Below are 144,179 nucleotides of genomic sequence, written 5' to 3'. Positions count from 1 at the left end.
GTTTTCTATGGCTACTTTGTTTTTCTCTTATTTTTTTTTATACTGGTATGGCATTCTTGTTGCTATTTTACTTTTATCAGTGTTTATTGTGACTTTAGAGGAATCGGTGTGACTATCTTCAACATCTGCTGTGGGCCAGTGGATGAGTTGTGATTGGCACTGGAACCAATTTTTATTATTAAAGCATAAATGGAGCATTTCGGAAATCCTCTTTCTGCTTTACTTAAAGGTATGCAATAAGCAGACATGCATTTTTTCATACCTAAATAGCAATTTTTGCCTTTTAAAATGAACCAAAATTTATTTTTTTGTGTCTGCGGAGACTTTGTTTCACTTTCTGGTTAATCCATTCTCATTGACATTTCTGCGTAATAGTGGACTTTGGACAAATGTTGTGGACTCTGCCTCACCTGTTAATTCATTTACACCCAAACCTTTCAAACACCAGTCTGTTAATTCTGTAAACTAAACATTGTAAATAAAGTTTAGCATTCCTATTGTAACAAATTAATTTTTATGCAATAAATTATATTTCCTAGTCTAATAAAAAGAAATGTGTCATGTTTTTTCTACTTTTGTTTAAATGAAACAATACTCTTGAAACTGCCAAAAAAATTCAAACACCTTAAATGATGAAAAAGGAAGGAGCGCTCGATTTTGGTGGGTAATTAGATCTGATATTTATTTAAAAGGCTGCTCTCCAAAATCTGCGAGAATATCATTGAATTGCAAGTATTAACTTGCCAGTGTGTTTTTGGGGCTTGACTGATCCCCTTTTATGTTTGTATGGGTAGGAAAAATGCTGGATTGAGTGGGTTATGCATTTACATTTACACAAAAAAGGGGAGTTTGTTAGGCAAAGTACAGCCCTGCATTCAGCTTAAGTATAAATCACAGGAAACACAAAGTCGAACATCTCCTGCCACGCTGTGTGGAATTGCTTAACCCCCCTGGCAGTATTCCTGAGTCTGGCTCGGGGTGAAATTTCAGCACCAAAAGCGGTAACCCCGAGCCAGACTCAGGACCACCTCGCAGAGTCCACAGGCACAAGTTACTTACCTTGTCCCTGGATCCTGCGATGCCGCCCCGCTGTGTGATCGAGCTGTGTCTCCTCGCTCGATTCACATAGTGCCGAGTGCCGCCGAGCTCCATTCCCTGCAACGTTACGACGCACGGGGGCGGAGATCGGCGCCAAATTTAAAAAAGTAAGTAAACACAATACATACAGTATACTGTAATCTTATAGATTACAGTGCTATATGTAAAAAATACACACACCCCTTGTCCCTAGTGGTCTGCCCAGTGTCCTGCATGCAGTTTTATAAAATAAAAACGGTGCTTTCTGCCTGGAAACTGGAGATTGTCCATAGCAACCAAAAAGTGTCCCTTTTATGTCAAAAGTGGTTTTAGAGCAGCTAGAAAACAGCGATAATAAATTAGAATCACTTGCAGAATTGAGCGATAGCTATTTGTGGGGAAATTTGTCATCAAATTAAGTAATAATTTGTATTATTATTATTTGTTATAATTATTTATTTATTGTATTATAATTTATGATTTTGTGTTTCAAATTTTAATATACCCGGGATGTCTACTAGACTCTTGTTTGGACAGATTTAAGTGAGTTATTTCTAAGAATTACAGGCCTACAATATAAAACGCCAAATTTCCATGCAAAATAATGGTACCGCTTTCAGCACCTAAAATCTGAATTAATCATACCGCCAGGGAGGTTAAAACTAAAACTGCATAGAACCCAAACAGTTTTCAGATTTTTTTTGTCAAAGCTTAACTGAACAAACTGAAGCTAAAAGCTGATTTACCATGCACAGCTGCACCAGATTTTTGCACTTTCAAGTCACTATTAGATTTTCTGCAGATTTTTGTTACCAAAACCATATAATATGAGGTCAAACCTTAAGGCCCCATACACACGAGAGGATTTATCCGCAGATACGGTCCAGCGGACCGTTTCCACGGATAAATCCTCTCAAAGATTTCCGCAGAGTGTACACACCATCGCATTGAAATCCCCGCGGAAATCCTCTGCCGATGACGTGTCGCGCCGTCGCCGCGATTATGACGCGGCGACGGGCGCGACGCTGTCATATAAGGAATTCCACGCATGCGTCAAATCATTACGACGCGTGCGGGGAATCCCTTTGGACGAATGGATCCGGTAAGTCTGTACAGACGAGCGGATCCATCCGTTGGAATGGATTCCAGCAGATGGATTTGTTGTGCAGCACAGCAAATATTCGATCTGCTGAAATCCATCCCAGAGGAGATTTCTCCGCGGAAAAAGATCCGCTGGCGTGTACACACCATAGGATCTATCCGCAGAAACCCATTTGCTGGGATTTATCTGCGGATGGATTCTATCGTGTGTATGGGGCCTAAGAGTTTCAATTTGTATGCAATCAGGCAGGCCTTTGCACTACATGGTTTTGGTAAATCTGAAGACAAAAACCTGCAGAAAATCTAATAGTGTGTATAGGGTCTAAAGCCTCATACATAAGATCCGATTGTTGGCAGGGGATTGTCTGTTGACAGACTGTTATCCTAAAATCTGACCATTAGTACGCTCCTTCTGACAATTGTCAAACTTTCGGCCAACAAATGCTGGATGACATGCTAGTAAATTTTTGGCGGACAACAGTCTGTTGTCTGATTTTCATATTGTCAGTATACAAGTCCGTCACACAAAATTCAAAAGTACAAACACGCATGCTCGGAATCAATGCTCACTAAACACAAGATTAGCTGAAATTCCTTGTAGTACATCACTACGTTCTTGTATGTTGGCCAGAAATTGTGTACCGGTAGTATGCAAGACAAGTTCCTGGCACATGCCCTTTGGACAAAAATCAGACGCTCGGCTGGCCAACAATCGGATCGTGTGTACGAGGCTTAAGACCCCATACACACTATTCGATTTTCTGCACTTTTAATAAAACCACGTAGTGCAAGGGCCTGCCTGATTGCATACAAATTGAAACTCTTATGCCACGTACACACGATCATTTTTTGGGTTGTAAAAAACAACATTTAAAATGATCGTGTGTGGACTATCCTTTTCTGTCTCCATCGTACTTGGTATTGGGTAGGGCATGGGTTAGCGGCAACAGACTCTTAGACCCCTTTCACACTGAAGCGTTTTTACAGCGTTTTAGCGTTAAAAATAGCGCTATTAATATGCTCATAAAACGCTTTCCATGCATCTCAATGGACCCTTTCACACCGAGTCCTGCAAGCAGCATCTTTGGAGCAGCTTTTGGGCGCTGAAAAAAATGCTCCAAAAATGCCCCTCTCCATTGAAATGAATTCAAAGCGCTGTAAAAACGCCTTACCCTTTCACACTGAGGCACTGCAAAAACGCTCTGTTAGGAACGTTTTAGGAGCGTTTAGCGTTTTTTTTTTCTGCTGTGAAAACGCTCCCAAACACTCTACAGAAAAAATTCTGCTACTAAACGCTGAAATGTAATAAAAACTCCCTAGTGAGCCTTAAGCCTCGTACACACGACCGAGGAACTCGACGGGGGAAACACATCGTTTTCCTCATTGAGTTCCTTGTTAGGCTGTCGAGGAACTCCACAAGCCAATTTTCTCCATTCCTGTCAAGAAACTAGAGAACTTGCTCTCTTTTTGGCTCGTCGAGTTTCCCAACAGTTTCCTCGACGAAAATGTACACACGACCGGTTTCCTCGGCAAAAAAATATCTCCCATCAAGTTTCTTGCTGGTTTTTGCCGAGAAACTCGGTTGTGTGTACGAGGCCTTACAGTAAGTCTGCAAACAAATTAATAACTCTTTATAAAGTGTACTGAAGCCCAAAGACAAAAATTGTATATATTGTAGCTTAACAGTCCTTTAGACATGTTGGCATGTTAGTTTTCACTTTTCAGTCAAAGAACATTTTTAGCAAGTACAGAAAATACCTGTGATCTTGCCAAAAACTCTGTTTTTATCACTTTCTGTGAGCTAAAAAGAAACTGCACCATCGAGACATGGACAGCAGACCTAAGTCCGTAAGTAAAAAAGGCTTCCCAAGGTCTTTAAAGATTTACAAAAGCAATAGAGACTCTTAAGAAAAGTTGATGTTCACTTTTGAAAGTGTGTGTTCACTTGGCTGTGTGAACAAGGTAAAGCCGTATTCTCTCCAATCATCCATCCAGTTTATTTAATTCCACCTACACGTGATTGGGTAATTGGAATGCTCTACTACTTTAGTAAATCATCCCCAATAAAATAAGAAAAATAATGGGCTGAATTTAACTTTTATTATAATTACATCATGTAAAATCTAGTTTCCAGTTGCTCATTAACCTCCCTGGTGGTATGATTATTTCAAGGAAAGTTAGCGTTTTATATTGTAGGCCTGTAATTCTTAGGAATAACTCACTTAAATCTGTCCAAACAAGAGTCTAGTAGACATCTTGGGTATAAAAAGTTTGAAAAACAAAATCATAAATTATAACAAATGATAATGTAATTATAATAAAAAATATTCAATAATGTAATCAACTCAAAATCACAGAAATTTGCTCAGTTGCAGAATTGTCGCTGTCATTACTTTTATTTTTTGATGACTTATTTCCCCACAAATCGCTATCGATCAATTCTGCAAGTGATTATAATTTATTATCGCCGTTTTCTAGCTGGTCTAAAATCATTTTTGACATAAAGGGACACTTTTGGTTGCTATGGACAATAACGTAAGTATAACGTGATGTTCCCACATGATAGATATAACTGTTTATATACATATAAAACATGAACCTAAAATACTTTATGGTGGTATTCTGAATAAATAGAAAAAACATTTTTTGCCTTCAGTGAAGCTTTTTTGCTATTTTCCACTTGATGAAAAGCAGTTACGCAATTTTGCAGGTAATTTTTTCAGGATTTTTTTGTACAGCTTGTTCGGAATGAAAATGTAAATGGCAGTTGTTTTTTAAAAGTAAAAAAAAAAAAAAAACTGAAAAAAAAAATTGCACCATTTATCTTCTAGTTTATTTGATCAGGTGATACCTGTTATTTAGTTGAAATGCCAAGCTCACATTGCCAAAGCAGCCATGCTTTGGGTAGTCAAGAATTATAATGGAAAACCAAATATCAATTGTGTGTACGTTTTATTTAGGGAAGAGCAAATGGCTTCCCAGATCAGACATATTAGCCATTGTGGTATATAGTAATAGTGCCCAGAGCATCACAAGGGAGTGAAGAATAGACTCCCCAACCGTTGGACAGGTGAGTATTCAATAAGTTGTAATTGTTGAATTCCATTTTTTGTAAGTGGTCATATGTGGCTTTTAGGTTTTATTTCTAGGAAAGAAGCAGACTGTATATTCCAGATTGGTTCTGAGGCCCCATACACACGAGAGGATTTATCCGCGGATACGGTCCAGCGGACCGTATCCGCGGATAAATCCTCTCGAGGATTTCAGCAGATTTCTATGCGATGGCGTGTACACACCATCGCATTGAAATCCGCACCGAAATCCTCTGGCGATGACGTGTCGCGCCGTCGCCGCGATTATGACGCGGCGACGTGCGCGACACTGTCATATAAGGAATTCCACGCATGCGTCAATTCATTACGACGCATGCGGGGGATCCCTTCGGACAGATGGATTCGGTGAGTCTGTACAGACCAGCGGATCCATCCGTTGGGATGGATTCCAGCAGATGGATTTGTTGTGCATGTCAGCAAATATCCGATCTGCTGGAATCCATCCCAGGGGAGATTTATCCGCGGAAACCCATTTGCTGGGATTTATCTGCGGATGGATTCTATGGTGTGTACGGGGCCTAAGTTTTAGTGGTTGGCACCTACCTGTCTCTTGAATTATTTAGGCTTCTTATTCATCATTAGTGTTGAGCAGAATATGCCATATTCGATTTCGCGATATATCTCGAATATATATTCGAATATTCGAGATATATTCGCTAAATTCGAATATTCGTGATATTTTATCGAAAGTAAATGATTGCGATTTTTCGCTATTGCGAATGCGAAAATAATTGCGATTTTTTGATAACTGCGGTAGGAGCACTCTGATTGGCTCAGAATATTCGTGATATTTTATCGAAATATCGCAACATGCGAATGCGATATTTATTGCGCAATTTCGAGAAATGCTGGAGGAGCGCTCTGATTGGCTCAGAATATTCGTGATATTTTATCGAAATATCGCAACATGCGAATGCGATATTTATTGCGCAATTTCGAGAAATGCTGTAGGAGCACTCTGATTGGCTCAGAATATTCGTGATATTTTACAATACAAAATAATTGCGAATATTCGGCAAATGCGGAAGGAGCACTCTGATTGGCTCAGAATATTCTTGATATTTTACAATACAAAATAATTGCGAATATTCGGCAAATGCAGAAGGAGCACTCTGATTGGCTCAGAATATTCTTGATATTTTACAATACAAAATAATTGCGAATATTCGGCAAATGCGGAAGGAGCACTCTGATTGGCTCAGAATATTCTTGATATTTTACAATACAAAATAAAAAGTGTTTTGCATTGGTGGTGATTCTTTACTCTATCCATCTGTCACAGCCGTTTGTCAATCAAACACCTTGAAGATTGAACACGTTCATGCTGCATGCTTTGGACTTTTTTTCACTTCACATATCAAAGACATTTTTATGAAAGATTATTTTTCTATTATTGGGACTATATTTCTTTATATATTTGTTTCACTGTGTATTTCACAAGTTATTTGCGCTTGCTTATTTTATAATTTGCCCACATGTCTTGTCACTAGACATATTTTTTATTCTTGTAGAGCGACTCCATTTTCTGTCTTGTATTAATTTATGTTGTATAACATTTTTGAGTTGCTGCTGTATTCTCCCCTTTTTTAAGGTATGCGCAATTTTTTCCTTCTTACAAAAAATAATAATATCAAACATACAAATATTCATAACATACACATACACAAAGCCCCCCCCTTTTGCATCAGAGACAATCAGAGTTCTCCTACCACAGTTATCGAAAATTCGCAATCATTTTCGCATTCGCAATAGCGAAAAATCGCAATTTTTTTTTTTCAATTTGGCAACATAATAGGATCGCCTCAGCTTAGCTACTCGGCCCAGGGTCTCTAATCATACCAGCAATGCTTTTAGACGTCGATAGGATGTGATCTGTTTTAAAAATCAAATTGAAAAAATGCGAATATTCGGAATTGCGAATATTCACCGCGAAATTCGAAATATAGCGCGATTTCTCGAATATGCTATATTCGAGTCGAATATTCGCAATGCGAATATTCGTGAGCAACACTATTCATCATGTGTAAAAAGGGAAAATGGGGTAAGGGGAATCTGCGCTTAGTGAGAAAAAAACAGTGATACTAATATAAAACAATTAAGAATAGGTCCTGAGAAGGACATCCTGCTGCTAAACACTACAACTTAGATACAAAGAGTGAAGAAATATGTGAAAAAAACAGTGCAGCGCTGGACAACAAATACCCTATAAATAAATATATGAAGCAGCAAATATAGCCAATGTTAGACTAAAAGTGATGTGAGTCAATTAAAACATTAAATGAGATATGCATAAAAGAAATTACTGTGACTCTGTGCAAAACAATATAGCACTGTACAGCAGGTATCCAATAAATTAATATATGAATCAACCTATATTGTGAACAAATCAAATGAACAATAAAAATTGATGATAAAGTGACTGAATTAGCACATAAAGTGCAAATCAAACAAATAAAGTCCACAGAAGAGGCTAGGAGTTATTAACCCCTTCCAATTCAGGTGATGAAAAGATGAAATCAGTGAAAGTCCAATGTAGAAGTCCACAGGTGAAGAAAAGAGAAAATCAATCATCAGTGGCCCAACACCAGTGAGAGTAAAGGCTTAGGCCTCGTACACACGACCAGTTTCCTCGGCAGAATTCAGCTTCCGACCGAGTTTCTGGCTGAATTCTGCCGAGGAAACTGGTCGTGTGTACACTTTCGGCCGAGGAAGCCGACGAGGAGCTCGGCGAGGAAATAGAGAACATGTTCTCTATTTCCTCGTTGTTCTATGGGAGAACTCGTCCCGCCGAGCTCCTCGGCGGCTTCAGTGCTGAACTGGCCGAGGAACTCGATGTGTTTGGCACGTCGAGTTCCTCGGCCGTGTGTACGAGGCTTCACTGGAAAGCCTGTGACTTTTCCCTTTCAGGATTAGTCTAAACAGGCATACAGTAGTAGTAGATTGTGATCCCTTGAGGTGTCAGAAATGAGCCGGCGTCTCTCCACAGATCAGATGGTGAAATCCTCAGCTCCTCATAGTTAATCCGCTCCCAGGTGGGATTCGCATAGGTGTATATTGGCGTGTATCAACAAACACCACATAAGGAGAAAAAAAGGGACAATCCCATAGTGTAGACGTATAAAAAGGGGGATTTATTTAAAAGATAAAAGTAACATAAAATGGCTCTCATTCATAGAGAGTGATACAAAGTCCTTGCAAGTATAGACGCTTCTATCCTTGCAAGGACTTTGTATCACTCTCTATGAATGAGAGCCATTTTATGTTACCTTTATCTTTTAAGTAAATCCCCCTTTTTTATATGTCTACACTATGGGATTGTCCCTTTTTTTCTCCCTATGTGGTGTTTGTTGATACACGCTAAAATAAACCTATGCGAATCCCACCTGGGAGTGGATTAACTCTATGAGGAGCTGAGGATTTCACCATCTGATCTGTGGAGAGACGCCGGCTCATTTCTGACACCTCAAGGGATCACAATCTCCTACTATGCCTGTTTAGACTAATCCTGAAAGGGAAGTCACAGGCTTTCCGGTAAGCCTTTACTCTCACTGGTGTTGGGCCACTGATGATTGATTTTCTCTTTTCTTCACCTGTGGACTTCTACATTGGACTTTCACTGCTTTCATCACCTGAATTGGAAGGGGTCAATAACTCCTAGCCTCTTCTGTGGACTTTATTTGTTTGATTTGCACTTTATGTGCTAATTCAGTCACTTTATCATCAATTTTTATTTTTTTCATTTGATTTGTTCACAATATAGGTTGATTCATATATTAATTTATTGGATACCTCCTGTACAGTGCTATATTGTTTTGCACAGCGTCACAGTAATTTCTTTTATGCACATCTCATTAAATGTTTTAATTGACTCACATCACTTTTAGTCTAACATTGGCTATATTTGCTGCTTCATACATTTATTTATAGGGTATTTGTTGTCCAGCGCTACACTGTTTTTTTCTTATTTATCATGTAAGTAGAGAAAGCCTCAAGCTGATGGGAAAACTGTGAGGAGAGCTTTTGGCCAGAAATCCCGGCCGTGTGTATGCTCCTTGCAGTTTTTCTGATGGGAAAACTGCCCAAAATCCACCGGACAAAAAAGAGAACCAGTTTTTCCCCGCTGGGAATTCTGACGGACTTTTGCCCAGTGGTTTTCAGCAGTTTTCCTATGGGAAAAACTGCGATGGAGCATACACACCGCTGGGATTCACGACCAAAAGCTCTCCCCACAGTTTTTCCGTCAGGAAAACTGATCGTGTGTAGGTGAAAGACTGAACCAAGCAGGTTCTCGGCTTTCCTCTCAAGATTTCTGACAGGAACTTTTCCCTTCGGATATCCCATACGTGTGTACGAGGCATAAGAGGATCTGGGATAGTAATTATAACTGGATACCATGTGTGTTCCCATGATTATTCTTCTGTACAAACTTTTGATCTTTTGAAGTCCGAAGTTCCTCTGAAAAGTGTATGTAACCAAATCTTTTTAGTTTTAGATAAAATCGCAAAGAGTTAGAACCCCGGTCAAGTTTTTAACAATGTGTCCCCATTCACTGATATTTGTTTTGGTTTTAATGGAAAGCCACCATTTTGCAGTTGTTACCAGAACAATAGTTGAAAGCACCTCCTCCAATGGGTACACATGTTCAGGTAACAACTGTCAATGAGGGTAATTCACCTCAGTTAGAAGAGATGTCTTCTCCAGTTGGCATCTCCAGGACAGGAAGTGAAGGGGAATCTCCCAAAGAAACAGAGTGTGTAATTTTGGACTTTTCTATTTTAAACATTTACTATTCTTTTCTCATTGCTCAAGCAATATTTGAGACTGGAATAACCAAAACTTTCTTGTCGGTGAGATACGTTAAAGGTCAGATATGTTAGTTAGGTAGTCTGCAAGACCTCATAAACTGTTTCCCTTAGTTTTTAGCAGCATCCCACACTATTGACAGGTCAGTAGATCAATCATTGGTGTTTTATTATTGAACTATGCATTTTTAATTCAATCAAAACATCAGCGATCCTCAAAACCTATAATTGTCAGCTTTTGTCCGCTGGTCTATTGTCAGCTAAAGTTATTTTGAAGCACAATCTAATATGTCTCTACTGAATGGTTCAAATTAAGAATATCAGAGGATCTTGAATACAGTCTGGCCCGGATTCAGAAAGGACTTACGACGACGTATCTCCAGATACGCCGTCGTAAGTCAAAATGTGCGCCGTCGTATCTATACACTTATTCAGGAAAGCAGATACGCCTGAATTTTGGTAAGATACGACCGACGTAAGTCTCCTACGCCGTCGTATCTTGGGTGTATATTTACCCTGGCCGCAAGGGGCGCTTCCGTTGATTTCCGCTCTACACGCCCACTGCCTTGCTACTTTGAATTAGGCGGGCCTACGCCGGCCCATTTACGTTACGCCGGCGTACATAAGGGAGCAAGTGCTTTGTGAATACTGTACTTGCCTCTCAATGTTACGCCGGCGTAGCGCATGTGAGATGCGCTACGCCTATCTAAAGATGCGCCGATCTCTCTGAATCCCGGCCTATATGTCTATTTGTGATATAGAATTATAAGTGGTGGAGAGGCAGGTGTAAGCTGCATTCATCGGATGTGCCCTCATATAGAATTCAGCATATATGTCATTGACTAATCTGCCAGATCTGAGGCATCCCTGGAAGAGGGCAGCACTCTATTATTCTCAATGTGGTACCATATTAACATTTTCCATAAAGAACAGCTTTCTAGGTGCATACTGTGCTGCTATTAAAGCAACAGAGTATAACACTTGCATACCAGCATGTAAACAGTTTGGAACGGTTAGTGGGTGCTGTCCCGGTTGGGAGAGTTGGGGTTAATGCTTTGCCCGCTCTCCTTATGTTTTTGGCAGGTTTTCTTGTCTGGATCCGGCCCACTTGCCTGTGTGAAATAAATCGGTACCATAATCCGGTCTGAGGAGTCCCCCACAGAAGGCTGACGGTGGTTCCTCGGGAAACACTTAGGAGCACTGTTTAGTATCCCCCGTGTGTCAGACTCCCTCCCCACCGTGGCCACGCCCATGTGACGCTGGTACATATCAGCGTGCACACGTGCGGGTCAGCTGTAGCCTGCCTTCTCTCACGCAGTCCGAGTGTCACAACATCTAGGACAGGTATTCCCTGTCCTAACAGTCCAGTCCTTGCCAGTTTGGGATGCAGGTAAGCCACACCTGGCCCCCTTATCTTTCCCTTCTACTAGTTAACCTTTACTCTAACTCTTCTGTGTTGAGCAACCCAGCACTGTCTCTGCTACTTGTTTACTTTTTGTTTTCATTAGCTACACCCTATGACCATTTGGATATTATATACATGGTCATTTACTTCATTACCCAGAGACTCCCCATTATATACATATATATATTACTCTTATATCTGCTCCTCCAATAATTATCCGTATCCTTCATAGTTTATCAGGATACTATAATATAATTATTATTACTTTTTATTTTTAGACTCCCCTCAGGCATCCATGACTGGCTTAACATCGTATCCTATCTTGAATATTGGCACCCTGGGCTTGCGTTGTGTAGGGGGTGAGGCTATGCGCCCTGCCAGCACGCTGCGCTTTTGTACCTCAGCTCCCGGGACAGGCAAACCTTTGGTCTAGGCTCTTTACCTGTCACACCCCACTGCAGTTTTTTCCATGTAAGTAATTCTGGTAGGGCTTATTCGCCCTTCCCGACTATGATCCGTTATTATTATACTTATTTTATTTTTATCCTAGACATCTCTGATTATCTGCCCCTGATGAGTGGTTTACACGAAACGCGTCGGGCATTTTAAGATACAGACATGTGATAATATCACAACAACAACGCAGAATTACTGTACCTACCTATCATGGTTTCACTGTCCCATATTTTTCTCCACTGCATGTGCTGTCTCATTTTGCTATTTTTATAACTTATGTACATACAACAATCCATGTAAATGTATATATGTATACACTGTGACTACTACGTGGCGCTAGGTTGCCATTTTATTGATGTACCCTTGCTGCCGATTTTTGCATACGCACACATACATGTGGTTGCAAATCTTATGAAATTATATTTATCACAATGTTTTTTCTACCAGTAGTTCTTGTCATTGATATGTGCTATATATACCCTACTATGATTAATAAATATGTAATTTTTACCTCATACCCCCACCTTGTCCATGGCCTCATTTAAAGTCCCACACTCCCTTTATTTTTTGTTATTGAACCCGGGATGGAGTCACTATATAGTTGTCTCATTTAAAGTCCCACATTTTCCCCCACTTTTTAAGTCCATCAGGTAAGACCGCTGTTCTGTGTGTCCGGCATGGTTCCATGTTTTAACGATGATTGCTGCCTTAGCGCATTGGCCTTTTCCACCTGCTCCATCAACATATCCATCAGGTATCCAGCACTTCAGACTCCTGCCAGTTTGTCCATTTTTTGCAACTCACCCTCGCACTGGCCATTCCAAGTATGGGTGGGCTGGGGGTTGGGAGATTCTTCACGGAGCTACGTCACTGTGTTCGGTTGTAGTATTTCGTTCCGCTCGGCCATTATTGCAGGGGCTCCTCGGGCCAGCCTTGGCTCCAATTGCCACCACGTATCCCCTCATCACAAGCACTTCAGGCTCACGTCTGGGTTGCCTCGGGCAGCAGGCTCAATCCAATCTTTCTCGGGTGTTTAGTTGGGTTCTGGGATGTTTCGCATCTTAAACAGGGGCTTCCTTTTACCACAGGGCATGAGTCAGTGGGTTCTCCTGTCATAGCGGATACTTACCGGTTATACATACTGTTGACATACGGGCACGCGCTGCTATACTTGTTGGTCGATTACCTACCTTCTTCTCAGGCATACCGACCAGCAGGGCAAAGGCACACCTCAGGCCTTGGTTATCAGGATTATCACATTCCTTACTCGAAGACTCTGATTACAAGTTGGAAGGCTGGCCATAGGCCAGCCTGAGTTTGTGGGAGGAGTCTAAGTGTACTTATAGACTCCTTCCCTGTCGGGTGCGGTGTCGGCATCTCTTTCAGGGTTCCCACCCACCCGTTCCCCCAGCCTTCATACATACTCATTGTACATTTTCCTTATTCTCACATTCAGGGTATGCCCTCTTCTCAGGCATACCGACCAGCAGGCCAAAGGCACACCTCAGGCCTTGGTTATTAGAATTATCGCATTCCTTACTCGAAGACTCTGATTACAAACATATTCTCACGATATCCACACGCACACGTTTTGTTACAATTAGATGTGTTTGTGTTATAATGATGTGTTATGTCTCTCTGATCATGCACGCATGTGATGGCCATTTTCATTTAATGAGATATCATTGATGATTGGTCCTTTTCTGATCATGTGATCACCATGTTAAAAATATTTATTTTAAAGGTATTCTTTAGAGCGTCAGCTATGAGTAAGCACTGAGTATCAGTGCGAAACCTCAGCTGTGAATCCCGTTTTCACCTTTTGCTGTGGATTCCATTTTACCATTAAAGGACAATTCAGGAATCTTTTCCAGGAGTGCGGCTGTCCAAATATTTTCTTTTTTGTTGTCTGCTATATGCACTGCCAGCACCCGTGGTCTCCAGGAGGCGATTGATTAACCAAGTATTTCCATCTGGAGCAGTAATTTCCTTTCTTCCCTGTCCATATACTACCCTGGCCTGTCCATATACCACCCTGGCCTGTCCATATACCACCCTGGCCTGTCCATATACCACCCTGGCCTGTCCATATACCACCCTGGCCTGTCCATATACCACCCTGGCCTGTCCATATACCACCCTGGCCTGTCCATATACCACCCTGGCCTGTCCATATACCACCCATGCCTGTGTATATATCACCCTGGCCTGTCTATATACCACCCTGTCCTGTCTATATACCTTTGGACGAAGACTGTTGTGAGGAAGCGAGCTGCTTATCTGCAGTTCCTGCACCGACAAACTTTCTGCATTTTTAGATGTTTAGGTCATGCTTATAAAAACATAGTGCGTTTGTGTGTGCAGGAACTGCAGGTAAGTTGCATGGTGCAAAAGCAGAATGCATTTCAAGGCAACTGTATTTTTAAAATGCTGCATGCACCTTTTTTCTGCAGCAAACAAAGGAATGGCATGGCCATTCAAATGAATAGGCTGCTGTGCCTGCGCAAATGAGGGTGGCCAAAACACATACATGTGAACCAGCCAGGCTCAAAATAAGCTGGGGGGGCCAAAACATTTTTTTTCCCAGGGCCCAAACCAAAATAAAGACGGCCCTGGCGGTGCACTAGTAGTGCAAAGTGGATTTGCCTTTAGTAAATAAACCCCGGTTTTTGGAATGAATCTGGATTAGGATGGGAAAAATGCATCTTTTTCTCTCAGCATGTTGTTCTCTTTTTAGTCCACAATGTGGCAGCATTGATCTGTCATTACACCATCAGATAATGTTTCTCTCTTGTATATTGTATACGTCTCTTATGTTGTAACAAAGAGGATTTTTAATGTATCTGTAGCCTAGTTCATGGCTACTAACCAATATGAAATTATAAACTGGTTCCTTTGTTGTGGCATCATTTGGCTAGTATGTGCAGGAAAGGAACAGAAGTATTAACCTAAAATATATTCACTTTTAGAGAGTAGAATATAACGTGGGGTTTGCTGCTGAAATCTAAATATCACAGCAATAAGTACAGCAACATTTCTCTTCCTTTACTCCACATTCAATGTACACTATACTTATACTTTATTATCTGGATTAATGCACTTTGGTAATTGGCTGGTTGATTCATGCTATAGAGACATTTACATTAAAGTGGTTGTATAGGCTGAAGGTTTAAAAAAAAAAAAAAAAAAAAAGGTATGTGTGCAGCGGATCCCCCCAGCCTCCCCATTCCTTACCTGAGCCCCTTCCAACCTAGCAATGTTCAGCTGTATGGGGACTCTCCCTCCTCGTTGGTTGAGACAGCAGTGGGAGCCCATTGGCTCCTACTGCTGTCAATCACAGCTAGTGAGCCAATGAGAAAAGAGCAGGGGATGGGCTGAGCAACTGGTCTATGTGTCTTATGGACTCGGGAGCGAGCACGCAGCGGTACCCCCAGGGCTAGCGGCTTTCTCTAGGGTACTGATTGAGGGGGATGGGCCATGAGTGCCAGCGGGGGACCCAAAAAGAAGAGGATCAGAGCTACTCGGGTAAGTACAACATATTTACCATTAATAAAACAATATGTATGTTTATATGTGTCCATCTGTGTCCCATCGTGGGGGTTTACCTTCACTTCCTGTCCCATAGCTAAAACAGAAAGTGAGAGGAAGATGAAATACATTTTTAACCTCTTCAATGAGCTAAGTAGTATTAGATTTTAAAACAGTACCATCGTCCAAAATCTAGTAAGATAGCGGGGGGACTCCAGGGACCCCAAAAAAAAACCTAAACAAAAAGGGGGAAAGAGCGGGCAAGGAGGACTATTGCGGCACAAAGTGAGTAGGTAGACTCAGGAAAGAGCAGATATATAAAAAAAATATATACATTTATTAAAACAATAAAAACATTAAACATTAACCACTTCCTTACTGGGCACTTAAACCCCCTTCCTGCCCAGAGGACTTTTTGCGATTCGGCACTGCGTCGCTTTAACTGACAATTGCGCGATCGTGCGACGTGGCTCCCAAACAAAATTGACGTCCTTTTTTCCCCACAAATAGAGCTTTCTTTTGTTGGTATTTGATCACCTCTGTGGTTTTTATTGTTTGCGCTATAAACAAAAATAGAGCGTCAATTTTGAAAAAAAATCGCAATAAGCGACTGGTTTGCGCAAAAGTTACAGCGCCTACAAAATAAGGGACATAATTATTATTATTTATTTTTTTTACTAGTAATGGCGGCGATCTGCGATTTTTATTGCGACTGCGACATTATGGCGGACACTTTTGACACATTTTTGGCACCATTCACATTTATACTGCAATCAGTGCTATAAATATGCACTAATTACAGTATAAATGTGACTGGCAGGGAAGGGGTTAACACTAGGGGGTGAGGAAGGGGTTAAATGTATACCCTATATCGTGTTCTAACTGTGGGGGAAGGGGGTGACTGGGGAAGGTGACCAATCTGTGTCCCTATGTACAAGAGACACAGATCGGTCTCCTCTCTCCCTGACAGGACGCTGTCAGTGTGTGAGCCGGCAATGAGAGATGATCTCATATGTTTACATATGAGATCATCTCTCATTGGCCGCACAGATCGCCTAGCAAACAGCCACTCCAATTGGCCGTTCATGGCGATCTGTGATTGGCTGTGTCCAAGGGACACGGCCAGCACAGCAGTTCCCCGCTGCGCGCTCGGGAGCGAGCAAAGGGGCGGCCGTAAAAAGACGGCGCCCCAGAGAAGTAGAACCACCGTGCGGCCGTATATAGTCGTCCGGCCGACGGGAAGTGGTTAAGGACAATTAAAACAATGCACATATCATGACTACCGATCAATTCACCGAAATTACAATCCCCGAAGGGGAATCCAGGTAAGTGTTGGGGTCACGGTACGGGAAGTCTCTACTAGTTTCGCGATATTAAATCGCTTCGTCAGGAGAAGTTCTTAAAGTTATTGAACAAACAAATAATATAAATAGGCTAAAACACACATAGAACAGTTTGTGTAGGTCAACCTACCGACAGGAACATTCATATATATATACATACAGATACATTTTGGGGACTGGGGGATGTGTTGCCTACCTAGGAGCTTGTGTCTCGTCGGCTCAAACGCCCAGCCAGCCAATGAAATTTCCTCCCACGGCGGCCAAAGGGGTAAATGTGGAGATGGATCTAACAATTGTACATAAGAAGTGAATAAGTATGGGATATCCTATAATAGGAGGGTGATAGAGTGAATGAATGACTGAAATGTGAATGGTGACCAAACGGTGATGTGAAAAATAGGTGAAATAAAAACATGCATATTATGAATGTGTAATAATATGAATGTGTTAATGATATTTATATACAGTATCTCACAAAAGTGAGTACACCCCTCACATTTTTGTAAATATTTTATTATATCTTTTCATGTGACAACACTGAAGAAATTACACTTTTCTACAATGTAAGACCCCATTCACACCTAAGCGACAAAACGCCCGACGCGGGACGCTTCTGTCGCTAGAGGTGAGAATTCCCATTGCCGTCTATGGAGATGGTTCACATCTCATAGACGCGCAACGCCTGTCGCCTGAAAAAAAGTCCCGGACCCTTTTTTTCAAGCGACACGCGCGTTTTCCCATAGACAGCAATGGGAATACTTTAGAAAAAAAAAAAAAAAAAAAAGAAACATTTGTAATCGCGGCAAATCTGCCGCTACACGCGTACGCGGCTGTCGCTTAGGTGTGAATGCAGCCTAAAGTAGTGAGTGTACAGCTTGTATAACAATGTAAATTTGCTGTCCCCTCAAAATAACTCAACATAGGTAATGATGTCTAAACTGCTAGCAACAAAGGTGAGTACACCCCTAAGTGAAGATGTCTGAATTGGGCCCAAAGTGTGAATATTTTGTGTGGCCACCATTATTTTCTATTTTTTTATTTACTGCCTTAACCCTCTTGGGCATGGAGTTCACCTGAGCTTTTACAGGCTGCCACTGGAGTCCTCTTCCACGAGGATATCATGGAGCTGGTGGATGTTAGAGACCTTGTGCTCTTCCACCTTCCGTTTGAGGATGCCCCACAGATGTTTAATAGGGTTTAGGTCTGGAGACATGCTTGGCCAGTCCATCACTCTTTCCATTTAGCTTCTTTAGCAAGGCAGTGGTCACCTTGGAGGTGTGTTTGGGGTCGTTATCATGTTGCAATACTGCCCTGTGGCCCAGTCTCTGAAGGGAGGGGATCATGCTCTGCTTCAGTATGTCACTGTAGCTCCCCAATGCCAGCAGCACTCATGCAGCACCAGACCATGACACTTCCACCACCATGCTTGACTGTAGGCAAGCCCAGGGTTATGGGGATGATGCCCTTGTCCCCATGAGCTAGCCCCCCCGAACCATACCAGGCCACATGTCCTCAACATGGGGGAGGGCGCTGGCTCATCCCCACTCCTTTCCTGACCTGCCGGTCTAACTGCTTGGATAAGGGCCTGGATATGGAATGGGGGCATGCCGTTTTTTAAAACATGATTCTATTGCCAGCAATTTAAATGTAATTTCATCATTTTTTTTTTCCTTTAGCAAATTCGTTTTTTGCTGCAGCAGGTTCTTTCCACGGTACAGATGCACCACTTTGCAGGCAGACAAAGGGGACCCCCAGGCACTGTTTAAAGGAATTTTTAATGTTGCACTTTAAGCATCATTAAAATCACTGTTCCTGTAAAATTATCTTTTAAATAAAAATTTTTTTGCATTGATACATGTCCCGTAGGGCAGTACCTGGACACCCATGCCTTTTTATTGCCTTCAAAATGGGGACTTTTGATTTTTCAAGTTCGGGTCCCATAGACTTAAATAGGAATTGCCATTAGGGTTAATAAATTTGACTCTGTTTCGGGAGTTCTGGTGCAAACCGAACAGGGGGTGTTCGGCCCATCTCTAGTAGAGAGATATGGCACAGAAAATGGAAATTAGTCTGGACTACTAAAATGGACTTTGGACGGTACAAGTAATAAATGTAAAAAATCTATAAATATTTATTCATAAAAAAAAGTATATGAAAGAGAATATACAAAATTTTGAGAAAAAAGTACAATATCAGCAAGTTTGGTATGCGGAATGGGAAGTCTTGCTTTTACTCTTTAAAAGTTTACATAAACCCTTCTGCGTTATGCAAATATACTCATGACATGAGATCATATAAGTATAAGCTTTTTTGTAATATTCCTTATATTATGTACTGAGTTAATATGCTGATAATGTACTGTTTTCACGAAATGTTGTATATTCTCTTTCATATACTTTTTTTATGAATAAATATTTATAGATTTTTTACTTGTACTGTCCAAAGTCCATTCTAGTAGTCCAGACTAATTCCCATTTCCATATTATCGGGACGTTGGTACACTTCAATATTTGCATTTACAGTAGTTAGTCGCCCTGTGTTTTATGCATGTTTTCGGCTCGATCCACTTAAAGATATGGCACAGAGGTGTATGTGACAATACACTGGAGTCAGATGGCTTGGGTGAGTGGGGCCGAGTGAGGTTGTGGATTGATTCCAAAACACTGTAGTGCAGCACCTTGGTGTGGGTGTGGGTTTTTTTTCTTTGGCGTTTTTCTCACTTTTTTGGGTGAAATGGTAGGGGTACAATGTACCAATTACCAATTCACATAGGGGGCGGGATCTGGGGGTCCCCTTTGTTAAAGGGGGCTTCCAAATTTCGATAAGCTCACCGCCTGCGGACCCCTAAAACCACCGGGCAAGGCTTGTGGGGATGAGGCCCTTGTCCCCATCAACATGGGGACATCCTCCCCATGTTGAGGGCATGTGGCCTGATACGGTTAATGAGGGGGGCGCTCTCTCGTCCCCCCTCTTTTCCTGCAGCCTGACAGGTTGCATGCTCGGATAAGGGTCTGGTATGGATTTTTGGGGGGAACCCCACGCCATTTGTTTTTAAATTTGGCACAGGGTTCCCCTTTATATCCATACCAGACCTGAAGGGCCTGGTAATGGAATTTGGGGGGGCCCCCACACATTTTTTTTATTATTTTTCAATGACTTTTATCTGTATTGCTGGGACCTGACAATTCATTATAGCTGCGAGCAGTTTTAAATTCCTTTTTTCCTTTAAAAATGTAATTTCGTGCAGAGACTGTTATAAACACGGGAAACGTGCGCTACTTTACAGGTGTACTAAAGACACCCACCAGGTACAAAATTTAAAGGAATTTTCACTTTTATTGTTTCACTTTAATCATTATTACAGGCCTGTAGAAGGAGCTTGTCTCCGCACACGTAGCCTGTTATTTCTAGTCTCACCTTCCTTCCGGTGCTCTCCCTGGTCCCATTCTCTGGTAACGCCATCATCTGTGTCTCCACGCTGAACCTGGCTGTTTCCTGGTGTCCACAGGATGGAATTCTCTCCATGCCTGCAGATCCGTGGATCAAGATGGACCTGAGACTGGACCGGACCGCACATCATGAGACCCTGATGAGCCTGTTTTGTAATTGTGTATTGTAAGTGCATTTCTTTTGAGATTAAACATAGTATCTGACATATTGCACTTAGGTGGCGCTTCCCTTTTTTGTTTCCAAGCATTTAAAGAATGCATTGCAAATGGCAGAGATTATACAGTATATTACGTTTTTTAATTTACAGCAACCAAGCAGTAAAAGGTGGTTACTACTAGTTGCTGTACTTTGCTCATTCATTTTTGCTTTAATAAATAGGCGTCAATGGCTCTATAAATACTTCATAAAATGCACACAAAATCCTTATCTATTCGGCACTATTTAACCTTTAGTGCCATTCAAAGTATGTTATACAAAGACGACCTTATTCTTAAAGTCAATGATCCAAACATTAGTCTTGTTTAGTAGAGGAAAGCGTGTTTCATTTTAGAGGATCCCTGATCCAAATCAGAAAGGTTTATTTGAGTCTGTGGACCATAACAGGTGTGACTGGCCAGAGTACATTTTATGGTAATACACTCCACACCAGGAGAGATCATATATTTGAGAAAATTAAAGGTCAGCAAGATTTTGAAAAATTAAAAATTTCTAGATATAAGAATAGAGTACTGGATAAAGAAATCACAAATATCTGAATTGGGAATGTCTTCAATAGGCTAGAGCTGTGGACTCCAAACTGTGGTCTTGGGGCTGGATGTGGCCCTTTGCTTGCCTTTATCTGGCCCTTGGGGTACTATTCCTCCCACTGACACCAACAACAGGGCACTACCTCTGGTCTAGGCATGTGCATGCGGGCAGATAATGGCTTTCTGAATACTAACAAGTCCCAATTAAAGTGGAACTGACCAGGCCTTTTCTGACACTGTTTGTTTACATGAAAAATGACTTAGAACCCCCAAACATTATATATATATATATATATATATATTTTTTTTTTAACAGAGGTCCTCGAGAATAAAATGATGGATTTTGCAATTTTGTCACACTCTATTTGTGCAGAAGTTTTTTTAATACAAATTTTTGGAAAAAATGTACTTTCATTTTAATGCACACAAACACAATATACCATATTTATCAGGGTATACCGTGCCCCCGGCGTATAACGCGCACCCCAAGCTTAGCAAGGTAAAAAAGAAAACTTAAATTTTTGCCCTGCGTCCATCGGCGGCCTTGTCCGGGGTCCGTCTGCGGCCTTTCGGGTGTCCGTCTGCTGCTTCCTTGCGCGGGGTCCGTCTGCAGCTTTGGAGGTGTCCATCTGCGGCCTCCATCCAGGTGTCCGTCTCCATCCAGGTGTCCGTCTCCATCCAGGTGTCCGTCTCCATCCAGTGTGTCCATCTGTGGCCTCCATCCAGGTGTCCGTGTCCGTCTGCGGCCTCCATCCAGGTGAGCGTGTCTGGTGTTTGTTTTTGGCGCGAGCCAAGAGGAGCCGGATTTCCTGTGTGTTCGGCTCCTCTCGCGTGGCTGTGGGTGGAGCCAAATGTGCAGTACGCTCGGTTCTAGGCTGCGGTGGGCGGAGCCGAGCCTAGCCGAGTGCGCAGTACGCTCGGCTCTCGGAGAGACAGCGGTGATCGGCGTATATCACGCACACACGATTTTCCCCTGACTTTAAAGGGAAAAAAGTGCGCAGTATACGATAAATATGGTAATACCAATTTTTTTGTAAAGTATAAAATATGGTGTTACGCAGAGTAAATAGATACCTAGAATGTCATATTTTTAAAATTGCACATGCTTATGAAATTAATCCAAACTATGATATTTAAAAATCCCCATAGGCAAACCTTTACAGGTTACCAGTGGAGAGTTTTATAGTGAAGGTCTGGTGCTATAATTATTGCTCTCACTCTGACATTCGCAGCAATACACACTCACACATGTAGTGAGATCGCCGTTTACGTATTGCATGCGGGACCGTTTGCGCAAGAGCACGAGGGGACAGAGGTGCTTTAAAAAATATATATATCTTTATTTTATTTTTACACTGTTTCTTTAATAATAATAATAAAAAAAAAATTTTATCACTTTTATTGCTGTCACAAGGAATGTAAACATCACTTGTGACCGCAATAGGCAGTGACATATAGGCCCCGTACACACGTGCGAGAAACTCGACGGGCAAAACACATAGTTTTGCTCGTCGAGTTCCTTGTGAAGCAGCCAAGATCTCGCCAAGCCAAATTTTCCCATTGACTAACGAGGAAATAGAGAACATGTTCTCTTTTTGGCCCGACGAGATCCTCGTCGGTTTCCTCGGCGAAAAGTGTACACACGACCGGTTTTCTCGGCAGAATACGTCTGCCATCGAGTTTCTGGCTGAATTCTGCATTCTGAATTCGTGTGTACGAGGCCATACTCTTTATGGAGAGATCTGGATTCTTTTAGACCCCAGATCTCTCCTATGCCCTTAAAAGCATTTGATCACACCAAGATCGGTGTGATCAAATGCTTTCAAGATTTAAAAATGGTGCTATTTACATCTGGGGAAACCGAAAGTGACAACAGTACTCGTTTCCGGTTTCCTATACCAGAGAGCTCATCAGAGACCTTACAGTCCTGCAATGGCTCTATGGTAAGCCAGCTTTAGTTACAGCTTCTCGGGTGGGAAGGAGGCACCCGCAGGCCCGTAAAAGCAATTCAGCAGCTAATTAGCTGCTTCCATAAAAGCCAATTGCCTTAAAAGCCGCAACGTAAATATATTTACTGGACCTCCACATGTCAGCCTACTATGGGTCGCTCAGCTCCGCCCTCTCTGTCCCCTCCAGGACCACCTCTTTTTTAGCCCATAAAGGGCGGCTGTCTGCCCACACCAGAGTTCTTTTTTTGTCCTCGCTCTGGACGCCTTCCAAAGTTTATTTTTATTACTTTCTTTCTTTTTTTTTTTTTCTACATCCACTATCCATCCTGTTCGGGTTCAGCCTCTCCCGGTTCAGAAGACCCCAACATATTGTCAGTACTAGGATCCCTTTAGGACCCAGCACAACTCACCTGACACAGCCTTTGCCTGGGAAACAACAGTGATTGGCCAGCTCACCTTTAAATCACCTGTGTCATCATCCAATCAGTGCTCGTGATAGAGTTACCATGTTTGCCACTGTGTGATCCAGCCTGGCTGGCTGCTCTGTATATTCGTGTATGACCCGGCTCGTTTGACCCTGTTTGTTTGCTTCTGATTCGGTACCGTTTGAACTCTGATCTACCTGTGTATGACCCAGCTTGCCTAGACTTTGCTTACCCTGTAGCAACATTCATCTGCAGCGGTGAACTACAAGTCCCAGCTGACCTGCTCACCCCACCTTCATCTGCAGCGGTGAACTACAAGTCCCAGCTGACCTGCTCACCCCACCTTCATCTGCAGCGGTGAACTACAAGTCCCAGCTGACCTGCTCACCCCACCTTCATCTGCAGCGGTGAACTACAAGTCCCAGCTGACCTGCTCATCTCACCTTCATCTGCAGCGGTGAACTACAAGTCCCAGCTGACCTGCTCATGGTATGTGCTTGTTCTTGAACTGTTTGCAAAGTTAGCACACCTGAACTGTTATATGCTCCTAGCCTGACACATATAGGCTGTAAATCTCCTGAGGTGGGTTCCCGTGGTGCTGGGATTGTATGGTACAGTATGAATGACTGTGTATTACTGGCAAAGGTCACTGACAGTATAAATGACTATATATACTTTTGTTAGGCAGATGCTGGCACTCTCTCCTTCCATGTTGTTGTGTGTTCAGGCAGTGGTTTGGCTCACTGGGACTTGTTGTTCGCCACCACATGTATTCCTTTCAGGAAGCTCAGAGTTGAGCAGGTGAGGTCAGGGGCAGCTTTATCTTTGGATTGCCTAGCAAACACCAGAATGCTCACTGCTGATTTGCAGCAGGCTCTGTCCTCTAGGCTAATCTCAGCCTCCAGTTGATCAATCTGCTGCTCTGCTCTGGTAAGCCTCCTTGCGGGACTCTCGTTACTTACTGCTGCGTTACTTGACTGTCAGAGTGTTTATACAGAATTATCCTGTGAATCATAGAGTCTGGGGATTTTTGCCTAGCTGCCGTAGAAGATTCTGATGGAGAAGTTTATTTAACCACTTAAGGACCGCCTCCTGCACATATACGTCGGCAGAATGGCACGGCTGGCCACAAGCACGTACAGGTACGTCCTCTTTAAGTGCCCAGCCATGGGTCGCGGGAGCGCTCCCGCGACCAGTCCGAAGCTTCGTGACCGTGGGACCCGATCGCCGCTGGAGTCCCGCGATCGGTCCCCGGAGCTGAAGAATGAGGAGAGCCGTGTGTAAACACAGCTTCCCCGTTCTTCACTGTGGCGCTGTCATTGATGGTGTGTTCCCTTATATAGGAAACCACAATCAATGACGTCACACCTACAGCCACCCCCCCTACAGTTAGAAACACAGATGAGGTCACACTTAACCCCTTCAGTGCCCCCTTGTGGTTAACTCCCAAACTGCAATTGTAATTTTTACAGTAAACAATGCATTTTTTGCTGTGAAAATGACAATGGTCCCAAAAATGTGTCAAAATTGTCCGAAGTGTCCGCCATAATGTCGCAGTCACGAAAAAAATCGCTGATCGCCACCATCCAAAGACATGCTGGTAGGTAAATTGGATCTTGTCCAAAAAAATTGGCCCAGTATATATATGTATATCTGTGTGTGCCTAGCGTGTCGAGATCCTACGGGGTAAAATGACCGCACCAGCCAAGCAGACACTGGCTGGAAAAGCGCCCAGAGGCGATTCAGTTTGCATGTGCAGCGCTATACAAGTCATTCATTAGTAGTAAAAAAAAAAAAAATGCAATAAAACTATCCCCTATTTTGTAAACGCTATAAATTTTGCGCAAACCAACCGATAAACGCTTATTGCGATTTTTTTTTTTTTTTTTTTACCAAAAATAGGTAGAAGAATACGTATCGGCCTAAACTGAGGAAAAAAAATAATTTTTTTTATATATTTTTGGGGCATATTTATTATAGCAAAAAGTAAAAAATATTGAATTTTTTTCAAAATTGACGCTCTATTTTTGTTTATAGCGCAAAAAAAATAAAAACCGCAGAGGTGATCAAATACCACCAAAAGAAAGCTCTATTTGTGGGGAAAAAATACGCCAATTTTGTTTGGGAGCCACGTCGCACGACCGCGCAATTGTCAGTTAAAGCGACGCAGTGCCGAATCGCAAAAACTGGCCGGGTCCTTTAGCTGCCTAAAGGTCCGGGTCTTAAGTGGTTAAATTGTATTTATTTTTTTGTTTAAAAAAAAAAAAGTGTTTTTTATTTTTTTTAAAAGAGAGCACATCCTCTGTGTTTTACAGAGAGAAGGGCCCAGTGTGGGATAAACGCCCGCAAAGAGGTTACAAATCAGCATTCCAGGCGCAAGCGAGCATCAGAACTGGACCACGGAGCAATGTGTCCTGTGATGTTGACTTGACCTCCAGATCTCAATCCTTGGAGCATCTGTGGGATATGCTGCAAAAACAAGTCCGATCCATGGAGGCCCCACATAGCAGCGTTCCTTGTGCATTTCCCACACTGCATTGCACTGCCCTTGCAATCTGCTGCAGGTGCCAAAACAAATAGGTAGATTCAGAAAGAGTTAGGCCGGCTTATCTACAGATAAGCCGACCTAACTCTGAATCTGCACCGACCTATGTTTAAGTGTATTCTCTAACAGAGATACACTTAAACATATCTAAGATAGGACGGCGCAAGCCATCCTATCTTAGATTGCAATGTTTTGGCTGACCGCTAGGTGGCACTTCCATTGCGGCCGGCGTAGATTATGTAAATGAGCTTTTACGACGATTCCCGAACGTACGCGAGCCCGCCGCAGTCGATTAACGTTGTTTCCGTAAGGCCTTAGGCGGCCTAAAGTTATTCCACCTATGAGGTGGAATAACAATGTTAAAGTATGGCCGCCGTTCCCGCCGCAAGGTTCAAATTGTTTACGTCGTTTGCGTAAGTCGTCGGCGAATCGGGAGTTACGTCGTTTACGTCCGCGTCGAAATCAATAGGCCCGTACGGCGTCCTTAGCTGCAATGCGCACTGGGAAATGTAGGCGCCCGGTGCATGCGCAGTACGAAAAAACATGAGGTCAAGCCTCATTAGCATTAAACACGCCCCCCCCCAACCCATTTGAATTAGGTGCCCTTACGCCCGCCGTGTTTACACTACGCCGCCCTAAGTAAGGAGGTAAGTGCTTTCTGAATCATGTACTTTCCTCTCTTAAGGCGGCGTAGTGTAAACACGCTAGGCTACGCCGACCTATAATTAGGCGCCCCTACCTGAATCTACCCAAAAGTTACCAACACCCAAAATGCAGTGCCCACGAGGGTCCTTCATACTATAACCTTTATGTGAATCGCACCACATCCCTGTGCAATTCTCATACGATTTAGTCTGGTGCAATTTGAGCCATTTAATTTTGAATGCCTTCGACTGACACTGCAAACGCATGCACTTTTTCTTTTTGTAGCTGCACTGCACCTGGATTGCATGGTCGTTTTGTACCATGTGATCTGGTACTGCACTATTTACGATCCTTGGGGTCATTAGCTTTGTATTGATACCAGCAGAAGATCACACAGAGTGATGGCAATGCGGTGTGGGAAATGCACAGGGATCGCTGTATACATGTGAACCTAGGCTTACCTGTTTGTGTTAGCATTGTGTATCATAGAGCGACCACTAGGAGCAAACATACCCAGCAGGCATTCATAACACTCCTGACACACCGTGTGTACACTCTATGGCACAGCTTCCGGTGTTGTCAGCAGTCTGTGCTATGGAGGACGTACTTGTCTATACCCCTCCCTAGGGGGGCGTGCTCTTTGTGCCGTTGAATAAAGTAGGCGTTGTTACTCCACTCTAGCCCTTCCCACGGGGCGTACTCTATGTACTAGTCGTCGATGTGTGGGTGGAACTCGGGGCTGGCCCCTCCCGGAGGGGGCGTATTGTATGTATTATGGAAGGAGGAAGAGGGCGGGGTTATGTCCCGGCTCCATCATCAACAAATCTCGTCCGTCCGGATTTATGAGCCGCATTGAAAAGTAATTGTAGAGCGTAGAGGAGGTCCGCACCGGGCACCATCGCCAGCCTGGCCACTGCGCATGTCCTCTCTGGGAGTACAGTCCGGTGTGAGTGGTGACAGGTGATCCCTGTACTATGACGTCCCCGGACTCTGATGGTAATATTTCCTGTGTATTAGGGTCATGATGTCATGAATTACACATTGCTGGATTTCTTTATTTCTATTAGGCTGCATTCACACCTGAGTGACATGCTGTTTGGAGTGACAGCCCATTGGTGTAAACAGGTTGCCTGTCATGTGACAACGCGCCAAAGAAGCTCCCAAGCTCCGCCCAATGGTAACACACTTTGTGACCTGCATTCAGGGCACCTTTAATATTGGCGTCACAAGTGCGTTTTGGTGCGTTTATGGTAACGCCGGCAGAAAGCGGTATTTCTACCCCCATTTCTGTGTCACTCAGGTGTGACTGCAGCCTTATTACTAGGGATGAGCTTCGGCGTGTCCGCACAGTGCACGTGCAGAGCCCGCCAGGAAATCTGCACGCCGCTGCGCTAATCACGGGCAGAGAGACGTTTCCTGATGCTCGGCTGCGTTTTGGTGCGTTTATGGTAACGCCGGCAGAAAGCGGTATTTCTACCCCCGTTTCTGTGTGACTGCAGCCTTATTACTAGGGATGAGCTCCGGCGTGTCCGCACAGTGCACGTGCAGAGCCCGCCAGGAAATCTGCACGGCACTAATCACAGGCAGGGAGACATTTCCTGATGCTCGGCTGCAGAGATTGGGAAATGTCTCCCTGCCTGTGGTTAGCGCAGCGCCGTGCACACTTCCTGGCGGGCTCTCTACATGGACTGTGCCAACACACTCATCCCTACTTACTACCATCAGGGGGATGATGGAGGGTAGTAGGTGCTCTGATCACTGTGATTTGGTAATCTAGATTACCAAACGTTTTGGGACACCTGCCTTTACACACACATGAACTTTAATGGCATCCCAGTCTTAGTCCGTAGGGTTCAATATTGAGTTGGCACACCCTTTGCAGCTAGAACAGATTAAACTCTTCTGGGAAGGCTGTCCACAAGGTTTAGGAGTGTCTATGGGAATGTTTGACCATTCTTCCAGAAACGCATTTATTAGGCCAGGCATTGATGTTGGACGAGAAGGCCTGGCTCACAGTCTCCATTCTAATTCATCCCAAAGGTGTTGAGGTCAGGACTCTGTGCAGACCAGTCAAGTTCCAACACCCCAAACTCGCTCATCCATGTTTTTTTGGACCTTGCTTTGTGCACTGGTGTGCAGTCATGTTGGAACAGGAAGGGGCCATCCCCAAACTGTTCCCACAAATTTGGGAGCATGAAATTGTCCAAAATGTCTTGGTATGCTGACATCTTGAGAGTTCCCTTCACTGGAACTAAGGGGCCATGCCCAACCCCTGAATAAAACAACCCCACACCATAATCCCCCTCCACCAAATGATTTGGACCACTGCACAAAGCAAGGCCCATAAAGACATGGATGAGAAAGTTTGGGGTGGGGGAACTTGGCTGGTTTGCACAGAGTCCTGACCTCAACCCAATATAACACCTTTGGGATGAATTAGAGCGGAGACTGCAAGCCAGGCCTTCTCGTCCAACATCAGTGCCTGACCTCACAAATGCAATTCTGGAAGAATGGCAAACATTCCCATGGATACACTCCTAAACCTTGTGGACAGCCTTCCTATAAGAAATGAAGCTGTTGTAGATGCAAAGTCAATATTGAACCCTACGGACTAAGACTGGGGTGCCATTAAAGTTCATGTGTGTGTTTAAAGGGGTTGTAAAGGTTCATGTTTTTTCACCTTAATGCATCCTATCCTATGTTTACATTCCTTGTAATAGGAATAAAAGTGACTAAATTTTTATTTTATTTTTTTAAGACGGTGTCGAAAAAAAAAGTAAAATAAATAAGATTTTTTTTTTTAAAGGGCCCCATCCCGACGAGTTCGCTCGCAGAAGCAAACGCATATGTGAGCAGCGCGCGATCGGTAGAACGAGAGCAATAATTCTAGCCCTAGACCTCCTCTGTAACTCAAAATATGCAACCTGTAGAATTTTTTAAACCTATGGAGATTTCTAAGGTAAAAAGTTTTCCGCTGTTCCACGACTTTGAAGCGTGACATGTTGGGTATCAATTTACTCGGCGTAACATTATCTTTCACAATATAAAAAACAGTGGGCCAACTTTACTGTTGTCTTATTTTTTTTTTAATTAAAAAAAGTTTTTTTTTTTTTTCCAAACAAAGTGCGCTTGTAAGACCGCTGCGCAAATACAGTGTGACAAAAAGTTTTGCAACGGCCGCCATTTTATTCTCTAGGGTGTTATAAAAAAAAATATATATATATATGTTTGGGGGTTCTAAGTAATTTTCTAGCAAAAATAAACAGTTTTTAACTTATAAACACCAAATCTCAGAAAGAGGCTCGGTCCTTAAAGGGGTTGTAAAGGTTCGTTTTTATTTTCTAAATAGGTTCCTTTAAGCTAGTGCATTGTTGGTTCACTTACCTTTTCCTTCAATTTCCCTTCTAAATGTTTTTTTTCTTTGTTTTCTTTGTCTGAATTTCTCACTTCCTGTTCCTCCTCAGTAAGGTGTTTAGTAAGCTGTTCTGACTGACTTTCCACCGCTCGGATGATGGTGGAAAGCTTTCTGAGGAGAAACAGGAAGTGAGAAATTCAAACAAAGAAAAAAAACATTTAGAAGGGAAATGGAAGGAAAAGGTAAGTGAACCAACAATGCACTAGCTTAAAGGAGTTCTCTGACCTAAAACTTTTAACCCCCGCTGTGCCCGGGCTGTAAAACTATACAAAATAAACTTTCACTTACCTGCCTACGATCCCCCGTTGTTCCGATATCGCCGTCCCGTTCTCCGGTCTGTTCCACTTCCTGCGGGTCGGTGACTCACAGTGCGCTCAGTCTATCAGCGGCCACAGCAATGTCCCGTCGCGGCCGCTGATAGGCTGAGCGCACTGTGAGTCACAGACCCGCAGGAAGTGGAACAGACCGGGACCGGAGAACGGGACGGCGATATCGGAACAACGGGGGATCGTAGGCAGGTAAGTGAAAGTTTATTTTGTATAGTTTTACAGCCCGGGCACAGCGGGGGTTAAAAGTTTTAGCTTGGAGAACTCCTTTAAGGCCCCGTACACACGACCGAACATGTCCGATGAAAACGGTCCGCAGACCGTTTTCATCGGACATGTCTGCTGGGAGCTTTTGGTCTGATGTGTGTACACACCATCAGACCAAAATCCCCGCGGACAGAAAACGCGGCGACGTGCGCGAACCAGGAAGTTCAATGCTTCCACGCATGCGTCGAATCACTTCGACGCATGCGGGGGATTTCGGTCCGATGGTTTCCAAAAGTTTCTTAGCATGCTAAGAAACTTGTCCAGTGGAAACCTGTCTGCTCGGCCGTACACACGGTCAGACATGTCAGCGGACATGTCCAGTCTTGTGTACGCGGCCTTAGTGGTTAAAGGTAGGCGTCTCAATACTTTTGGTAATATAATGTACATACAGGGGGTATAGCAGGTTATGGCTGTCGGTGTTATCTAGTACAGTGGGGCAAAAAAGTATTTAGTCAGCCACCAATTGTGCAAGTTCTCCCACTTAAAAAGATAAGAGAGGCCTGTAATTGTCATCATAGGTATACCTCAACTATGAGAGACAAAATGTGGAAACAAATCACATTGTCTGATTTGGAAAGAATTCGACGTCAGATTAGCATACAAAAAAAAAACGTGTGTACCGGGCATTATAGAAGAAGATACGGGTCTGTGAGAGCCAGAAATCTTGCTTGTTTGTAGAGGAGACCAAATACTTATTTTCCACCATAATCTGCAAATAAATTCTTTCCAAATCAGACAATGTGATTGTCTGGATTTGTTTCCACATTTTGTCTCTCATAGTTGAGGTATACCTATGATGACAATTACAGGCCTCTCTCATGTTTTTAAGTGGGAGAACTTGCACAATTGGTGGCTGACTAAATACTTTTTTGCCCCACTGTACATACACAGGGGGTATAACGGGTTATAGCTGTCGGTGTGATATGGTACATATGGGGGGTATAGCGGGTTATAGCTGTCGGTGTGATCTGGTACATACACATGGGGTATAATGGGTTATAGCTGTCGGTGTGATATGGGGTATAATGGGTTATAGCTGTTGGTGTGATCTGGTACATACACATGGGGTATAACGAGTTATAGCTGTTGGTGTGATCTGGTACATACACATGGGGTATAACGAGTTATAGCTGTCGGTGTGATATGGTACATATGTGGGGTATAACGGGTTATAGCTGTCGGTGTGATCTGGTACATACACATGGGGTATAATGGGTTATAGCTGTCGGTGTGATATGGGGTATAATGGGTTATAGCTGTCGGTGTGATATGGTACATACACATGGGGTATAATGGGTTATAGCCGTCGGTGTGATCTGGTACATACACATGGGGTATAATGGGTTATAGCTGTCGGTGTGATCTGGTACATATGGGGGGTATAATGGGTTATACCATCAGGCTTCTGCCAATCAGTGCCCATCCCCAATGCCTGCCAGTGCCATCAGTGATGCATATCAGTGCCGCCCATCAGTGCTGCCTACCAGTGGCAATCATCAGTGCCACCTTATCAGTGCCCATCAGTGAAGGAGAAAACTTACTTATTTACAAAATTTTATAACCGAAACAAAGAAAAAAACTTTTATTTATTTATTTTTTTAAACATTTTTGGTCTTTTTTTATTTGTTGCACTAAAAAAATAAAAATAAATAAAAACCCCAGCAGTGATCAAATGCCACCAAAAAAAAGCTATTTGTGGGAACAAAATGATAAAAAATGTGTTTGGGTACAGTGTAGCATGACTGTGCAATTTGTCATTCAAAGTGCGACAGCGCTGAAAGCTAAAAAATGGCCTGGGCAGGAGGGGGTGTTAGTGCCTGGTATTGAAATGGTTAAAGAGGAAGTAAACCCTGATGGGTTTTACTTCCTCTTTTTTTTTTTTTTCCTGCAAAGAAAAGGCATAATGGGCTAGTATGCATCACATACTAGCCCATTATGTGGGACTTACCTGCAAACAAAGCCCAGGTTGTCCCCACATTCATCTTTGCCCTTCTTCCTTCCTTCCGGGGCCGTGGACGCTGGCCAGTCACACAGAGGGCCATTTCTTCACAGCGCATGCACCCATGACGTTGGCACAAAAGTATATGGTAAATATCTCCTACTCCGTGCAAATTTAGAAGATATTTTCAGTACCTGCCTGAAGTTCAGAGTGAAGTCACCCAGCAAGTTTTTACTTCAATAGACAACTCCTGATGAGTAATCATTTATTTACTCATGAAGATTTTGCTTTGCCAACGAGCCAGTCTAGCCAGTCTGGCATTACAATTGTAGTTAGGGGTCAGATTTAGGCTCCATTCACACTGGTAGGACTTCAAAGTTGTGCCAGCTTTGGAGTGCTACTTTGGTGCAACTTTAATGCAACTTTGAAGCAACTTTGGATGGATGTGACTTCTGTCCCTCTGCAAAGTCGTACCCACTGTTGCATGTAAAACTTTCAAGTATGATTTTTATGCAACTTTTGAGGGTTACCATTGATGTATTTTGCCCTCAGGTTGCACAAGGGTAGTGCATGAACTACATGGAAGTTGGTATGACTTTACTGATTGGGTGTTCTTACAAAGTGAAGCTTCACCACATTTACTAAGAAAAATCAAAGCAGCTGCACTTGCAGAATGCGCAGTCTATTTGCCTTTAGTAAATTAGTACCATGGTATTGTATGGTTTGAGCCGCCAATATTCGTTTTTAAATACCGTACAATATACCAGTTTCCATTATTATATATTTTATATTCTTTTTGTATAGAGAGGGGGCTCCTTCTGTCAGGGGGGCCAGAACAATTGCCCCTTATAAATTCAGCATTGGTTGTGGTCCAACGTTATTGAGTCTTTCTTATAGTTTTCACCAAAAGAACAAATTGTCTTTTATTCCCTCTATCTTCCTCCTAGCTCCTGTACTGGGCTTAGCTGTCATGTTAAGCATTGTTTAGGAATTGCTATGTGCTGTCCTTAAAAGTGGCTGTAAACCCTCCATGTTTTTTCACCTTAATGCATCCTATCAGGGATGGACTGGGCATTGGGAATACCGGGAGTTTCCCAGTCAGCCGATGGCTCAGTGGGCCAGCTTCAGTGACAGCAGACCGCTGCCCCCCCCTCCGCTCCTCTGTCTCTCCCTCCCCGCAGCGATCACCTCCTCTCCCTCCCCGCAGCGCTCACCTGGGGGGGGGGGGAGCAACAGAGAAGCAGGGACAACGACAAAGGAGCATGGGGGGGACCAGAAGAAGCACGGGGGAGGGGACAGACAACTGACTCAACAGCTATGGCCTGGAAGTATCTTACTTCTGTCTAATCTTGTCCCATTAGGGGGGGGCACCGAACTGATTCTTTGGCCCGGGTGAAATAATGTCTAGCTTCCCCACTGGTACTGCCTATAAGGGTACCAGTACCAGCAGTTCTACTCTAAAAAAGTAGAACGGCTGGTGGCTAGTGAAGGGGGCCGGGGGGGGGGGGGGGGGGGGGAGTTGTCTGGCTGCCATGGGAGAGGCCAGTCTGGATGAAATCCAGGGCCAAAATTTTGTCCCAGTCCAGCCCTGCATCCTATGCATTAAGGTGAAAAAACATCTGACGTTTAGTGGCCCCCCAGCCCCCTGTTTTACTTACCTGAGCCCTGTAAAGTCCTGTGTCGAAAACGAACTGATATTTCCCGGGGGTTCTCGACTATTCATTGGTTAGATTGATAGCAGCGCAGCCATTGGCTCCCTCTGCTGTCAATCAAATCCAATGACACGGCACTAGGGGGCGGGGCCGAGTCCTGCACTCGGCGACTATGAACGCCGGGAGCGGGACTCGGAGAGTGCTTCCCATTGGGAGCTATCTAATGCGGGAAGGTGCCGAGGGAGACACCGGGGGACCCCAGGAGATGACGTTCGGGGCCACACTGTGCAAAACTAGCTGCACAGTGGAGGTAAGTATGATTTTATATATATATATATATATAATATTTTTTTTTAAACAAATCTTTAATTGGAAATGCAGATAAGTAAACATCCTGCCGACCAAGTTTTTCACTGAATCAGAAGTACACGATAGTTACCTAGTTTACATAGTAGGTAAGGTTGAAAAAAGACACAATCCATGTGTGTGATTATATGTCAGTATTACATTGTATATCCCTGTATGTTGCCGTCGTTCAGGTGCTTATCGAATAGTTTTTTGAAACTATCGATGCTCCCCGCTGAGACTACCGCCTGTGGAAGTGAATTCCACATCCTTACCGCTCTTACAGTAAAGAACCCTCTACTCTATTTTTTATCAGAAATATTTAGAAGAATACGTATCGGCCTAAACTGAGGGGTAAAAAAATGTGTTTTTCTTAGGATTTTTTGGGGATGTTTATTATAGCAAAAAGTAAAAAAATATTGCATTTTTTATCAAAATTGTCACTCTATTTTTGTTTATAGCGCAAACAATTAAAAACCGCAGAGGTGATCAAATGCCACCAAAAGAAAGCTCTATTTGTGCGGGGAGGATGTCAATTTTGTTTGGGAGCCACGTCGCACGACAATTGTCGGTTAAAGCGACGCAGTGCCGAATCGCAAAAAGTGGCCTGGTCTTTGGCCAGCCAAATGGTCTGGGGCTGAAGTGGTTAACGTAACCCTACTTGGTGACAGGTTCTCTTTAACTGATCAGAATGCAATGCATTTCCTATGACTTGTTTATTCATTTAAATGGATGAAATACTTTGCAATGTATTATAACCTTTTTCTAATCATCGTACTGCCGCGGATTCTGCCAAAGGTTAAAGCGGGGGTTCACCCTTAGAGGGCACTTTTCCCCCTTAGATTCCTGCTCGTTATTACTAGGGGAATCGGCTATTTATTTTAAAATATGTGCAGTACTTACCCGTTTACGAGACGCATCCTCTCCGTCGCTTCCGGGTATGGGCTTCGGGAATGGGCGTTCCTTCTTGATTGACAGGTTTCCGAGAGGCTTCCGACGGTCGCATCCATCGCGTCACGATTTTCCGAAAGAAGCCGAACGTCGGTGCGCAGGCGCAGTATAGAGCCGCACCGACGTTCGGCTTCTTTCGGCTACGAGTGACGCGATGGATGCGACCGTCGGAAGCCTCTCGGAAGGCTGTCAATCAAGAAGGAACGCCCGCTCCCGAAGACCCATACCCGGAAGCGACGGAAGAAGATGCAGCTCGAAAACGGGTAAGTACTGCACCTATTTTAATATAAATAGCCGATTCCCCTAGACCGAACGAGCAGGAAGCTAAGGGGAGAAATTTTTTTTTTTTTTAAATGGGTGAACTCCCGCTTTAATGATATGGAAATGGATTGTTAGTGGATGCATTATATTTACAATGCCTCATTTTGCCTCAAAAAGGTTATTTCCCACATTAAAAGTATTAATGTGTAGACCTTTATGTATTATTTCAGTGTAACGTGATGCATTGATTTGGTATAATACATTTCCTGTGTCTATTTCCAGTGTTGGAGGAGCCTTTAGGCAGCACAAATGCGCGGTATAGGCCTTTGGATGGCGGTCATTCAGAAGAAGACGTCTCTCTGCTTGAGGAGAACAACGTAAAGCATTATTATGGCGTCAAGCCTGTGGACCACTTTAATGGAACTTATATTATATTCTTCCTGCTTGGGGTGGGTTCCTCACTTCCTTGGAATTTTATTTGCACCGCAAAACACTATTGGATATACAAACTAAGGAACTGCACGGATATGCCGGTGGTAGAAACGCCCAGAGCTTCAGACTTGAGTGTGAGTAGAATTTATTAAACTTGTTCATTTTTAATACATATGTAACTCCAGGTAATGTACTGTGTATACGAGTTTGTTTATTGCATATACATACTTGTCTTACTGGTAGAGTAAACTTGTCACCAGTTAAATGTAGTTTGAGCAAGTCATTAAAAATGCAAAGGCAGGCGTTACCAGCAGTGAAAATCGCATGTCAGTGTGACCAGTAGATCTAGAGAGAGAGTCATCTGAAATGATGTGCAGATCCTGACATTTCTTGTACATTTTTAGCTCGATCCCGTCCCCAAGCCTCTCTAATGGTACTTTAACCACTTCAGCCCCGGACCATATTGCTGGTCAAAGACCAGAGCACTTTTTGCGATTCGGCACTGTGTCGCTTTAACTGACAATTGCGCGGTCGTGCGACGTGGCTCCCAAACAAAATTGGCGTCCTTTTTTCCCCACAAATTGAGCTTTCTTTTGGTGGTATTTGATCACCTCTGCGGTTTTTCGTTTTTGCGCTATAAACAAAAATAGAGCGACAATTTTGAAAAAAATGAATATTTTTTTTTTACTTTTTACCATAATAAATATCCCCCAAAAATACATAAAAATTTTTTTTTTTTCCTCAGTTTAGGCCGATACGTATTCTTCTACATATTTTTCGTAAAAAAAAAAAAAAAAATGCAATAAGCGTTTTATTGATTGGTTTGCGCAAAAGTTATAGCGTTTACAAAATAGGGGATAGTTTTATGGCATTTTTATTAATACTTTTTTTTTACTAGTTAGGCTGCTTTCACATTGGGCAGTGGAGGTGCGGTGATGGTATAGCTGCGCTATTTTTAGCGCCGCTAAACCGTCGTATTTACCACGATATTCGGGCACTAGCGGTGAGGTTTTAACCCCCGCTAGCATCCGAAAAAGGGTGGTATTACCGCGGTTTAACATTGATTTCAATGGGAAGGCGCGGTATAGGAGCGGTAAACACCCCGCTCCTATACCGCTCCAAAGATGCGGCTTGCAGGACTTTTGGAGCGGTCCTGCTACCGCACTGCTTCAGTGTGAAAGCCTTCGGGCTTTCACATTGAAGCCTGCAGGGCATGACTTTTTAATGCAGTATAGCAGCGCTATTTTTAGCGATGTACCGCATGAAAAACGCCTCAATGTGAAAGGGGTCTAATGGTGGCGAGCAGCTTTTTTTTTTTTTCTGTACTGCGACATTATGGCGGACACTTTTGAAATTTTTTTGGGACCATTGGCATTTTTATAGCGATCAGTGCTATAAAAATGCATTAATTACTATAAAAATGGCACTGGCAGGGAAGGGGTTAACACTAGGGGGCGGGGAAGGGGGTTAAGTATGTTCCCTGGGTGTGTTCTAACTGTAGGGGGGGTGGACTCACTAGGGGAAATGACTGATCGCTGTTAATACATTGTATGAACAGACGGTCAGGCATTTCTCCCCTGACAGGACCGGGAGCTGTGTGTTTACACACACAGCCCCCGATTCTCGCTCTGTAACGAGCGATCGCGTGTGCCCGGCGGTGATTGCGACCGCCGGGCACACGCGCGGGAGTCAGGAGCGAGCTGGGGGGCGCACCCCCAATTGGCTGCTAGGAAAGATGACGTATAGCTACGTGCTCTCGCCCAGCAGAGCTGACCTGCCGCCGTATAACTGCGGCGGCTGGTCGGCAAGCAGTTAATGTTAAAGGCAACCGAAAGCTGCTCATAGACGGTTTTAATCTTGGCCGGTTCAGCAGGGACTGGCTGAGATTTAAACCATGTATGGGCAGGCTGAATGTATCCAAGTTGGTTGATCAACTCGGGTGCAACCAGTCTGCCGGATTTTACATACAATTAATCACTGTGTTCTCTCAGAGGGGACAGCCCCCCCCCCCCCCCCCCCGCTGGGAGAACACAAGAGCTGGGTGGGAGGGATTCCACTATTAACACTGAAGCCCCGTACACACGGTCAGACATTTGTCAGACCAAAATCACATTGGAATTCCATTGGACTCCAACGGAATTCCTCAGAATTTCCGATGGAAATATTTTGATGGGGCATACACAGGGTCAGAAATTCTGATGGAAAAAGTCCATCTGACTTTTTCCATGGGAAACTCCGATGGTGTGTACGGGGCATGACTGCATTGATGGGGAAACTGAGCGATTTGCTTTCCTGTAACCCATTGTTGCAGGGAAGAAAATCACTCCGTCTATGGCCAGCTTTAACCACTTCCCGACGGCCGTACGACTATTGACGGCCGCGGGGTGGTTCTAAATCTCTGAGCCGCCGTCAATTGACGGCAGCCCCTTTGCTCGTTCCCCGCGCGCGCTCCCGAGCGCGCAGCGGGGAACTGCTGTGCTGGCCGTGTCCCTTGGACACAGCCAATCACAGATCGCCGTGAACGGCCAATCGGAGCGGCCGTTTCCTAGGCGATCTGTGCGGCCAATGAGAGATGATCTCATATGTTTACATATGAGATCATCTCTCATTCCCGGCTCTCGCAGACAGCGGTGCTGTCAGGGGAGAGAGGAGACGAATCTGTGTCTCTTGTACATAGAGACACAGATCGGTCACCCCCCCCCAGTCACCCCCCTTCCCCCACAGTTAGAACACTAATTAGGGTACACATTTAACCCCTTCCTCACCCCCTAGTGTTAACCCCTTCCCTGCCAGTCACATTTATACTGTAATTAGTGCATATTTATAGCACTGATTGCAGTATAAATGTAAATGGTGTCAAAAGTGTCCGATGTGTCCGCCATAACGTTGCAGTCGCAATAAAAATCGCAGATCGCCGCCATTACTAGTAAAAAAAAGAATAATAAAAAAATAATAATTCTGTCCCTTATTTTGTAGGCGCTCTAACTTTTGCGCAAACCAGTCGCTTATTGCGATTTTTTTTTTTTTTTTTTACTAAAAATATGTAGAATACGTATCGGCCTAGACTGAGGATAAAAAATATTTTTTTTTTTTTTTTAAAATTGAGCCATTTATTACAGCAACAAGTAAAACATTTTTATTTTTTTTTCAAAATTGTCGCTCTATTTTTGTTTATAGAGCAAAAAATAAAAACCGCAAAGGTGATCAAATACCACCAAAAGAAAGCTCTATTTGTGGGGAAAAAAGGACGTCAATTTTGTTTGGGAGCCACGTCGCACGGCCGCGCAATTGTCGGTTAAAGCGACGCAGTGCCGAATCGCAAAAAGTCCTCTGGGCAGGAAGGGGGTTTAAGTGCCCAGTAAGGAAGTGGTTAATAACTGGCTGGTGGGAAAGGTGGGCTCAGTTTTTTTCTTTTTTTGCAGGATCAGTCATGATTAGTTTACAGTAATGATGCCTGTCTGTGGATAGGTAACCATATGCTTAGTTTGAATTGCCCAGGTTTACATCATAGAACACCAGCCAAACTGTTTGTATCTGAATTGGTTGTGGTTGTATAGTTATTTATTTTAATTTTAACTACAGGAAAGTCTATAATAAGGCGTACCTGTAGGTAAAAAAAAAAATCTCCTAAACCTGTATGATTTAGGAGATATTTCCCTCGCAATGAGCCACTGACTGCAGCGGCGCATGCACACAGGGGATTCTCAGCTGAAACCCCGGAAGACTCCGGACCTTGCCGGAAAGTGCGCACTGGAGTAACGACACAGCGGCTCCAGCCACTCAGAGGGCTGGAGCCACGATACCTGGAAGACACGCCGAGGCAACATGTCGGCTACATCGGCGTGGAACGGGTGAGTTACTGACGCCTCGTTTTAAGGTAAGTATTTCATAATGAGCTAGTATGCGGTGCATACTAACTCATTATGCCTTTTTTCTTACAGGGGTAAAAAAAAAATCAGAGGGTATACAACCGCTTAACCTCCCTGGCGGTGTTCCCGAGACTGACTCGGGGTTAGATTTTCCTGCTACGATCGGTAACCCCGAGTCAGTCTCGGCTCGCCTCGCTGAATCCACAGGCACTTTTTACTTACCTTGTCCCTGGATCCAGCGATGCCACCGCGCTGTGTGAGCGAGCGGGACCTCGCTCGATTCACATAGTGCCTCCGTGTGACGCCGATCTCCGTTCCCTGCGACGTTACGACGCACGGGGACGGAGAACGGCGCCAAATTCAAAAACGTAAACAAACACCTTACATACAGTATACTGCAATCTTATAGATTACAGTACTGTATGTAAAAAAAACACACCCCCCTTGTCCCTAGTGGTCTGTCCTGTGTCATGCATGTCATTTTATATAATAAAAACCTTTTTTTCTCCCTGCAAACTGTAGATTGTCCATAGCAACCAAAAGTGTCCCTTTATGTCAAAAATAGTTTTAGATCAGCTAAAAAAACAGCGATAATAAATTATAATCACTTGCAGAATTGTGCGATAGCGATTTGTGGGGAAATTTGTCATAAAAAAAAAAAAATAATGACAGCAACAATTCTGCAACTGAGCAAATTTCAGTGATTTTAATTTGATTACATTATTGAATAACTTTTATTATAATTATATTATTATTTGTTATAATTATTTATAATTATTTATTATATTATAATTTATAATTTTGTTTTTAAAAAAATGTCATACCCCAGATGCCTATTAGAATCTTGTTTGGTCAGATTTAAGTGAGTTATTCCTAAGAATTATAGGCCTACAGTATAAAACGCCAAATTTCCTTGCAAATAATGGTACCGCTTTCAGCATGTTTTTTCTGAAAGAATCATACCGCCAGGGAGGTTAAAGCTCACAGCTACATGTTGACACTCCTTGTTCTGTCTCAACTAACCTTTTATGCAGTGACATAACTTTATAGATATCGGTCTGTCTGGACCACCCTTTGTCAACCCTTTTACCCCAGAAGAACCCCGAAAATAGTTTTCAGGTCTCAGAGTTAACCTTACTGAATCCTGTCCCCTGGGGGAGATTTCTCCTTACATTGGTGATCAGGAGAGACAATGTAACCCTTCCAGCGGTGGTCATAATGCCACCCTTAAAGGTGGCTAAAATCATTGGTGTCATGCTTTGGCCCTGGCACTATCCAAGCACCACCAAATAGGAGGCTAATCTGCTACATCTAAAGGAACCTCTAGCAACCTCTAAAGGAACCTCTAGCAACCTCTAAAGGAACCCAAGCGATACTTACTATTACTTGGCAGTGTATGGGCTTGTTCCTGTGGCAGTCTCTGCCACCCCTCTGCAAAAGTAATCAATAGTAGATTGCTCAGAGGATGGTAGAGCAGCGCCTGCCAGGCATCAAGGAGGCAATACTGGTGCCTCCCAATTGGAAATATTGACTTGTGGGGCACCACTCTCCAAACACGACATAAAGTATAGATGTGCCATAGAATGTGTAGGGCCCTGAGCACCTGCATGGCATCTTCTAGAGTGGGCGATCGGGGGGTCCTTTCTGCACCACATTCAAAACGCACTGCAGTTGCGGTCTGCAGCGGGTATTAGTATTAAGTTAATGGCACTCCAAATGCAGGTCACAAACACAGTGCGTTTGCCCACACCATTGATTTCATGGTACAGAAGTACCATGCAATTCAGCAGCAGTGTGTTTCCAAAAGTATAGCGTGTGCTACATTTGGTGCGATAGGGGGCTGAATCGCATCACACAGAACTGCATATGAATCGCTCAGGAACGCACTCCCGGTGTCAACCAGCTCTTTCAGTATTTTCACAAAGCATTTGCCCTTTATATATTCCATCTAGTCACGTGGAGAACCCTGCAGCAGACCGGGGGGCACACTAATTGGCCAAGCACATGTTCTGCCATGTGACTTGTATTTTCTGTGACCACACTCGTATTGCTGGCTTTACCTCAGACTCACAATGCAGCACATGATAATATAACCCAGTTAACTAATTTCATTGTAAACAAATTCAGTATGATCACATCAGGGTTAATAATTAAAGCCGCTGACAAAGTCGTCATGTGACCTTAAACTCTCACATGACTCCATAAATTGTCATGTCTGCGCTTTATCCTGTTTAAATGGCTGCTTTGTGCTGAGTGATTATTTGGGGAGGACAGGCAGTGTGATCCGTAGAAGGAAGTGCTTTCACAATATTCCAGGAATAAAAACACCAGCATGGCAGCTAAAAGACAATGTAATATCTCAATTTCCCCTTTAACCACTTCAATACCAGGCACTTATACACCTTCCTGCCCAGGCCAATTTTCAGCTTTCAGCGCTGTCGCAATTTGAATGACAATTGCGCGGTCATACTACACTGTACCCAAACACATTTTTTTATCATTTTGTTCCCACAAATAGAGCTTTCTTTTGGTGGTATATGATCACCTGTGCGGTTTTTATTTTTTTGCGCAAAAAAAAAACAGAAAATGTTAAAAAATTTTTTTTTTTTTTTGTTTCTGTTATTTATTTATTTCTTTTTATAAGTAAGTACGTTTTCTACTTCAATGACGGGCACTGATATGGCTGCACTGATATGGCTGCACTGATGGGTACTTATGGTGGCACTGATGGGTACTTATGGTGGCACTGATAGGTGGCACTGATGGATGGCATTGCTGGGCATCACAGATTTAAGGTTTTTCACAATGGTGCCAATCAGTGCCCATTTGTTGGCACTGATTGGCACATATTTGGCATAAATTTGCATATGTGGATGGCCAAGGGGGATGTACCGGGCCATCTACATGCTTGGAGCTTCCCTGGTGGTCCTGGCGGCTTCCCTGGTGCTCCAGTGTTGGCATCCGTGGGGGGGGGCTGCGCTGATAAACAATCAGCGCAAAACCCCCCTGTCAGGAGAGCCGCCGATTGGCTCTTCTCGTGGCTGTCGGACGCGAGTGAGGAAGAGGCGATCAACGGCTCTTCCTGTTTTACATCGTGATCAGCTGTGATTGGACGCGGCTGATCACGTGGTAAAGAGCCTCCGCCGGTCACCGATCACCGTGCTGCTCGCCCCCACACGATATCCTGGACGTCAATAGACGTCCAGTCAGGATAACAGAACCACTTCCCGGACGTCAATTTGCTACTGACTGGGCGGGAGGGAAGTGGTTAAAAAGTTAATAAATCTAAAAACAAAGATGTAATATATTGCAGCTTACCAATCATTACATTTTGGTGGCTGTGTCAGTTTTCAGTTTGCTTTGCTGGACAGCTTGATCTGGTAAATGAAGCTGAACAATAAGACTTACTGGCTGCATCAACAGGTGGAAAAAAAAGAAAAAAGAAAACTGAATGCAGCCACCACTTCATGTGTGACTTGGAAGACATCTGTGTGGCTCCATGCACAGATGCCTATGCAAGTCGCACCTGACATTGCCAAAAGCAGCGAAGAAACTACCTTTTCAAATCAATGCGGCACCGCAATGTCGAAGGCACACCGAACAAGTGCCACAGCTGACAATAGGGTGCAACCTGTCAAATCGCATGACAAATTGCTCTGGTGTGAAAGGGCCGACAATAAAACCTGAAAGATGATTGGTTACTATTCACAGCTGCAATAGATTTTGCCCGTTCCAGTTTTAGTAAACTTCCCCCCAAGTGTCTTCATGTCATATTCATCACAGACCAAAAAAAAAATCGATTTATTTCTGATCTTTGGATTATATGTGGATCCATGCAAATCATTATAGGTCATTTGGAAAATATAGCCTTGTAGTGGCCCCTCCCCCTGCACTGCAAAGGTTAAAGTGGTGATAAAGTTTTGTGTTTTTTTTTTCTTTAAAAAATACAAACGTTATACTTACCTGCTCTGTTGTAGTGGATATGCACAGAGTAGCCCCGATCCTCCTCTTCTCGGGTCCCTTTTCTGTGCTCCTGGCTCCTCCCTCCCGTTGAGTACCCCCACAACAAGCAGCTTGCTATGGGGGGTGCCCAAGCCAAGTCACAGCTCTGTGTGTACAGTGAGGAAAATAAGTATTTGAACACCCTGCTATTTTGCAAGTTCTCTCACTTGGAAATCATGGAGGGGTCTGAAATTGTCATCGTAGGTGCATGTCCACTGTGAGAGACATAATCAAAAAAAAAAATTCCAGAAATCACAATTTATGATTTTTTAACTATTTATTTGTATGATACAGCTGCAAATAAGTATTTGAACACCTGTCTATCAGCTAGAATTCTGACCCTCAAAGACCTGTTAGTCTGCCTTTAAAATGTCCACCTCCACTCCATTTATTATCCTAAATTAGATGCACCTGTTTGAGGTCATTAGCTGCATAAAGACACCTGTCCACCCCATACAATCAGTAAGAATCCAACTACTAACATGGCCAAGACCAAAGAGCTGTCCAAAGACACTAGAGACAAAATTGTACACCTCCACAAGGCTGGAAAGGGCTACGGGGAAATTGCCAAGCAGCTTGGTGAAAAAAGGTCCACTGTTGGAGCAATCATTAGAAAATGGAAGAAGCTAAACATGACTGTCAATCTCCCTCGGACTGTGGCTCCATGCAAAATCTCACCTCGTGGGGTCTCAATGATCCTAAGAAAGGTGAGAAATCAGCCCAGGACTACACGAGAGGAGCTGGTCAATGACCTGAAAAGAGCTGGGACCACCGTTTCCAAGGTTACTGTTGGTAATACACTAAGACGTCATGGTTTGAAATCATGCATGGCACGGAAGGTTCCCCTGCTTAAACCAGCACATGTCAAGGCCCGTCTTAAGTTTGCCAATGACCATTAGGATGATCCAGAGGAGTCATGGGAGAAAGTCATGTGGTCAGATGAGACCAAAATAGAACTTTTTGGTCATAATTCCACTAACCGTGTTTGGAGGAAGAAGAATGATGAGTACCATCCCAAGAACACCATCCCTACTGTGAAGCATGGGGGTGGTAGCATCATGCTTTGGGGGTGTTTTTCTGCACATGGGACAGGGCGACTGCACTGTATTAAGGAGAGGATGACCGGGGCCATGTATTGCGAGATTTTGAGCAACAACCTCCTTCCCTCAGTTAGAGCTTTGAAGATGGGTCGAGGCTGGGTCTTCCAACATGACAATGACCCGAAGCACACAGCCAGGATAACCAAGGGGTGGCTCTGTAAGAAGCATATCAAGGTTCTGGCGTGGCCTAGCCAGTCTCCAGACCTAAACCCAATAGAGAATCTTTGGAGGGAGCTCAAACTCCGTGTTTCTCAGCGACAGCCCAGAAACCTGACTGATCTAGAGAAGATCTGTGTGGAGGAGTGGGCCAAAATCCCTCCTCCAGTGTGTGCAAACCTGGTGTAAAACTACAAGAAAGGTTTGACCTCTGTAATTGCAAAGAAAGCCTACTGTACCAAATATTAACATTGATTTTCTCAGGTGTTCAAATACTTATTTGCAGCTGTATCATACAAATAAATAGTTAAAAAAATCATACATTGTGATTTCTGGATTTTTTTTTTGATTATGTCTCTCACAGTGGACATGCACCTACGATAACAATTTCAGACCCCTCCATGATTTCCAAGTGGGAGAACTTGCAAAATAGCAGGGTGTTCAAATACTTATTTTCCTCACTGTATATTCAGACACTGAGCCACGGCCCGCCCCGCCCCCTCTCCCTTCTCATTGGCTGACGGACTTTGGCAATAGTTGGAGCCAATGGCGCCACGTTGCTGTCTCAGCCAATGAGGGTAGTCCTGGGCAGCTGATACACTGCTGCAACACCACTGGATCTAGATAGGGCTCAGGTAAGTGTTAGGGGGGGACACAATTTTTTTTTATCTTAATGCATATGTCTAGACACAGATGTTTAGCCTTTCATTTCTATTTTAAACAAAATGGGTTGTTTTATAAGTTTTACATCGCCACTTACGGACCGCCTACCGTGGATATATATCGCTACCGTGGTTATAGCATGGTATTTTTTTGCATAGTGGGTGATCCTCTTTCACATAAAAATTGTGGTCAATTCTGTCGTTTACCGGAGAGATCAGCAGTGGCGGAAACAATCCAATCCGTGGGAGTGATGGGCAGGAAGTCAAGCGAGGTCATGATGGCACCCACTCAACACTATGCCCTTGGAGGACCATAGCGACGTCAAACATCACTTCCACCCTCCGGCCTTAAAGAGCCCATATTTTTTTTTATTTTTTAGGTATACATTTTTTTTTTTTTCACAGGAGGGGATAAACCATGTTTGGGCTTTTGTGAATAAGAGTGCCAATGAAAAGGTTCAGGCGGGACTACAGTATTTTGTCCAGGAGTTTGATATCTATATTAAAGCAGATTTCCACCCAAAAATTTTACTTCTGCTTTTTGGAATCCTCACATTTGGCACCTTTCAGGGGGGGGAGGAGGGAGCAGATACCTGTGTAATACAGGTATCTGCTTCCACTTCCGGGTGTAGGTAGTCCGGCTCCTTATCTATCCCCCCTGCTGTCTTCTGGGAGACACACAGGTCCCAGAAGACAGCAGAGACCAGTGAGATCGTGCAGGTCATGCAACTTGCGCAGTAGGGAACCAGGAAGTGAAGCCGCAAGTTTCCCTTACCGAAGATGGTGGCGGCAGCACCCGAGGGCCGAGGGACAGATCGGCTTCGGGTGCCAACATTGCGGGCGCCCAGGACAGGTAAGTGTTCATATATTAAAATTCAGCAGCTGCAGTATTTGTTTTCGGAACTCTGCTTTAAGAATTGGAATTGGTCTATTAGACCAAGTGGTGTCATCAGTGTTGGGTTAAGGGATCATTGATATTGCCGCTGTGAGAGATTCAACATGGAAGGAGTGACCTGAAAGTAGATAGTTATAAGCCTCTTGTAAAAGAGTAAGTAACTTTGAATCCGTCTGGACCTGCTAGTTTACTTGGTTTAAAGTGGTAGTAAACTCTGTACTACCACTTTTACCTACAGGTAAGCCTATAATAAGGCTATACCTGTAGGTATAAAGAATATCTCCTAAACCTTGCCGGATAGAAGTCTCCCGTGCGCATGTGCGGGAGTGACGACATCACCGCTCCAGCCACTCACAGCGATACCCAGAAGACACGCCGAGGCAAGATGACATTTCCCTCGGTGTGGACCAGGTAAGTTCCACACACTTCGTTCCAAGGTAAGTATTTCATAATGAGCTAGTATGCGGTGCATACTAGCTCATTATGGCTTTTGCTTTTCAGGTATGAAAAAAAAAACAGCAACGGGTTTACTACCGCTTTAAGTGTCATTATGGCTAATAGTATTTCATCTGCCATTATGGAATATTCTAGGGCTTTGCGATAGAGCAGAGGGACGGAAGACGGATAGAAGAGAGGAGGTTGTCCAGTTGGGGCTGGTTGAGTGTGTTGGATTCTTTTGTTTAAGGTAGAGAGACGTCAATGGAATTCATGTAGAAACTTATTTGGATTACTGTAGTAGGAGTCTTTAGTTGGTTTTAGGCGAATAGGTTTAGGGGTATAGTCAGCCTTGCGGAATGCCAGGGCTAAAAATGTGTCTGGTTTGTTTGCTTTAACGTAAAACGTATGTTGCGATCTACGGAGACGCTGTTCCGCCGACAGTCAGGAAGAAATTCTTTACTAAACGTGATTTTTTGTAAGATCATTTATTTTACGTTCTTGGTGTGGTTTGGAATGCTTCTGAGGCCTTATAGAAAGGCTTCTTCCAGACGTTTATGTTGAAGACACTTCTCTTTGTGAATATGTGACGCCCGGGTGATGCATATCCCCCTAATGACAGGTTTATGGGCCTCCTATAGGATTAGAGGGGAGATATCTGGTGATCAGTCGTCAGATAATCTTTAATGGCGCTTTCAAGGTTTTGGCGGTGAGTTGGATTGGCCAGTAAGCTGTCGTTGATAGTCCAGGTAATCTTGTTTATTTTTTTAATTTTAAGAAAAAAAAAATCCTTTTAATATCACTTGAAGAGTGCCGTTACAGCATAAAGTCACATAGCTATGCACTGTGATGCCAAATCTAGAGATGGAGACTGTTTTCTTGTGCACAGATAAGTGTATGATATGATAGAGTGTTGCATTATCTTATTCCATATTTTTGAAGCTTTGTGTGCCTAACCCCTTGTAACTGCGTACAACATGACCTAATTGTCCTGTAGCTCTTTAAATGTTGTTTAATGCTGTGTGATCTAAGACTTTCCATATGTATGACTATGAGGACAATATGTTGCTAAAGACTTTTAATATTGCAAATATATACAAAACAATAATGCTACAGGTATGTGGGTTGTCCTCGTCTCATGTATGTTGCTGAGCACATTGCTCTTGAGCACCAACTAATGCCTTGTACACACGGAAAACTGCCATGTTTGCTTTTTGGCGGGAAAACCGGTCGTGTGTATGCTCCATAGCAGTTTTCCCAACAAGAAAACTGCCCGGCAAAAAAATTAGAACCAGCTTTTTTTTTTCCCGTCGTGATTCCTAGCGGTCTTTTAGCCGTTGCGAAAACCGCTCGTGTGAATGCTTTTCCGAGGGGAAAAAAACGTGCATGCTCAGAATCAAGTATGAAGCGTGAATCTTCTCTCACTAAACTTTTACTAACACGAGGATCAGCAAAAGCAGCCCAAAGGGTGGCTCCATTTGAATGGAACTTCCCCTTTTATAGTCGTGTTGTACATCACTGCGCTTTGCTCAGGCGGGATTTGGCATGAACGTCTGTAGGCAAGGCAGGTTGGAGAGGAATTGCATCGGGAAAAACTGCGTTTTTTTTTCTTTCTTTCCTGACAGGAAAACCGGTTGTGTGTACGAGGCATTAGCCTCCACAACATCCTAGATAATAATAATATTATTATTATTATTATTATTATTATTATATTCTCCAGTTATGATGTGTGCACAACAGCATACACTCCCCTTTATCACTTTGTTGTGCAAAGGTTAGAGGCTGTACCATCCCCTAGAGCCCCCTTCTTCAGGGGTCCTGGCAAAAAGTGTCCCCACCCTGCACTCCAGCAACCACTCAGACACATCCAATGGCACATAGTGGTGCAAAGGACTCTCCCACTGCACATACATAATGGGCAAACATGGTAAACTATCAGACATATTCTTAATTTAAGGCAACAAAGAAGACTCTATGCTACTGCACATCATTTTATTTATTTTTATTTATTATTTATACTTGTATAGCTCTGTCAGTTTAGAGCCGGTTCACACTGCGGCGACACGACTTTGGAGGCGACTCGGCAAGGCGTCCTGAAGACGACTTCAGAGGCGACTTGCAAAATGACTTCTATATAGAAGTCAATGCAAGTCGCCCCCGAAGTCGTACAAGAACCTTTTTCTGCCCAGGTTCACACTGGGCTGTGGGAGTGAAGCCGTGCGAGTTCAGCTGAACTCGCACGATTTCACTCCCGCTGGCAGTCCCGATTTCGCCCGCGATTTAAGAGACATCTGTGTAGGTTTCTGCAAAAAGTTTGTTGCAAAAAGTAGTACAGGAATTACTTTTTGAAATTGGTGCAGCGCCGCATCTGATTAGGACGGTGTCATTGCCGGCAAATGCCGCCGATTTGACATGTGAAATCGCATCTCAAATCGTACCCAGTGTGAACCTGGGCTGAAAGTCAGAGCGACTTGCGTCGCTCCTATTAGAACGGTTCTGGTGAATAGAATCGGACGCGGCTTGTCAGGCGGCTGAGTCGCCTGACGAGTCGCCCCAGTGTGAACCGGCTCTTACACAGCGATTTACACATTTATATTGTACATTCACACCAGTCCCTGCCATCAAGGAGCTTACAATGAATTGGAACAATTTTTCCAGTGCACAGGGATCTTTATGCTGCAAATCGCACATAAATTCACTCTGTAATGCAAAAAAAAAACAACGTGTAAATTCTTGGTAAATATGCCTTTTTTCTAATATTTTATACCTCTGGTTTGAAAAGCATTGCAGGTCTTCAGCTACAAATCTCTGGAAAGGTTAGGGAAGACGAGTGGCCAGGCTCACTGAATAATAAAGGAGAACTTGATGATTTTCCCTCTTTTCCAATGAAATGTGGATTGAGTCTCCTCCATTGAAGCACATCATTTATTATACCCCTGACGGGTGCAGCGTGGAATCGGAATCCCCGGCCTGTTTTCACAGTCACTAGTCAGATAGGACGGGTCATTTCATATACATTGAATTACAGCACATCTGATCCGGCATTCAATAAAATATGTCTGGCATGGGGAAAGAACGTTTCAAAATAATAATTTTGGTTTTGTTCTTGTAAAACATAAAAAACATATTAAAATGTTATACGTCTAATCAGTCATGTAATAAAAGCCACAGCATATACACTTGTATACTGTATGTATTTTTTCACCTCAGGGTGAACAATACCTTACTTGCTGCTTATAGGATTCAGAAGCCCTGTAGGGGGAATGCATGGAATATAAAATGGTGTCTGGAAGCAGTACAATCTTTTTGCATTTAAGACAATTATATACGTTTATTGAATCTTTCAAATGAAGGGCCAGTAAAGAATGCAGAAAAAAGGTGTGGGTTGAACAAACGCACAACAGCGAGTGGAAATTACTGGTGCAAAGAACTGCTGCCCCTACTAATTTACTACCACTAGGTGGAGTAAAAAGAATGAGAAAAAGGGGGGGGGGGGGTGTAGGGATGGCGCTGTTCTAATCAGGGCTGTGGAGTCGGAGTCGAGGAGTCGGAGTCGGGGGAAATTTTGGGTACCTGGAGTCGGAGTCGGCAAACAATGCACCGACTCCGACTCCTACTAAATTTAGATTGGAATAAAAAAAAAAAAAAAGCAAGTTTAAATGTCCCAATTCACAAAAAGTTATAATTAATGACTTCTCTACTGTAGGAATAAAGACCAATGCATGCAGTGCCTCACGTAACCGCAAAACGAACACGTTAAGTGACCGTGAAGAAGCATGCTTTTCATGTGCTTCACTATATGGCACGCAACGCACAATTAGGAGCTGCAATACTTCTACTTTCCATAGTGTTGTGTTCTGCTTTTACAGGGAACGCATGTTAGAGAACCCGTAAGTGTCCAAATAAAAAAATTCCAACAGGAGCTTTATAAAGCACTAAAATAAGTTGAAAAGTATGATCGCTCATCAAAACTTACTGTTGAAGAAGCCATCCTTGTTTATCCAGAGATCGTTAGTGATGTGGCCAGAATAGTTACTGCAATGCCACCCACCCAAGTCAGTGTCGAAAGATTATTTTCAGCCCTAAAAATAATAAAGTCTGACTTAAGAGCCTCTATGAAAGAGGATCTGGCAGAGGCAATTCTCTTCCTTAGAACTCTACATTGAATTGATTTGCATTTGCTAAGCCTACAACTACATTTCAAGATTAATATAAACCATTTCTAGGTTTTACAGATTTTGTTTTTGGTTCATTATAGATAAGCTTTGTTTTTGTTCTAAAACAAATAAATAATGTGGTTTGTATTTTTGAACTGGTAAAGATCCTGTTCCTGATGTTTATGCCTGCTGCTACTATCCAGTCACTTGATTGTTTTCATTGTGTTTGTCTTTTGCTTAAACTGTGCAATACAGTAGACTGTTGGTTTCACAGCCAGTAGTCCTGTGGTAGGTTGCGTTTCTTTCCCTCAAGGAATGTATAAAATACATTTGCATATTAATACAGAGGAGTCGGAGTCGGGGAGTCGGAGTCGGAAGTACATAAAACTGAGGAGTCGGAGTCGGAACATTTATCTACCGACTCCACAGCCCTGGTTCTGATGGAAGAGTGTTTGTTGTTAATAGAATAATCCAAACTGGATTCAAAATAAATGTGGTATTACTGGGTGTTGGCTTAAGGAGGTGTGTGATATAATGAAGTGTGGAGTGTAAAACCACAAAAATTAATATGTATGTGTTGGTGCCTCGGCCGGGTGTTTACTGATGCAATGTACCTTCGGCCGGGTATAAATTGGTGCTAAATTGCGGCTACTTGTGAATGTGACATCAAACCACAGTAAGCAAAGTAAAATATCTAAACGCAATAAATAAATAGATGAACCCCCTGCCAGGTGTTTACTATTTGAACCCTCGGCTGGGTATTTAAAAATGAGATAAAAAAATGCATAATAAGTACTCTTAAAATGCATAAAAAGAGTCCGTTTAAAGTCCAGAAAGATCAATGCAGTGAATCAAATTTTTTTTAGTATTCATATTTTTAGACTATATTGATATATGTCCACTCCTTCTAATTTCAGCATCTTTTTGTCCATATACCTATCTTCCAACGGACACATATCGTAGTTTACACATGTATCCCCATGCACCTGTTTTCACTAAATATATATATATATATATATATATATCTCTGTTTTTTTATTTTAATTTTCTCATTATGTTTTATGTTTAGTTTTGCGTATTAAATTGTGGCATTTAAGGTTTTGTTACAAACATGGAACTCATGCGCTGCCAAACCATATTTTTACCCTCTTTCTTCTTTCACTTATCTTCCCTTAATCTATATATTTTTTGTCCACGTATTGGCTTATATCCCCCAAGTGGACATAGCAGTTTTCTGCTTTTTTAGTAATTTTTGTATCCCTTCTCTATGGCCGTTATGTATCTTCCACGGGGGGTTTTCTACGGAACTAACATACAGAGGACTTCGGTCCCCTAAATCTATCCCAATATGGCCGCGGTAGCTTCTTTATTCACGTGGACTTCGGTCTGCAAAATTGTTCCTAAAACGGCCACCGCTAATGGTTTGTAGCACGCAATCGCACATGAGATTCCATGGACTATATAAAGCAGAGAAGTGTAGCCGATGACGTCAGACAGGCGAAACGCGTAGGGCGGAGTCACAGGCACGTCGGTTTAACACTTCCGGTCTGGGCTGCAAACATAGATTGTTCAGCGCCAGTTTGTTTTCCTTTTTGCCTATTTTTGTTAATATACAATGTGAGTATTCAAACGCTTTTCACATTAAACTTTATTTTAACGGATTTACACTATGGGCATCCCTACTTCTTCCGCATAAATCACTCTGGAGGATCGTAAGCAGTGTCTGGAGTCGGCCCCAATTGTCCTCAGGTTGCTACACAGTGGCACTTATACTGTGACTGCGTCATACCCCAGGAGGGGGAGAAGTATCTGGTGAGTGCAACTTTGTACAGAGCATGGTGTGTTGCGCACAGAGCAAGATCTGAAAGGTTTACCCAGCAACGTTGAATCTTTAAGCACAAAGTCACTTTATCACTCCTCTTGTTTTACACATTTTTAATTTGATTCACTGCATTGATCTTTCTGGACTTTATACGGACTCAATTTATGCATTTTAAGAGTATTTATGCATTTTTTCACTTAATTTTTAAACACCCGGCAGGGGGTTCATCTATTTATTGTGTTTAGATATTTTACTTTTCCCACTGTGGTTTGATGTCACATTCACAAGTAGCAGCACCTATTTATACCCGGCCGAGGGTACATTGCATCAGTAAATACCCGGCCGAGGCACCAACACATACATATTCATTTTTGTGTTTTCACACGTCATTATATCACACACCTCCTTAGGCCGACACCCAGCTGGGGGCAATACCACATTTATTTTGAATCCCAGTTTAGATTATTCTATTAACAACAAACACTCTTCCATCAGAACAGCGCCATCCCTACACCCCCCCCCCTTTTTTTCCCCAGTAAAGGATGCCCCATCAGTGGTTTTCATGGTAGGAATAGTGCCCTATTGTAGGTATCAGTGGGGGGGGGGGGGGATAGTGCCCTATTGTTGGTATCACTGGGAGGAATAGTGCCCCATTGTTGGCATCACTGGGAGGAATAGTGCCCTATTGTTGGTATCAGTGGGAGGAATAGTGCCCTATTGTTGGTATCACTGGGAGGAATAGTGCCCTATTGTTGGCACCAGTGGGAGGAATAGTGCCCTATTGTTGGTATCACTGGGAGGAATAGTGCCCTATTGTTGGCATCACTGGGAGGAATAGTGCCCTATTGTTGGTATCACTGGGAGGAATAGTGCCCTATTGTTGGTATCACTGGGAGGAATAGTGCCCTATTGTTGGTATCACTGGGAGGAATTGTGCCCTATTGTTGGCATCAGTGGGAAGAATAGTGCCCTATTGTTGGCATCAGTGGGAAGAATAGTGCCCTATTGTTGGCATCAGTGGGAGGAATAGTGCCCTATTGTTGGCATCAGTGGGAGGAATAGTGCCCTATTGTTGGCATCAGTGGGAGGAATAGTGCCCTATTGTTGGCATCACTGGGAGGAATAGTGCCCTATTGTTGGTATCACTGGGAGGAATAGTGCCCTATTGTTGGTATCACTGGGAGGAATAGTGCCCTATTGTTGGTATCACTGGGAGGAATAGTGCCCTATTGTTGGTATCACTGGGAGGAATAGTGCCCTATTGTTGGTATCACTGGGAGGAATAGTGCCCTATTGTTGGCATCACTGGGAGGAATAGTGCCCTATTGTTGGCATCACTGGGAGGAATAGTGCCCTATTGTTGGCATCAGTGGGAGGAATAGTGCCCTATTGTTGGCATCAGTGGGAGGAATAGTGCCCCCTTGTTGGTATCAGTGGGAGGATCCGTGCCCCATCATTAGTGTCGATGGAAAGAATATTGTGCCAAGGGCTGGATAAAGACAGACAAAGGGCCACAGTTTGGAGGCCACTGGATTAGAGAACACATTGTTCAGGCTATGATCACACTGTTGCTGCTATTTGCTTTTCTTTTTGCACATAATACAATACCCCCTGTGCCCTAAAAAGGCACATTTGTGCTGATATAAAATAATGTTTTGTAATTCGATAAAGTTAAGGTTGCACAATCCATTATTTGTTGATCAATTTTATTTCAATACTTAATTTTGCATTTAAAAATAAAATAAATAAATTTGGATTTACCAGGAATAGGGCTAATCTCATAGGTGAACCAACACTGTGCTGTCGCTAACTAGCCAGCAAGTAACTGGCTTAGCCTCGGTTACACTATGAACTGCATGTGAATCACACAGAATTGCAGTGACACAGCTGCAGAGTGCGATTTGAATGTGGTGCAGGGAACGCACGGATGGCGTTTTCCAGCACCGCATTGGTGAAAACCTAGGCTTAAAGTGTAATTTTTGTTTTTCTTTTCTGCAGAGGCATAACCAGATCAGAAAAGCGGTTTTAGGAATTATTTTTTTTATATGAAGTTGGAAGCTAGGAAATTGCCAGAAAGTTGTTTAACCTTGAAAACACTTATAATAGCTGAATATTGAAATCTGCAGTAGTGAAAGCATCAGCCTGCTAAATGCTCCACTAGAGCAAAACTGCGACTTTCTTCTAGAAGAGCAGTCCTGTACTTCATCCGAGGAGACAAACCACCACCTCAACACTTCATGCAGGATGCCATTTATTTGTGTTCTGGCAAAGACTTGGAAGTTATATAGCCATACTTTTTATTTTTAATGCTTTACATGATTGTCACTTTTTCTATACAGTTTTGTGTGTGTATGTCAATAATAAATCCCATATTCCTGTATGTTGCTATCATTAAGATGCACATCATCTTTTAACTATCAACACCTGCTGATGCCATGCTTGTGGAAGGGAGTTTCACATCCTTACCGCTCTGACAATAAAGAACCCTCTACGCAGTTTACAAAGGACCAGAAGGATTTGCCCCCTTAATGACAGGCTATTTTTTGTGATACGGCACTGCTTTGCTTTAACTGACAATTGCGTTGTCGTGCAACGCTGTACCCAAGCAAAATCAATGTCCTTCCCCCCCCCCCCCCCCCCCACAAATAGAACTTTCTTTTGGTTGTATTTGACAACGTGCATTTTTTTTTCTTTTCGCTATAAACAAAAAAAGAGCGACTATTTTGAAAAACAAAATCATTTTTTACCTTTTGCTATTATAAATATCCAAAAAAACAAACACATTTCTTCATTAGTTTAGGCCAATATGTATTCTTGTACATATTTGTGGTAAAAAAAAAAATGCAATAAGTGTATATTGAATATATATACAAAAATAGGGGATAGATTTATGTCTTTTTATTTTTCACTAGTAATGGCGACGAGCTGCAATATTTCTTTTTTTAAGCAGGGCTGTGACATTGCAGCGGACAGTTTGGGCCACTTTTGACACATTTTTGGGACCATTGGCATTTATACAGTGATCAGTGCTATAAAAATGCACTGATTACTGTGTAAATGTCACTGGCAGGGAAGGCGTTAACACTAGGGAGCGATCAAGTGGTTAAATGTGTTCCCTGGGAGGTGTTTCTAACTGGGGGAGGGATGGGACTGACTGGAGGAGGAGACAGGTCGCTGTTCCTAATCACTAGGAACCACAAATCTGTCTCTCCTCCCCTGTCAGAACAGGGACCTGTCTGTTTACATTGACCAATCCCCGTTCTTGCTCTCTGTGGAGTAATCATGGCCGCTGGCCACACGCATTGGCTCTGGCATCATGCGCCCCCTTTTACTCTTAAAGTGGCCGACCTACACCTGCGGCGTTTCGCCCAGGGGAGCCAACCTGCCACAGTATAATGACGGCGGCTGGTCCTAAAGCCGTTAAGGTTAAACTGCGTCTCTTCCAGTTTCAATGAATGACCGGGTGTCTTTTTAACCTCCCTCCCACTGAAAAGTTTTTTCCCTATGTTTAATCACCATCACCAGCTGTCGCATTAAAGAGAATGGGGGGCACTGTCAGTCAACAGTGGGTCAGAGGAGTCCCTAGTAAAGAATCGCTAGTAAAAAAAGAGATTTTTAATACAGCTTACCTGTAAAATCTTTTTCTTGGAGTACATCACGGGACACAGAGCGGCATTCATTACTATATGGGTTATATGGAGTACCTTCAGGTGATGGACACTGGCAATCTCAAACAGGAAATGCCCCTCCCTATATAACCCCCTCCCATAGGAGGAGTACCTCAGTTTTGTAGCAAGCAGTATGCCTCCCAAAATGGTCCTCAAAAGAGGGGTGGGAGCTCTGTGTCCCGTGATGTACTCCAAGAAAAAGATTTTACAGGTAAGCTGTATTAAAAATCTCTTTTTCTTTATCGTTACATCACGGGACACAGAGCGGCATTCATTACTATATGGGATGTCCCAAAGCAATGCTTACAATGAGGGGAGGGAGAACATCTCCAAGACAAAAGGATTTAATTTAGAGATATACTCAAATCATAATAAATCCAACTTAGTTGAGAAAAATAATCTTAAATTTTAAATTTAACTCAAAAAAGAGGAGCCCCCGGAATCCGAGGGTCTCAAACTGCAGCCTGCAGCACTGCCTGCCCAAAGGCTGTATCAGTATTCCTTCTTACGTCCAACTGGTAAAATTTTGTAAACGTGTGGACAGAAGACCAGGTTGCCGCCTTGCAAACTTGAGCCATAGAGATCTGGTGGTGTGCTGCCCAGGAGGCGCCCATGGCCCTAGTAGAATGAGCCTTTAATGATACTGGAGGAGGCAACCCTTTCAAGCCGTAGGCCTGAGTGATTAATTGCTTAATCCACCTAGAGATGGTGGACTTTGCAGCTGCCTGCCCCTTCTTGGGCCCATCCGGTAAAATGAACAGCACATCTGTTTTCCGGATCTTCTCTGTAGCTTTAAGATAGGCCTTCATGGCCCTGACAATATCCAAGGTATGCAGCAACCCTTCCTTTCTGGAAGTAGGTTTAGGGAAGAAGGATGGTAATACCAAATCCTGGTTTAGATGAAAACTGGATATAACCTTCGGTAGGAAGGAAGGATGAGGGCGGAGAACGACCTTGTCCTTATGAAAAATAAGATATGGTTCCTTACAGGATAAGGCCGCCAGTTCCGAAACTCTTCTTGCGGAAACTATGGCGACCAAAAATACTAACTTCCTTGTCAGTAAAACCAAAGGAATTTCAGCCAACGGCTCAAACGGTTGTTTCTGTAAACTTGACAGAACAAGATTTAAATCCCACGGGCAAAGCGGGGATTTAACTGGAGGTTTAATACGTAAGACCCCTTGAAGGAAGGTCTTAACCAGCGAGTGGGTGGCCAGCGGCCGCTGAAACCACACTGACAGAGCAGAAATCTGTCCTTTGATTGTGCTTAATGCCAATCCTTTATCCACTCCTAGCTGGAGAAAACTTAAAACTCTATCGATGGTGAACTTGCGAGGAAGCCATAGCTTGGACTCACACCAGCCTACATAGGCCTTCCAGACCCTGTGATAAATCACCCTAGAGACCGGTTTCCTGGCTCTGATTAGGGTAGAGATTACTTTCTGAGACAGACCTCTACCCCTGAGAATCAGGGATTCAGCTTCCAGGCCGTCAAATTTAGATGCCGTAAGGCAGGGTGGAGGATCGGACCTTGCGATAGCAGGTCTGGCCGTAGAGGAAGAGTCCAAGGGTCTCCCACTACCATCCTTAAGATTAGTGAGTACCATGCCCTTCTGGGCCATGCTGGAGCTACCAGGATAACTGGTATGTGCTCCACCCTGATCCTGCGCAGCAGGCGGGGTAGTAACTGGAGCGGGGGAAACGCATAAAGAAGTTTGAACTGATGCCAAGGGCAAACCAGCGCATCGGTTCCGCAGGCCATCGGATCCCTTGAGCGGGACATGAACCTGTCTAGCTTCTTGTTGAGTCTCGATGCCATGATATCCACGTCCGGCACTCCCCATCTTTGGCAGAGTGCTTGAAAGATTTGTGGATGCAGAGACCATTCCCCCGGCAATAGAGTCTGGCGGCTTAAGAAGTCCGCCTGAAAGTTGTCCACTCCTGGAATGAATATTGCCGATATGCAGGGCACATGAGCCTCTGCCCATAGGAGAATCAAGCTCACCTCTCTCTGAGCGGCTTGACTCCTGGTTCCCCCTTGGTGATTTATGTATGCCACGGCCGTGGCATTGTCTGATTGAATTCTCACCGGGAACCCCTGCAATTTTGACGTCCAAGCCCTGAGGGCTAGTCGAGCAGCTCTGAGCTCCAAGATGTTGATGGGCAACTGCTTCTCTGGCTTTGCCCAAGTACCTTGGCGAGTGCAACCATCCAAAATTGCTCCCCAGCCCGTCAGGCTGGCGTCTGTGGTCACTATCTTCCAAGCCACTGGGCTGAAAGACTTCCCCTTCAGTAGGTTCTGAGGGTCTAACCACCAACACAGACTTTGTCGGACTCTTGATGAGAGCGGCAACGGGATATCCAAGGCCTGTGGCCTTCTGCTCCATGCTGACAGGATGGCTGCCTGCAGGATGCGAGTGTGGCTCTGGGCGTATGGTACCGCCTCGAATGTGGCCACCATCTTGCCTAGTAACCTCATACATAGGCGAATAGTCGGTTCCTTCTTGCTTAGAACCAGTAGGATTAATTCCTTGATGGCTTTGACCTTCCTCAGAGGTAGAAACACTCTTTGTTGTTCTGTGTCTAATCTCATGCCGAGATATTCCAACTGCCTTGTGGGCAGGAAAGCTGACTTTTCTCGATTTAGGACCCAGCCGAACTTCTCGAGGTATTGGACCGTGAGGGCCACTGCTCGCTCCAAGCCGGGAGACGAGTGATCTATGACTAGGAGGTCGTCCAGGTATGCTAGGATCGTGACCCCTTAGATCCTTAGCTTGGCTAGGATTGGAGCTAGGACCTTCGTGAACACCCGGGGGGCCGTAGCCAACCCGAAGGGAAGCGCCACGAATTGGAAATGACGCGAAGCCACCATGAAGCGTAGATATCTTTGATGTGGCTGATAAATTGGAACATGAAGGTAGGCATCCTTTATGTCTATGGACGCCATGAAGTCGTCCTTTTGGAGTGTGGCAGCTGCTGACCGCACGGATTCCATCCGAAATGAGCGGACTTTTAGGTATGCATTTACCATCTTTAGGTCAAAAATTGGCCTGACATCTCCATTGGACTTTGGGATGATGAATAGGTTGGAGTAGAAACCCAGCCCCTGTTCCCGGACTGGTACCTCTACTATTACTTCCTGGGAAAGTAGATGATTTAATGCCGACATTAATGCGGCTCCCTTCTCCGGATCGTTTGGAATCCTCGACTCCTGGAAATGAGGAGGAGGAAACTTTAGGAAATCTAATTTGTAGCCCGTGGCCACGGAAGACCGTACCCACTCGTCGGGAATGCTGGCTTCCCAAACCTCTGAAAAGAGTCGCAGCCTCCCCCCCACCTTCGTGGGTGGGGGCGCCCCTTCATAAGGTCGGCTTGGGGGCTGGTTTTGCTGGTTTGCGAAACCACTGCTTTCTGCCTCTAGCAGCCTGTCCTTGCGACTTGCTGTTGAAGCCGAAGTTTGCTTTCGCAGGAGGCCGTCGATACTGTTTGGCATTAGAGGGCCCCTGCCCAGGGGAGTACTGTCGTTTAAACGCAGGCCCCTGAAACTTCTTTTTAGTTGGCAAGAGAGTACTTTTGCCATTTGAAATGGTCTGAATGTATTTATCTAGGTCTTCTCCGAAGAGTCGACCTCCATGGAAGGGGAACCCTACCAGGAGCTTCTTGCATGGGGGCTCGGCCTCCCAGCTTTTTAACCATAAGAGTCTTCTCATATGGATAAGGGATAACGATAAACGTGACGCTTGCTGGATAGAATCCTTAATTGCGTCTACCGTAAAACATATGGCCCTAGGGACATCCGAAAATTCTTCTGCCTGCTGGGCAGGAATAAGTTTAAGCATCTGCTTAATTTGATCCGATAATGCTTGAGCAACCCCAATCGCAGCCACAGCTGGCTGTACTACTGCCCCTGCAGTAGTGAAGGAGTTCTTAAGTAGTGCTTCCAAGCGTTTATCAACTGGATCCTTGAACACCTGTATGTTTTCTACAGGGCATGTTAACGATTTGTTAACACATGAGATGGCTGCGTCCACTGCAGGAGTAGCCCATTTTTTGGAAAATGTATCCTCCATAGGATATAGGGCAGAGAATCTTTTAGGTGGTAAGAAGATCTTATCTGGCTTGTTCCAATCTTGGAACAAAACTCCCTCTAGTAGAGGATGGATCGGAAACACTGCATTGCTTTGAGGCGCCCTCAGTGAGCCCAAAGCTGAAACCGTCGATACCTGGAGATCTGGTACTGGCAAGTTGAATGCACTATGGACCAAGTCCGTTAAGGCTTGAATCCACCAGCTCTCCCCTTGGGAGACTGCTCCAGATTCCTCTGTATCCGGATCTTCGATCCCTGAACCCACTTGGTCCTTGTCCAAGAGGTCGTCCAATTCCCCTGAGGAAAGGACCTCCTCTTCTGAGGGTCCGCGCTCGGGCGACGGAGATCTAATCCGTTTACTGCCCCGCATAGCTGTGGCTATCATTTTTTCCCATTCTTTAATCCATCTCTTTTAAAGAGGTGAGTAATACCTCGTCCGTGACTATCTTAGGGTTGGACTGACCCGCGCCAGCTCCAGCCCCAGATCCCTCTGGGGGAATCCCCACCTCTTGTACCCTCTGATCCGGATGCCATGGTACAATACCGAGGTACACCTGCTAGCTTATTGGTACTTGGAACTATAAATAGTTAATTGCCCAAACACCTGTTTGGGGGATAAAAAATGCCTCCTCTCCCCTAGATGACTTTTTTTTTTTTTTTCGTTTTTTGTTTCAAATCCAGGAAAGAAAAAGCATTCTGTCCCCCTGAGTAGTATTGCAAAGAAAAACTATGAGATGGAAAAGAAACAGCCTATTTCTAGGCTTGAAAACAGTCTTCTGAAGACTGCAATATCCTTTCTGGCCACTGTGTGTCCTCGGCGCCCCGTGCTGCCGCTCTGGTCTTTTCCTCCTCAGTTCCAATGTTAGAATGAGCTGTTGAAACGAAAAAAGGAAGGGCCGCCCCTTCCTTAAGCCACTGACCCGCCCTTCCCCCCTCAGCTAAACGGCGCGAATTGCGCCTATAACACGGGAACGCGCGCGCGCCCGCCGACTGGGGGGGGGGGGGTTGGGGGGAAGGGAGCCTCTCTGCTCCATCCTGGAACCACGAGGAGGTCAGCGTTTTGCCTGCTTTGCAGGCTCTGAGGAGGAAGACTGATGGAGCATCGCCTGGAGGCTTGCAGGTAAGCACAGCTCTCTGACACACACATACACATTATATCACACAGGCCCCACTCAATGCTTTTCCAACACTACAAGGGAGGTCACTTCTTATGGGGAATAATACACATAGAGCCATCCTATCATTAAGATATGTGACTAGTTTGCCAGATGCAGCGCATAACTTTAGGCATGTCCCCTGTGACCCCCCAGAAAAAACCTGCTAAGAACCAAGTTCCGCAAGTTTTCCCCTCACTTACCTGCTCCATGCCGCAGGACTTTGCCAAGCAAGAGGCCCAATCTTCCCCCATCTCCGTGGGGATGTCTAGACCTTCAGGCCCTGGGTTCCTATGAAGGATCCACTGTCCTGGGCCCATATAGCACCCTGGCAACAGAAACATTAGGCCCCCAAAGGTTTCTAAGTTCTGGGCCCAGGGTCCAGCTCTCTAAAAAGAAAAGCATTATGGGCTATACCCCAAGGGTTTGGGGTCCGGTTACTGACCACTTTAGCGCTGAGGCCTTTGGACAGAACCGGTTAGCTCACCTAATCCCAAGGATGCGGAGGCAAGCTAAACCATGACCAACACCTAAGACACTGGCGTAAAAACTGGGGTACTCCTCCTATGGGAGGGGGTTATATAGGGAGGGGCATTTCCTGTTTGAGATTGCCAGTGTCCATCACCTGAAGGTACTCCATATAACCCATATAGTAATGAATGCCGCTCTGTGTCCCGTGATGTAACGATAAAGAAAGGCTTGATTTAAATCAACTTGATTGAAATCATAATTTTTAAAGAACAGCTGTCATCTGTGTCCCGCATTGGCTCCTCCTCTGACCCGCTGTTGACTCACCGACCGTCCCATTCACTTTAATGGGACGGTTGGTGATGCCGCAGTGACGCAACAAGGTGAGGGATGTGGCAGCAGGTTAATGGATGCCCGCTAACGGGCACTGCCATGATGGATCTAAAATGACAGGTGCTCTTTAAGGACTTATTCTTGTTGGTAGTTAGAATCTTTATTTGCAAACAAAATTAAGGTTTTTTATTTAGAGCCGGTTCACACTATCGCGACCTGGGGGGCGACTTGTGTTGCCCCAAGTCGCGCAACATGACAAATTACATGGAAGTGAATGAGAGCCGTCTTAATGTACACTACTGAAGTCGCTCCGACTTCAGAAAAGTTTCCTGTACTACTTCAAGGCGACTTCTAGGCAACTTGTACCCATTGATTTCAATGGAAGTCGCCTCCAAGTCGGATCCCCTGTCTTAACTGATACAACTTTGAGAGATGATACTGCTCTAAAAACTGCTGATCCCTTGGCTTTGCTTCTGTCCCACTAAACCAAAAAGGTGCTGGCTATGCACAGGTGCATTGGATAAAAGAAGATCCTGGACAGCCGCACTCCCTAAAACGATGTCTTTATTGTACAAATGAAATCCAAAAAACAACCAAAACAATGCAGTCAAAAAAATGAAGTGAACAGGAAAAAGGTGGCTGACATGTTTCATGTGATGCTTACTAGTAGCTTCCAAGAAGTGAAAATAGTTTTCTAAGGCAAACCACCCCTCCCTCTCACAGAGCAGATTATCATGCGATTGGCCACTGGCAAAGTCGCATTTGTCCTAGAGGCGACTTGAAGTTGCCTTGTAAGTCGCCCCAAAGTCGCGCTGAAGTTGCCTCGCAAAGTCGCGTCCAGAGTCGTGTTGTACCTGTGTGAACCGGCTCTTAGAATAATAAGCTGTCAGGTTGGTAAAATGGCAATATCGGAAAAGATTTTTGGTTAATCACACATGGTTGGAAAACGACTAAAATTATTTTATTTAAAGGGGTTGTAAAGGTATTCCCCCCCCCCCCCCCCTAAATAGCTTCCTTTACCTTAGTGCAGTCCTCCTTCACTTACCTCATCCTTCCATTTTGCTTTTAAATGTCCTTATTTCTTCTGAGAAATTCTCACTTACTGTTCTTCTGTCTGTTACTACACACTGTAATGCGAGGCTTTCTCCCTGGTGTGGAGAAAGCCTCTTGAGGGGGGAGGGGGCGAGCAGGAGTGTCAGGACGCCCACTAACACAACAGCTACTTTCTCTATCTGCAAAGTAGAGGCTTTCTCCACGCCAGGGAGAAAGCCTTGCATTACTGTGTGGAGTTACAGACAGAAGAACAGGAAGTGAGCATTTCTCAGAAGAAATAAGGAAATTTAAAAGCAAAATCAAAGGATGAGGTAAGTGAAGGAGGACTGCACTAAGGTAAAGAAAGCTATTTAGGATTTTTTTTTTTTACCTTTACAACCCCTTTAATTAAAACAATAACATTGCCAGTACAATCCTCACTAGAGGAGGAGACAGATTGTTGTTCCTACTTTGTAGGAAAACACAATCTGTCTCCCCTCCCCTGACAGAACCAGGATTTGTGCGTTTACACACACAGATCCCAGTTCTCGCTTTGTCACGACCGATCGTGGGAGCCCAGCGGTCATTATTATTCACCCTGGCACCATTACTGCTACAGGACGGCCGCTCTGTGCAGAATCAGGTGTGTTTGTTTGTGTGTGTGTGTGTGTGTGTGTATATATATATATATATATATATATATATATATATTATATTATATTTGTGATTCTGCACTTCCTGGGTCTTGTGCGTGAGCTTTAACAATTCTAAATGAATGTTTTTATAATTATTCCTGTATCTAATGGCTCTTTTTCTCTTTTTCTCTTCCAGGACTACTTTGAAAGTTACTTTTCCATTGCCAGTTCTGTACCGTCAGTGCCATGTCTTATGCTGAATTTCTTCCTGGTGAACAGGTAAAGATTGCCTTTACGGTTCTTTAGCATCTATTTTGTTTGCTCTGTAATAAAAATTCCCTCATTAAGCGTTTAGCATTTTCCACAAATGATATTTGAACAGCAAGGAACTGCATTGAAAGGTCAAATTTACATATGCAATAGTTGAAAGCTATTTAGTGTGTTCTGTGGGTATCTTCAGTAAATTTACTTAAGCTGGAGGGATGAGTAGTGTTCGGCGTGTTTTGCTTCCATGATTTTCAAAGCATTATGGATTGTGTTGGTGGGCTGGATTTTTCCTTTGCCTATAAATGTTAAGTAAAAGAACAGAGCCTTCCTTACTCATTATACGCCAGGATTTCTTGAGGTTATTTTTGGGAGGATTAACAAACAATAAGAGCTAGAAATCAAGAATTGAATTGGACCTGGTTATGAATATATGAGTATATGAATCTCATGCACTATTTCATATCTGTAGACATATTGGCCCGGATTCAGAGAGCAATTGCGCATGCGTAACCATAGTTACGCAGCGCAATTGCTTACTTGCGCCGGCGTAACGAATGCTCCTGTTTCAGGAACCTTGTTACGCCGACTGCAGCCTAAGATATGCGTAGCATAAGGCTCTTATGCCCGCATATCTTAGGCTGCATTCTTGCGATGGCTGCTAGGTGGCGTTCCCGTTGTGCTCAGCGTATAGTATGCAAATTGCATACTAATGCCGATTCACAATGTTACGCGAGCCCTGCGTACGCAGTTTACGTCGTTTGCGTACGGCGGTTTTCGCGTAAGGCTGCCCCTGCTATTAGCAGGGGCAGCCAATGTTGCGTATTCCCGTCGTTCCCGCGTCGCGAAATTTTAACTTTACGTAGTTTGCATAAGTGATTCGTGAATAGCGCTGGACGCCATTCACGTTCACTTTGAAAGTTTCCCGACGGAGCATGCGCTCTACGATCGGCGCGGGAATGCGCCTAATTTAAATGATTCCCGCCCCCTACGGGATCATTTAAATTGTGCGCGCTTACGCCGGGCAATTTTAAAGAGCGCACACGCAATTTACGGAGCTACTGCTCTGTGAATCGCGGGTAGCGCAGTAAATTTGTGGGGGCGCAGGGCAAAAACGGTGCCCTGCGCCTACGTAAAATATGCGTAATTGTTACTGAATCTACCCCATTGTCACATACCTGGTGGTGAAGCCCAACGTGTAGGGAGCGGCCTCTCGTAAGCCTCTGACTCAGGAGCCCCTGGTAGAGTAGACAGGGGGTCAAGAGTTCAGAGGGGCACAAGCGCCTGGTAGTAAGCGGAGTAGTGGCCGGATGCGGCAGCAGGAAGGTGCACCAAGGTCCTGGCAGGATGCTAGCGGCAAGCTGGAGTGGAGGTGCGGCACTTGTGGGACAGGAATCAAGCAGGTGAGGCAGGTCAAACACAGGCGGGCAGATCGGAAGCCAGAGCAAAGTCCAAAGGGGTAGTCAAAGTTCAGGCCGGGTCGGTATAACAGGCAGGCAGAGAACAGAGCCAGGGGCAGAGCAGGTGCGGTGGTCAGACGTAGCCGGGGTCAGAGACAGGTTGCAGGCAGGAGAGGTCAGAGGAAGCCGGGTCAGGTAATCAGAATACAAACGGGTATACAGGTGCAAGATTCTCCAGGGATACGCGGTAGACTGGACAGCAAGTTGTTGAGGGGTCAGGCTGTTTAAATGGGGAGTTTTGGCGCCAAACACCGTCACCGCACACACACGCTCCTGCATCGCATAGGAGCCCATTATGTGACACTTACCGTCTATTCTTCACCCCTCTTTTTTCCCGGGCCGCAAACTCTGGCTCTGTGACTGGCCGGAGTCGCGTGACGTCACTCCTGCGCAAGTGCCGCCAGTCACGGCATGACCCGAGCTAGAAACGGCAGAGCGTGCCCTTTCTAACTTCGGTACATGCACAAAAGAAATCGCCATACAGCTATCTATAAATATCTCCTAAACCGCGTAGATTTAGGAGATATTTCCAGCACCTACAGGTAAGCCTTACTTCTAGGCTTACCTGTAGGTGAAAGTGGTATGTAAGGGTTTACAACCACTTTAACCACGTCCGGGCCAATTCTGATTTTTTTTTTTTTTGCTAGAAATCTACTTAGAAACCCCAAACATTATATATTTTTTTAATAAGAGGCCTTGGAAAATAAAATGGTGGGTGTTACATAATCTTACGTCGCACAGTATTTGCGCAGTGGTTTTTCAAATGCAAGTTTTTGGAAACAAATACACTTTAATAATTTTTTTTTTTTTTCAAATACGTTTTTATTAGCCACAGGTTAACACCCATGACACAAAAAAAACCAATACAAAACTTTAGCAGAACAGTAGCGTAAGCAGTGTATGACACCATGCAATAAATCACAGGCAGACAACAAGGGAGCTCGGCGGCTCCACATATCGGCGACTGAATCTCAAATACAACCTGTCGGAAACCTTGTCAAACCATACTTAAAGGAAATTAATGAACACAAAAACACAATAGTAATGGTAAAAGATGGTGTTATGCCAAGAAAATGTCTTTAAAATTTATAAATTTATGTCTGCCTGTGGAACGACGTTAAACGACAGTACCTAAAAATCCCCAAAAGCCTAAAGTCTGTTTTTATTTGTAAAAAATGACAAACATGTTATACTCATTTGCTCTGTTGCAGTGGATTTGCACAGAGCAACCCAGAAGCATCTGAAGCATGCTGTCAGCTGACATTACAAAGCCGGTCCAGGTTTAGGAAAGATTGCGACCATATGGTCGGGATCCACCCACATGCCTGGACCAGCACCCGGCTCAGCCCCTCAGTAATCCGCTGAGAGCATGAGCCAGCCACTCCCATCTCCTCCACAGCCCAGCACTCCAGTGAGGGGGGGGGGCAGAGCAGAGAGGAAGTGACTGACCGTCACTAGAACCGAACGATCGGCGGTCTTTGATCACTCAGTTCTCAGCCTTAGAGCCAGTGGGGGACAGATGCAGCATCGGATCAATGCTGCATCCACTTAAGTAAGTATGATTCAAAAGGAAATTGTAAAGTCTTGTGTTTTATTTTCATGTTAAAAATAATAAACCTGTTATACTTTCCTGCTCTGTGAAATGGTTTTGCACAGAGAAGCCCAGATCCTCCTCTTCTCGAGCCCCTCTTCTGTGCTCCTGTCTCCTCCCTCATGTTGAGTGCCCCCACAGTAAGCAGCTTGCTATAGGGGTACCCGAGCCGCAGCTCCTTGTGTCCATTCAGACATGGAGCTGCTGTCCAGCCCCCACCTCTCTCTCTCCTTATTGGCTCATTGACTTTGACAGCAGCGAGGGGCCAATGGCACTTCATTACTGTCTCAGTCAATGAGGAGGGAGAGTTCCGACAGCAGAGTCTCTTGTGCAACATCGCTAGATTGAGAGAGGGCTTGGGTAAGTATTAGGGGGCATCCAATTGCACAGGAGAGCCCATAAAGGGGCAGCGGAAGGAGGGGGGGGCCTTTTTCCACCATTTGTAAAAGTAATCCAGTGGCTTTTTAGCTGTTGGGATTACTTTACCTTGCCAGGTGCAAACACTGATACCAAAAAAAATGCAGTTACAGTGGAACCTTGGATTGCGAATAACACAGTTTACGAGTGTTTCGCAATACAAGCTATTTAAAAAAAAATAAAAAAAAATAATCCAGACTTGCTTTGCTAGCGTTGTCTCACAAAACTAGCAGGATTTAAGCCACTGAGGTGTGCAGTACTGTATTTGGCCAGAGGTGGGGGCGCCGGTGACGCTTGGAGACATTCGGAAACACTCAGGGACACTCCGTCTCCGAGTGTCTGAGTGCGTCTCTAAGTGGTCTGCAGCGCCCCCGCACCTCTGGTAACATGCGGTACTGCAGAGACAAACGGTTGCTGTGGAATGGATTATCTGAGTTTCCATTATTTCCTATGGGGAAACTCGCTTTGATATAAGAGTTCTTTGGATTACAAGCATTCTTCTGGAACTATTGGGGAAATTACTTCTGGAATTATGCTCGTAAGGTATTACTGTAAAAGCAAAAAAAATTAAAAATAAAGTATTCTGAATGCTTCCTTTTTTACATATTTCCCTTTTGCCCAGCACCAGTCTCGGCCTTTTGGATATCTACACAATGGAGACTTTTGCCAGCTAAGAGTTTCCAAAAATTCTGTTAAAGCCACCTTTAATTCTGTAGGAAGATTGCTGTTGAAATGAATAGCCTGACGGCAGGGTTTCTTTATTCTACAACTTTATTGTAAAAATTCTTTATTGTGCAATTGTAGCAACTCAAAAGGTAGAACATTTAGGTGAAATTTTTCATGAAGACATTTTATGATATGTACAAAGGAAGAGACAGCAAGCATTGTGAAAGTAGAAAGCGCCTTGATTATACAAAGAAACCAGAAAACCAGTCTTCAGTCATAAGCAGGTCTGCATGAGAACAAGAAGCCTGTTAGTCTAATTTCTTGGTGCTGACCCGTTGCCTCCATTGTACTTACCAGCTTGGAGCCATGACTACAGCTGTCAGGAAAAAGCACAAAGCTTGTCATTTTAGAGCTGGGAACATAGGCAGCAAGGGGAGTGCAGTTGGGTTATGGACAGGCTGAGAAAAGAAAGATTCTACCTTGTATCGGGAACATGGGCCAATTATGCTACTCCGTCTAAAGCATAAATGGCACTTAAGGGGAACATTTTGTACCTCTAGATCGGTGGTCTACAAGCTGCGGCCCGGGGGCCGGATGTGGCCTTTTGCTAGCCTTTTTCTTCTGACCCTTAAAGGAGAAGTCTAGCCTGAGCTTTTTCGGCTGGGCTTCTCTTCTGGGTCACAGGAGTGAAATTAGTTTTGCCCTCCTATGACCCGTTTTCAGCGGAGATCGGTCTGAAGTCCACTCTCCGCTGACGTCACTGCCATCAGTCGGGGCAGCGCGTCATCACAACTTCCCAAGTAGGGATCCGCCAGCTGCCCTGATGGCAGTCTCCGCGTATCAGCGAGCCACTGAGGCAGCCTCTCCCCGCCCCTCCACTGCTCAGCGCTCCAATAAGCGTGGAGAAGCAAGAGGCTGACTGTGAGAATCGAGCCAACGGCGATGTTCGGTGGCTCGGTTCTCAGTGCACAGACGGCGGGGGACAGCTGGAGCATCGGTCTGATGCTCCATCCACCGAGGTAAGTATAAATAGGAAAAAACATGGAATCCCATACTTCTCCTTTAACCACTTAACGCCCGCCGCACGACTATTTACGTCCGCAAAATGGCACGGACAGGCAGATGGGCGTATATATACGTCCTTGCCTTTCCGCGGGTCGGGGGTCCGATCGGGACCCCCCCAGCTGCGTGCGGTGGGCGGCTTACCTCGGGGAGCGATCTGGGACGTCGGCGCGGCTATTCGTTTATAGCCGCTCCGTCGCGATCGCTCCCCGGAGCTGAAGAACGGGGAGAGCCGTATGTAAACACGGCTTCCCCGTGCTTCACTGTGGCGGCGCATCGATCGTGTCATCCCCTTTATAGGGGAGACACAATCGATGACATCAGACCTACAGCCACACCCCCCTACTGTTGTAAACACACACTAGGTGAAGCCTAACAAGTTCAGCGCCCCCTGTGGTTAACTCCCAAACTGCAACTGTCATTTTCGCAATTTAAATGCATTTTTTGCTGTGAAAATGACAATGGTCCCAAAAATGTGTCAAAATTGTCCGAAGTGTCCGCCATAATGTCGCAGTCACGAAAAAAAAATGCAATAAAAATATCCCCTATTTTGTAAACGCTATAAATTTTGCGCAAACCAATCGATAAACGCTTATTGCGATTTTTTTTTTTTTGTTTACCAAAAATAGGTAGAAGAATACGTATCGGCCTAAACTGAGGAAAAAAAAAATGTTATGTTTTTGGGGGATATTTATTACAGCAAAAAGTTAAAAATATTGCATTTTTTTCAAAATTGTCGCTCTATCTTTGTTTATAGCGCAAAAAATAAAAACCGCATAGATTATCAAATACCACCAAAATAAAGCTCTATTTGTGGGGAAAAAAGGACGCCAATTTTGTTTGGGAGCCACGTCGCACGACCGCGCAATTGTCTGTTAAAGCGACGCAGTGCCGAATCGCAAAACCTGGCCTGGGCATTTAGCTGCCTAAAGGTCCGGGGCTTAAGTGGTTAAGGTACTACTTCTCCCACTGACGCCAACAATGGGGCATTATTCCTCCTAGTATCAAAGATGGGGCACTGTTTACTCCCACTGATGCCAGGACAATTTCTACCCCTACTGGCAACAGTCTGGCCCCCCTAAACGCTGAAGAAAAGTAAAATGGCCCTTTGTTGAGAAAGTTTGGAGACCAGTGCTCTAGATTATCCAATCCAATTTTGTATCTTAAAACGAACCAGATTAATTGCCGATTCCACTTTTTTTTTTTGGGCCCTACTTTGATGTTTGTTCACGTGATCTCTGTTGAAGGGATTGCTATTGAAGATCAGCCAGTCAACAATCTGATCTTCCCCTTCAGATGAGATAGCGTGACCAATGTTTTGACTGCCATGGAGCCATATAGTGGTGCATGCTGCAGCCAATGTAAAGCCTCATACACACAATCGGATTTTCTGCGCACAAAAAGTAGGACTTTTGTCTGAAGGGCGTTGGCCGTGAACTTGTTCTGCATACAAACGGCAAAACTTTTGTTGGCTAACAAACAGAAACTACATGGTTTTTCTGCTCTTTAGCGCCACCCTTTGGGCAACTTCTGCTAATGTTGTGCTATGGTTAGCATTGCTTCTGAGCATGCGTGTTTGTACTTTGGATTTTTTTCCGACGGACTTGTGTACACACAATTGGATAATCCAACGGCACACATTTGTTTGAGAATTTTAAAGCATGCTATAAAACATTTGTTGTCGGAAAATCCGACAACAAGTGTCCGATGGAGCATACAAATGGTCGGATGTTCCGACAAAACCCTGCCATCACACAATTGTTGTCGGAGAATCTAAATGTGTGTACGAGACTTAAAGGGGTTGTAAAGGTACAAGGAGCTGTGTGTTAGTGGGTGTCCTGACACTCCTGTAGTAGTCCAAGGGAGGGGATGAGCACGACACTCCACACCAGGGAGAAAGCCTTGCATTACTGTGTGGAGTTACAGACAGAAGAACAGGAAGTAAGGATTTCTCAGAAGAAATAAGGACATTTAAAAACAAAATGGAAGGATGAGGTAAGTGAAGGAGGACTACACTAAGGTAAAGGAGGAAGGTATTTAGGAAAAAAAAATTGTACCTATACAACCCCTTTAAGCAGGGGTCGACAAAATCCGGGCACCAGGTCGCAATTGCGACGAGAAATTGTGACCTGGAGCCCGCGGCGGACGGTAATTGAGGCCACGGCTTTGCGGCCTGCAAGGCCGCAAAGCCGTGGCCTCAATTGCCGCCGCGTTCGCGGGGCAGGGGAGGTGGGGGCGCACGGAGGCACAGGATCCTGTGTCTCCGTGCGGCCCCACCTCCCCCTGCTGCGTGATCGCGCGACGGCCGGTAATTGAGGCCGCGGCTTTGCGGCCTTGTGAAGTCCCAAGCTCTTCCTTCCGTGAGCTGTGACCTCCTGTGAGCTGGCGCTATCTGGTGGTGGCCGTTGGCATTACAAGTTAAACAGCTTTCTAGTGTGTAATCTTTCACTATTTTCACTGCCATCTCCTTCCCTCTAAGTAGAACCCCCCAAACATTCTATATATTTTTTATTCCAACACCCTAGAGATTATAATGGTTATCGTTGCAATACTTTCTGTCACGCAGTATTTGCGCAGCGGTCTTGCAATCGCACTTTTTTGGGGGGAAAAATACACTTTTTTTAAATTGAAAAATAAGACAACAGTAAAGTTATCACAATTTTTTTTTTTATTGTGAAAGATAATGTTACGCCGAGTAAATTGATACCCAACATGTCATGCTTCAAAATTGCGTCCGCTCGTGGAATGGCGACGAACTTTTACCCTTTAAAATCACCATAGGCAACGTTTAAAAAAATCTACAGGTTACATGTTTTGGGTTTTCAGAGGAGGTCTAGAGCTAGAATTATTGCTCTCGCTCTAACGATCGTGGCGATACCTCACGTGTGGTTTGAATACCATTTACATATGCGGGCGCTACTCACGTATGCGTTTGCTTCTGCGTGCGAGCTCGTCGGGACGGGCGCATTTTCTGGCTCCTAACTTTTTTAGCTGGCTCCTAGATTCCAAGCAAATTTGTCAAACCCTGCCTTTAAGTATTTCAGGGCTTCTGCTGCCATTTATGACTATAAGAGAATGGGTGGGTCGGGTAACGTATGTCTTGGCAAGGGTTCATTAGGTCTATGGGTCTGTCGTATATAAAAGATGAGACTAGGTAAGTTCATAGAATATAAGAAAACACTTTCTACTATCGTAGGACTGGCACTGTTTAAAGGCAGGAGGGCGCCATTTCAGTATCGCTACTTTGGAGCTGTAATCTTAATAGTTGAGATGTTTATCGCCAAATTATAAACAGCGACCGTCGGCTTTTCATCTTCTATTGTTTACTGTGTTTATTCACCTTTCTGGTTACTATCCCCTCTACTCCAAGTATCTCTGATGGGGGAATTTCTAAGTTTGCACCCAGCTCAGACAGCTAATTATCTCCCACTGATGGCAGGCTCGGGGAAAGTTCTCAGACCTCTTTCTGCATTCCCTGAACACAGGTTATTAGCATCTGGCTAACGTCACCAGTACATGTGCTGTTAAGGCTGAGAATAAATATCCATACCTCGTGGAGGATGAGCTGGTAAAAATAACTGGCATTGGGGGCTAAACTTCTTCTTTTTTTTTTTTTCACCTAGAGAAATAAACAACATTAACAACAAGGATCTTTACGTATTTACCTGGTATAATTGGCTGTCACAAATATGATGGGTAGTGTCATTTCATGCTGAGACCCACACTGACTCACAAATAAGTGCTGGCGGCTTAACCCTTTGTCTTACAAGCTGTGATGCTGCCCACATCAGCAGAGAAGTGGAATGGTCTGTCAATATGTAGCTTTTTTTTTTTCCCTCAAAAATAAAATTTTTATTAAATGAGGAAGTTTCTGCACAAGGACTTTTTGATGGGTACAACCAGGGCTGTGGAGTCGGTAGATAAATGTTCCGACTCCGACTCCTCAGTTTTATGTACTTCCGACTCCGACTCCTCTGTATTAATATGCGAATGTATTTTATACATTCCTTGAGGGAAAGAAACGCAACCTACCACAGGACTACTGGCTGGGAAGCCAACAGTCTACTGTATTGCACAGTTTAAGCAAAAGACAAACACAATGAAAACAATCAAGTGACTGGATAGTAGCAGCAGGCATAAACATCAGGAACAGGATCTTTACCAGTTCAAAAATACAAACCACATTATTTGGTTGTTTTAGAACAAAAACAAAGCTCATCTATAATGAACCAAAAACAAAATCTGTAAAACCTAGAAATGGTTTATATTAATCTTGAAATGTAGTTGTAGGCTTGGCAAATGCAAATCAATTCAATGTAGAGTTCTAAGGAAGAGAATTGCCTCTGCCAGATCCTCTTTCATAGAGGCTCTTAAGTCAGACTTTATTATTTTTAGGGCTGAAAATAATCTTTCGACACTGACTTGGGTGGGTGGCATTGCAGTAACTATTCTGGCCACATCACTAACGATCTCTGGATAAACAAGAATGTCTTCTTCAACAGTAAGTTTTGATGAGCGATCATACTTTTCAACTTCTTTTAGTGCTTTATAAAACTCCTGTTGGAATTTTTTTTATTTGGACACTTACTGGTTCTCTAACATGCGTTCCCTGTAAAAGCAGAACACAACACTATGGAAAGTATAAGTATTGCAGCTCCTAATTGTGCGTTGCGTGCCATATAGTGAAGCACATGAAAAGCATGCTTCTTCACGGTCACTTAACGTGTTCGTTTTGCGGTTACGTGAGGCACTGCATGCATTGGTCTTTATTCTTACAGTAGTCATTAATTATAACTTTTTGTGAATTGGGACATTTAAACTTGCTTTTTTTTATTTTTTGTTCCAATCTAAATTTAGTAGGAGTCGGAGTCGGTGCATTGTTTGCCGACTCCGACTCCAGGTACCCAAAATTTCCCCCGACTCCTCGACTCCGACTCCGACTCCTCAGCCCTGGGTACAACCCACCTTTTTCATCTTGTAAAAAGCTAGTTGTTTCACTTTATTCAGAAATATAAATAATAAATATGAATAAATTATGTCTACCACTTGCCAACAGTTGGCACACACATGACAAGTTTATATAAAAATCACATATACAGTATATCCATTTGCCCACTGCCCCACACAGATATACTGCGGCAGGGTGGCCTCTGTTCTGTCAGTATGGTTCCTCCGTCGAATAATGCCCGGGCTGGACTGCACATGCTCAAACGGAGCCGACGGAAATCTCCGAGGATGATCAGCTGTTGTTCAGGTGTAGAGTGCAAATGCGCAAGCAATACGCCGCCGCTAGCTCCCGATGCTCGGGGTGGGTTATACATTGAATTGCAACAAGGCACGGAATATAACAAGAGCCGGATGCTTTTCTCCAAGGGGCCGGATGCTTTTCTCCAAGGGGCCGGATGTATTATTGAGCAGTGCTCTAATGGGGAATAGTTTTCTCAATAAACTACACGTCTTTGCGGGGCGTGTTACCGCCCTCTTTGAGAAAAGCATCTGCCCCTTGTAAAGACATGTAGTTTATTGAGAAAACTATTCCCCATAAGGCAGGCATGTCCAAAGTCCGGCCCGCGGGTCAAATGCGGCCCCCCTGTTGATTTAATATGGCCCCCCTGGGGATTTGGATATATATATATATATATATATATTGTTTGTGGCCACAAAAGATATATACCGTATATATCGGCACTGCCTTGGAGGGGACAGGGAGGGGGGTGGACGAGCGCCATCAGATTAGATGAAGAGAATCTCCTGTTTACTCAGCAGCGTCTGTATTGGAAGTCCCGTCTCCTGGGATGCCATTGGACGACTGTTCTGTCTATCGTAGGAGGCGGGACTTTGTATTAAAGAGGCCACAGTAAACAAGAGATTCTCCTGTTTGTAAACTGTCGGCACTCGTCCCGCCCCCTCCCTCTGCCCTCCGAGGCTGCAGATGGGCATCGACCAGGCTGCACTGATGTCACATGTGAGGCTGCATTCATGGCACATGTGAGGCTGCATTCGTGGCACATGTGAGGCTGCATTCGTGGCAATGGTAAGCTCTGAGTGTTATACGCCGATAAATACGGTATATCCAAATAACACGCCCAAGCACATCCTTAGTCCTGAGCAGCACTCTGGGATTCGTTGGGGACACAAAAGAAATATATACAATATATACAAATAACACACCCGAGCTTATCTCTTCACCACACACAGCCACAAAGGTAACAGAATGCTTGTTGGGCAGTGTATTAGTGCTCGGAGGAACACACTTAGACCGAATTTTATGGGTTCAAAGAATGTCGGGCAAAATAGTCGGCCCTCATGCATGTTCACTTCATCAAATCTGGCCCTCTTTGAAAAAAGTTTGGACACCCCTGCCATAAGGTCACTGCTCAATAATACATTCACCCTTTGGAGAAAAGCATCTGCCCCTTGTTATATTCCGTGCCTTGTTGTAATTCAATGTATAACCCGCCCCAAGCATCGGCAGCAAGCGGCGTGTTGCTTGCGCATGCGCCGTCCACACCTGAAGAACAGCTAATCATCCTTGGAAATTTCCATGGGCTCCGTTTGCGCATGCGCTGTGCCTGCACAGACCAGCCCAGGCATTATCCGACGGGGGGACTCATACCGACAGGACACCGCTCTGTGCTGGATCACGTATCTTATATGTGATCCGCCCTTCTGGGGGCACAAGTCGGGTTACAGCACAAGCCAATCAACAGATGCTGGCCGATGATTGGCTCCGTGTTTTATAGCATAAAATAAAATAAAAAATATTGTTTTTCTTTTTAAAATTCCGTCTTTTTTCATTTATATCGCAAATAATTTAAAACTCAGTGGTGATCAAATACCATCAAAAGAAAGATCTAATTTTGTGAAAAAAAAATTATAGAAATTAATTTGCTTACAGTGTTGAATGACCGCACAATTGCCAGTTAAAGTAGCGCAGTGCCGAATAGCAAGAAATGGCCTGGTCATGAAGGGGTGAAAATCTTCTGGAGGTGAAGTGGATATAGATGTGTGTGGCTATGTCAAGTGGCTATAGGGTTCTGGGCTCCTCCCCAGCAGGCAAAGGAGGTCTTTTCCCAGGTGTCAGGAGAGTGCCACCTAGGACAGTGTTGGGAGTCAGAGCAGCAAGGGGCCGCTAAGCGTATGATTCAAGTGTGTGTGAGAACTGTAAGGGCCAGTTCACACCAGACGCAGTTCCGTACAGTTTTGTGTGCATTTTTTCTGCACTAAAAATGCATGCACAGTGTTTTTCCATGTATTCCAATGGCTAGTTGGCTCTAGTTCACACCATGCAGTCAGTTTCCAGCGCAGAAACTGACCGGAAACTGACTGCATGGTGTGAACTAGAGCCATTGGAATACATGGGAAAACACTGTGCATGCATTTTGTGTGAACTGGCCCTAAGGCTTCATGTACACGGGACGTTTTAACAACCTCTCCTGAACGATTTAAAGGAACACTAAAGAGAATTTTTTATTTTATTTTTGGCACGGGGTCCCCCCACAATCTATACCAAACCCTTATCTGAGCATGCAGCCTGGCAGGCCCCCCCCCGGACCATACCAAGCCACATGCCCTCAACATGGGGGGTGGATGCTTTGGGGCAGGGGGAGCCCTGGGCCCCCACCACAAAGCACCTTGTCCCCATGTTGATGAGAACCCTGGCCAGTGGTTGTCGGGGTCTGCGGGTGGGGGCTTATCAGGACCTGGAAGCCCCCTTTAAAAAGATCCTGGCCCCCCACCCTATGTGAATGCGTATGGGGTACATTGTACCCCTACCCATTCACCTAAAGAAAAAAAGTGTAAAAAATTTAAGTTTTTAACCACTTAAGACCCGAACCATTATGCAGGTTAACGACCTTGCCCCTTTTTGCGATTCGGCACTGCGTTGCTTTAACTGACAATTGCGTGGTCTGCGACATGGCTTCCAAACAAAATTGGCGTCCTTTTTTTCCCACAAATAGAGCTTTCTTTTGGTGGTATTTGATCACCTCTGCGGTTTTAATTTTTTGCGCTATAAACAAAAATAGAGCGACAATTTTGAAAAAAAAATGCAATATTTTTAACTTTTTGCTATAATTAATATCCCCCAAAAATATATAAAACAACTTTTTTTTCCCTCAGTTTAGGTCGATACATATTCTACATATTTTTGGTAAAAAAAATCGCAATAAGCATTTATCGATTGGTTTGCGCAAAGTTTATAGCGTTTACAAAATAGGGGATAGTTTTATTGCATTTTTATTAATTTTTTTTTTTTTACTACTAATGGCGGCGACCCCTTTTTTCACGCGACTGTGACATTATGGCGGACACATCAGACAATTTTGACACATTTTTGGGACCATTGTCATTTTCACAGCAAAAAGTACTATAAAAATGCACTGTTTACTGTGAAAATTACAATTGCAGTTTAGGAGTTCCCTACAGTGCCCCCTAGTGGTTGTTAAGTGTGACCTCATATGTGTTTATAACTGTAGGGGGCTGGACGTGTGACATCATTTATCGTCTTTCCCTATATCTGGGAACAGACGATCAATGACACTGCCACAGTGAAGAACAGGGAAGGTTTGTTTACACTCACCTCTTCTCGTTCTTCAGTTCCGGTGACCGATCACAGGACACCGGCGGCAATCGGGTCCTGCGGGCGCGGTCATGGAGCTTAGGACCGGGTGGCGTGCCACTGGCGGCACGCTCGTGACCCCGTACCTGTACGCTTAAAGAGACACGTACAGGTACGTGATTGTGCCCACCTGTGCCATTTTGCCGACATATATCGGTGTGAAGGGGTTAGCATTTTTTAAATGTATGTCCTTTCATCCTGCGTTTTTATAATATAAATCCGGTCACTTACTATTTTACAATCCACCGTCGATCCGCATAGATATTCAAAAAAGATAGTTTATGAAACTATGTCTACACCGTTGTCATTTTGCTTGTGGGCATTGTGAAGCCCACAAGCACTCACTTCCTGGAAGTCTTGGATGGGGAGTGATAATTGGACAGTGCACTGCATCCTGGTAAATGATGACACACATTTCCCAGGAGCATTACAGGGAGATGATGTCAGAATCCTAGGTGGTTTCAAAGGCAGATTTGGTGGGACCGCATAGCAACAGGCATTTCCAAATGTTTTTTTATTATCACTTTAAGCCAGGGTTTGACAAATTTACTTGGAATCTAGGAGCCAGCTAAAAAAGTTAGGAGCCAGAAACCGTGCCCCGTCCCGACGAGCTCGCGCGCAGAATCGAACACATACGTGAGTGGCGCCGGCATATGTAAACGGTATTCAAACCACACATGTGAGGTATCACTGCGATCGTTAGAGCGAGAGCAATAATTCTAGCTCTAGACCTCCTCTGTAACTCAAAACATGCAACCTGTAGAATTTTAAACGTCGCCTATGGAGATTTTAAAGGGTTTGTCGGCATTCCACGAGCGGACGCAATTTTGAAGCGTGACATGTTGGGTATCAATTTTCTCGGCGTAACATTATCTTTCATAATATAAAAAAAAATTGGGATAACTTTACTGTTGTCTTATTTTTTTCCCCCAAAAAAGTGCGCAGAAGGAAGAGTTTGGGACAGCTTGGGACTTCACAAGGCCGCAAAGCCACGGCCTCAATTACTGGCCGTCGCAGGCCGCCACGATCGTGCGGCGGGGGAGGTGGGGGCGCACGGAGACACAGGATCCTGTGCCTCCGTGCTCCCCCACCTTCCCCGCCACGCAATCGCGGCGGGCCCGCGGCAGCCGGTAATTGAGGCCGCGGCTTTGCAAAGCCGCGGCCTCAATTACCGGCGGGAGCGGGCGCCAGGTCACAATTTCTTGTCGCAATTGCGACCTGGCGCTCGGACATTGTTGACCCCTGCTTTTAAGCAAGTGTTTCTGGGCACACTTACATCATTGCCCCTGTTAACCAGACCAGTGATCCCTGCTTCTGTACACAGACTTTTTGAGAGTTTGCCCTCACACTGCAGCAAACCCTTCCAAACCACAAGGGAATTGCATCTGGGACCAATTCTTCCAAGTGGTTCTGGGCATAATACGCTTAACCAATCCTGGGCTCGGTTTCGGAGCACTCACACCACACAAACTGTCCGAAGGTGCTGAACAACGTCCTAAGGCCCATACACACGATCTGACTTTTCGAGAACGGTCCGGACGTGTTTTATCGGAAAATTCGACCGTCTGTATGCTCCATCGGACAATTGTTGGTTTTTCAATGGACAAATGTTCGCTGTGCATGCTCTCAAACTTTTCGACAACTATAATCCGATCGCGTGTACACAAGTCCATCGGACTAAAGTCCAAAGTACAAACACGCATTCTCAGAACCAATGCTAAACATCAGACAACAATAGCAGAAGTTGCCCAAAGGCGGTAAAGAGCTGAAAACACACGTGATTTGGTGAAAGTTGGCTAAAAATGTTCTGCCGTCTGTGTTACATAGTTAGTCAGGTTGAAAAAAGACACAAGTCCATCCAGTTCAACCACAAAAAAAATAAACAAACAAAATAAAAACACAGTACAATCCCATACACCCAACTCCATACCCACAGTTGATGTAGAGGAAGGCAAAAAACCCCTGTGTGCAGAACAAGTTCACGACCAACGCCCATTCGGACAAAAATCCATGGAAAAGTCAGACGAAAGTCCGATCGTGTGTATGAGGCTTTGGACTGGTTCAAAGTGTCCCTGTGTGTACACCCGAAGAGATAACTGTAAGGGCGTGTTTACACTCGTGATTGGTCGAGCCGTGTTTTACTGCCCCTTAATTGCCTTACCTTCAGATAGCAAAATCGGTATAAACGAACCCTAAGTGATGCAGCATGTATTCTTTTAAAGGGTGTTGATTGAGGACCCAGTCCATTAAAACAGAAGATAAAATTGTATTACATTTTGTTATTTTCTTGTGTTGTGCAATCCATAGTCTTGCTTATGCTCCACGTTATATTTTATAATTTCTGCTACTAAATATGTGCTTCTTTTCTTTTTTGTTTTCAGGCTTTCTTCTCAGGTGCGAATACTCTCCTCACTGCTTGTCATGTTCCTTGTCTTTATTCTGGTCACAGTGCTGGTGAAAGTGGACACCTCCACCTGGACTATGGAATTCTTCGCTCTTTCATTGGTGTGCATAGCGATTCTTAGTGGAGCATCAAACGTCCTTACAGCCAGTGTCTTCGGTGTCACTGGACGCTTTCCACTGCAACACTCCCAGTCCCTAATATCAGGTAACTGCAAATTTCGGGATGTTCATCTATATTTCAACAATTTATTCTTCATAGAGAAGAGACGCCTGAGAGGAGATGTGATAGAGATGTGAAAATACCCCAATGGTGATTTTAGCATAGGGAGAAAACTATTTTGTTTCAGGGAGCTTAAGACACGCGGCCACTCAATGAAATTGGGAAAGCGGTTAAACTTTAAACTGCATAGAGGGTTCTTTTACGGTTAAAGATGTAAGGATGTGGAACTCCCTACCACAATCGGTGGTGTCAGCAGGGAGTGTCGATTAATTTAAAAAAACTCTTAGATGGGCATCTTAGCGAATGCAATATACAGGGGAAATGGTATTGACACAAACACACCTACACAGGTTGAACTCGATGGACTGGTGTCTTTATTGAACCTTACCGACTATGGAACAAATTTAGGGCTGGCATTATAAAAATGAACAAGGCAGTGTTACCCCTACACACACACACACACACACACATACTCAAACTGTAAGGCAGAGGGTCTTTACGAGCCATTATCTGGCCCTTGGAACACTATACCTCCCAATGATATGAGGCAATATCCTTCCAACTGACACCAACAATGGGCCACAATTTCTTCCACTGATATCAATGATTGGGTACTATTACTCCCACTAATACCAATATTGAGGCTCTACTCCTACTGATCACAAACTCTGAGACCATATTTATTCTTACTGATGCTGGGCTCCGGACAGTTTCTACCTCCACTGGTCTCACCACAACCCCCCCCCCCCCCCAAAGTCTGAAGGACAGCAAACTGGCCCTTTGAAAAGTTTGGGGACCCCTGGTCTAGAGGGTAAGGGTTAATGGCTTGGGTTGTCTAAGGGGTAAGGAATAAGGTGAAGTACTTACCTTATTACTTGCTTTTGCCAAAATCGTTTTTCTTTGTCTGTTTTGGATAGAGCAGGGAGGTGTTTAGACCTGACAGTTTGTTTCGCTATTGGTTTGCTGTTGGGGGAATTCCCCTCTATATCCTGTCCTGAAGATGCCACAGGAAGTAAACAGGAATTTTCCCCAAGGTAGTGGGAATTCCCCTCTTACATATGGAGGTCTATTTACTAAAGGCAAATTGGATGTTCACGAAAGTTACACTTTGAAAGGGAATTTTCCCCAGAGCTTGGTAAATGTGGTGAAATTTCACTTTGCTAACAATATCCAGGCATGTGAAAGGGGGGAAAAAACAGCATTTGGCTCGCACGTGATTAGAAGATGGAAGTCCGCAGAACTTCATCTCATTCATGAAGCTCTGGGAAAACATTTCCTTGGAAAGTTAAGTCTATTTGCCTTCAGTAAATCGACCCCATTGCTGGTGGAACAGGTGTCCTCATTGAATTTAATACAAGAGATGGTAAGAGACAGTCAGAGACTGTGAACATAGTACAAGAGATGGTCAGAGACTGTCAACATAAGAGATGGTCAGAGACTGTCAACATAAGAGATGGTCAGAGACTGTCAACATAAGAGATGGTCAGAGACTGTCAACATAAGAGATGGTCAGAGACTGTCAACATAAGAGATGGTCAGAGACTGTCAACATAAGAGATGGTCAGAGAATGTCCACATAATACAAGAGATGGTCAAAGACTGTGAAAATAATACAAGAGATGGTCAGAGACTGTCAACATAATACAAGAGATGGTCAGAGACTGTCAACATAAGAGATGGTCAGAGAATGTCCACATAATACAAGAGATGGTCAGAGACTGTCAACATAAGAGATGGTCAGAGAATGTCTACATAATACAAGAGATGGTCAGAGACTGTCAACATAAGAGATGATCAGAGACTGTCAACATAAGAGATGGTCAGAGAATGTCTACATAATACGAGAGATGGTCAGAGACTGTCAACATAATACAAGAGATGGTCAGAGAATGTCTACATAATACAAGAGATGGTCAGAGACTGTCAACCTAAGAGATGGTCAGAGAATGTCTACATAATACAAGAGATGGTCAGAGACTGTCAACATAGGAGATGATCAGAGAATGTCCACATAATACAAGAGATGGTCAGAGACTGTCAACATAAGAGATGGTCAGAGAATGTCTACATAATACAAGAGATGGTCAGAGACTGTCAACATAAGAGATTGTCAGAGACTGTCAGCATGATACAAGAGATGGTCAGAGACAGCAAACATGCTGCAAATGGCAGTCAGAGACTTGGGCTATGCTTCAGGAGACAGTCATAGATTGAAGACGTGTTATATGAGAGTGCTAGAAATCACTGCTTTAACAGGGCAATAGTGAAACACAGGTTAGTGTTTTGCAGGGGCCAATAGGGCTGCAGAAAAGTGCCAAAGGGCTGCATGTGGCTCACCAGGGTTCCGCAGTCATGTGCTGTGCAAGGTTTCTGATTCTTGGTTTGCACACCAGCCAGACATTACTTAATCAGGAGAATCAGAAAAGTGTAATTTGCTTAAACATTATCAGATTTGCAGCAAGTTGGAGTCTGATTAACTTCTGTCAAATGGACAGTTAATTGGATGTTGTGGAAATGAAAAATGAACAAAGTCCTCTTCTATTCTAAACATGAATGCTTTCTGAAAATGTGACTTGCGTGCTGGCGTAGCACAATTTTGCGTCCAGTGTGACACTTTCTTATCATTCATTGTAATTGGCACTTGTGTCTTTGTGGTTAGTGGCAGACTGTACTTGGTGAAGGGTTTTAGTTTTTCAGCAAATGTTTATTTTCAGGAAACAAAACTACTAATGTCGTCAGCTGACCCTTTTTTTTTTCTCTCTGTGTGAAGCAACAGGCAATGCGTCCTCCCCCCTCGCCATTGGTGCGCTGGTATATTAACCCCGACACCACTTCTCTGACTCTGCTCCAACTAGGAATATGTGGCCAACTCCAACATTTCTTTGATTAATTTGATACTTCATTGTTCAGCCTCAGACCTTTTGTCTGCCTGCTTCTAATATTATTAAAACAATAAGTTAAGGGAAAGTGTCAAGAGCAGCAATTCCCACTTTGTCTTCATAGTCAGTGTGGCCTAAACGCACAAGTAAAGCTCCAAGATTGTGTCCATATATTAAGTGTAAAGACTAGGTATAAACAATCTGAATGTAGCCTGGCACAGAAATGTAAATGTTAAAGGGGTTGTAAAGGTTCAATTTTTTTTAAATGAAAATAACAAAAATGTTATACAGTTAAACCCCGGATTACGAGCATAATCCATCCCAGGAGTATGCTCGTAATCCAAAGTACTCGCATATCAAAGCGAGTTTTCCCATTGAAGTCAATGGAAATTAAAATAATTTGTTCCACATTGACTTCAATGGGATGCAATACTGAATGCGGCCTGGGGTGGTGCCAGAGAGCGGCGAAAAGGCCCGAGGACACTTTGGCTTGTTTCATGCGCCCCCGTACCTCAGGCCAAATAAGGTACTGCAGGCCAATGTTTGGCTTTTCTCGGCTCCTGCACCCCCGTACCTCAGGACAAATGAGGTACTTCAGGCCTATTTTCAGCTCTGCTTGGCTTTTGCACCCCCGTGAATTTTGCGGCTGCATCTGATTGGACTGAAAATTTCCCTTCTGGGTACTTTGATTTTTTAGGCAAAATATATATGGAGTACCTTCAGGTGATGGACACTGGCAATCTCAAACAGGAAATGCAGGGGCAGTAGTGCAGCCAGCTGTGGCTGCGATTGGGGTTGCACAAGCATTATCGGATCAAGCTAAGCAGATGCTTAAACTTATTCCTGCCCAGCAGGCAGAAGAATTTTCAGATGTCCCTAGGGCCATACGCTTTACGGTAGATGCGATTAAGGATTCTATCCAGCAAGCGTCACGTTTATCGTTATCCCTTATCCATATGAGAAGACTCTTATGGTTAAAGAGCTGGGAGGCAGAGCCCCCATGCAAGAAGCTCCTGGTAGGGTTTCCCTTCCATGGAGGACGACTCTTCGGAGAAGACCTGGATAAATACATTCAGACTATTTCCAGCGGCAAAAGTACTCTTTTGCCAACCAAGAAGAAGTTTCAGGGGCCTGCGTTTAAACGACAGCACTCCCCTGGGCAGGGGCCCTCTAATGCCAAACAGTATCGACGGCCTCCTGCAAGATCAAACTTTAACTTCAATAGCAGATCGCAGGGCCAGGCTGCTAGAGGCAAGAGGCAGTGGTTTCGCAAACCAGCAAGGCCAGTCCCCAAGCCGACCTTATGAAGGGGCGCCCCCACCCACGAAGGTGGGGGGAAGGCTGCGTCTCTTTTCAGAGATTTGGGAAGCCAGCATTCCCGACAAGTGGGTACGGTCTTCCGTGGCCACGGGCTACAAATTAGACTTCCTAAGGTTTCCTCCTCCTCATTTCCAGGAGTCAAGGATTCCAAACGATCCGGAGAAGGGAGCCGCATTAATGACGGCATTAAATCACCTACTCTCCCAGGAAGTAATAATAGAGGTACCAGTCCTAGAACAAGGGCTGGGTTTCTATTCCAACCTATTCATCGTCCCAAAGTCCAATGGAGATGTCAGGCCAATTTTGGACCTAAAGATGGTAAATGCATACCTAAAGGTCCGCTCATTTCGGATGGAATCCGTGCGGTCAGCAGCTGCCACACTCCAAAAGGACGACTTCATGGCTTCCATAGACATAAAGGATGCCTACCTTCATGTCCCAATTTATCAGCCACATCAAAGATATCTACGCTTTATGGTGGCTTCGCGTCATTTCCAGTTCGTGGCGCTTCCCTTCGGGTTGGCTACGGCCCCCCGGGTGTTCACGAAGGTCCTAGCCCCAATCCTAGCCAAGCTAAGGATCCAAGGGGTCACGATCCTAGCGTACCTGGACGACCTCCTAGTCATAGATCACTCGTCTCCTGGCTTGGAACGAGCAGTGGCCCTCACGGTCCAATACCTCGAGAGGTTCGGCTGGGTCCTAAATCAAGACAAGTCAGCATTCCAGCCCACAAGGCAGTTGGAATATCTCGGCATGAGGTTAGACACAGAACAACAAAGAGTGTTTCTACCTCTGATGAAGGTCAAAGCCATCAAGGAATTAATCCTACTGGTTCTAAGCAAAAGGGAACCAACTATTCGCCTATGTATGCGGTTACTAGGCAAGATGGTGGCCACATTCGAGGCGGTACCGTACGCCCAGAGCCACACTCGCATCCTGCAGGCAGCCATCCTGTCAGCATGGAGCAGGAGGCCACAGGCCTTGGATATCCCTTTGCCGCTCTCATCAAGAGTCCGACAAAGTCTGTGTTGGTGGTTAGACCCTCAGAATCTAGTGAAGGGGAAGTCTTTCAGCCCAGTGGCTTGGAAGATAGTAACCACAGACGCCAGCCTGACGGGCTGGGGAGCAATTTTGGATGGTTGCACTCGCCAAGGTACTTGGGCAAAGCCAGAGAGGCAGTTGCCCATCAACATCTTGGAGCTCAGAGCTGCTCGACTAGCCCTCAGGGCTTGGACGTCCAAATTGCAGGGGTTCCCGGTGAGAATTCAATCAGACAATGCCACGGCCGTGGCATACATAAATCACCAAGGGGGAACCAAGAGTCAAGCCGCTCAGAGAGAGGTGAGCTTGATTCTCCTATGGGCAGAGGCTCATGTGCCCTGCATATCGGCAATATTCATTCCAGGAGTGGACAATCTTCAGGCGGACTTCTTAAGTCGCCAGACTCTGTTGCCGGGGGGAATGGTCTCTACATCCACAAATCTTTCAAGCACTCTGCCAAAGATGGGGAGTGCCGGACGTGGATGTCATGGCATCGAGACTCAACAAGAAGCTAGACAGGTTCATATCCCGCTCAAGGGATCCGATGGCCTGCGGAACCGATGCGCTGGTTTACCCTTGGCATCAGTTCAAACTTCTTTATGCTTTTCCCCCGATCCAGTTACTACCCCGCCTGCTGTGCAGGATCAGGGTGGAGCACATACCAGTCATCCTGGTAGCTCCAGCATGGCCCAGAAGGGCATGGTATTCACTAATCCTAAAGATGGTAGTGGGAGACCCTTGGACTATTCCTCTACGGCCAGACCTGCTATCGCAAGGTCCGATCCTCCACCCTGCCTTACGGCATCTAAATTTGACGGCCTGGAAGCTGAATCCCTGATTCTCAGGGGTAGAGGTCTGTCTCAGAAAGTAATCTCTACCCTAATCAGAGCCAGGAAACCGGTCTCTAGGGTGATTTATTACAGGGTCTGGAAGGCCTATGTAGTCTGGTGTGAGTCCAAGCGATGGCTTTCTCGCAAATTTACCATCGATAGAGTATTAAGTTTTCTCCAGCTAGGAGTGGATAAAGGACTGGCATTAAGCACAATCAAAGGACAGATTTCGGCTTTGTCAGTGTGGTTTCAGCGGCCGCTGGCCACCCACTCGCTAGTTAAGACCTTCATTCAAGGGGTCTTACGTATTAATCCTCCAGTTAAATCCCCGCTTTGTCCGTGGGATTTAAATCTTGTTCTGTCAAGTTTACAGAAACAACCTTTTGAGCCGTTGGCTGAAATTCCTTTGGTTCTACTGACAAGGAAGTTAGTATTTTTGGTCGCCATGGTTTCCGCCAGAAGAGTGTCGGAACTGGCCGCCTTATCCTGTAAGGAACCATATCTTATTTTGCATAAGGACAAGGTCGTTCTCCGCCCTCATCCTTCCTTCCTACCAAAGGTTATATCCAGTTTTCATCTAAACCAGGATTTGGTATTACCATCCTTCTTTCCTAAACCTACTTCCAGAAAAGAAGGGTTGCTGCATACCTTGGATATTGTCAGGGCCATGAAGGCCTATCTTAAAGCTACAGAGAAGATCCGGAAAACAGATGTGTTGTTCATTTTACCGGATGGGCCCAAGAAGGGGCAGGCAGCTGCAAAGTCCACCATCTCAAGATGGATTAAGCAGTTAATCACTCAGGCTTACGGCTTGAAAGGGTTGCCTCCTCCGTTATCATTAAAGGCTCATTCTACTAGGGCCATGGGCGCTTCCTGGGCAGCACACCACCAGATCTCTATGGCTCAAGTTTGCAAGGCGGCAACCTGGTCTTCTGTCCACACGTTTACAAAATTTTACCAGTTGGACGTAAGAAGGAATACTGATACAGCCTTTGGGCAGGCAGTGCTGCAGACTGCAGTTTGAGACCCTCGGATTCCGGGGGCTCCCTTTTGAGTTAAATTTAATATTTAAAATTATTTTTCTCAACTAAGTTGGATTTATTATGATTTGAGTATATCTCTAAATTAAATCCTTTTGTCTTGGAGATGTTCTCCCTCCCCTCATTGTAAGCATTGCTTTGGGACATGCCACATAGTAATGAATATGCTGCTCTGTGTCCCGTGATGTACGAGAAAGAAAAAGGGATTTTTAATACAGCTTACCTGTAAAATCCTTTTCTTGGAGTACATCACGGGACACAGAGCTCCCACCCCTCTTTTGGGGACCATTTTGGGAGGCATACTGCTTGCTACAAAACTGAGGTACTCCTCCTATGGGAGGGGGTTATATAGGGAGGGGCATTTCCTGTTTGAGATTGCCAGTGTCCATCACCTGAAGGTACTCCATATAACCCACATAGTAATGAATATGCTGCTCTGTGTCCCGTGATGTACTCCAAGAAAAGGATTTTACAGGTAAGCTGTATTAAAAATCCCTTTATTTATTAAATCAAAAAGTAAAAGATAGGGGCCCAGATTCAGGTAGATCCGCGCAATATTTGCGTGGGCAAAGGGCAACGATTTTTGCTCTGCGCCCACGCAAATATTTCGATTTGCCCGCTATTCACGGAGCAGTAGCTCCGTAAATTGCGCGGGCGCTATGCTAATTAGCCCGGCGTAAGGGCACCTAATGTAAATGATCCCGCCGGGGGCGGGAATCATTTAAATTAGGCGCGCTCCCGCGCCGAGCGAACAGCGCATGCTCCGTCGGGAAACTTTCCCGACGTGCATTGCGGCAAATGACGTCGCAAGGACGTCATTTGCTTCTAAGTGAACGTGAATGGCGTACAGCGACATTCACGAATCACTTACGTAAACGACGTGAAATTTAAATTTCACGAGCGGGAAGGGCGGCTATACTTTAGCATTGGCTGCCCCTGCTATTAGCAGGAGCAACCTTGCGCTAAAGTCGCTGTACGGAAACTCCGTACCCTGCGTGCGCAGGGCCCGCGCAACTTTTGTGAATCGGTGGTAGTATGCAATTTGCATACTATACGCCGATCACAATGGCCGCGCCCCCTAGCGGACAACGCAAGAATGCAGCCTGAGATATGAAGGCATAAGGAGGCTTATGTCTGTCATATCCTAGGCTGCAGTCCGCGTAGCGATGTTCCTGAATCAGGGGCATTCGCTACGCGGGAGCAAAACAGCTATTGCGCCGCGCAACCTATGGTTGCGCGGCGCAATAGCTTCTTGAATCTGGGCCAATGTGTTTTTTTCAAAATTGTCGCTCTTCTTATGTTTATAGCGCAAAAAATAAAAAACGCAGAGGTGATCAAATACCACCAAAAGAAAGCTCTATTTGTAGGAAAAAAAGGGCGTACATTTTTTGTCATTCAAAGTGCAACAGCGCTGAAAACTAAAAATTGGTCTGGGCAGAAAGGGGGTGAAAATGCCCTGTATGGAAGTGGTAAACACTCAAAAACTGATCTCACCAGCGTTTTTTGATTCATTGAATCAAATTGCTAAAAAAACGCTAACGCGGACAAACGCTATTGCAAAAACTCGCCGCAAAGCTACTGCCGGTTTTATAACGTTATTTTAACGTGCGCAAGGCCTAATGGCCTGTAAACACGATCCGAATATTGTACGAAAAATATCGTCCGAGGAAGAATCGTACAAAAAACGGATCATTAGTACAGGGCTTCCGTGAGCCGATCATGACGGTTCATCTGATATTATTTCATCAGGCATGCACGAAAATTTTCCTCGTACAATACCTAATCGTATGATTTTCCTTTAGTCAGTACAGTTGTCGTCTGAAAATACAACACAAATACATTACAACACATGGGATCACTTCCGATTTTTTTTTTTTTTTTTTTTTTTTTTTTTTATTCTGTCGTACGAGAATTTTCGTGACTTTAGTAACCTATTCAATTTCTACTTGCAACTAGTAAATGAAAAAAGTCGGACAATCTGACGTCTGATTTTCGGATCAAGTGTACGGGGCATGAAAGTCAGCAGTTACTATATTTGTAGCTGCTAACTTTTTAATTTTTTTTCACACATGGATTTCCTCTTTAACCACTTGCCGCCCGCCTTATGCAAAAAGACGTCCTTAGGATATTGAGCCGCTGCGCGCCCCCGGGGGCACGCATCGCGGCGATCATTGTTGCAGGGTGTCATTCTGACACCCCACAACACCGATCTAGGTAAAGAGTCTCTGACGGAGACTCTTTACCACGTGATCAGCTGTGTCCAATCAGCTGCTCCTCTGACAGGGGGGTTTGTGCTGATCGATTATCAGCACAGCCCCCCCCCCCCCCCCGAGGATGCCCACACTAGACCAACAGGGATGCCACTAGACCACCAGGGATGAAACACACAGGTATGCCACCCTAGACCACCAGGGATGACAATGACAGAAATAATGGATGCCAATCAGTGCCCACAATGGGCATCACTGATTGGCAGGCATTGTTTGGCACTGATTGGCATCCATTAGTACAACACATAGGTTAGTGCCACCTATCAGTGCGCATCAGTGCCCATCAGTGCCGCCTATCAGTGCCCATCAGTGCCGCCTATCCGTGCCGCCTATCTGTGCCCATCCATGCCGCCTATCAGTGCCCATCCGTGCCGCCTATTAGTGCCCATCATCTGTGCCCATCAATGCCACCACATCAGTGACACCTCATCGGTGCCCGTCAGTGCAGTACCATCAGTGCCCATCAGTGAAGGAGTAAACATACTTCTTTACAATGTTTTATAACAAACAAAAATTTTTTTTTTCACATTTTTCGGTAATTTTTTATTTTTTTTTGCAGAAAATAAAAATCCCAGAGGTGAGCAAATACCACCAAAAGAAAGCTCTATTTGTGGGTGCAAAATGATAAAAATTTAGTTTGGGTACAGTGTAGCACGACCGTGCAATTGTCATTCAAAGTGCAACAGCACTGAAAGCTAAAAATTGGTCTGGGCGGTGTATAAGTGCCCAGTATGGAAGGGGTTATTGTAGAAATTTCGAAATGATGGACAGCCGCACTCCAAAAAAAACTCTTGAGTTGTCTTTATTTGTAAAATCAACAGAAAATGCACTACAAGAAGGCAGCAAAAATAAGGAAAAAAGCAGCCTACGCGTTTCAGACTGCCTCAGTGCTTATTCATGGCTTCCACTATGGAAGTGGTTAAGTGAGACAAAATATTTTGTCTGGAGTTATTATTTGAACAGAGAACACCTAAAAATATTTATTGGGTTTGGGCCTGTCAAGCATTTCATTCAGAGTGCTTGTAATTCTGCGTAAGAAATGCCATAACCTGACAATGGGAAAGCGTCACTAGACGGAAACTGGCCCAGGCAGCGGCCTGCATGTCTTTAATGACACAGTTGCCTGGGATCTTCTTAATTTGCATATTTGATAAGTTAGTAATACATTCCAATGAATAATGAGTCCCCCGCAGGATTTTATATGTTGGTGTTTTTCTCTGTGTTTCTTTTTGCTCTGAACATTTGTCAAGTAAACAGAAACTCATGTTATTTATTATTTGCAAATGTCTCCCTTAGGAAAGAAATGGGACGTTCAGTGCATTTGTTTTAGATTTGTAGCACACTTAATTTTTACCCCACACTGTGAGCATTTTTTTAAATGATTGCTAGAATAGAATCGCTACAAATGGCATAATGTAGAAACATGCAACCCATATACTGTTTAAGAAGAGCTTTCTTGGCACATTCTCATGCAGTTTGTCACAGCCTCGTAACACACCATTGACATCTATTAAACTTCATCCACACTGACAGCTTGTTTTACTTGTCTTGTTTTCCTGAAGTGGGCTCAAATCTTTCTCTAAATGTCCTGGTGACCATTGTCATTGTGGTTGAAAGTAAAGGAAAGGCATGGCAATGAAGATTTTCCTGCGTGTGCATCAATGTGAGGATGGCGGAGGGGGGGGAGCAAGGAGTTTGACCGTTGTAAGGGGTTAGCTCGGTAGCAGGGTGTGTGACCCCTTGGATGGGTTCACCACACACTGAATTTATACAGACAGGCAGTCGAAGACGGTTGAAAAACAAAGATTTTGGTTTATTCTTCCATCGTGCTGGAAACAAGCGCAAGCATCCAAACAGCATAAACAAAATCAAACATAAAATAAACCCTGGCCACTTTGGGCGTCTACCTTCCACACAGGAACCTTCCACACAGGAACCTATCTATGAAGTCTAGCACAGCCTACTGCTGGGTAGACAGTGCTGGTCATACAGCAGAAAAACAATAGTCTTTTGATTTTTATCACACAGAAAAATCAATCCTCTCCTCCCCTCCTCAGAAGACTTTCTGGCACTGCTCTCCTTACTCACAAAGACTCAGGATGATGCAGCAAATCAGTGGTCATCCCCTGGATTACTTATAGAGGCCTTAATTGCCTCATTCTGAACAGCTGAAGTCTTCCAACGCCCTCAAACCTTTCCTGGCCACATTTACAGCCGACGCCTAATAACAATTGGTGTATTGTCTAAACAAGGCAGAAATGTATGTCCCGTCTGTGACAACACCCACACATTTACCTGACTTACTGTCACACCGTATAAATTAGATTTGGTATTTTTTAATGCAGAACTGTTTGGCACCAGTGAAATTTACACTCATATTATATGGAAATCTATTATTTTTTATTTAAAGTTTAAGGCGGATCTTCACTGCATTTGAGCACCACAAGCCAAAAACACAATTTAATTTTTTTTTATTACTCAAAGCAAACTCGTCAATCCATGTCTCCATGCTTTATTCTGTTGAGAAATCGGTTTGAAAAAGACCCACCTAGCATTTCTTGCAGTGGCCATCTTGAGTAATGGCAAATGATTCATGAGGCATTTACTTCCCGGAGTCAGCTCATGCATGCGTGTAGGTGAGTGTGCTTAGCTGAGAAAACCCCTCCTCCTCTTCTCCCCTCCCAAAGACTACTGTAATTTATGACATTATTTGCCCATACAAGAAACCAGGAAGAAATTTAAAATACAAAAAGTTTTAAAGCAAGTATTACGGTATATACTTCCCTATCTATTTACTATTGCTAGTAGCATGAAGATTAAGGCACATCAGAAAGCTAAAAACATCTTTAGAAATGCTGGACAAAAAAACACAAACGTTTTAGCGGTGAATAACAAATAGTGAATAGCTGTTTAAGGAGCAGGCTGGGAAGCTGTCCTTAACCATGGATGAGTCATCAGCTGTCGGCAGTTTTCCCCGCTGACCGTGAATATAAATAATAAAAAAAAAAAATTGCTGGCAATGAATAAAATGCAAAAAAATGGCATGGAAGGTCCCTCCAATCCCCTTTGGGTCAGGTATCGATTTTAAGGGGAACCCCACACCTAAATGTTTTTAAAACAAAAGTGGGGGTCCCCCCTCAAAATCCATACCAGACCCTTAAAAGAGCATGCAGCCTGCTAGGCCAGGAAAGTGCGGGGGGGGGGGCTTGCTGATGGGAATAAGGGCCTCTTCCCCCCACAACCCTGGCCAGTGGTTGTGGGGGTCTGCGGGTGGGGGGCTTATTAGAATCTGGGGAAGCCCAGATCCCCCCATGTGAATGAGTGTGGGGTACATAGACCCATTCATTCATCAATAAAGTGTAGAAAGTAAATAAATGCACACGTTTTTGACTAGTACTTTTATCAAAAATCAAAATGGGCCCCCCGTGTAGATCCATCGTCAATCACACTGCCCACTGCCACCACCGACCCAGAAAAAAGAGGAAGGCTCCTGCCATCTGACAGCTCTTGAATAACTAAGGGGTGGGGTCACTGTTATGTCACCGGGTGACAACGCCCCTTCTGATGTCACTGACCCAGCATGCACTGCCAAAAAAATCCTGATAAAAGCCTATGTGTGCATGAGCACATAGGATAACAGGCAGGGGAGTTTAGAGGCAGTTAAAAAAACGTCTGATGCCTAAAACGGCAACTGTATTAACAGTGTGCACGAGGCATAAAAATAATCAATGTTGATTGGGAGAGTATAGTTCCACTTTAACAATTACTAATAGGCTGCAAACCCAACAATTAATCCTTTACCTAACATAGCTTCTACACCTAATAACCTCCACTTTAATCCGTCCACTGGTTTCCACTGGCCCAATGAATTAAATTCAAAATACTAACTACTACCTACAAAGCCATCCACAACTCTGCCCCCAGTTGCATCACTGACCTAGTCTCTAAATACCAACCTAACTGTTCTCTTCGTTCTTCTCAAGACCCCCTGCTCTCTAGCTCTCTCATCACCTCCTCCCATGCTATTCTCCAGGACTTTTCCAGAGCCTCTCCAAGCCTATGGAACTCCTTACCTCAATCTGTCCGTCTATCTCCTTCTCTATTAGCTTTTAGAGGATCCCTGAAAACCCTCCTCTTCAGAGAAGCCTATCCTACCCACACCTAACAACTATATTTTCATTTTGTCGATCTGATCACCCCACCACATCTACTACCCTTTGTTTCACTTAAACCTCCCTTCTAGACTGTAAGCTCTAACCAGCAGGGCCCTCTGATCCTTCCTGTATTGAATTTTATTGTAACTGTACTGTCTTCTCTGATGTTGTAAAGCACTGCGCAAACTGTTGGCACTATATAAATCCTGTATTATATTAATAATAATAACCAAACCTGATCCCTATACCCAATCTTTAGTAGAAGTCTACCTTCAAGCCTTGAACTGGAGCCTCCCAGTCTGATTCTTTAAGTTAACGTAACCCCATAACCTTAAAGCGGAGGTTCACCCAAAAGTGAAACTGCTTTTTGGAACCCCCCCCCCTCCGGTGTCACATTTGACATTTTTCAGGGGGGGAGGGGGTGCAGATACCTGTATAAAACGGGTATTTGCACCACTTCCTGGTATCTACTCCCACGGGAGTCCGGCCCCTCCGCGTCACCCCCCCCCCTTGTTGTGTTCTGGGAAACACTCGGCTCCCAGAAAACAACGGGGACCAGTGGGAACGGCGCAGCGCGGCTTGCGCATGCACAGTAGGGAACCTGGCATCTGACAGAATATGTATATAAGCTGGCCATACACTAGTAGATTTTAAAACGAACATTTCTTCAAAAATTTATATTGTAGTTCTGCTACAGCTGGGGGGCCGTAGTTTGAAGATCCTTGGAATCGACTCCCAAATGAAAACCGCGTTCACTGTTGAGAATTTATTTGAGAAAAATGTTCTACCCTGCTCTTTCATATTTTCTCATTACTGCAGTGGAAAGCAAATATCGATTTGAACCCAATTATTAGAAAATCAAAAAAAAATTATAATCTTAAAACATTTTAAGATTTTACCTGTGCATGGTGAGCTTTAAAGTGGTGCTCAGTTATCAGCTATGTAATCTGCTTGTCGTAAACCACATATTTCAACAATCCAAGTCCAAATAAACTTTTCCTATTCTCTCTCAGCTAACGATCATATTAACAAAACAAAATGGACAGACCATAATTTAGTGAACATGATTTCTGCTTTGTTCATAACCATCTGTGTCAGAATATTGACAAAGCTTAATGAACTGGAAAAATTTGACTTCAGAGAATAAGAGTCCTTCACCACAAAGTCTTACTAATTCACTGCCATTGTATTGCTCAAAGTACAGTACTGGAATAAGAAGTCCTTTTACATGCAGGTATTGTATTCAGTAGAATTAGGTCTAATTAGTTATAATTAACTGCTGTGCTAAAGAAAAACAGTCTGGGTCTCTGAGTTCTCTTTACTAATCCCAAAGCTCATATCTGTAAAACAAATACTGCACAAGTTCAAGACTGTTTGATGAAGGAATTTGCAAGCAAGACCCCCTATAGGTTTAAGATTGTAATCTGTTTTGAAAAAAGGAAAGATCTGTATTATTGATAGACTGAAAAAGTAAGTTTCCAGATTGTCAGGATTCTGTGCCCTTGATTTACTTAAAGCAGAACTCATTTTGTCCATGGACACACAGGCTATACTCATCTGATCCTTCGATCCTCTGGAAAATAGTGCTCCCCCACACACAGGGGTGGACTGTTCCTGCTGTGCTCACGTCCAGAGCTGGTCTATGGGCATGAAGACGTCAGGAACTGTTCACTGTACAAGACCAATGTGGGTGGGGTTTGGGAGCAGCAAGGACCAGTCTTGCGCTAGAAGGATTGGTGAATTGGGCAAATATATCTCCGTTCTCCTCAACCCTAGATACAAGCAAGCATGTAACCCATGCAGTGATGGGATTTGAGGATATCCCACCAGAAACTGCCTTATGGAATTATCCAATACTCGAGCAATTAGAAGCGTTTGAAGACAGTACATTTTGGAAACAGAAAAAAGTATAGTATTGTCATATGAGAATCTGTGTAAACAATATAACCTCCAGAGTAAACCGTTCTATGGGTATTTACAGCTTAGACACCTATTACAAGTACAGTTTGGAAGAAAGGAACACAACATTTCTTAATACACCCCTTATAGGAATCCTGAGATCGCAAGGACCAAAGGGATTGAAATCCAAATTATATGCACACCTATAACCGAGTAAAATTAGTGAAGAACCGGTGGGAGCAAGGGATAAATGGCAGGCAGCCATTCCAGATATGAGTGATCAGATTGGAATGAAATTTGCTATTCTCACTTGAAAGTATCCCCAGCAATGAATAACAGGATAATTCAATTATATATAATACATCAGACATACCTGGCCCCAAATAGATTTGTACAGAATGAGGAGGATGCCCGCGCCAAACTGTACAAGATGTGGGCGGGGGGCGCGGACTTTCTCCACTTGATGTGGTACTGTGGGAGTATAGGGAGATACTGGCAACAGGTGGTCAGGAAACTAGGAATAGTTATAAATAAACCTATTAAGGCCACAGTGGAAGTATGTTTGCTGGGGGTATTAAAAGGAGAAAGAGTGTGTAGATACACTAGGATATTTTTGCAAGAAGTACTATTCCTGGCACGAAAACAAATAGTGGAAAAATGGATCCAGCCAAACCCACCAACAATTAGTCAATAGGTGAGAGCAGTAAACCAAGTGGTACCACATGAGAGAATAATGTACGAACAAAGAAGAAATGTGCAGAAATATGAAAAGATTTGGGCAACGTATTATAGATCATGCCCAAAAACGGATACAGGAAGACCCAAGAATATAATATAATGTGAATAGAAAGGGGAAGGAAATGGTGACTATAAGATGGATGAGTAGGAAGGAATGAGTAGTAAGAGTGAATGGATACGAAAATAGGAATATATTTTAAGATATTGGAACAAACTAGAAAATGCATTTCCTGCAGAAAATGCGTGGGAATGCTGAATAGCTGAATTGCTAAAGCTAACTGGATGAATAGCTTAAATCCGTAAGAAAAAAGTAGGAAAAGCCGACAGCTTTTTTTTTTTTTGAAAAGCTGACACTAAACTGAATTGTTGGCTTTAAAATTTTGCAAAGAATAAGCCCAATACACAATCTGTTTAATTGATAACATTTCCTGAAATGATCACTAAACTTAAACAGCTTTTTCACAAAAACTAGAAAGATATCAAACTGAAATGATATATCCAGATAGCTGAATATTTTGTGAGCATTTTGTTTGGCGTCTGTAGGTGAAAGTATGAAGGAGCCGAAACTTTTGGGAGCGGAAGAAGATTTTAAGGATTTGAAGCATGCTCTCATTGACTTCAATGTTAAGTGTTAAAAAGCTTAATATATTAAAAAGTATAAATAGTACGAAAAAATTGAAGCAGTCCCATCATTGGCTGAAAGAGCTGAACATTTTTAAAAGTTGAATGATTTTAATAGCTGAAAGTATGCAGAAGTTACACAGAGCCAAAAAACTTACGGAATAATAAAATTAAAGATAAATAAAAAAACTGAATAACAATAGTGGGACTGCTGAAACATTCCCACTAATTAAATGTAAAACAAATGTAGAAATATGTAAGTTTGTAAGAAAATATTAATATTTGTTTTAAAGAGTTTATATATATAAAAAAAAAAATGCAGTGTGGGCACAACCCTGCTGCATGGGGAAAACAAGATTCCTGGAATTCCCCGTCACATAATTTCAGTATGTACTTGTAAAGAAGAACTCAAATACTTACCTCTCCTGCCAGCTGTGCCATTGAATGCTGCTACAATATTGAAAAACTGTCCCCTGAAGGCTTTTTGGTTAACCAACAATCTCAGGAGTGTAGATTTTTCTGTAGCCCCTGCTGCACTCAGAGGTTCCTTCTACTGACGTCATCACTACTGTGCTGTCCCTTGTAGTTACATGGAGGTCAGCAGAAGGAACCAGTGACCTCCTGTCAAGAATCCCGGAGATCAACAATCCTTCATAGCCCATTCTTTATAGTATGTTTAAGCGTAATTGTCCAATACACTATAAATGGAGAAAACAGACTTTTCATTCATCCACCCATCCTCTATTCATAAAGTGCTTTTTATTGTAGGAATCCATAGTAAAGCTTCTTTAAAGTAGAGGTCCACCCTAAAAAACAAACTTCACCAAAATCCTAAAAAAAAAAAATGAAAAAAAAAATAAAAATAATTTTACTTGCCAGAAATTGCGGTTGCTATGCGGCTGTTCCTAATCTGCCTCTTCCCAGTCCGTGGCAGGTCTTCTTTCTCATCCTCCTCGTGTTGTCTTCTCGGGAATGGGGTGCGCTGCCTTCTGGGAACAGTGTGTATGCCAAAGTGCAGCCGCCCATTCACAAAGCGCCGCGAGACTCGCGCATGAGCAGTAGGAAACAGGCAGTGAAGCCGCAAGGCTCCACTGCCTGTTTCCCTTAGTGAGGATGGCGGCGCTGGGACCTGCCACGATCAAGGGATCGCCCTCGTGGGGGTCGACATCACGGGAGCCTAGGACAGGTAAGTGTTCTTATTAAAAGTCAGCAGCTACAGTGTTTTATATAGATTTAAAGGCATTTCTGTAGCCACTATAAAACGTTAAACCAGTCATAATATTTATTGTATAATATCATTACTTTTTTTTTGTCTTTTGCAGGCCAGGCCATGGGCGGTACAATTAGCGCACTGGCAGCCATTTTGGACCTTTCAATAGCTTCCAATGTAACAGACAGTGCTCTCGCATATTTCCTCACTGCAGACGTCTTTCTCCTTCTCTGCATTGCAGCCTACCTGCTCCTTCCAAGAATTGCGTATTCCAAGTAAGATTTTAGAGTAATGTGTTTGTAAACATGTGCATTGAAACATTAACAGAGCATATACCTCTATAGTGTTTTAGCCTTTGTATTATCAGTATTCCACCTGCCACCATAAAATCATTACTTTATTAAGATCGAGTTGCCAGCTTTCTTCCTTTTCCATGTTGTATTCTGGTGTAAGGAAGACACGACAAACCAGTACACTGACTGCTTGTTCGCTTGGGAGAATCACGCCGGATGTTGCTTTTCCTTCCACATATAATGTGACCTCTATCTCTTCTCCGTTATTTGCATTAGTATCTTCTGGCAGGTTATCCCAACACCACAGAATCTATGGACACAGCCCAGCCTCCCCTTCAGCTCCCAGAGGTGGCGGTGTGTTCTTTCTCTCTACTCAGGTCTCAGAGTACACTCAGTTCTTCTCTCTCTGCTGTGCAGTGTATGGTGTCAGATCCCCGCTCCCTGGTTACTGGTGCTGAGAAAAAAAACTTTCATCTGTGTGTTTTTGAAGGCTGCAGATGAGAAAGGGCTTCAGATAAATAGGTACAACTTATATAGGATGATTTGGTGCAACTATGTGTATCACCTGAGGCTTATCACTTTTAAATTCTGCTGATTTTGAAGTGGTGATTTATACAGGAATTCCACACAGCCTAGTTAGCATCTACACATTGTGCAATATGTAACCTCGTATTTCAGAGCAATGATGCTTTATGTGGAAGACAAGAACATTTTTTGTTTTAGTGGTAGGTAAGCACAAGAACTAGAGGGTGCCTGCTGTCCATGAAACCGGTTACTTTGCCCTTAATAGGAAAAATGCAGACACGTTTTTTAACATCTAAGGTATTTCATTAATAATGTAAATACACCTACCTGATCTTCTTTAGGGCAGCCCTTCTCAAGTAATAATTTAGTGGTGGTCTTTATAACGCTGTGATCTGGCAATCACTTAGGCCCCTTTCAGACGTACGGACGAACGGTCCGTTTATTACAAGTCCGGTCCGTATTCATCTGATTCCCCATAGGGGAGAGTGGAGGAGAGACAGGGCGGTCTCTGCACTGTGTGTGGGGACCGCCCTGTCCGCCGACAGCTCAGCGGGGATTCCCGCTGAGCCGACGGACACACACGGATTGGATCAATTACGGATTGATGCTTGATATGAATAAAATCATTAAGCTGTTCAGAAATGATTTGCTATTTTAATTTGCCTTGTACATGATTGAGTGTTTAAAGTGGTTGTAAAGCCTAAACATTTTCAACCTTAACCACTTAAGCCCTGGACCATTACGCTGATTAAAGACCATGCCACTTTTTGCAATTCGGCACTGCGTCACTTTAACTGACAATTGCACGGTCGTGCGACGTGGCTCCCAAACAAAATTGACGTCCTTTTTTCCCCACAAATGGGGCTTTCTTTTTGTGGTATTTGATCACCTCTGCAGTTTTTATTTTTTGCGCTATAAACAAAAATAGAGCGACAATTTTGAAAAAAAAATGCAATATTTTTGACTTTTTGCTATAATAAATATCCCCAAAAAATATATAAAAAAAACATTTTGTTTCCTCAGTTTAGACCGATACGTATTCTTCTACATATTTTTGGTAAATAAAATCGCAATAAGCGTTTAGTTTGCGCAAAAGTTATAGCGTCTACAAGATAGGGGATAGTTTTATTATTATTTTTTACTAATAATGGCAGCGATCAGCGATTTTTATCGTGACTGCGACAATTTGGTGGACACCTTTGACACATTTTTGGGACCATTGTCATTTTTACAGCGATCGGTGCTATAAAAATGCACTGATTACTGTGAAAATTACACTGGCAGTGAAGGGGTTAACCACTAGGTGGCATTGTAGGGTTTAAGCGTTCCCTAGGGAGTGATTCTTACTGTTAGGGGGTGTGACTACACGTGACACGTCACTGATGACTGTTCACGGGGAACAGCCATCAGTGACAGTGTCACTAGGAAGTATTGGGGAATGCCTTGTTTACAAAGGCATCCCCCCTGTTCTGCCTTTGGCGACTGCAATCGCGGGCCGCCCGGGAACATCGAGTTCCCGAGGACCCGCGGGGACGCTCACGAGGCACGCGATGCGTGCATGCCCGCTGGGCGGCAGATTTAAAGGGACGTACCTGTACGCCAATCTGCCTGACCGTGCCATTCTGTCGACTTACATCTGCGTACGGCGGTTAATGCAAAAATCTGATGGGAAAATGTGGATTTTTGGATCGTTAGTACAGGGCTTTCGACAGAAGAATTTCACTTTTTCATCAGACACAAGCTGGATGTGCAGGCTATAAAAATGTTGGCGGATGTGAACTCAACGTCCGATTTTTCAGATGGTCAGTACAGAAATCGTTACACAAAAGTCGATACAAACACGCATGCTAAAAATCAAGGAACGAACGGGAAGAGTTCGGTCTTGTAAACTACTGTTGGTAATCTAGAATTAACGATCGTGACACGCCAATTGATAAAATGTCGAAATGCAGCGCACATTCTCCTCTTCTTTAATGGGATAATAATGAAGCTGCTTTGCTGGTGATGCTGATGTAGTTATGCCAAACGTATTTTAAAGTGGTTGTACACCCTGCACAACCACTTTTCCCTACAGGTTAGCCTATAATAAGGCTTACTTGTAGGTACCTCTACGGTTTAGCAGATATTCGCCATAGAAGCCAGCGCCGACATAATCGACGCATGCACACTAAAGAAAGGGCACGATCCATTCCATTTCTATAGTGCCCGTGCCGTGACCATCGGCTCCCGCGCATGACATCACGCGACTCCGGCAAATAGCAGAGTCGAAGTTCACGGCCCCGGAAGGAAGAGGGGTTGAAGATGGACGCGATGAGAGAGAGGGAACATCGCTGATATCGCAGGCTTCTTCTGCAGGTAAGTGGCATGTAAATGGCTACTATGCGATGCATACTAGCCCGTTATGCTTTTACTTTGCAGGGAACAAAGAGGAAGTAAAACCCATCAGGATTTACTTTCTCTTTAAAAGGCATTTGTTTTGTAGTGATATAAATAATATTAATATTATTATGGTTGTGGTTTCATTATTTTTGGGGGGGAGTTTACCACAACATCATTATCCCTGAGTTTTTAAGATCAAAGATACAATTATGTTGGTGTCCCTTGTTCATTCATTGTGTTGATTTCAATGTAACTGCCTACTCCCAAACTGTCATTTGAAGAAAAGCACATAGCCAAGTATTATTCTACACAAAGTGTGAATCAACGCTCACCAAAATTCTACAAACACAAAATTAGCAGAAGGGGCCCAAAGGGTGGCGCTTGAGAAATTAACTTCCTCCTTATACTCTCATATTACGTCACTACATTCGATTTCGTCGAACAACAATTTGCAGATAGTTTGTATGCTAGACAAAACCCTGCACACGCGCTTTTGACAAAAATCACAAAGCTTCAAGGCTTGTGAATGAACTACAAGGGTGCTCATCGGCGCCTCATTCAGAACTACGAGCTGTCAGCTAAAGGTAGTTGTATTCTTCTCTTCATTCACAGGAAACTCTGAAGTCCTGCATTGCTGCGCTGTTTTTGAATTTTGACAGTGGGTATGGGGAGAAGATCCCCCCACCAGCTGTCATACTAAAGCAGGGGCCGGAGCTGGAATATGTTACATGCTTCACCCTTAATACAGGTGGAACATGTAACCTGTTCCAAAAGGGGTCCTTATCCTTTAAAGAATATGTGTGTTTTTTTAACTGCTTGCCGACCATCCGCCGTATAACTGTTATACGGCGGCAGGTCGGCTCGGCTGCGCGAGATTACGTAGCCAATAGGGGCATACGCCCCCCGCTCGCCCCTGGTCCCGACGCGCATGCCCGGCGGGCGCGATCACCGCCAGGCACCCGCGATCGCTCGTTACAGAGCAAGAACCAGGAGCTGTGTGTGTAAACACACAGCTCCCGGTCCTGTCAGGGGGAGAAATGACTGTTCGTCTGTTCATACAATGTATGAACAGCGATCTGTCATTTCCCCAAGTCAGTCCCACCCCCCCTTCAGTTAGAACACACACGCCCCCTAGTGTTAAACCCTTCCCTGCCAGTGGCATTTTTATAGTAATCAATGCATTTTTATAGCACTGATCGCTATAAAAGTGGCAATGGTCCCAAAAATGTGTCAAAAGTGTCCGATGTGTCCGCCATAAGGTCACAGTACCGATAAAAATCGCTGATCGCCGCCATTACTAGTAAAAAAAAAATATTAATAAAAATGCCATAAAACTATGCCCTATTTTGTAGACGCTATAACTTTTGCGCAAACCAATCAATAAATGCTTATTGCGATTTTTTTATTTATTATTTATTTACGAAAAATATGTAGAAGACTACGTATCGGCCTAAACTGAGGAAAAAAATTGTTCTTTTATATATTTTTGGGGATATTTATTACAACAAAAATATTCATTTTTTTTCAAAATTGTCGCTCTATTTTTGTTTATAGCGCAAAAAATAAAAACTGCAGAGGTGATCAAATACCACCAAAAGAAAGCTCTATTTGTGGGGAAAAAAAGATGCCAATTTTGTTTGGGAGCCACGTCGCAGGACCGCGCAATTGTCAGTTAGGCCCCGTACACACGACCGGATCGATCCGCTGGGATTGATCCGCGGATCAGTTCCAGCAGATAGATCCGGTCGTGTGTACGTCCGAGCGGACATTTCCCAGCGGATAAAAATCCAGCCGACGGATTCCCAGCGGTTAAACATTTCTTAGCATGCTAAGAAATCTATCCGCTGGAATCCAGTCCAGCGGACTGATCCGGTCGTCTGTACAGACTCACCAGATCAGTCCGTCCGCTCCCATCCCTCGCATGCGTCGTAATGATTCGACGCATGCGTGGAAGTATTTACCTTCCAGGGTCGCGCACGTCGCTGCGTCATCGTCGCGGCGACAGCGCTGCACGTCACCGCGGATGTATTACGTGGGGATTTTGATCTGATGGTGTGTACAGCCATCAGATCAAAATCCGCCAGAGGATTTATCCGCTGGAAACGGTCCGGCGGACCGTTTCCAGCGGAAATCCTCTCGTGTGTACAAGGCCTTAAAGCGACGCAGTGCGGAATCGAAAAAAGTGGCCCGGTCATTGACCAGCAATATGGTACGGGGCTGAAGTGGTTAAGACAAAGTGCACTTATCATTTTTGCCCCTGTGTCCTCAGCATTTTGGTCTCCTCTCCCCCCCCCCCCCCCCCCTTTATGTGCATACTTACCAAGATCTGTTGCCTGTGGCTCTAAGGATTTTTTAACATCTCGGGCCGGAAGTTCATGTGACTGTACAGTATAGCTCCATATAATTCTATGAAGTCTGTCCCCCCTGAGTCTCCGACCATGAGACAGAGGAGCCCTAAAGCTCTATGGACAGACTCCATAGAATTTTATATGGAGCTATACTGTGCAGTGCAGGAACTTGCAGCCTGAGATGTCTACTGCACAGAAGCAGGCAGGAGACAGAGGCCTTGGGATGTAAGCAATCTCCGGGGGCTGCAAATATGACAGATCTAGGCAAGTATGCATGTTCTGTCCCTGCTACACATTTCCCTGTGTGTAGCTCCACATGCAGCTAAACTCTCCTATTCTGCAATAAAACAGACTGAGTGTCATTGTGAAACTTGAGAAAAAACAAATGCAGATACATGTAATCAGTATATGAAATATACAGAAACACAATGAATGAGCTAGGCTGTAGATGGTGATTAGTAAATCTCACTAGCGATGCTGGGTTTAGGAGATGCAAGCTTTAGTCCAACATGTGATCTGATAGCTGGTTCCTTCTTTCAGTCTCGAAGATGGAATCTGAACTCCCATGATGCACCTGTTTCTTTCCTTAGACTGAAGAATGATGGGAATTTTTATTAAAGGTGAACAGTTTCTAGATTCTGCAAAAACAGTGAATTTACTACCAGCTCCATCTTATAGTCAAATCTGATAATGCAGGCAAAACAACTTAAAGCGGGGGTTCACCCGCACATAAGACTTTTTCCCCTTAGATTCCTGCTCGTTTTGTCTAGGGGAATCGGCTAGTTGTTTTAAAATATGAGCTGTACTTACCGTTTACGAGATGCATCTTCTCCGCCGCTTCCGGGTATGGGCTGCGGGACTGGGCATTCCTATTTTGATTGACAGTCTTCCGAGAGGCTTACGACGGTCGCATCCATCGTGGCACGATTTTCCGAAAGAAGCCGAACGTCGGTGCGCAGGCGCAGTATAGAGCCGCACCGACGTTCGGCTTCTTTCGGCTACGAGTGACGCGATGGGTGCGACCGTCGGAAGCCTCTCGGAAGACTGTTAATCAAGAAGGAACGCCCGCTCCCAAAGACCCATACCCGGAAGCGACGGAGAAGATGCATCTCGAAAACGGTAAGTACAGCTCATATTTTAAAACAACCAGCCGATTCCCCTAGACAAAACGAGCATCCATCTAAGGGGAAAAATTGTTTTATGGGTGAACTCCCGCTTTAACCTGTTATGGCCCGCCTCATGCAGATTACTGTGGCAGGGCGACCATACTGCAGGAAATCACGTACTTGTATGTGATTTTGTGCACTGGGTCTGGAGCGCATGTGCGCGCCACCGGCGATCTGCATCCGCTGTGATTAGACATTGCTTTTCGCCGCCACGTGGCGATCGCTCTCAGGAGAGGCAGAATGGTGGTCTGCCTATGTAAACAAGGCAGACCGCTGTTCTGTCAGAGGAAAAGATGGAGATCTCTGTCTTACCCCAGTCAAAGCAGCCCCCGCAAAGTTAGAAAGCACTCTCTAGAAGCACATTAAACCCTTCGATTGCCTCTTATGTCAACCCCTTTCCTGCCAGTGTCATTAGTACAGTGATAGTTCATTTTATAGCCCTGATCATTGTATTAGCGTCGCTGTTTCCCAAAAAGTGTCATATTTGTCCGTCGTAATGTCGCAGTCCTGCTAAAAATCGCTGATCATCGCCATTACTAGTAAAAAAATAAAAATTCTATAAATATATTCCATAGTTTGTAGTTGCTATAACTTTTGCTGAAGGCAATCAATAAACGCTTACTGGGATTTTTTTTTACCAAAAACATGTAGCAGAATACATATTGGCCTAAATTGATGAAGAAATTTATTTTATTTTATTTTTTTAAATTTTTTTTATTGGGTACGTTTTTATAGTATAAAGTAAAAAAAAATATTTTTTTTTTCAATTGTCGGTCTTTTTTTGTTTCTAGCACAAAAAAATAAAAACCGCAGAGGTGATCAAATACCATCAATAGAAAGCTCTATTTGTGGAGAAATAAGGACATCAATTTTATTTGGGTAGCTGTTCCAAAAATGACTTGTTCCTATTTTTTGCACTTACATATGTTCTTTGAAGAGAGAAAAAAAAAAAAGCCCAAAAAAAACCACAGACAGAAACTTGGTAGTTTCGGCCTCAGATTACCTATACCACGTGTCTGTTTCATCCCACAGCAAAAGAGAACTACTATTCTAAAACAATGAGAAATTGCATCTGACTCCACAAAGCTACATGCAAGCGTTGCACAATATTTCATCCTTGTGCCCTTCACTATCTCAGACCTCCCATGTCTAGCAAAAGCTTCCTGTGGCTGATGAATGTTCTAGAATGCTGTCTCAGTGATAAGTAAATTGTGTAACTGGGTCAGCAGTAAATAGTAACAAAGATAAAGTATTTCCATACAACAATCCCTTCTATCAGTACAGAATGGTTTCGCCACTGTATAGGCCTGTGAATCTATTATAAATGTGGACACATTTTTCTATAAGTATAAGCCTAGGGTGAGAATGCAGCAGCTACTGTAAGTGGAAAACAGGGTCAACAATGCCCATTTGCAGCTTCACTGTGCCCATTTGCACGCCTTACTGTGCCCATTCTCACTGTGCCCATTGTAGCCTTACTGTGCCCATTGTAGCCTTAATGTGCCCACCATTGTAGCCTTACTGTGCCCATTGTAGCCTTACTGTGCCCACTGTAGCCTTACTGTGCCCACTGTAGCCTTACTGTGCCCACTGTAGCCTTACTGTGCCCACTGTAGCCTTACGGTGCCCACTGTAGCCTTACGGTGCCCACTGTAGCCTTACGGTGCCCAGTGTAGCCTTACGGTGCCCAGTGTAGCCTTACGGTGCCCAGTGTAGCCTTACGGTGCCCAGTGTAGCCTTACGGTGCCCAGTGTAGCCTTACTGTGCCCACTGTAGCCTTATGGTGTCCACTGTAGCCTTACTGTGCCCATTGCAGCCAGTAGTCAGTGTACCTGTTGGGTCGCGGGCGTTCATTTTTCAGAACTCGCGGCTTTTTCCTGGTCCGTGATAGGCATTTGACACTGTGTTCCGTTACCGCCTATCATGGAGGTCCTCTCATCCTCAGACTCCGTTTCCCAGCAGACACTGTGTTCAGTGCTGGCCTTTCAGTCTGCATGGTTTGCAGTTATTAACCACTTAAGGACCGAGCCTCGTTTTGAGATTTGGTGTTTACAAGTTTAAAACCGTTTTTTTTTTTTTTTTGCTAGAACCCCCAAACATTATATATTGTGTTTTTTTTTCTAACATCCTAGAGAATAAAATGGCGGTCATTGCAATACATTTTGTCACAAGTGCACTTTTTTGGGGGGAAAAATTTACTTTTTTTAATTAAAAAACAGACAACAGTAAAGTTAGCCCAATTTTTTTTTATATTGTGAAAGATAATGTTACGCCGAGTAAATTGATACCGAACATGTCACGCTTCAAAATTACGCCCGCTCGTGGAATGGCGTCAAACTTTTACCCTTAAAAATCATAGGCGACGTTGAAAAAATTCTATAGGTTGCATCTTTTGAGTTACAGAGGAGGTCTAGGACTAGAATTATTTCTCTTGCTGTAACGATTGCGGTGATACCTCACTTGTGTGGTTTGAACATCGTTTTTATATGCAGGCACTACTCACGTATGCGTCCGCTTCTGCACGCGAGCTCGTTGGGACGAGGCAATTAAAAAAAAAAAAAAAAAAGTCTTATTTATTTTACTTGATTTTTTCACACTGTTTAAAAAAAAAAAAAAATGGGTCACTTTTTTATTCCTATTACAAGGAATGTAAACCACCCTTGTAATACAAAAAAGCATGACAGGTCCTCTTAAATATGAGATCTGGGGTCAAAGAGACCTCAGATCTCATATTTAGACTAAAATACAATAATAATAATACAAAAAAAAATTGTCATTTGAAAAAATGACAACCAAAAAATTTGCCTTTAAGACAGATGTATGGGCGGAAGTGACGTTTTGACGTTGCTTCCGCCCTGCTATGGTTTGAAGATGGGTGGGGGCCATCTTCCCCCTCACTCGTCTCCATACTCAGCTAGGAAGAGGACCCCATAACCTCCGCCAGTAAGCGGAGGGCACGGGAGAGCGCCGAGAGAGGGGGGGCCCCCTCTCCTGCCGCCAATAACGGTGATCTTGCAGCGAATCCGCTGCAGAGACCACCATTTTTTTTTTACAGGACCGGCGCCTGAAGATATGAATATCTTGGTTGTGGCAGCAGCTGCTGCCATTGTCGCAATATCCCTCTTCAAAAAGAGGACGTATATAGTCGTGTGCTTGTTACTTATTTGGTTAACTACTGTTGTATGTTCCTTGTTACTCCGTATAATGTTGTATATATTTTCTTTATGTATTATGCTCAAGATGAGATGAGGAAAAAATACAAAATAAAGACTTAAAGGCGAAGTCCAGCCGGGGCTCTTTTGGCCGGCCTTCTCCTATGGATCACAGGAGTGCAATTTGTTTTGCACGCTTGTGACCCGTTTCCAGAAAATCTCTCCATAGGCAGTAAAAAAAGTGTCTCCCTATCACATCTTAACTCGATGACCATGTTCACCAGGACAGATATGGAGGGTTAAGCCTCGTACACACGATCGTATTTTCTGACGGGAATTGTATGATGATGGGCTGTTGTCGGAAAATCTGACCACTTGTATGCTCCATCGGACAATTGTTGTCGGATTTTCCACAGACAAATGTGGGATAGCATGCTTTAAAATTTTCCCCAACAATTGTGTGTTGTCGCGTTTGTTGGCCGACAATTCTTTGCCGTTTGTATGCAAGACAGGTTCCTGGCCAACGCTCTTCGGACAAAAGTCATACGCTTTGTCCAATGAAAATCCGATCGTGTGTACCAGGTGTGACAGGAAGTCAGGTAAATCTGTGGGTGTTGTCACAGACTGGACATATATTTCTGCCTTGTTTAGACAATACACCAATTGTTATTATGCGTCGGCTGCAAATGTAGCCAGAAAAGGCTAAAGGCCGTTGGAAAACTTCAGCTGTTCAGAATGAGGCAATTAAAGCCTCTAAAAGTAATCCAGAGGATTACCACTGATTTGTGGCATTCTTAGGCTTTCTGGGTGAAAGAGCATTGTACTGAAAGTCTTCTGAGGAGGTGAGGAGAGGATTGATTTTTCTGTGTGATAAAAATCAAAAGACTATTGTTTTTCTGCTGTATGACCAGCAGTGTCTGCCCAGCACTAGGCTGTACCAAACTTCATTAGATAGGTTCCTGTGTGGTGAAGATAGACGCCCCAAGTGGCCAGGGTTTATTTTATGTTTGATTTTGTTTATGCTGTTTTGGATGCTTGCACTTGTTTCCAGCAAGATGGAAGAATAAACCAAAATCTTTGTTTTCAACTGTCTTCGAGTGCCTGTCTGTATAAATTCAGTGTGTAGTGAACCCATCCAAGGGGTCACACACCCCGCTACTGAGCTAACCCCTTACACAGGCTTAATTCTCCATAGTGGGAATACAGACAGCAGTCAAATGACAGGAGTTCATCACTCTGTCAAAAACTGAAAAACATCTATGTTTTGTTATTTCATGTTTAGTTTACAGGTTAGCTTGATTTATAGCAGTGGTCTCCAAACTGCAGGCCTGGGGGCCAGATGGGGCCATTTGGTTGCCTGAACCCGGCCCTTGGAGCACTATTCCTCGCACTGATACAAGACACAATTCTGCCAATTGACATCAACAATGGGGCACCATTTCTTCCACTGACATTAACAATGGGGCACTTTTTGCTCCCAATAATACCATCCATAGGACAACCATACTGTCTGCTACAACTAGTGTTCCATTATTTATTATTATCCAGGTAGCGAGGGAATATTCTCTTTATTTTAACCATAGGGTACTATTCCTCCCTCTGATACCAAATGGGGCGATGTTTGCTCCCACTGATGCCAGAAAAATTTCCATTCCTGTTGGCCACAGTCCAGCCCCCCTAAAGTCTGAAGGACAATAAACTGACCCTTTGTTTAGAAAGTTTGGAGACCCCTGATTTATAGTCACTAACTACTATTCTTTTAAACTACATTTGATGAACTGTTCAGCACTGTATATCGAACCAATAGAATTAAGGTTATGACACATATATTGTGTTTTCTTTGGCTTACTCAAAATATTCTTTAAACCAGAGTTCCCCCCAACCCCCAGGCCGTGGACCAATGTCGGTCCGCAGCCTGTTGATGACTGGGCCGCACAGTGGGCGGCGGGGGGCCACAACCACGGCCCTCACAGGGTTATCACACCAGCTGTGCGGCCTTGCATGTATGTCATCTCCTGGCTCCTCTGCCCGCCTGATGATGTCCTCCTCTTAGCATGGCAGGGGGCAGAAGGAGCTGCAGATCGGAATAGAGAGCTCTTCCCACCCCCTGCCTTGCTGATTGGATGACATTGTCGGGTGCTCAGGGGAGCCGGGAGAGGAGACACGGACTGCCCTGCCAAAAGGTACATAAGCAAAGGAAGCAGAGATTACAAGGAAGCAGAGATTACAATGGGGGGGGGGGGGGGTTTGGAATGCTGGGGCACTGTGATGGAGGCTGTGATTGCTAGGGGACTGCTCTGTAAAGGGGGCACTGTAATGTAAAGGGGGCTATGATGTAAAGGGTGCACGGTAGTAAAAAAGGAGACTGCACTGCAATCACTACAGTGATCTTTTACAGTGCAAACAGCCCCCCTTTACATTACAGTGCCCTCTTTACAGAGTGGTCCCCATCGCATTAATGTAAAGGGGGGCTGTGATGTGAAGCGGTAACTGAGGACACTGATATAAAGGAGGGACTGTGCTGTAAAGGGGGGGGGGGGGTTTAGGATAAGGTGACCAGATTTTTAAAATGAAATCCGGGGACATATTTGTATTTATTTTTTACTAGTAATGGCGGCAATCAGCCCGTCACCACCTCCACCCACCTCACAGCCTGTCAAGTCTCACTCTCCGGGCCCCTGCCTACTACTGGGTGGGGAGCGGAGGAAGATCACTCCACAAGTGAAGGCAAGGAGGTAAAACAGGCGGCTGGCTGGGACTTGAGCCAAGTCCAAGGCAGAAGAACATGTGGGCGGAGCTGAATGGGCACCCGAAACTGAAGAAATATTCCCTGCACTCCGACCAGCACATGATCATCAGAAAGGGGCACAGATAATGGAAAAATTATACCCCCCTAGTCTAGTAGGAGCAGCAGAGTGGGGGGGGGGGGTGTAATTCAGATTTTTTTATTTTATTTTGCACTGACTGTCTTTGAAATTTCCCCAACCCTCTGTTCAAATCCAATCTGGGGACAAAACTGGGGACACACCTGGTCCGGGGACAGTGTCCTCAATCTGGGGACTGTCCCCTGAAACCGGGGATGTCTGATCACCCTAGTTTAGGACAGACTCTGTGCATCTCTCCCCCCCCCCCCCCGGTCCATTGGCTGCCATGAAACTGGTCGCTGCTTTAAACCCAGAAAAATAAAGCTCTTGCTGCAGCTGCTCATGCACCCCTGAGTGCTATAGCTTGTCCCAGCCCTTCTTGTCTCTCGAACAGCTTGATGTTAACTATATGGAGAATATAAAAAGGAAATAATAAAATATACTAATATTGAATGTAGTTGCCATATATAATTATCAGGCTACAATAGGGTTTCTCAATAGTGGACCTGTGATAAGCTGTTCCACTGCATGAGTCTTGTTGTTTTTTATCAGCAACTAAAAAACAGTTTTATTCCTCATTATTTTGGTATTTCTTGCGTATGAAAAATGGCCCGGAAAAAATTATATAGCAGATCACCTGCAAAATTATTTTTTGACAGCAGGTGGCAGTGCACAGCTGAGTTAGAACAATTCAGCTGCAAAGATTGGGATTTTTTTTGCCTTGAGGTTTTGCAAAGATAAACTTTTTATGCAAACAGCCCCAACAATAGAAACGTACTATGATGTACATGCATAGCAAATAATATGCATGAGAATAATGGTATGAGTGACCTGTAGTATCCAATCAGAAATAATCCGCTTACTTTGGTATGATTTAAATGATGCGTACACACGATCGGACATTCCGACAACAAAACCCTGGATTTTTTTCCAACTGATTTTTCGCTCAAACTTGTCTTGCATACACACGGTCACACAAATGTTGTCGGAACTTTCGAACGTCAAGAACGCGGTCACATACAACACTACGTCCAGCCGAGAAAAATTAAGTTCAATGATTCCGAGCATGCGTCAAATTGATTCCGAGCATGCGTAGGATTTTTGTACGTCGGAATTGCATACAGACGATCGGAACCAGCTCTCAAACATTTGTTGTCGGAAATTCCGACAGCAAATGTCCAATGGAGCATACACACGGTCAGAATATTCGACCAAAAGCTCACATCGAACACTTGTTGTCGGAAATTCCGTGTGTACACGGCATTACAGTCTTAACAATACAATACCTAGGGTCAGTTTGGAGAGAGTCTTTTAGGACACTGGAGACCTTGGAAAAACCTCATTCATATCCATACACGGGGGGAACCTACAAACTCCAAGCAGATAGAATGGGGTGGGGATTGATCCAGGGGGCCCTATTGCTGCAAAAGGTTCAGAGAGTTTGGGTGCACTATATAGAGAGGTGCTGGAGGATACATTCCATAATATTATTCCTATTGGATTTATTAATTAAGCTATCAGTAATTCCTGTGTTCATCAAACATTCCAACATAACGTCTCATCCACCGTTTACAATTCCTTGGCATCACACAGCCACAGTTTTATGTTTTCCATATAAACAGAATCGTACCACTTGAAGTGACTCTTTAAATAAAGGTGCCAATAAACCTGTTACCAGCAAAGATGTTGGGAAACATTTCTCCCACTGCCTGCCACTGAATTTCGCTCTGATATAGAAGACGTCTTCAGAAACTGACCCCTCCCGGAGTGTCCAATACCGACCTGGTTCTTAGTGGTTCCTGCCACCTCACTGTTGTGTCATCTAGGGATGTATGGGTGGGTGGGAGGAACCACTGACTGCAGCAGGGGACCAGGAGATTGACAATTCTGGGGGAGAAATGCTGACCCCACTGTGCTGTGTGGATGTGAACAGGATTCTTCTGTTCTTGCTCACTTAGATTACATTTATAATCTGGTTCTAAGTTCCTCTAGAATACTTCACATTATCACTCTGCACATGCCCTCCCTATCGAGCCTGAGCGGCCCACACACTTTTCCTCGGTCTCAGGAGATAGAGGGGGCGGGACTGAGCCACAGGTTTGTGTCGGAATGGACCTACAGAGCTGCGACTCAGTTCGGGTGCCCCCATAGCAAGCTGCTTGCGTGGGGGCACTCAGCAGGATGTAGGGGCCAGGAGTGCCAACGTGGCATCCGAGAAGGCTGCTCTGTGCAAAATCACTGCACAGAGGAGGTAAGGATGAGATGTTTGTTTAAAAAAAAAAAAAAAAAAAAAGACTTTAATATCAAGTTAAGGTCTTTAATCAGCCACCTTCTTTTTATAGGCTGACAGTGCCTTGTCTCAGTTTCCAATATGTGCTTCTGCGTTGCCATCCTATCCACATGGGCTTTCAATAGCTACTGTTTCAGTATGCATTATACAAGCATGGTCTACTATTGTCACCATAGGAAGTTCACCCAGAGAAATGCCTTGCAGCTATTAACGGAGTGTATGTATACAGGCATGAAAAGGCTGCAAGAGACCAGCGGCACGGAACTGCAACAATAGATTGAGGTCATCACTCTGGGTGCATTCTCAGGAGTTTGAGGGAGTAGGATCTATCTGTATTAGCCACAGAGAGGGAGGTATATAGGAATTTGATAAGCGAACCACCTGCCTATGTGAATGTAAGTGTTAATTTATTACAATAAATCATTTTTTTACGGAAAGCACAATGATGCGTCTTTGTTTTATGGAGCTGTGCTGAGACTATTGCTAAGCCTGTGGAGGAGGAGGAGTAACCCTGTCCCTGGAGAAGTCCTTAAGGAGAGAGAGAACTAACCTCATATGGCTTATGTGACCTCCTATAATTTAAGAGGTCCTATATTCCAGGTGAGCGCACACCCAAAAGGCACGATTGGTGGAAGGGTTTCACTGTGTGGCACACATGCTGGTGTGGGATGATTACACTGGAAATATATATGAAGATATATAAGACTGATCGTTGAATATACATGTTATACAGTGGGGAATCGAAAGTTTTGGCACTCCAGGTAAAAATTTGTATTAATGTGCATAACGAAGCCAAGGAAAGATGGAAAAATCTCCAAAAGGCATCAAATTACAGATTAGACATTCTTATAATATGTCAAAACAAGTTAGATTTTATTTCCATCATTTACACTTTCAAAATTACAGAAAACAAAAAAATGGCGTCTGCAAAAGTTCAAACCATGATTTTTGTGGTGAGGACATAGAAGAGGTTTTCTTCTGATGACTCTTCCATGAAGACCATATTTGTACAAGTATCTCTTTATAGTGGAATAGTGTACCACAACTCCAGTGTCTGCCAGATCTTTCTGGAGGGATCGTGCAGTCAAACGTGGGTTTTGAATTGCTTTTCTCACAATCCTGCGAGCTGTTCTGTCTGATATTTTTCTTGGTCTTCCAGATCTTGCTTTAACTTCCACTGTTCCTGATGACTGCCATTTCTTAATTACATTCCGAACAGAGGATATTGACATCTGAAAACACTTTGCTATCTTCTTATAGCCTTCTCCAGCTTTGTGAGCGTCAACTATTTTCACTTTCAGTTTTCTAGACAACTGCTTAGAATAACCCATGGTGCTGATTGTTGGGGCAAGGTCAGATGAGTCTGGGCATTTAAAACCTTTGAGATTGACATCACCTGGTCTTCCCAGACGATGATTGAGAACAATCCATGACACTGGCCGGTCTCAGTTTTGCAAAGGGGGCAGTGCATGCTATAAATTCTGCAGGGTGCCCAAACTTTTGCAGATGCCATTTTTTTGTTTTCTGTAATTTTTAAAGTGTAAATGATGGAAATAAAATCTAACTTTTTGTTGACATATTATAAGAATGTCTAATCTGTAATTTGATGCCTTTTGGAGATGTTTCCATCTTTCCTTGGCTTCGTTATGCACATTAATACAAATGTTTACCTGGGGTGCCCAAACTTTCGATCCACACTGTAAGTGACTTTTGAATCACATTGATTGCACTTTATTATGCACTATTGGTGATATATTGCACATGGGTGTTCTGGCATTATTTACTCTATGTATATGTGTGGTCACTATTGATAATTAGTGGGAATGCTCAATAGCATTCCCAGTATTGTTGTTCGTTTTTTATTATTCTTGATTTTAATTAGTGGGAATGCTAAATAGCATTCCCAGTATTGTTGTTAGTTGTTTATTATTCTTATTAATTGTATTATTACGTAAGTTTTTTTGGCTCTGCGTAACTTCTGCATACTTTCAGATATTAAGACCATTCAACTTTTAAAATGTGCATCTATTTCAGCTAATGATGGGACTTCTTCAACTTTTTTTTCTACTATTTATACTTTTTAAAATATAAAACTTTTAGACACTTTTTTTTAACATTGAAGTCAATGAGAGCATGCTTCAAACCCTAAAAATCTTCTCTGCTACCAAAAGTTTCAGCTCCTTCATACTTTCACCTACAGAGACCAAACAAACTTTAAAATGTTCACAAAATATTCAGCTATATCTTTTACAGTTTTTGTGAAAAACCTGTTTAAGTTTACAGATCTTTTTTCATGGCGAGCAGACAAGTCAGGGCACTCTCTACTTTGCAGATAGAGAAAGAAGCTGTGTTTTAGTGGGCATCCTGCTCGCCCCCTCCCCCTCAAGAGGCTTTCTCCACACCAGGGAGAGAGCCTCGCATTACTGTGTGTAGTTACAGACAGAAGAACAGGAAGTGAGGTTTCTCAGAAGAAATAAGGACATTTAAAAGCAAAATCGAAGGATGAGGTAAGTGAAAGAGGACTGCACTAGGGTAAAGGAAGCTATTTAGGGATTTTTTTTTAGCTTTACAACCCTTTTAATGATCAAAAAGAGGCTTTATAAGTACTGAAGGAACACTGCTTGTATGTCCTAAAAATAGTGTAGTGGTTATGGTGAATGGCTTTGGTGTGGGCTTAGCAATTCAGCTATTCAGCATTTTCTGCAGGAAATGCATTTTCTAGTTTTACTTTTAATTTTATTCCGTACGTTTTTTGGCTCTGCGTAACTTCTGCATACTTTCAGCTATTAAGACCATTCAACTTTTTAAATGTTCAGCTCTTTCAGCCAATGATGGGACTTACTCAACTTTTTTTCCTACTATTTATACTTTTTAAAATATTAAGCTTTTAGACACTTTTTTTTTAACATTGAAGTCAATGAGAGCATGCTTCAAATCCTTAAAATCTTCTCCGCTACCAAAAGTTTCAGCTCCTTCATACTTTCATCTACAAAATATTCAGATATCCGGCCATATGTTTTCAGTTTGATATGTTTTTACAGTTTTTGTGAAAAAGCTGTTAACATTTCCTGAAATGATCACTAAACTTTATCGATTTTAACAGAGTGTCTATGGCCTGGGTGCTCAACCTGCGGAACTACAAGTCCCATGAGGCACTGCGTGTTGCTGACAGTTATTAGCGTGACTCCGAAAGGCAGAGGTGTGATAAGACTTGTAGTTCTACACTTTCTTCTATTGATTGTCCTGTATAAAATTCAGATTTAGACATTAATGGCTGTGTGTTGAGTTATTTTGAGGGGACAGATAATTTACACGTTATACAAGCTGTACACTCACTACTTTACATTGTAGATACAAAGTGTCATTTCTTCAGTGTTGTCACATCAAACGATAGAATATTTTTTTTTTTACACAAATGTGAGGGGTATACTTACTTTTGTGACATACTGTATGTGATCTCCCGTACACAGAGGGGTGTACTTACTTTTGAGATGCTGTATATATTTATTGTAGTCTATAAGTGGGTACATCACACATGGCGTGTGCTGAGGTCTGCAGCAATGAAGGATTTTTTTATTTGAAACTTTAATGTAAATCTAGGCAGCTGAGGGGGGTGTAATATTCCCGCTGGGTGGAGTATGCGTTTCCCCCTTACTTTCATTATCGCCCCAATCGAGGCGTGATTTTTGCCACGATTGTCGCCTGACAAATCGCAGGACTGCTTTTGGGAAACAGGCGTCCCGTCATTTTGTTTGTGTGATTTGTCAGGTGACAATATTGTCCCATGATTGGGGTGCCATTTTAAGTAATGGGATCACAAGCTTGTCACACGTTTTGCAGCAATTCGGGAAATTGCAGTAGATCCGCCCACGATCCGGAATGCCTAGGTGTGATCGCAGCCAAAGCCAAGCGTCTTCTATCAGTTGCTGGGTTCTCCTTCTATAGATTCTGGGGGAAGATTTTCTTCCTCAGACAATCCACACATTTCTCTTCATTCTTTATTCCACCGCTAATATATACTCTGCATTGACCTTGTATAGCGCTTTTCTCCCTGAGAACTCCATTGGAGATGGCGTTGGCCGGGAATCGAACCCGGGTCAGCTGCTTGGAAGGCAGCTATGCTTACCACTGCACCACTGACGCAAAAGTAGCATGTAGTGTTGGAGGAAACCGGATTACCCGGAGAAAACCCACGCAAGCACAGGGAGAAAATGCCAACTCCATGCAGATAGTGTCCTGGTCAGAATCTGAAACAAGGACCCCAGTGCTGCAAGGCTAACCCCTAAGTTTCTGTGCTGCCCATATGTGGCCTCTGTTCTCTAAGGCCCGCCCCCGCTGAGCTGGGTAAATCACGTATGTTCACTTAAAGTGCCTTCACAAGAAATCCAAACTTATCCTAAACTACAATATAAAACACACCCAAATAACAATAAAGGGGGGTACAGTGTTTCCCATATTAGTAACACATTGGAGCTAAATATTCCATTCACCCTTAGGCCTCATTCACACGGGGGGTATTAATCCGTACCACATGGGAGGGCCATGTTTACCAGAATGGGGATGCACAGATGTTCCCAGCATCCCATGTAGGCAGTCCCATTGCTGTCAACTGGGGTGCAGTGACTGTACCCAATGTGACATCTGTGTGGGTGCTAGTGCACGGCCCCGAACGCACCCAGGGTGCGTTCGCCTCTGCACCAACATGGATGTCCTTTTTGGGGTTAACACAGCCCCCACACAGGGTACAGATTCATACACCCCATGTGAGTAAGGCCTTGGACTTCTCCATGAAGGACCTCACTGGCAGGAAGAGTTCTAATTTCTCCAGCAGAGAAAGCCTAAAGAAAGCTGAAAAGACTTCTCCCACCTCTGAAGACAAAAAGAGTTACAACCTCCACTTATAGCCGGTCCAACACACGCCTTAAAAACATACCCGACTCCAACCTCCCCTTATAGCCGGTCCAACACACGCCTCAAAAATATACCCGACTCCAACCTCCCCTCATAGCCGGTCCAACAAACGCATCAAAAACATACCATACCGGCCTTCAACCTCCCTTTTTATAGCCGGTCCAACATACGCCTCAAAAACACACTGGCCTTCAACCTCCTCTCATAGCCGGTCCAACATACGCCTCAAAAACATACTGGCCTTCAACCTCCTCTCATAGCCGGTCCAACACATGCCTTAAAAACATACCGGCCTCCAAACTTCACAACATAAATAATTACTTTGTCAATCGACAATACATAGATCAAACATGTCACCTGTAAAAACGTGCTTGAGATGTTGGTGGAAACCGCCTGCTAGGCCTGGGGGGAACCAAAATGAGTCCTCCAAAAGCTACCTCATATCCAAAAGTTGCCAAGAGTGTAAATGTAGACATTATACTTTAAGGTTAATCAAAAATATCACATTCTAAAGGGAAAGGTGGAACAAGGGAAGGGGGAGTATGGAAGGGGCAGAGAGGGAGGAAAGTAGGGGGATGGAAAGTTCCTGGTAAGAAAGGGGTGTGGGGGTTCCCCCAAACCCCCTTGTTCCTCCAACATTCCCTTCTCCCCCCTTTCCTCCCTCTCTCCCTCTTCCATACTCCCCCTTTGTTCTACCTTTCCCTTTAGAGTGTTATATTTTTGATTAACCTTTAAAGCTTAATGTCTACATTTACACTCTTGGCAACTTTTGGAGGGCTTGGTTCGGTTCCCCTCGGGCCAAGCAGGCTGTTTACCACCAACATCTCAGACACTTTTTTACAGGTGATTATGTTTGGGCAATGTATTGTCGAATCTTAAAGCTTCTGCAGAAGCTGCAGAAAGGTAAATAGAGGACTGATGGGAAGACCCTCCAGTTACTGGAGTGGCAGTCGCCACCAGTGTAGGAACCTGTGTTGGTACAGCCGTACCTGGCCCCTGGGAGGGTCCCTCAAACTTTTTGTTGAGTCTTCTTCTAGGAACAGCCAATTGTCTTGTTTGTCCAGCCACATTGATAGTTGGTGATTCAGAAGCTGCTTATGAGAATCTTTTAAGAGATTGATGACGTAGTGGATTCCTGTCATGGCTTGAAATGAAGATCCTCTCCCTCATATTCATTAGCAAATCGTCCTCTTCTCATCACCTAGTTAAAATTTTCTTCCAACATTTTGGCCATCTTCAATCCCAAGAAAGCTGCACCTCTCCCATTTAAGTGCAATCTGTCACTACTATAAAGATGGTAATGGCCTGAAAAGTCAGTCCAGTTCGCCATGAAGCCAAACCCCTCCTCCCTGCACCAGTTCCTCAGCCACTTGATAAGTACCATAAGCTCTTGCTGTCGCTGTGGTGTGGCTCGAGGTACAGGCAGTATTTCAGAAAAAATTGCCTTGGGGGACCTTTTCTTCAATATGGCCCCCAAGTCCCTGAAATCATTTTGTAGGGAGCTCCATCTTTCTCTAACTTTGTCATTGGTACCCATATATACCATGACAGCTGGGTCCTCTCCAGCGCCATCCAATAATCTATCCATGCAATCTGCAATGTTCCGAACCCGAGCACCTGGTAAACAACATACTGTTTGGCGATAATGGTCTTTGTGACAGATTGCCCTCTGTATTCTTCCAATAACTGAATTCCCTACCACTAGTATGTGCCTATCCTTTCTGGTAACCTTGCCCCCATCTTCGTCACATGCTGGTGGAGTCTCTGTGTGAAAGTCACATGCTGGTGAATTCTTTACGCGACTGTCACATTCTGGAGGGGTCTCGTTGTAAATGTCACATTCTGGCGTAGTCTCGTTGTGAATGTCACATTCTGGAGGAGTCTCGGTGGTAACTCCACAATCTGCTGGAGTCTTAGTGGGAAAGTTACATTCTGCCTGAGTCTTAACAGAATCATTGCTGAAGGAGTCTTCATGTGAATGACACATGGTTGATTTAAAGAAATTCCCAACTTTTGGGCTATTTTCTTTGCCAACAGAGCTGCACCCTGTTCATTTAAGTGCAGACCATCCCTGCTGTAGAGAAAGTAACCAATTGAAAAGTCAGTCTGGGTCTCCATGTAGCCAAACCCCTCCTCCCTGAACCAGTTCTTCAGCCACCTGCTAAGCTCCCTAAACTCCTGCTGCCTCCTTGGTGTGGCTCGAGGTACAGGCAGTATTTCTGAAAATACTGCCTTGGAGGTTCTTTTCTTCAGTATAGCTCCTAAGTCCCTGAAATCATTTTGTAGGGCGCTCCATTTTCTTCTAATGTTGTCATTGGTTCCAATATGTACCATGACAGCTGGGTCCTCCCAAGCCGCATCCAACAATCCGTCTATCCGATCTGCAATGTCCCGAACTCGTTAGACCGGGAAACAATATTTATTTTTGAGTCTTCAAGAGATTTAAAAAACAGACGATTTTTCTTAACCACTTGCTTACCGGACACTTGAACCCCCTCCTGTTCAGACCAATTTTCAGCTTTCTCACTCTTTGAATGACAATTGTGCGGTCATACAACGCTGTACCCAAATTTCATTTTTATAAAAAAAAAATCCCACAAATAGAACTTTCTTTTGGTGGCATTTGATCACGTCTGCGGTTTTAATTTTTTGTTAAGTAAAAAAGACAGAGTAAAAAAAAATACAAAACCGTTTTATATTTAATGCTCCAGCAGTCCCACTATTGTTTGTTCGTTTTTTTTTATTTATCTTTAATTTAAATTAAAATGTTATTCTGTGTTTTTTTGGCTCTGTGTAACTTCTGCATACTTTCAGCTATTAAAACCATTCAGCTTTTAAAATGTTCATCTCTATCAGCTAATGATAGGACTTCAACTTTTTTTTCTACTATTTTTATACTTTTTAAAATATTACGCTTTTTAACATTTTTGTTTAACATTGAAGTCAATGAGAGCATGTGACAGTTTTTGATAGAGCAATAGGATGGGGGGGGGGCACTTTTTGATGGGGGGCATTTTTTATGGGGCAATAGAATGGGGGCAATTTTGATGGGGGCAGTTTTTAATGGGACATTTTGATGGAGCAATTTTGATGATGCATTTTTTGATGGGGGCACTTTTTGATGGGGGCACTTTTTGATGGGGCAATTTTGATTGTGCAGTTTTGATGGGGCAATAGGATAGGGGCAGTTTTGAATGGGGGCAATTTTGATGGAAGTTTTTAATGGGGCAATATGATGGGGGCAGTTTTTGATGGGGGCAATTTGATGGTAGTTTGGTGGTAATATGATGGGAGAAATTTTGATGGGGCAGTTTTCATGGTAGACATTTTATGGGGCAATTTTATGGGGCAGCTCCTGCAAAAGGTAATTACTTTTAAAAAGATGCTTATTAGTGGGAATGCTGATTCTCACTTCAACTTTTTCTTACGGATTTAAGCTATTTATCCAGTTGGCTTTAGCAATCAAGCTATTCAGCATTCCCACGCATTTTCTGCAGGAAATGCATTTTCTAGTATCATATTGGTTTCTTCACATTTTTATCACTTTATATTATGAAGTGGGATTGTGTATTTAGGAGCACTTTGCTTTAATTATTGATTTGTTATTTAGGTGGGAACTATTTTATATATTACAGGTACTTATATAGCGCTGTCAATTTACACAGTGATTTTATATTTATATTGTATATTCACATCAGTCCCTTCCCTCAAGGAGCTTGCAATCTAAGGTTTCTAACTCCCATTCATACATACACATACTAGGGACAATTTAGACAGGAGACAGTTAACCTACCAGCATGTCTGTTGAGTGTGGGAGTACCCAGAGAAAACCTGCACAGTGAGAACATGCAAACTCCAGGCAGATAGTGTCATGGTTCGGATTTGAACCAGTGATCCTAATGCTGCAGAAGTGCTAACCACTTAACCACTGTGCTGCCCACTAATAGTGTTGTTGTTAGGCCCCCTTTCACACCAGCACACAGATGGGGTAGGTCCGTCTGTTTTTCAGGTGGACCCGATCGGACCACCGATTGTCTATGAGGTGGCAGATGTCAGCAGACATGTGTCCACTGTCACCCGCCAGCATTCGATCTGGTCCTCTAAAAATAGACGAATGGGGGTACATTTGCCATTTATCCGGCAGATCGGATCGGATGGAAAGGCACATGCAGTCTCTTTCCGTCTGACCGCCCCATAGAGGAGAGCAGACTGTCCGTGTCCGCTCTGTATAGCGGAGCAGACACTGTCCTGTCATCCCTCTGCTCAGCAGGGATCAGCTGAGAGATCCCCCGCTAAGCAGGCAGATTTGCTTGAACAGATTCCGCTCTGGCTGAAAGGGGTCTTAGAGTTTCAGAAAGCCCACCCTGAGAAATGACATGAAATTACCACAAAAAGGCTACAGGAGACCAGCAGCACTGAACTGCAACATAGGTTGAATAAACATGTGAAAGAAGGAATTGACACAATGCAAGTTTTAAAACATGCTATGCTTATCGCCCAAAAAGGAGCATGAGCCTTTTTTTGAGTGGCAAACACACATAGGCCAATTCATGAAATGAATGAGCTCCCCTATGTGCCACGCGCAAAATCGTGATGGGAATGCTTGTTCCAGCTATGCTAGGACCCCCCCACCCCAACCAAATAAAAGTCAGCAGCTACAAATACCCGCCCCCCTTCCCCCCTCCAAAAGGTGCTAAATGTGGCAGCAGAGGGGGGAGGAGTCAAACGAGCAAAGCTTCCTCTTTTGGGTGGAGCTAAACTTTAAGCAATTTGGGTAAAGTTTAAAACTACACTTAAGTCGTATAAATGGTTTTAAAACTGCACTTTTAAATACAACACTAGCGCTATTCTTGCAAACACTCCCTAAACATAAATAAACAACTTCTGCAATAAATTATTAAAAATACACAAAATATTCAGTATTATAACAGGCCTAAAATACTGTATAATAATAAAAAGGATTTATCTCTGTGTTTAAACACAGCAGACAAGCAATGTTAAAAGTGTAAAATAAAAGTCCACAATATATCTGATGTCCCAAGGTGAATAATGTATGTAGTAAAAAAGTGAATATCCAGACTTTGTGACCTTTGCCATTACAGACAGCTGGAAAGGGATTTGCCTTCTGTAACTAAAGTCTGCTAACTAGATCCAATCCGTACACTGCTCGTAGAGGAAATCAGCGGCTGTAAATTGTATTCCACTGCTCTATCCTTAAATGTTTCCCCAGTGTAAAATTTAAAATTGAGCCAGTAGAAAAAATCCAATAGTGTAATATGGTGCATTTGTTTAAAAAATAAAAATACAGTCCACATCACTTGCATATAAGCCTGGGTTCACAGTGGTACGACACGACAGTCATACGACTGTGGAACCGACTTTGCCCTGCGACTTAAAGTTCGTCTTTGATCCCGACAATACCAGGCCCTTTGTGTCTGGTATGAATCTTTAGGGTAAACTCCACACCAAATAAAAAAAAAAATGGAGGAGTTCCTCCTCCAAGACTAATACCAGGCCCTCCTAGTCTGGTATGGATTTTAAAGGGAGCCCACAAATCCATACCATTAACCCAGCACGCAGCCCGGCAGGTCAGGAAATAGGGTGGGAACGAGCAAACCAATCCAGGCCATTTGCCCTCAACATGCTTTGGGGTGGGTGCACCTTGTCCCCATGTTGATGGGGAGAAGGGCCTCTTCCCGACAACCCTGGCTGGTGGTTATCGGGTTCTGTGGTCGGAGGGCTTATCGGAATCTGGAAACCCCCTTTTTTTTTACCCCTACCCATTCACCTAAAATAAAAACCGTACACCGTTTTTTGACAAAGTAATTTATTAACCACTTAAGGACTGCCTAACGCCAAAATACGTTGGCAGAATAGCACGGCTGGGCACAAGCACGTACCTGTACTTCCTCTTTAAGTGCCCAGCCGTGTGTGGCGCGTGCCTGTGGCGCGCGCGCCGATACTCCGTGGCCGCGGGACCCGATCGCCGCCAGAGTCCCGCGATCGGTCACAGGAGCTGAAGAAACGGGAGGTGTGTGTAAACACACCTTCCCCGTTCTTCACAGTGGCACTGTTATTGATCGTCTGTTCCCTGATATAGGGAAAGGTGATCAATGACGTCGCATGTCCAGCCCCGCCCCCCTACAGTTAGAAACACAGATGAGGTCACACTTAACCCCTAAAGCGCCCCCTAGTGGTTAACTCCAAAAACTGCAATTGTCATTTTCACAGTTTACAATGCATTTTTATAGCATTTTTTGCTGTGAAAATGACAATGATCCCAAAAATGTGTCAAAATTGTCCGATGTGTCCGCCATAATGTCGCAGTCACGAAAAAAATCTCTGATCGCCGCCATTAGTAGTAAAAAAAAAAAATATTAATAAAAATGCAATAAACTATCCCCTATTTTGTAAACGCTATAAATCTTGCGCAAACCAATCGATATTTTTTTTTTTTTTTTTTTTTTTTTTTACAAAAATAGGTAGAAGAATACGTATCGGCCTAAACTGAGGAAAATTTTTTTTTTTATATATTTTTGGGGGATATTTATTATAGCAAAATTAAAAATATTGAATTTTTTTCAAAATTGTCGCTCTATTTTTGTTTCTAGCGCAACAAAGGTGATCAAATACCACCAAAAGAAAGCTCTATTTGTGGGTAAAAAAGGACGCCAATTTTGTTTGGGAGCCAAGTCGCATGATCGCACAATTGTCAGTTAAAGCGATGCAGTGCTGAATAGCAAAAAGGGGCCTGGTCCTTTACCTGCATATTGGTCTGGGTCTTAAGTGGTTAAAGGGGTTGTAAAGGTAAAAAATCCTTTGATTTTGCTTTTAAATGTCCTTATTTCTTCTGAGAAATCCTCACTTCCTGTTCTTCTGTCTATAACTACACACAGTAATGCAAGGTTTTCTCCCTGGTGTGGAGAAAGCCTCTTGAGGGGGGAGGGGGCGAGCAGGAGTGTCAGGACGCTCACTAACACACAGCTCCTTTCTCTATCTACAAAGTAGAGAGTGTCCTGACTTGCCTGCTCGCCCCCTCCCCCCCTCAAGAGGCTTTCTCCACATCAGGGAGAAAGCCTTGCATTACTGTGTGTTGAGTTAAAGACAGAAGAACAGGAAGTGAGGATTTCTCAGAAGAAATAAGAACATTTAAATGCTAAATCGAAGGATGAGGTAAGTGAAGAAGGACTGCACTAAGGTAAAGGTAGCTATTTAGGGATTTTTTTTTTTTTTACCTTTACAACCCCTTTAAAGCAGCTCCGGTGTCTCTTCTCCCTATGATTTTCTTCACCCTCCGGCGATGTCTTCATCCTCTGGTTCTTCTCCCTCCGCAGATGATATCTTCCTTTTGGGTCTTCTTCCGCTGCTGATTCTCTTCTCTCCGCTGTCTTCTCCCTCTGCCAGTTCTCCTCACTCTGCTGTCTTCTCCCTCTGCCAGTTCTCCTCACTCCGCTGTCTTCTCCCTCTGCCAGTTCTCCTCACTCTGCTGTCTTCTCCCTCTGCCAGTTCTCCTCACTCTGCTGTCTTCTCCCTCTGTTATTCCTCCGATCTTCTCCCAACACTCGCTCCCGCTGTAACGCTAGAGCCGCTGTGTGCCATTACTTATATAGCCATGGGCGTTGGCCACCCGGTAACGTAATGCGGGGGCCCCGTGTGACGTCACAGCCCATTATGTGCCGGAGGATGAATACATCGCCGTAAGGAGAAGATGCCGGAGTTGCTTTAATAAAGGATCTGGGGGCTTGCTTGTTAAAGGGGATTCCAAATTTCAATAAGCCCCCCCCCCTCCCACGTAAACCCAGACAACCACCCGCCTGGGTTGTCGGGAAGAGGCTCTTGTCCCCATCAACATGGGGACAAGGAGCTCATCCCCATTTCTGACCTGCCAGGCTGTGCCCTTGAAGAAGGGTCTGGTGTGGATTATGGGGGAGGGGCCCCACGCCATTTTTTTGGCACGGGTGTTCCCCTTAAAATCCATACCATCGTTCTGGTATGGTCTTGGAGGGGGACTCTATGTTGTTTTTTTTATTTTTATTTTTTGGTGTGCAGTTCTTCTTCAAGATCATCAGAGCATTTGCATGCCAAAGTTGAATCAGTTAAGACAATGATCTGACTTTGATCCGACTTCAATGAGATTCAGTGGGCTGAAGTAGGATCAATGTTGGACCAGAGTAGTGCAGGATGCTTTTTCGGAGTCGGACCGACTTGTGTCGGACCAGTTAAGACGGGAACCATTCATTTATACACGTCATGCGACTTGTGCTCCCAATTGGAGCTGTTGTCGTACCAGTGTGAACCCAGCCTAACACAGCAAAAAAAGCTCTGTGAACTCATGCCGTTGTTTTCCCGCATCTGATGCGTGATTAAAAAGGTCGGCTAAATCCCTTTTAATTGAGCAGTACACATGGCAGTTAAGAGGCAGCATTTGACCTGCTTTTTATTATGCTGCTTTTTTTCTTTTTGAGCCCACATGGCCCATATTGCAGGTTGTTGCAGGTGTAGGAATCGCACCTTTTCCTGCACCCGCAACCACCCGCAGCCAAAATGTGCTGCTCTTTAAAAACTTGCGGGGCTGCCATTCATTCTTAATGCCCCCCCCCATGCACTTTTATAATGGATAGTGTTTTCTGGTGTGGGAACTGCGGGGAAATTTTTCTGGTCTCTGCTTTTTTTTAATGCTGCGGGAAGCTTTTCTTTTCACAGAATGCATGCACATCAGCCCATTCAAATGATTGGGTTGCCATGCCCATATTAACACAAAGCGGCAATAGTGTTAACACATAATTTTAAGGTGCATTTGAACGGCAGGCAAATGAGGTCAAACACTGTTTTCCATTTTAACACATCTGTTTGCCTTCCAATGGTAAATTCAGTGTTTGACTAGAACTCCCATCCTCATGAACCCTAAGGGCCTGCCACAGGCCATCGAGAATGCCGCTCCCAGTGCTACATAACCCCTACTGCCAAACATGTATTATTTATAGGGCCAGGTTCACATCTGTGCGGGTGGTTCCCACTGCGGGTAAACATATGGTTTCGCAGCTGTAAAGACCTGCACAGAAAAACGCAGTAGAACTATGCAGATGCCATTAATTCTAATGACACGCCACATGTACTGGAAACCACACTACCCTTGCAGTTTCTGTGCGGGCTGTGATTTCAAAAATGGAGCAGGGACCCTTTCCTTGCAAATTCAGAAGGCAAAGCACGGCTCACAGAGCTGCATCAGTGTGAACCCAGCCGAAGACTTCCTATGGGCCAGGTTCTCCTAAATCTTTATAAGCCAGCTTTAAAGCACAATGGCATTTTAAAACACCCCCTGCTGATCCGTGCTGTGATTGGACATAGCACACGTATGGTAGCTGATTTTAGCTAAGGGTTTTGTCCGAAGTCAGCTATTCGGCTGTGTCCAGTCACACACAGAGTTCTGTGTTTGCAAAAACACAGAACTCTGTGTACAAGGAACAACATTCTAGCTGTTTCTTTTCCCTGCAAAGCAGTGAAGAAAGCAGCCAGTCAGTGAAGTAAAAACTAAACACATTAAACACTGTTAGGCACACAGTTAACCATTTGATTTTTTTTTTTTTCTAGATGCTAGCCCCTTCCCAACCAGTTTCATTAGTACAGTTAGAATGATGATATCACTGTATTAGTGTCACTAGTGATGTCAGTTAGACAGTGTACCTCCCAGCCAGCGTTGGCTAGCGCCAGATTGCCCTTCACACTATCACAGTCCCACTTTAAGTCGCTGATCACCTCCATTATTAGTATAGTGTCATCGCTGTAAATATTCCAAAATTTGTAGACGCTATACCTTTCGCAGACTTATTGTTTTTTTTTTTACCAAAGATTTGCAACAGAGTGCCTTTTGGTCTAAATGTATGAAGAAATTCGATTTTTATTGGATATGTTTTTAACAGAAAGTAGAAAATATTGTGGGTTTTTTTTTTTTTCTGTCTTTTTTTTTCATTTATATTGGGGGGGGGGGAAAAGAAGGCTCTATTTTGTGTGAAAACAATTTTTTTTACGTTGGGTACAGTTTTGCGAGACACCCCCCCATTTGCCAGTTAAAGTAGCACAGTGCTGAATAGCAAAAAATGGCCTGGTCACAAAGGGGGTAAAACCTTCCAGAGATGAAGTGGTGAAATTCTGTTGTCTTCATCACTAGATCTACTGATGATTGTAATATGTGGTTTACATGTGTGTTTATGTACATTTGCATCTTATTTATGCAATTTGACTGCCTCAGACACTAATAATGCTATCTGGGGGTTCTTCCCTCATTTGAAGGTTTTCGATGCTTTTGATAAAAGGAATGACGTGTGTTTTTTTTTTGTTTTTTTGTTTTTTTAGCTACTACATGAATTTATCTAATGAGCCTACAGAGAGTTCCACATCTGAAGATCCTGCTGAGACCGTTGACATATCTTCATCAAAGACAAACTCTCCACCGATCATCCCCATCCTGAAGAAAGTCAAAGTGCTGGTCGCTTGCCTATTTTATACCTTCTTCGTCAGCATCATCATCTTCCCCACCATCTCTGCTGGTATTGAGTCTGTTGAGAAATACACTGGTAGTGTTTGGACCAACAAATATTTCACACCCTTGACTTGTTTCCTGGTTTATAACTTTGCTGACTGGAGTGGACGGCAGATCACAACATGGATCCAAGTCCCGGGACCCAACAGCAGAATGCTGCCAGCAATGGTTATCCTCCGAACGTTTTTCATCCCCTTGTTTATGTTTTGTAATTACCAACCTCGGAAACACATTTATGAAGTATTTTTCCAGAGTGACGTCTATCCGATCATCTTTATCACATTACTGGGATTAAGTAATGGTTATTTAGGGACACTTTCCATGGTTTATGGCCCTAAGGTTGTTCCCAAGGAGCTCTCTGAGGGCACTGCAATAGTGATGTCTTTTTTCCTTGGGTTAGGGTTGGCTATTGGATCCGCGTTCTCTTCTCTTGTTCATTTAATATAGTTAACAAACTCAAACTTTTTTCAGTTTTTGTTTTAAATTGGTGTTTGTTTTAAAGGGCATTGCGATCACAGAACTTTTTCTTAGCAAGTGTTTACTTTTTTTATCCTAAACTTGTTTATATACTTTTTAATGTACCTGCTATTTAAAAAAGATGCCTAATAATCAATGGGTACTGGATCTCTTTTCTGTAGTGCTTAGGTTCTTTTCTCAACTTAAGGGTACTGTACTTAAAGCACACTGTCACATTAGAGAAATCGGCACCTCTTTTTCACTAAACCAAGAGTCTCCAAACTTTATAAACAAAGAGCCAGTTTAAGGTCCTTCAGAATTTAGGGGGGCCGGACTGTGTCCATTGGAAGTAGAAAATGTCCCGACATCAGTGGGAACCCATCGGTTTGTTTCAGTGGCGGTAATTGTGCCTCATCATAGGTGTCACTGGGAGGAATTGTCCCCCATCATTGGTGCCATTGGGCCCCATTGTTGGTGTCATTGGGAGAAATTGCCCCATCGTTGGTATTAGCGGGAGGAATTCTGCCCCTTCATTGGTGTGTGGGGGCTGTATAAAAAGCAAGCAAATTGCCGTATCTTCCCCCAGGCCACAGAGATCACTGCACTAAAATATTCTTGATAAAGTTACTTTAACTTCAGTTTACCTCTTGATGCCCACCAATGTGCCATTTACTCCAAGCACTTTGTGTTTCTTTCAGCTTAAGTTGTCTATAACATTGCCATGTTTTTGTCAAAAAATGTTTTCCCTGCTCAAAGAATTGCTTTGGAAGCATTACGATGTTACTGGATGTGGCTTGGAAAATGCATTCTGGGGGAGACCGGGAAGCTCTTAGCAGAGCTTTAGCTCTCATATTGGCACCAGGAGTGTGGTAGATATCCCTACAAAAGGTTTTCCATTGCATTTGGGTTACCCTCACTGCAAGGGTCATATGCTTGTTAATATTTAGGGGGCTGTAAAAAAAGCATTTTCACTTACCAGATGCTCTGCCCCCCTCTCAGCTGGTGCTCTACACTACGCTCTGGCAATGGACTGTCACTTGGCATCCTTCTGTTTTATTTCAAGGCTATTGGTTTCTGCATGGGTCTTGATATCCAAGGACATAGAACTGCTGGTATATAGGGGATAAGAGGTTGGGGGGACTTTTTTTTTTTACAACCCGGACGCGCCTGCGAGAGCTGAGGTTCAGATAAGTGAAACTGCTGTTTGTAGTTCAGTAGAGCTATAAAAGCATTTAATTCTTGCAGTGCTGGAGCAGCCCCACTGCAAGGGAGCATTTTTGTTTTCCCCAGAGGTCAGCTTTAAGCAAAGAAAAAGGCACATTATGCTCATGTTTAGATGTGCATTATTTTGACACTGGAGAGAATTTTTTTTTTGGGGGGGGATTTAGGAAGTTCTTGATTTCGCCATAAAAAATATTTTAGTTCACAGAAAACAATCAATTTTTTTTACAATGGGTTTCTAACCATAGTTTAACATTTGCTTTACTTGTCGCACAGAAATTGACATTTACACTTCATGAATACTGTAAAAATAAGAATAGTTTTTGAAGCTAAACTCCAGGCACAAAACTTTTATTTAAAATATATTCCTCACTGGTCACAAGGGATATGAATCCACTTTGTGTCGCTAAATGCCTTTATAAACTCGGATACAGTGGAACCTCGGTTTAAGAGTAACTTGGTTTGAGAGCGTTTTGATTTGCGAGCAATTTTATTATTTTTTTAATTCTGACTCGGTTTGCGAGTGTTGACTCGCAAGACAAGCAGAATTCAAGCTAAATAGGCCTGCAGTACCTCATTTGGCCTGAGGTACGGGGGCACAGGAGCCGAGAAAAGCCGAACATTGGTCTGCAATACCTCATTTAACCAGAGGTACGGGGGGAGCAGGAGACGAGTCGAAGTGTCCTTTGGGCCTTTTCGGGTGCTCTGGCACCCCCCTCCCCACACCTCTGGCCGCATTTGGTGTTGCATCCCATTTGAAGTCAATGCGGAACAAATTATTTGCGTTTCCATTGACTTCAATGGGAAAACTCGCTTTGATATGCGAGTACTTTGGATTACGAGCATACTCCTGGAACGGATTATGCTCGCAATCCGAGATTCAACTGTATTACCTTGTGATAATACAAGGTATTAAAAGTCAGCAGCTACAAAAAGTGTAGCTGCTGACTTTTAATAAACTGCCACTCACCTGTCCCACGAGCGGTGTACTCACCCCAGCCGTGTTGTCCCTGTGTTCTCCCTCTGTGGTGCCAGCATCTTTACTATGGGCACATGGCTGTGACAGCTTTATAACTGCGTGGCCACTGCACATGCGCGAGCGCCGCTGCGCTCTGTGACTGGGCCTGAAGACTTCTGGGACTTGTCATATGTCTTGGAAGACTTCAGGAGGGAAGAAGAACTTCCACTTCTGACCGCCTAAGACGACCAGGACGGAAATGGGAGCGGGTACTTGTCAAAATCGTGGACCCCCGCCTCTCCTCCCCAAATTTCTGTTTCACAAACAGGAGTTGGGGAGGAGGCCTTAAAGCAGAACCTTTCCCTTTTGGGTGGAGCTCCGCTTTAAATATGCGTGCACCCGTAAATTGGCGGCAAAGTTCAGTACCCTATATTTTCCATGGGCAACGATTAAAAAAGCCCCTATAGGTCATAAGTTACGGAGGAGGTCCAGAAATATTACTCTCATTTCGGCATGTGTGGTGATTATGTAACATATGTATCGCAATCAAAGCCTTCTGGCGTAGGCGCCCTGAGGCGTGCATTTACGTCTGTACGTGCATATATGTGGGGGCCTCAATTATTTTTGGTGGTGTAACTTACATTTTTTACAATTAACTTTTTTCTTAACTTTTTTTTTTCTTTTCATCATAATGGGAACAAAAAGTCCACTATGGACCGTTAAAGTAATTGTAAAGCTTCACTTTTTTTTTTTTTTTTTAATAACAAACATGTCATACTTACCTTCACTGTGCAGCTTATGGCCCAGATCCACGTCTTCTGGGGTCCCTTGGTGGCTGTCTCGGCTCCTCCCCACATCAGCTAACCCCCCTGGGAAGCGTTTTCCCAAGGGGGTTACCTTACGGGCGCACTCCCGAGTCCTGTATCTGGCATCCATAGCCGCCGACTACAGGACTCGGCCCACCCTCGCGTCATTGGAGTTGATTGACAGCAGCGCAAGCCAAAGGCTGTGCTGCTATCAATCTATCCAATGAAGAGCCGAGAAGACCGAGCCGAGGATGCATTAAGGTGAAAAAAAATTAACCTTTACAACCCCTTTTAATGCTTACAAATGTTTTTATCCTTCCCCATACTCTATAAAAGTTTACAAAACATTTTGGCTGGACTCAGTTCCCTCCATTTAGGTATGAGATGAAATGGATATAACTTATGTGCCATATTGCTGCAATACACTGTTGTAAACATTAAATCTATTTTAAATATGGACTATTTTTGAAGTATTTTGAGTATGCAACTTTTTATTTTTTATTCCTTGCCTATGTTCCTGTTTAAGTTAGTGCAATGACTCCTGCCTCAGCTTCACCTCAGGGTGGCTTCTTTCTCTTGCAGTGTTCTACAGAGCCACCCTTGCATACAGGAGTAAGGTTATGCCATTCTGCATTGTATATCAATAGAAACGCACAGCCCTCCCCTGAACCTCCTTTCTCCTCCCCCTCCCTTCAAGCTAATATACTGACTGGAGACTGTACTTTCCACTGTTAACTCTTTCCTGTGAAGATTGGATGTAGAGCGAAGCAGGAGCCAGCAGAATTGAAAGTTGTAAAATGCATCTGCTGGGGTAAGAATGTTAAATTTGTTAAGCTAAAAAATACAGGGGGTTTAATACCACTTTAAAGTGATACTAAAGTCTCCTTTTTTTTAAAAAATAAACCTGTTATATTTACCCGCTCTGTTGTAGTGGATTTGCACAAGGCAGCCTGGATCCTCCTCTCCTTTGGTCCCTCTTCTGTGCTCCTGGCCCCTCCCTTCGGTTAGGGGCCCCCACAGAAAGCAGCTTGCTTTGGGGGGGGGGAGCGCCTGAGCCGAGCCACAGCTCCCTGTGACCTGTGTCCATTTAAACAGAGCCGCGGTTTAACCCCCACCCCCTCTTTCTTTCCTGATTTGGCTAACCGACTTTGACAGCAGTGGGAGCCAATTGTGCTGCTTCTGTGTATCGGCCAATCAGGATGGACAGCTGAGGCACTCGTGTACATCGCTGGACAGAGATGGGTAAGTATTTAAGGTACTGAGGGTGGCTGCTACACACAGAAGGTTTTTTATCTTGATGATTGATTGATTGATTTAATAGATTTATAATGCGCCAAATACTGACCCGTCAGGGCAGTGTCTAAGCGCAGAAAACATAACTGTAAATAGATAAATCAAATCAGGGAGGGAAAGAAATAGAAGGAAAAGAAAAAAGGAGAGCAAAAAAAAGCAAACTAAAAAACAGATCAACAGGGAGAACTAACATGACTCGGCCTGCTTTTCCTCCAAAAAACACGTTTTTAGCCTTTTACGAAAGGCCATAATAGAGGGGAGAGACCGAATGGAAACAGGGAGACTATTCCATAGAGCCGTTGCTCTCACAGAAAAGCGTCTACCCCCAAAGGTAAGCAAACGGGCAGGTGGGCAAGTGACAAGACCAGCTGTTAGTGATCTGAGTGCTCGTGCAGGAGCATATCGCGTTATCAAGGAATTCAGATATTGCGGGCCCGTCCCATGATAAGCGCGATAGGCGAGGCAAAGAGCCTTAAACTCAACGCGATCTACCATAGTGAGCCAGTGCAGTGAACGCAGGGTAGGGGTAATATGCTCCCGCCTATTTAGGCCGGAGATTAGTCTAGCGGCCTGGTTCTGGACGAGCTGGATTTTCCTCAGCCACTTTAGAGGCATACCCAAATACACAATGTTGTTAAAGTCAATCCGGGAGTTGACGAGAGATTGAACCAAGACTTTCCGGTGGTACTGAGAAAACAGATTTTTGACCTTTCTCAGACACCTGATGTAATACAGTGCGTTGCGGATACATTGATTGACTTGGGGTATCCAATTCAGATTACAGTCAAAAATTGTCCCCAGGACGCGGACTTTATTCACTGGAACAGGACACGGCCCAAGGCTCGTGGGCCATTTTCCCAGAAAGACAGCTGGATCAATACGTCCAGAGATGAAAATTTCTGTCTTTTTAGCAATTGGACTAAGGGAATTGTGATCCATCCACTGTTTGATGTCTAATAGACAGGAAGCAAGCTGCAGACCAGGAGCAGGGTCAGATAGGCTGTCGACGACCAACTGGACACCGTCTGCATACAACCGATTAAACACTGCATGGGTGTCCAGCAGACTCGCAAGCGGCCGAAGATACGCATTAAACAGCCATGGCGACAGGGCCGAGCCCTGAGGCACTCCACAACTCAGGGTGCTGATGGCAGATAGGAAAGGACCGGTTTTAACCTGAAAGGTCCTGTGGGTGAGAAAGTCTGAAAGCCAGTGTGAAGCAGAGCCGGTAATGTGAAACTCGTCCCGAAGCCTGGCAATCAACATAGCGTGGTCTACAGTGTCAAAGGTCGCGGAGAGGTCAAGGAGCACCAAGGCAGCCGCTCCCCCCCGCGTCCCTGACTCCGAGCAGCTTCTCTCTGGTAGAAAGGACCGTGAGCTCAATCCCACGGCCCGGACGGAAACCGCACTGCGAGTCGTGAAACAGACCTGTTGTCTCCGAGTACGATTGAAGTTGGAGAAAAATGTCATATTCCACCAGTTTGGCCAGGAAACCAATAGCAGAAATGGGTCTGTAGTTAGAAAGACAGCCAGGGTCCAAGTTGGGCTTTTTTGGGCTATGCATTTGATGCATAGAGTGCATTCAAATTAAAAACCTTCTACCTTTACAACCACGTTAAGCTTTTATAAATGAAAGGACTGAAATGCTGTGGTGTAAAGACAGACACTCTGCTCAAAAATTTGGAGTAGAATTCTCTTTTAATAAATAGATCTTATTTTTAAGTTACAGTTTATATCTATTTTAGATCACTAAAGATTATAATAAAACAGGTATTACATAGTTACATAGTGTGTCTTTTTTCAACCTGACTAAAGTCCATCCAGTTCAACCACAAAAAATAAACAAACAAAATAAAAAACACAGTACAATCCCATACACCCAACTCCATACCCACAGTTGATCCAGAGGAAGGCAAAAAACCCCAGCAGAGCATGATCCAATTTGCTACAGCAGGGGAAAAAATTCCTTCCTGATCCCCCGAGAGGCCATCGGATTTACCCTGGATCAACTTTACCTACAAATCTTAGTACTCAATTATTTTATGTACATTTAGGAAAGTATCCAGGCCTTTCTTAAAGCAATCTACTGAGCTGGCCAGAACCACCTCTGGAGGGAGTCTGTTCCACATTTTCACAGCTCTTACTGTGAAGAAACCTTTCCGTATTTGGAGGTGAAATCTCTTTTCCTCTAGATACAAAGAGTGCCCCCTTGTCCTCAGTGTTGACCGTACAGTGAATAACTCAACACCAAGTCCACTGTATGGACCTCTTATATATTTGTACATGTTGATCATATCCCCCCTAATTCTCCTCTTCTCAAGAGTGAATAAATTCAGTTCCTCTAATCTTTCCTCATAGCTGAGCTCCTCCATGCCTCTTATCAGTTTGGTTGCCCTTCTCTGCACTTTCTCCAGTTCTCCGATATCCTTTTTGAGAACTGGTGCCCAAAACTGAACTGCATATTCCAGAAGAGGTCTTACTAATGATTTGTACAGGGGCAAAATTATATCTCTGTCTCTGGAGTCTATACCTCTCTTAATACAAGAAAGGACTTTGCTCGCTTTGGAAACCGCAGCTTGGTATTGCATGTTATTATTGAGCTTATGATCTACCAAGACCCCCAGATCCTTCTCCACTACAGATCCCCCCAGTTGTACTCCCCCTAGCATGTATGATGCATGCATATTCTTATTCCCTAAGTGCATAACTTTACATTTATCAACATTAAACCTCATCTGCCACTCAGTCGCCCAATTACAGAGCATTGAGGTCGGCCTGTAAATTGGAGACATCCTGCAAGGACGTTATTCCACTGCATAGCTTGGTGTCATCTGCAAAGACAGAAATGTTACTTTTGATCTCAGACCCAATATCATTTATAAATATATTGAAAAGTAAGGGTCCCAGCACTGAACCTTGGGGTACACCGCTGATAACATTGGACCATTCAGAGTAAGAATCATTAACCACGACTCTCTGAATTCTGTCTTTCAGCCAGTTTTCTATCCATTTACAAACTGATATATCCAATCCTGTAGACCTTACCTTACACATGAGCCGTGTGTGCGGAACTGTATCGAACGCTTTTGCAAAATCCAAGTATACCACGTCCACAGCCACTCCTCTGTCCAGGGTTTTACTTACCTCTTCATAAAAGGAAATCAGGTTTGTCTGACAACTTCTGTCTTTAATGAATCCATGCTGTCTGCTGCTTAAATAGTTTTTTTCCAGCAAGAACTCATCCATGTGGTCTTTTATTAAACGTTCCAGTATCTTCCCAACTATAGAAGTTAGACTAACAGGTCTATAGTTACTTGGTAAAGACTTTGTTCCCTTTTTAAATATGGGCACCACATTGGTATTCTATCTAGACATTCTCAAAAGTGGTTTCATGTATTTGGTATGGTAAATTCTTGTAGACACCATTGATGTAAATACTTGATGATATTCTTTTCTACAACATAAAGTATGTATAAATGGTGTTAAAGTGGATGTAAACCCAAAAAAACTTTATTTTTATTTTTATTTTTTATGTCACAATGTAGAGAATAAGATTTCCTATCATCTGTGCCCAGTCTTGCCACACATAGTTAATCCTGCTCTGAGCAATCCTCTTTTATTGTTCAGTGAAAATTAACAGACTTTCAGATAAAAACCTGTCTAAATAAAAAGTCCTTTCCGTCCCCTTGCTTCGAGTGACAGGGTTTTTACATATCTCGTGCACTAACTTGGACACATGCACATTCCTGGATGTTTATCATAATATAGGGGGTGAACCACAGTTCATTGTGAGAGGTAATGTATGTCACTCGAAGCAAGGGGACGGACAGGACTTTTTATTTAGACAGGTTTTTATCTGGAAGTCTGTTAATTTTCACTGAACAATAAAAGTGGATTGCTCAGAGCTGGATTAACTCTGTGTGGCAAGACTGGGCACAGATGATAGGAACTCTTATTCTCTACATTGTGACCTCAAAAAAAAAAAAAATGTTTGGGTTTACATCCACTTTAAGGCCAGTTTGATTGTTCATTGAATTTTAGACTGTGTATTACACATATATTTTAAGTGTGCGTTTCATATCCATTCAACTGTTGATAAGCTGTTATGCCCGACCAAGGGTGGCGTATGATTAAATACAAAGTAATTGCACTGCGTGTGTTACAACAAAAAAAAGGATTCCATTATCACTCTATAAATATGAGCATGTACCATGAATCAATATCGGCTAGCATTCCAATATCAAATACTATAAATATGAACATGTACCATTAACCACTTCCAGTCCAGGCCAATTCTGATATTCTTCTCCTACATGTAAAAAACATAATTTTTTTGCTATAAAACTACTTGGAGCCCCCAAACATTATATATTCTTTAAGCAGAGGCCCTACAGCAGTGTTTTTCAACCAAGGCACCCTTTAAAATCTGTCAGAATCTCGAGGCACACTAAACCAAAAATGTGGAAAAAAAATGTATGCCACATGCTATTTGCACAGTGGTTTTGCAAACACATTTAGTTTTGTAAAAAATTCACTTCAATGAATTAAAAAAAACACAATATATACCCCAATTTTGGGGTATAATGTGAAAGATGATGTTATGGTGGGTAAATAGATACCTAACAACATGTCATGCTTTAATATTGCGCACACTCATGGAATGATGACAAACTTTGGTACTTGAAAATCTCCACCTTGTCTTATTTATTAAACTTTTTTTAATTTTCCCTGTCTCTTTTACATTTTTTTTTTTTTTGTCTGTTTCTATATCACTTTTTTTCTGTTACAAGAGATGTAAACATCCCTTGTTATATATATATATATATATATATATATATATATATATATATATATATATATATATATATATATATATATATATATATATATATATATATATATATATATATATGGATGACAGGTCCTCTATATGGAGAGATCTTGGGTCAAAAAGACCTCATAGCTCTCCTTAACCTTTAAAAGCAAAAGATAAAAAAAAAAGATTGATCTTTTGCTTTAAAAAAATAAATAAAAATTGTTTACTTCCAGCTTGGACTGGAAGTCATGGCGTCACTCCGGTCCTTCAAGGCAAACAAAGGGGATCTACTCTTTCATCGCCTCTGAGACTAGCTGGCCACTCCATTGGATTGTTTCTCAGGCAAGACAGTGGAAGGAGGGGGGACTTTGCCTTCTGAAAGTGTTCCAGTGGCTCAAAAGCTGCTCGGTACACTTTCATGGGAAAGCCAGCCACTGGCTGAAAAAAACAATACCAAGGTTATGGCTGATATCTTCAGCCATAACCCCGGCAAACCATTCCAAATCTAACGAATTGTGGTCTTGTGGGGAAAAAAAAATAAAAACCTACATAACACTTGTTACAATTAGGGCACTTTCACATTGACTCATTCCATTGCAGGCATGGTGATTTTATTTATTTTTCATATAATATACATGGGCTATGTGGGTTATTATTGATAATGATAACTGTATACTTCAATACTGCAGTTTGGCCGCAGCGCAGGTGTAGCGCAGGGTACCTGCGGTTTTCATGTGGTTTCTCATAAACTTCTATTATGTAGTACATTTTTGGTACATTTTCTGAAAGCACACCAAAAATGAGGGACATAATAGAAGTCAATCAGAAACCACATGAAAACCGAAGGTAACCTGCGCTGCGGCAAATGCAGTATTGGAGTATACAGTTATCATTATCAATAATAACCCACATAGCTCATGTATATTATATTACATTTAAAAAAAAAATCACCATGCCTGCAATGAAAAGTGAGGCAATGAAAGTGCCAACAAGTGTTATGTATTTTTTTTTATTTTTAGAAACACCATGCCTGCAATAAAACTATCATACATTGAAAAAGACACGTACAAGTACTGTACCTGTGTCTCCTCACTGTTTTGTTTCCTCACTGTTCTTTCACTTCTACTCGTGTTGTTGTTCTCCTCCCCTCAGGGAAACACATGCCAGCCAGCATCTACTCTGACACCTGCGGCTCACACGTCAGATAGCGGTGCGTGCGTTTGACCCTCCTATAGCAACCGATGACGTAATCGGTTGGCAAGACGCGGTCGGAAGGCCCGCACAGCCCGCACAGCTTCCTGAGTGCCTGTGGCAGCAGGAAGTGAGCTTTACACAGCGGACCAGCACCGCTGTAATAACAAATATTAACCAAGTGGTCAGCAGTAGTTAAAACATCAGATGGCCACCATAGCTGCCTAAATTGGGGGTCATTTTGCCACGGCACACCTGGGGACTCTTCACGGCACACCAACGTGCCGCGGCACACTGGTTGAGAAACGTTGCCCTACAGAATAAAATGGTGGGCCGTGCATATTTGTAGGTCACACGATACTTGCGCAGTGGTTTTTCTTGGAAAACATGCACTTTAATGATTCATTTTATTGCATATAAACACAAGAGAATACCCAGGTATTTGATAAAATATAAAAGATGATCTTGGGCTGAGTAAATAGATACCAAACATGTCATGGTTTAAAATTGAGCCCGCCCTTGGAATGACGCCACATTGTTGTACCTACAAATCTCCATAGGCAACACTTTAAAAGCCTTTACAGGTTACCAGTTTAGAGTTACACAGAAGGTTTGGCATCAAAATTTATTTCTCTCACTCTGACGTTAGTGGCGTTACCTCACGTGTGGTGTGATCGCCGTTTACATATGCTTGTGAGGACTCGCGTGTGCATTCACATTTGCAGAGCAGAGAGGCATAGGTGTGCCTTAAAAAAATATTGTTTTTTATTTTATTTATTTAAACATTCTTTTAACACTGTGTCCCTTTTTTATTTATTTTTTGATCACCCTTATTGCTATTTCAAGGGATGAACCACTCTTGTAATAACATGGACCATGACAGGTCCTCTTTGTAGAGAGATCTTGGGGCTATTAGATCTCGGATTTCTCCTCTGGCCTCCAATCAGACACAGATTGGTCTGTTTGGCTGCTTTACTAGCCAATAACGGGCAGGTAAATAAAACTGAAAGTACCAAAATCCTCGTTGCTTCCAGTTTCTGACATCACACAGTGGGAGGAACAACATCTGTTCCTCTCACTGAGTGAGTGAAAAACTTATATAGCGATGCACATGCAAACTGAATCGCCTCTGGGCGCTTGTTTGACCACTTCTCTCTTGAGCTCAGAAGAGGTAGGTTTTGATCTTTCTCCTAAAGGCCAAGTGATTCTCCTCCAACCGAATGGAGGTTGGCAGTGTTCCAAAGTCGAGGGCCTTGGACAGCAAATCTGTGTGCTCAGAGCCAAATACCGCAGATCGCATCTTTACCGGGCTCCCTGATTACACAGGAGAGACCGGTAAAGGTGGGACCCCCTTCCACCTGAAAAAGTGATCCAGCAGCTTGTTGGCCGCTAGGATTACTTTTACTTTGTAGGGAATCGTCATAAAAAATTATAAAAATGTATCATTGCTGCACCTGAACTGCATTATCGTTGTGCTCCGAGGACATTTAACCACATCCAGCCCAGAATGACGGCCTGGTGAGGGATCAGTTATCCTGACTAGGCGTCATATGGCATCCAGCAGTATAAGCTGCTTGTGTGCACCCCCAAGATCATGCAGCGCGGTGATCGGTATCTCCAATCTCGGTAAAGTGCCTATGACATAGGCTCTTTACCAAGTGATCAGCTGTGTTCAATCAGTAACCAGGAAGTGCCGTTATTGGGCTTTTCCTCTATCCGCGCTGACAAGGCACAGGTAGAGGAGAGCCAATCAGCGGCTCTCTTGACAGAGGGGAGGGGGGGTTTGCACTGTGAAGACCCATTTAGGATGCCCACCTAAAGTGCCAATCCGTGCCCATTCGGGATGCCAATCCATGCCCATTAGGGATGCCAATCCGTGCCCATTAGTAATGCCTGTCAGTGGCCTCCTCGTCAGTGTTGCCTATCAGTGCTGCATATCAGTGCCGCCCATCAAGGCTGTAGATTAGTGCCTTATCAGTGCAGCCTCATCAGTGCCCGTCAGTGAAGGAGAAAATGTACTTATTTACAACATTTTTAACAGAAAAATGTGTTAAGCAAAAAAAAAATAAACTGTGGTGATCAAATACCATTAAAAGAAAGATCTATTTGTGAAGGGAAAAAAATAACATTTTCATATGGGTACATGACCATGCAATCGGTCAACGTGCGACAGCGCTGAAAGCTTAAAATTGGTCTGGGCAGGAAGGGGGTCAAAGTATTGAAGTGGTTAAAAATGTATGGTGGATGGGAAGTGATTATCACTGCCAATTTTTTTTTTTAAATAGCCGCAATTAAATATCATTATATTTTATATTGGTATGAACAAGGTTACAAAGCTGTAGACTGTTGCTGCACACTGCAATGAAAATACAGTTTGTTTGGTTTTCGTTACTTGTCCCCTAGTTTTTCTTGTACAAATTCATTGCGGATCTGTTCAACTAAGGTAAGTCACGCCCAAAACTCTCCATGCCAATAAAACACTGTCACTTTTATAAGGGGCAAGATGTATCAAAGAGCTGGACCTCAGAATTTAATTTCACTGCTCAGTGCTAGAAATGTGTGCTGGAGAGTAGCAAGTTCTCTTCAGCTTGGTTGGGTCAGATAAAGTATTACTTTAGACAGAAGGTAATTGGATTGTGAAATAGGCTGCGGTGAGATGTAGCAGGCACTATGGCAGCATTAAAATGATTCAGAAAACAGTTTAGATAGGACAGAACACAGAGATCACGAACTAGGTGTGCTGCCACAGCAGAAAGATGACCTAGTCTCACGCTGACCTTAAGAGAAACTAGTGGCTCTTGATGTGAAGTTCAGTAGCATTTCCATCAACCGATGTTCTGTAATTGCAAGATTTCACACTAGTTAAGAAAACCGTTCTCCTTTCTATTTAAACAATTGCCATGAAAAATTCATTACTTCCAACCAAAAGAGGTTGAAATGTTTGCAATTAGAGGGGAATATCCTTTTTAGAGCTAAAAAAAAATGTTCTCCTGGTCAAATGTAATTATTAATTTTCCCAAAAATGCTGTTCGTTTAAAATTTTCAGCGGTGTAACGTAAATCCGTCTGGCGCAAGGCGTGCCTAATCTAATGGGGCGAGTCCCATTTAAATTAGGCACGCTCCCGCGCCGGACGTACTGCGCATGCTCCCGACATTATTTTCCCGATGTGCTTTGCGCGGATTTACGTTGCGCCGGGTTTTGAGAATCGCGACGGGCGTAAAAAAAAAAAAAGAGTTGCGGCGGGAAAAAAATAAAATTACAGCGATGCGGGATAGAAGGATATACTTTTACAAGGTGTAAACAGTTTACACTTTGTAAAAGCATCCCTAATTTTGCGACGGCAAACTAATACTTACAGAGAAAAAACGAAGCGTAAAAGCTTCGTGGATCTCCGTAAGTGCTAATTTGCATACCCGACGCTGGATTTCGACAAGAAATGCCCTCAGCGGCGGCCGCGGTACTGCATCCTAATATCCAACAGTGTAAAGCGCCGGGCGGTCATTCGTTTCTGAATCGGCGTAAATCCTAATTTGCATATTCCTCGCGTAAAACATACGGAAGCGCCACCTAGCGGCCAGCATAAATATGCAGCCTAAGATCCGACGGTGTAAGACAC

At 43.7% G+C, this 144,179-nt stretch overlaps 1 protein-coding gene and 1 non-coding gene across 2 annotated transcripts; one reads left to right on the top strand and one right to left on the bottom strand.

The window, feature by feature from the left end:
• The first annotated feature begins 27,348 nt into the window (after positions 1-27,348).
• SLC29A3 (solute carrier family 29 member 3) lies at positions 27,349-130,434 on the top strand. The gene is made up of 6 exons (XM_040320487.1): positions 27,349-27,581; positions 36,024-36,307; positions 64,845-64,927; positions 81,110-81,336; positions 99,466-99,628; positions 129,635-130,434. The coding sequence occupies exons 1-6, from the start codon at positions 27,560-27,562 to the stop codon at positions 130,266-130,268; spliced, it is 1,413 nt and encodes a 470-aa protein (XP_040176421.1). The 5' UTR covers positions 27,349-27,559; the 3' UTR covers positions 130,269-130,434.
• Positions 118,442-118,513, bottom strand: TRNAG-UCC. Its single transcript has one exon. It is a non-coding gene; the product is annotated as a tRNA-Gly (tRNA).
• Positions 130,435-144,179: the final 13,745 nt, after the last annotated feature.

The sequence above is a fragment of the Rana temporaria genome, chromosome 8, assembly GCF_905171775.1.
Source record: "Rana temporaria chromosome 8, aRanTem1.1, whole genome shotgun sequence".
Lineage (NCBI taxonomy): Eukaryota > Metazoa > Chordata > Amphibia > Anura > Ranidae > Rana > Rana temporaria.
The sequence above is the reverse complement of the archived record's forward strand: the minus strand, read 5'-3'. Positions and strand labels throughout refer to the sequence as shown.

Bases quoted from the DNA above. Each gene is read 5' to 3' on its own strand.
- SLC29A3 (XM_040320487.1), top strand. From the start codon at position 27,560: ATGACGTCCCCGGACTCTGATG. The intron at 36,308-64,844 runs GTGAGTAGAATT...TTTCTCTTCCAG, and splicing joins CCAGAGCTTCAGACTTGAGT to GACTACTTTGAAAGTTACTT. The intron at 64,928-81,109 runs GTAAAGATTGCC...TTTTGTTTTCAG, and splicing joins AATTTCTTCCTGGTGAACAG to GCTTTCTTCTCAGGTGCGAA.